The 123,052-nt window shown below is 39.3% G+C and overlaps 1 long non-coding RNA gene across 2 annotated transcripts; it reads left to right on the forward strand.

The window, feature by feature from the left end:
• Nucleotides 1–53,565: 53,565 nt before the first annotated feature.
• On the forward strand, nt 53,566–111,787 carry LOC124286287. Of its 2 annotated transcripts, none has more exons than XR_006901001.1 (3): nt 53,566–53,881; nt 88,362–88,571; nt 111,734–111,787. It is a non-coding gene; the product is annotated as an uncharacterized LOC124286287 (long non-coding RNA). The 2 variants fall into 2 exon arrangements; XR_006901002.1 differs by lacking the exon at nt 53,566–53,881 and adding an exon at nt 87,769–87,849.
• The last annotated feature ends 11,265 nt before the right edge of the window (nt 111,788–123,052 follow it).

The following is a 123,052-nucleotide window of genomic DNA, read 5'->3' on the forward strand; positions in this document are numbered from 1 at the left end:
CCCCAAACTCTGGATGACCTGGAGCAGGCGTTACAGAGATAATGTCAGAACATTCCACAACAGCAACTTTAAAGCTCATTTGGTCAATGCAAAGACGTGTAGAGGCTTGCATTTGTGCTCATGGTAGTTCATACTCGTTACTGAACACTGCTTCACTGTCCAAAACTGACTTGAACCTTAATGTTAACATTTTGCTCGATCAATGCAGCACATTTTGCATGACTGTTTCGCGGGTACATTCTTTTGATGATTTGTAAGTCTATTATTGCTCAATACCATTTCATTTCATTTTGTTAATCGTGTGTACATATGTTTCACCTTTCTATTGCATCATTTCCATGATTTGCAATTTCAATAAATGAAAATGTAATGAGACCACAAATTTGTGTTGCTTAACGTTTTGTGAGGAGTATATGGCGGCGGTCTCTGAATAATCAAGTCTGGACCAGACAATCCAGTGATCAACAGCATGAGCAATTGGGATATGATGACGTGTCAACGAAGTCAGCGAGCCTGACCACCTGATCCTGTTAGTCGCCTTTTACGACAAGCATGGGTTAAGATCAATTCAATCCTACAACATCATGTAGGATATTGTTTTGTTTTGCTCTTGCTCGAATTTGCTTTGCTTCACTTTTTGTTTGCTTTCAGTTGCATTTTTATTTAGTTTCCACTTTTATGATTGGCTTTCAGAAAAATGGATTTACTGGAGGTTAACGTCTCTCAGCATGAACTGGATGAGTTGGAGGATGATAAAGTTGTGTTTCCGAGGGTAGGCATGGCATGTCAATTCTTCACCTGCCCGGAAACTGAGACTCATGTTTGGAAATGTTGGGATCTTCGACATCATTGGTTTAGAAGTACATAAAGAGGAGGTCCGGCGACACCTCGCCGGCTGGGATGGAAGAGGTCCAGGTTTGCAACAAGCGCTTTGTGGACCCAGGCCATGTGCTGCTGCCCCGTCCAACTGTGCCTGGCGGAATGGTTCGGTCGATAGTTTTCCCGAGGAGTGTCACTGATGTTCGGAGGATGGAGCGGGGTTTGCCCACGCTGTCTTTCCGGCCCTTTTGCTGGCCTCCGGGGTCAGGACTATCATCGACAGCACCACCAGCCCAGGCTGCTGAGCTCGACCTGGAGTCCTCCCCTCTGCTGGCACCTCTGTCGCAGGAACGGATCCTCCTCAGCAAGTTGGAAGGGGAGCGACGTCACTACCTACCTTCACGCCGCCGGTCCCGGGAGGATCGAGAGGAAGAAGAGTGGGAACTGATTGGGATGATACCGTCACTACGCCACTGAACAACGTTGTCCTTGCTGAAAGAAAGATTTGTTTTGTTATTATCTTATTTGTAAAGAAACCTGGGGATAAAATTATTTTGGGAAAATAACTTTAATCTAAGAGGGAAGGAATGTAGGAACTTGGGTAATTTTTACTTTATGAACGGGTTGTTGGGTGGTATGAAATAGTTTAATAATTCTAATTCTATGGGTGGTTTATATTTATCTATATATATTTATAGGGAGGTTGGGTGGCTTTCAATACACGTTTTGTGCTAATGTAAACAAATAGGTCATTGGGTAATTGGGTGGCTTATAATTATGTTTTCACCTATTATGTAAGTACTTTATTGACGCTGTTATCATGTAGGCATATATTCTACTTATTACTCACTTTTGGCAGTAAAATTGGAATTTCGTTCGTCGGTCAAGTAATGTATCTGGGTAGCTATCGTATCGCTTCGCTGTACGCCGTGTTGGATGCGGAAGCGGAAGGCTCATAGAACCACAGTGAAGTTGTTAATTGTTGTGTTAGCCAATGGTAACACTTCGTCATGACCTTTCAGAGGTTAGCTCAGGGGGTATATAAGTGCCTGATGCGACTGATATCATTGCCTTGCGTATCAGTGTTCTGATCTGTAAGTCCACTGCCTTTACGGGCGATATTCACTCTGGCTCGTCAGCCTTTTTTAAGACTTGTTATTGATCTTGTAGTCTTGTATGGTAGTCGGTAGTTGGGTGGGGTGAAGTAGAGGCAGGAAAAAGTAGCAGTAGGTTATCATGACAGTATTTTTTTAGGTATTTATCATGTAGGTGAGGGAGTGAGTTTTGTTTTATGCTGCACTCAGCAATATTCCAGCTATATGGCGGCGGTATGTAAATAATCGAGTCTGGACCAGACAACCCAGTGATCAACAACATGAACATCAATCTACGCAAATTGGATACAATGACATGTGTCAACCCAGTCAGCGAGCCTGACCACCCGATCCTGTTATTCGCCTCTTACGACAAGCATGGGTTACTGAAGATCAATTCTAACCTGGACCTTCATGGGTCTCATGTAGGTAGTGTGGGTATGGGGAGAAATTAGTGATAGGAACAAAGTAGGGCACATATAGAAGTTAGGTATTAGTGTAGCCAAAGGTTTTCTTGGAGAGTGAAAGAGAGCTACTTTGTTGAGTTTTGTTATCACTTCGCTATTTTCCTTGTTTTCTATTTAACAGAATAAATTGTTATTATTTACATTTATGACTTGGGTCATATTTTGTTGATGTTGACAAATGCCATTGAACTGAAGAAGATTATACACTGTTCCTCTGGTTTTGATGTTTTCCATCACATGTCAAAATTATACAACGCAAAGTCTGCAATAAAACCATGAATAGGGTAACATCAAGGTACATTCTACATTGAAACTCCTGTCACTGGGCTGCCTGTTAGAGGGTGCCTATTACAATGAAAAGAGCTAATTCAGAAAAGAAATGAAACCATGGATCTAAAATGATGATCTGCCTGCGCTACTTAATAGAAAAGAATGAGGCAGATTTGCTGAAAATTCCTTTGTTTTTGCTGAGTGTAAATTGTTATAGTACCAGTGCTTATATAGAACTGTTGGTCTATCAGCTTCCAAAATGGCTTATGAAAGACTAGGGATCTCTGACGTGGAAATGATCGTCAAACAAGAATATGCCTGTATTTATGGTGCTGTGGTCTTTGTCATTGATTCTGTACATGACATGCAGGGGGTCACTTACTTAAGTTTGGGGGTGGTGGGGGTTGGCACTAAAAATTCAACACACGGGCACTCACACACACACAAAATCATCACACACACACACACACACACACACACACACACACACACAGAGAGAGCCAGCCATAAAACATGAATGGTCCCTTAGCTCCCTTAAGGTGACATGGTGTGACATAGCTGAAAAAAATGTTTGAAAGGGAGTTGAACTAATTTACTCACTCCAAGCAGGGTAGTGGTGCATATCCGATGTTATTCTGGTAACCCTGGACTTGTAACATGTGGGAGGATTGCTATGACTGTATCACATGCTTTATCATCTCTGCCCTTCCTGCGTATCAGATATGTCTGGGCAATACTGGAATTTTAATCTGTGGCTTTTTTAAGACAAATAATTGGTGTTTATGTAGAGAAATCTAAGGCAATATTGTGTCTGTCATATCCATGGGTACTATCAGCTAGCTCTGTTGTTTATTGCTCAGCACCAAGAGACTTGTATGAAACTTGGTTCAGTCTGACAGGGAAGGGGGAACTGAATTAAAGGTGACACTTGATTTGATGACAGATGATATGTTATGTAGCCCAAATATAGAAAAACACACAGATATATCGCAACAAAATAGTTCTTTTGAAATATGAAATATAGACAAAATAGGGCTATATGAAGCTGTTAAACTTGAAGAATGTAATGACATTGCCCTGTAGAGGTGCTGTGGTATTTGTTGGCAGGTGATGTATGTTTTGTTTTCATTAAATTGAAGCTATGGAAGACATTGCCCAGATGCAACTAGAGTGTTTGTTTTGATGTGACTTATATAGCTTTGATTCCTTATCTGATATACGTATCACTGGGGTACAGGAATAACATAATGCTGATATGAACAGAATTTTATCTGTTCTCCTGGAGTGGAACAAGACTCGTTGCTTGAAAATCTGTATGTACATACAACTAAAATGTCATACTTCTGTGCAGAGTTGCCTCCCTTTGTTGTGGGTTTGAATCTCGGAATTACCCAGCTTATGATCCAACTGGTTTCACAGTGCCATACCTGTTTTTGTGGGTTTGACCAAAATAAGATAAATGTCTAAGATCTGTTTCAGTTTGGGCTTTCCTAACCCACACTAATGCGTTGATAATAACCAACTCACTCACTCATACATTCAGAATTAGATCTAGTGGTTTAACTTTACTTTATAGAAAGTATTCCATAATTATCAGGGTGTGCAGTAATAAATTTAGTCATTGATTCTATGCACTTTTGTTGCAGAATTTGCACGCAAACTACTCAGATCATCTGGATGGTCTAGTGGATAGAAGTGTTGGAACCTGTACATGGAGATCATGGTGGTGTAATAGATATAGCATTGGTTTAGGAGTTAAGTTTGGTACAAAAATCGGCAGAATAATAAATAATAATAATAATAATCCAACGACATAATAGGTCTCCTGTAGAGGCAAGGAGCCCTAATAATAATAGTCCAGTTCCAGCTAGGTACACCTTGTGCAGTTCAGTCTATTTCATTTCAAATAGATGTGTCTTTAAATGTTTTCGAAAAAGTTTGTAGTTGGGGGGATTTTAGCCACATAGGAGGTTGTTCCCATGGGAGCACATTCAAAGCAGCGGTCCCCGTGATTTGGTCCTGGATGAGATATCTGAAACTATGGTTGTTAAGAAGAGATGACAAGTAAGATGGAGCAGTGTTGGTCTTCAGGCACTTGTAGATAATGGTAAGCACCTTGAATGGCCTATTAGCCAAACAAGGGTGAGTCTCTTAAGCTCTGAATCTGTATGCTTATATGTCTTACAATGGTAGTTTTGGCGGTTTCTTCTGAAAGATATCGCCTTAGCTTACCAATCTTGAATGATAGTATCTGAGTGATTAAGGGAGCATGCTATGTAAAACCTGAAGAAGTCTGCACCTGAAGAAGTCTGCACCTGTACAAACGGCCATGTATACACATACAAGCACAATGCTACAAAAGTGAAATAATCTTAGATTGTGTTAAACTCTGTTTTGTGTGGTGGGGTAGCTCACCATGCGGAAGACCTGGGTTTGAATCCCTACATGGGTACAATGTGTGAAGCAGATTTCTGTTGTCCCCCCGCATTGCTGGAATATTGCTAAAACCATAGACACTCACTAAATCCCTTTTTACTGCACCTTTTATAGATATGTTAAATATTATTATTTTTCGTATTTCTTTTCCTGCCGGGGCGGTGGGGTAGCCTAGTGGTTAAAGCGTTCGCACGTCACGCCGAAGACCCGGGTTTGATTCTCCACATGGGTACAGTGTGTAAAGCCCATTTCTGGTGTCTCCCGCCGTGATATTGCTGGAATGTTGCTAAAAGCGGCGTAAAACTAAACTAAACTCACTTACTCACTCTTATCCTGCCTTCAGGTGTTGTGGGAATAATAACCTTTTAAACAACTTGTCTTTGAACCAAGTGTTTAAATTGGCTTGTCGTGTCAAAATTCCTTTTCCATATGACCAATGTATGGCTGCACTTGGATGGTATGTGGTTTCACAACAGTCTCATGCATGGCTTTGTAATATCTGTTGTGGAATGTCATGATCTGACTTATGTGCAAAGTGGACGAGTCTAGTAGAGCATTGTAATGTGTAGATGTAAATATCGATATTTATTTTGGCATTAGAATAGTAAAATGAAGTCTCTGAAGCCAGAAATTATAAATCTGTAACAGCTAGTGAACATTCTCCAAACTCTTCATGCTGTATTCAGGTAGGTACCTGGTCCTCTTGAGAAAATGATTCCTTTTTCTTGTACCATGGGCTCTCCCTGTCTGAGTATTTTTGTACAAGTGGCACGACCTCCGAGACCTTGCAGGTATCCACTCCTTCCATGCAGGCTAGACATAGCAGCATCCTCTTGTGACAGACTGTGATTTATACACATGATCTGTTTAACATCGTGGAGTCTATCATTCCCTGCAAGATATGCAGATAGATGAGTGGAATGTATCTCTCCTGGCACTCACACAGCTGTTATGAGGGAAAGATTACAGCCTCACAGTTAACAGAAATCAAGGAATGTTTTGTAGACCAAAATATATGTCTGTCATAGTTGGCAGAGATTAAAGTTTCTGATTGATATCAGACGGGCTGCCCAGTGGTGAAACATGTTACGTCTTTCTGAGGAGAGTTAATCCCCTTTGCCATGCCTGGAGCTGCTGATTTGGCATGCGTCCAAGGTTCTCCTTGGTTTACTTCTTTGAGAGGCATTTTAGAAGTTGTATAGATGAAGGAAAACCAAGTTCTATGGATAGTCAACTTCTTTATTGCAATTCTTTACTACACTGAAACGTTGCACTCATTGCAATAAAGAAGTTGACTATCCATAGATCTTGGTTTTCCTTCTCCTTGGTTTGTCTGTACTGTCAATGCATATATGTCAACAGGGTACTAGCTCAGAATAATCATTAATATCAAGAAGAAATGTGTTGAGTCCAGACTTGTTTAGTTGGCTATACAATACATGATAAACAAATACAAAAGGACAACAATGAGTGAAGTTTCCGGCTCAGACAATAAATGAGGTGAGCAGTGGCTGTTGGAATACTAGCTTGCCAAACAAAATAGACAACAATGGACAGATGAAGAGACAACAATGGACAGATAAAGAGACAATAACATTTCCTTGGACTTATTGGATGACTTATTGATGTGATGACAGACACAACCAAGGGAGGTAACCAATTCCGGTTATAAATGGCATAATATAGATAACAGTAATTTATGAAAGTGTTTTGTTTGCCTGTTTGTTGTTTAATGATGCACTCAGCAATATTATAGCTATATGGCTTCAGGTCTGTAAATAATTGAGTCTGGACCAGGCAATCCAGTGATCAACAGTATGCACATCGATCTACGCCATGACAGTGACACGGGTTGGCTGACAAGTGCAGTGGTGATCATGATTAAGAATAGTGATTGGAGTCATACAGATAATTACAAATAAGTTATGCATGTCTTGGCTATGTAGTATTTAGCCTCTTGAATGAAACATGTATTTAAACAATGGCCGTCCAGAATCAGTCACTATGACAGAACCATTTACACTTCTTCTCTTCCCCGCAGGAGTGATGGAGCTTTAGGTTTCGTGCTGCTTTTTCACAATGTTCCATCAGTATCAGTGCAGGGGACACAGGAAATTGGCTTTAATCATCGTACCAATGTGGGGACTTGAACCCCTGCTTGGGAAGTAAAGAGTAAATGCTTTAACCACTAGGCTACCAAACCATTTTTCAGGGCTCCAGATAAGGGCCGTATGTACGGATACAAAATATGCACGATACGGTAGCAAATAATTTAGAAAACGTAGCAGGTACGTACCACAGCAATAGTGTAAGGTCTTAGAATCATTTACAGACGAATTTATCTGTAAAAAATATTGGTTTATCTTTTATTGACCTGTTTACACAAGACTATCAATGTTGTGGTGCACATATGAAACGAAACACAAGATTACTGATACACCATTAAATTCCACTCAGTACTCTAAATGTACTCTTAAGGTTTTCCAGTACTCCTGCAGTGAAACAATATGGAGTACGTACTCCTGATGTTGAAAAATTATCTGGAGCCCTGCAGTTTTCCCAACCACATTAAGCTGGCACGTTATGTTGATAAATACTGAACATATGTTTGTAACTTAATTCTCATACTTCAAGCACTATATTTTTTAGATTGACAAGTTTTTGATGATGGATTATTGATTGTGAGATTAAAATTGACCTTTCCTTTGTGTTAATTCATTAGATTATAAATCTTTCAAGAATGAGAGCCAGCTTGTATGAAACAGTATTTCTTGGAATGTATTTTCTACAACACATTGTAGTGAACAAAGTATGAATATCAAACTGTGACATTGTGACTAGCCTCTTGTCCTATGGAGGGGCCGGGTGGTAGCCTAGTGGTTAAAGTATCTGCTTGTATCCGCTGAAGACACAGGTTCAATTCACCACATGGGTACAATGAGTGAAGCCCATTTCTGGTGTCCCCCATCATGATATTGCTCGAATAATGCAAAAAGCTGCGTAAAACCATACTCACTCACTCACTCACTCACTCACTCACTCTCTTGTCCCATGGAAAAGACATATAATGTGCGTTTAATTTAGGGTTGGACATCCGCGCCCAATGGTTTGTTTTAAGAGGCAACAGACAGGATGTGTAATTTTCACATTAATGCATGACTTGATTAATTCAGTGAACTTGCTGTGGTAATGTTATTTATGTAGAATGTTATATAACTGTAATTCCTGGCCCATTATCTTCCATCATTGGTCATTATATTGTCCAGCGCAGTCTGTGAATCCTGGCTGGTTGGGGCAGTTGATGCACAGGTAGACTAACGATGAGTCTCTGAATATATGTCATTTTGATAGAAACAAATAATTCCTTTTAAATTGAAAAGGAACCCCATTGCGATGGGAGATAAACCTGAGGATAGACTTGCTTCATTAAAGGCTTTAGCATAGCAGAAAGGGCAAATGATGTGTTTCAGGGATTGTGAGAGACCAAGGCAGAGTAGTCTATGGACTCTTACAGAAAGCCTGATGCAGGTGTTTTTTAGCCATGGACATGTTTCAGGGCAATAATGTCACCATTTACAGCAGTAATGGTTCCACCTCTGTGGTAGAGACCCCATAGGTCATAATCTGACCCTCGTCAGAGGTGGGCCACACACACTCGCTAACGGCATCGCCAGGTTTCATCACATACTGGTGTATTGCACCAGTTCCTCTTCAATCTTCCGATGTTCTTCCAGAGACATACATACATAATTGTGCAATAAGTCGGCGATTGAATCAACTCATGGTTGGTTGGATGGTGACTGAAGGGAGTTTTTTATCATGAAATTTGGGCAAGTGAATTTTAATTTCCACTTTCCCTGGGTTCAGTAATACTTTTAAGTATGTTTTATGCCCATGTTGACCTGATAAAACAGTCAGCACCTTGCAACACTCCGCTTATTTTTCTGATGGTAATTTGAGCCTTCATTTGCTTCAAGAATAGTATCCTAAGCTGGTCGCCAGTTCTCCCATAAGCCTGTATTTATTGAGAAGTATTGAGCAGCTCTTAAGTATTTTTTCACAACAATGTTTCTGTTGGAAAATGTACTTAACATGTCAATGTTGTTATTTTTTCTATGTACCTGGAACTATGTAATTAAAGAATTACTTTTGGTACTTCTTTCTGCTGACTTTGTGTTTATACTGAAGGTAGGCAAGCAGATGATAACATAATCATAAATGATTAAAGTGTAATCATTACCATCAGTGTGTGTACACCATGTAGAGTTGTGATTATAACTACAAAAACAGTAAAACTGACATCTCCTTGCATGAGAACCATCAGGTGTGGTGTAAAGGGGATCCTAGTAGTTTGGTATTTCACTGTTTATGTGACAACGCTCATCAATGGAGGCCATGATGTGTAGATGATGGAACACACTAGGTTTGTATCATTTGGAAATCTGGCTCAGTGGGCAGAGTCCAGGATAGAACTTGTCTGTCAAACAAACCCTGAAAATATATACAATGCCGTCCAGTAATTCCGCGCACCTAAGCATATCGATCGCAACACGGCAGCTAACGTCTCTTATTTTTTGTGGTTTACTTGACTAAACATGCTGGTATGCATCACAGAAATATACCTAGAAATATAAGTTTTATTGACGACTATAAGATTCAAACGTTGCATTATGCCATATGGTTGACCTTACCGGCATTCTGACAACATCGCTTGCTGTCCGGTAATTCTGCGCAGCAACTGATGCGCATAACATCCAGCTTGAGATCCGAAGTATGGAAGCGTATTAGGGCCAGATTATTTTCAAAAATCACTTTATCAATGTAAGGAAGAGTATATCATATTTCATCAAGTTATGAATAATGAAGAAAAAGGTTTAAAAGTCTGAAGAAAACGACTTTTCATAAAACTGTCAATTTATCTGTGAGTTACTGTTATTTACTTACCTTTAGTGATTAAGACCCATTCCCTTGTAGAAATGTCCCTGATTTCAAGCGCAAATATGGTAGCAGACGATGGTTACCTTTGATACTGAAGTACGCTGTTGCAACTGCTCAGAATTACCGGATGTGCGGAATTACCGGACTCGCTTGTATATCCACGAAAGCCCAAGCAAATCTAGGATATGCGGTAAATCTAGGTTTCCACAGATCCAGGAAAATGAAGAAAGTCTCTTGGCACCTTTTCATTATATTTTTATGATTACTATTTATAAACAATGTTGTTAGTCTAGGATAGAACTGAACTAATGGGATCCGGGGGTCAGGCTTGCTGACTTTGTTTCATTGCGGGAGGTGATGTGTGATTTGCTGTATGAGATGCTTTGTAAGGTGACGTTCTGTATGATGTGATGTGTGAGGTGCTGTGTGATGTGTGAGGTTCTCTCTGATATGAGGTTCTCTGTGATATGAGGTTCTGTGTGATGTGATGTGTGAGGTTCTGTGTGTGAGGTTCTCTGTGATATGAGGTTCTCTGTGATATGAGGTTCTGTGTGATGTGATGTGAGGTGCTGTGTGATGTGTGAGGTTCTCTGTGATATGTGGTTCTGTGTGATGTGATGTGTGAGGTTCTCTGTGGTATGAGGTTCTGTGTGATATGGGGTTCTCTGTGGTATGAGGTTCTCTGTAGTATGAGGTTCTCTGTGGTATGAGGTTGTCTGTGATATGGGGTTCTGTGTGATGTGAGGTTGTGTGTGATATGAGGTTCTCTGTGATATGAGGTTCTGTGTGATGTGAGGTTGTGTGTGATATGAGGTTCTCTGTGTGAGGTTATATGAGGTGATGTGTGAGGTTCTGTGTGATATGAGGTTCTCTGTGATATGAGGTCCTGTGTGAATGTGATGTGTGAGGTTCTCTGTGAAATGAGGTTCTGTGTACTATGAGGTTTTGTGTGATGTGTGAAGTTCTCTGTGATATGAGGTTTTCTGTGATATGAGGTGATGTGTGATGTGTGATGTGCTGTGTGATTTGCTGTGTGAGGTTCTCTGTGATATGAGTTTCTGTGTGATGTGATGTGTGAGGTTCTCTGTGATATGAGGTTCTGTGTGATATGAGGTTCTGTGTGAGGTTCTCTGTGATGTGTGAGGTTCTGTGTGATGTGATGATTTGAGGTTCTCTGTGTGGGGTATGAGGTTCTGTGTGATGTGAGGTTCTGTGTGATATGAGGTTCTGTGTGTGATATGAGGTTCTGTGTGATATGAGAGGTTCTGTGTGATTTGAGGTTCTCTGTGATGGTGATGTTCTGGTATGAGGTTCTGTGTGATATGAGGTTCTGTGTGATATGAGGTTCTGTGTGGGTGATGTGTGAGGTTCTGTGTGATGTGATGTGTGAGGTTCTCTGTGATGAGGTTCTGTGATATGAGGTTCTGTGATATGAGGTCTCTCTCTGTGATATGAGGTTCTGTGTGATATGAGGTTCTGTGTGATATGAGGTTCTGTGTGATATGAGGTTCTGTGTGATATGAGGTTCTGTGTGATATGAGGTTCTGTGTGATGTATGAGGTTCTGTGTGATATGAGGTTCTGTGTGATATGAGGTTCTGTGTGAGGTTCTGTGTGATATGAGGTTCTGTGTGATATGAGGTTCTCTGTGTGATATGAGGTTCTGTGTGTGGTATGAGGTTCTGTGTGATATGAGGTTCTGTGTGATATGAGGTTCTGTGTGATATGAGGTTCTGTGTGATATGAGGTTCTGTGTGGGGTATGAGGTTCTGTGTGATGTGATGTGATGAGGTTCTGTGTGATATGAGGTTCTGTGTGATATGAGGTTCTGTGTGGGGTATGAGGTTCTGTGTGATGTGATGTGTGAGGTTCTCTGTGATATGAGGTTCTCTGTGATATGAGGTTCTCTGTGATATGAGGTTCTGTGTGATGTGATGTGATGTGAGGTTCTGTGTGATATGAGGTTCTGTGTGATATGAGGTTCTGTGTGATATGAGGTTCTGTGTGGGGTATGAGGTTCTGTGTGATGTGATGTGTGAGGTTCTCTGTGATATGAGGTTCTGTGTGATATGAGGTTCTCTGTGATATGAGGTTCTGTGTGATGTGATGTGTGAGGTTCTCTGTGATATGAGGTTCTCTGTGATATGAGGTTCTGTGTGATATGAGGTTCTCTGTGATATGAGGTTCTGTGTGATATGAGGTTCTCTGTGATATGAGGTTCTGTGTGATATGCTGGTTCTCTGTGATATGAGGTTCTGTGTGATATGAGGTTCTCTGTGATATGAGGTTCTGTGTGGGGTATGAGGTTCTGTGTGATGTGATGTGTGAGGTTCTCTGTGATATGAGGTTCTCTGTGATATGAGGTTCTCTGTGATATGAGGTTCTCTGTGATATGAGGTTCTGTGTGATGTGATGTGTGATATGAGGTTCTGTGTGATATGAGGTTCTCTGTGATATGAGGTTCTCTGTGATATGAGGTTCTCTGTGGTATGAGGTTCTGTGTGATTTCTGAATGTGATGTGAGGTTCTCTGTGATATGAGGTTCTGTGTGAATGTGATGTGTGAGGTTCTCTGTGATATGAGGTTCTCTGTGATATGAGGTTCTCTGTGATATGAGGTTCTCTGTGATATGAGGTTCTGTGTGTATGAGGTTCTGTGTGATATGAGGTGATCTGTGATATGAGGTTCTGTGTGATATGAGGTTCTCTGTGATATGAGGTTCTGTGTGGTGTGTGGGGTTCTCTGTGATATGAGGTTCTCTGTGATATGAGGTTCTCTGTGATATGAGGTTCTCTGTGGTATGTGGTTCTCTGTGATATGAGGTTCTGTGTGATATGAGGTTCTGTGTGATATGAGGTTCTCTGTGGTATGAGGTTCTGTGTGATATGATGTGTGAGGTTCTCTGTGATATGAGGTTCTGTGTGATATGAGGTTCTCTGTGATATGAGGTTCTGTGTGTGTGTGGGGTTCTCTGTGATATGAGGTTCTCTGTGATATGAGGTTCTCTGTGATATGAGGTTCTGTGTGATTTGCTGTGTGGGGTTCTCTGTGATATGAGGTTCTCTGTGATATGAGGTGAATGTGATGTGAGGTTCTGTGTGAGGTTCTGTGTGATGTTGAGGTTCTCTGTGATATGAGGTTCTGTGTGATTTGCTGTGTGTTCTCTGTGGTCTGAGGTACTCTGTGGTATGAGGTTCTGTGTGATGTGTGAATGTGATGTGTGAGGTTCTCTGTGGTTTGAGGTTCTGTGATATGATGGTTCTCTCTGATATGAGGTTCTCTGTGATATGAGGTTCTCTGTGATATGAGGTTCTCTCTGATATGAGGTTCTTTGTCAGGTTCTCTGTGATATGAGGTTCTGTGTGATGTGATGTGTGAGGTTCTGTGTGATTTGAGGTTCTGTGTGATTTGCTGTGTGAGGTTCTCTGTGGTATGAGGTTCTGTGTGATGTGTGAATGTGATGTGTGAGGTTCTCTGTGGTTTGAGGTTCTGTGTGAATGTGATGTGTGAGGTTCTCTGTGGTATGAGGTTCTCTGTGATATGAGGTTCTGTGTGATGTGTGAGGTTCTCTGTGATATGAGGTTTTCTGTGATATGAGGTGATGTGTGATGTGTTGCATGTTTGTGGAGCTACAAACCATGGGCAATTTACTCGGTATATATACTCAACTATTTGTATAATGATATTATGTCACCAACGTTTCTTGAATTAAGTTCATGGGAGGCCCAAGTTCAGATTATTTTCATTGTCTCTAATTTCCTTTTATTAAGTGTAAATATAGTTTTTCTCTAAATAACTGAGAGAAAAAAAGTTTGCTTTCAGCAGGGCCTCTACTTATATGCCCTCAGCTGTAAAAAGATAGCGTTGCCATAAGATTTGAAAAGAATTCTGTCTGTTACATGCAGGGATAAAAAAAGGTGCTTTTTTCTTTCTATTTGAAGCGCTTGAAATAGTTTTTGTCTCACACAACAGATGTTATTCTCATAGATGGTCATTCATACTTGATGGAGTCAGTAGCAGATTGTTTACTGACGCTCAGAGTGTCACATGATGACTGACTGGGCCACCTGTCATTACAAACATACAACTTAGTGAAGCAAGTCTGCCTAAAGCCAGGCCCTTTTTCTTGTTCTATCTTGAATTTCTGAAAGTAAAGAACATTCAATTTAACTTTTTGGCTTATTGAATGATGTTATTTTTTTGCCTAAAGTGTTTATATCAAGATTATTTTTTTCCACATCTCAGTTTTTATTGTTTGAATATTGACATATTGTCAGAGAATGTATTCGACACAGAATTAGATTGACCTGACACTAAGTAAGATTATACCAGTGTAGGTGAATGAATCAACATGGTTGACAAAGAGTTTCAGTAACAAAATAATTATATGGTACAAAGGTGGCCGAGTTGTACCATTCAAACAAATTCATCATCTCAGATTCATTGTCTTGCCTTCAGGCACTTCAAAATGTCACTTCAAGTCACCATATCATCCTTGATTCTTTAGAACTTTACAACAATCTTTCTTCTGGCCAGTATGACATCGTTATCTAGCTGCTGGTTACCAGGGCATGTATGTATAGCAGGTAATACAAACACCAAAGCGACACCAAAATCAGCTCTTGACAAACCGTTATCCTCAATGCTAATACTGTATAGTGATTTCAAACCCTATATCAAAAGTTATACTCGGGACCTTATGCAAAACAGGGGGGCCACTCAGGTAGGAAGAAATAAACTTCATGAATTAAAATCAGCAATCGGTTATCCCTACTTGGGTTGTCAGTAAAGATGTGATGAGGTTGTTCTACAACAATGTCGTATTGGCCACAGTCGGTTTACTCATGACTATCTGCTCAAAACAGATGGAGATGGACCTCCTAACTGTGTCTCTTGCAATGAAGTGTTCACCATCAAGCATATACTGCTTCGACTGTGTGGACTTTTCAACTGCGAGGGACTCACATTATGAATAGGGCTGGGACGATTCACCGATGCACTGATACATCACGATACATTTAAGTTTGATACAGCTATCGTATCATTGACTGGTGTATTGATACAAAACGATGCACGACTTTTTTTCAAAACAGTATTATCATAAACATGTTAAAGTACTTATTTGGAGAAAAATACACAAGTATGATGGAGTTACTTGTTTGTTTATTACAACAGTGTTATTGTTTTACACAAATACCTTGAAATAAATCATTTTAAGTCTTAATACCTTGTCATTCTTTCAAGGTGTATGTATCGTGATATGTATCATATCGCAGGTAAAATATCGCGATACGTATCGTATCGAAACATGGTGTATCGTCCCAGCCCTAATTATGAAACAACAAATCTGCAAGATCTGTTTTCCCGCTTGAGCAGGCATGTCATTGTAAACTGCTTGAGAGAAATTGATCTGTATCATAAATTGTAACTATGTAATGTGTTTGACAAATTGCTTGTTTCTAAATTTCGTGCTATGCTATGACTTTATGAATATATATGTATAGATATGTAATATATGTAGATATGTATTTGATGTATAGACTTGGTCTCGTCACTATATGGCTGAAATAATGTCGATGCGACATCAAAATTTGAACTCACTCACTCATCTGAGGCATTGCTGTGCAGAGTTCTGTCCCTTGGGCGTGCCAGGAACCTACTGTTTTAAGGGTGTGTCAGCACCATATCCATGCTCATGCGTTGCACCATAGGAAGACCTGACACATTGTGATATAACTTGAATACTGCTAAAAGCATATTCCATCACTCGTCTCACTGGATATGTATATTTAACATGATGATTGTTTGTAAATACAAATATGAATGGTTCTGACTGAATGATTCTGTGTATGATCATTGGGGAAAATATGTTGGAATAGACAATCTTTCTACTGTAATTTGGTTACTCTGTCTTTCTTAGCTATACTTTATACAATGAACTAGAGATACTTTTCATCATTGTTTGTTGAGCAGATACATTGTAAATGATTTCATAGACATTTTGCTGAAAGTTCCCTCTGATTATGAGTGAATGTGACTCCATTGCACTTTATCATCTAAGATCAGTGTAGTTGTGCAGAACTTTATCATCATTTGTAAGGTTTTTAATGTAATGTCTGCCATTAATGGTTTTTAGCTCAACATTATGGTTGAGGAGCTATTCATACTTACACACAATCCCACACCGTATCAACCACAACGAGCTTGCCAGACTCTTAATCTCTGGAGAGCCAGTGATGGGAGTTGTCAGTTGGAGCTCACTTAACTGATTTCTTAAGCTACACTTGAACTACAAGCAAAGAACATAGGCACCCTTTCAACAGATCACTGATTCCTCTTCCATGAAAAAGTGAAACTTGAGATAGTGAATGAACATAAAAATATAAACTCATCGAGCAATGAAACAGCAAGGACATCATGAATATGTTGAAGTAAAAATTTGTGAAAAAATATGTAACTTTGCCAAGTGGTTCATGTTTAGAGTTGTTTTATCAGGCTTATTTGCATAATGTTGATATAATCCCTCACTGATGCTGATGATCAAATGGGTTTTAGGTTGTCACCTTGACTGTATGATGATGACCTGTCTGAAGGTCACACCATTGATCATGTTTATCTTGTTCAGGACCTTGTTCAGGTTCTTGTTCCACAAAGCAATCCACAAGAACAACCTTACTCTGTGTTGTAGAGAAGGTCTTCTGACCATTTTGCTAAGGTCACTTTGTAGAGATCCTGAGGTACCAAAAACTTTGTACTTGTTGGTCCCTGAGCAGGATCCAGGGTGTCATCATGTACCTATAAAACCAGCTTCATCTTAGTGCTACACATAAGATGATCATATTCTCCAGCCCTTGGTTATAACTACATTACCTTAATATAGATTTATGAGAGTTTTAGCACTAATACTGTTTTATTTACAATAACTCACTGGTCTTTAGATGATATTTAGATACATTCACAAATGCAATTGACTTTAATTGTCATGTTCATGTTATATCAGATGCTATATTCACATTGATGTTGTCATACTGTTGCCCTGTCAGTGATGCCCAGTCCTTGGCTTTAATGTCTGTTGAAAAGGTCCAGTCCTTGGTTGTACGCTCTGTAGAAAGGTCCAGAAGTTTGTTGTATTGTGTGTAAAAAGGTCAAGTAATTGGTTATACTGTCTGTTGAAAAGGCCCAGTCCTTGGTTGTACTCTCTGTTAAATAGGTCCAGTTATTGGTTGTATTAATGAATGGATAGTTACACTTCTTTGTTCTCCAAGTCTAGTTGTCTTGCTGATGGTTCCAATGCTAATCACAAAGCTCAGTTTTCCACTTCACCTTCTGTCTGTAATGTAAGTAGGGTGGGGGTTTACAGTGTCTAAAAATGATTTTCTTGCCATTCCAGAGATGGCCAAGCTAGCTGTGATTCTCTGGCACACATTGTTGACATGAAAGAGCTAGCTGATTTCTGGCTCTACCTGTGTCGGCCTCTGTGCCCAACAGGTAAGTGTATTGTTCCTGACATACCACCAGATGGTGCCCCACACCACAACGCCCAGCAGGGACTGTTTGTCTGTGTGTTCAAACCACAAATGATTGTAGCGGTATATATTGTGAAGTAGCTCACCTGACCAAGTGACCAGATCTAGGTTCTGTATTATGGGTGTTGGTTTCCATGGCACTTGCTTGTAGCTTACCTGACCAGATCCGGGTTCTGTGTAGAGGATGTCGATTTCCATGGCTCTTGCTTGTAGTTTACCTGACCAGATCTGGGTTCTGTATAGAGGATGTCGATTTCCATGGCTCTTGCTTGTAGCTCACCTGACCAGATCTGGGTTCTGTATAGAGGGTGTCGATTTCCATGGCTCTTGCTTGTAGCTTACCTGACCAGATCTGGGTTCTGTATAGAGGGTGTCGATTTCCATGGCACTTGCTTGTAGCTCACTTAACCAGATCTGGGTTCTGTGTAGAGGGTGTTGGTTTCCATGGCTCTTGCTTGTAGCTTACCTGACCAGATCCGGGTTCTGTGTAGAGGATGTCGATTTCCATGGCTCTTGCTTGTAGTTTACCTGACCAGATCCGGGTTCTGTATAGAGGATGTCGATTTCCATGGCTCTTGCTTGTAGCTCACCTGACCAGATCTGGGTTCTGTATAGAGGGTGTCGATTTCCATGGCTCTTGCTTGTAGCTTACCTGACCAGATCTGGGTTCTGTATAGAGGGTGTCGATTTCCATGGCACTTGCTTGTAGCTCACTTAACCAGATCTGGGTTCTGTATAGAGGGTGTTGGTTTCCATGGCACTTGCTTGTAGCTCACTTAACCAGATCTGGGTTCTGTATAGAGGGTGTTGGTTTCCATGGCTCTTGCTTGTAGCTCACCTGACCAGATCTGGGTTCTGTATAGAGGGTGTCGATTTCCATGGCTCTTGCTTGTAGCTCACCTGACCAGATCTGGGTTCTGTATAGAGGGTGTCAATTTCCATGGCTCTTGCTTGTAGCTTACCTGACCAGATCTGGGTTCTGTATAGAGGGTGTCGATTTCCATGGCTCTTGCTTGTAGCTCACCTGACCAGATCTGGGTTCTGTATAGAGGGTGTTGGTTTCCATGGCTCTTGCTTGTAGCTCACCTGACCAGATCTGGGTTCTGTGACCCGTGAAGGTCTTCAGTAACCCATGCTTGTCGTAAGAGGCGACTAACGGGATCGGGTGGTCAGGCTCGCTGACTTGGTTGACTTATGTCATCGGTTCCCAATTGTGCAGATTGATGCTCATGTTATTGACCACTGGATGGTCTGGTCCAAACTCGATTATTTACAGAGTGCCGCCATATAGCTTGAATATTGCTGAGTGCTGCATAAAACTCAACTCCCTCACTTACTGTCTCCAGACGTGATATTTTGGATTTTCTGCATCCATTTTCCACATTTGTGCGTCACATAAAATCCTGATCCTAAAACGTAAAAATAAACTCACTCACTCACTCTAGGTTCTGTGTAGAGAGTGTTAGTTTCCATGGCTTTTGCTTGTAGCCTACCTGATCAGATCTGGGTTCTGAATAGAGGGTGTTAGTTTCCATGGCTTTTGCTTGTAGCTTACCTGATCAGATCTGTGTTCTGAATAGAGGGTGTCGATTTCCATGGCTCTTTGGATTCTGGAACAGATTGGGTGGAATAATAGTTAGACTTGATGGCTTGCGTGAATGCTTGTCATTATACCCTGACTCTATATTGTTGCTCGTGAAATGTGTATCACTGGATTGTCTGGTTCAGACTTAAATAGTTTCAGTTCACATTCAAATGACTTGAATATTACTGAGTGCAGTGTTAAATATCAAAGACACATATATGCATGTACACACAAAAAGACTAACACAAACATCCAGATGCACATAAGTCGACAAAATACATGTACCTGTATCTGCACAATGTTGCTTGTAGTTGAATTCCAACATTTTGAATAAAGTAATGGCATACATATTTTCTTTTGGAGGTTCTTACATGAAACATGACTGTGTACATGCTCTCCATGTTGTGACCAAATAACTTCTGTAAGTTTGTGATTAAATAAAACATTCTTCTCCTCCATACTTCTAAAATCCATTTGGGCCAAAAACATCGTGAGAGTAAAAGCAGAAGTGAAGTACATGATAAACAAGCCTTCTTGTGCAAAAACAGTCACTCCCATTCCAGGCAATAACAGACGATATCACATGTGGATAAATATTCGTTATTACCATACCAATCCTCAGCCGTGCCACAAGAGGCAAGCCATTAGTATTAACCTGTGTCCCATGGAGGGAAAATAACACAGCACAGTTGTCAAAATACGCAATCTTATGTCGTGTTATTGTTTGGTTTTGTCATTATTTAATTATCTCCTTGTAAAGGTCATTTACAACTCTTGAACCCACCATGAGATATGTATATCCTGCCATTACCTCAAAATATATTTCTTGTCTCAAGCTACAAAAACAGAATTTGATTTGGATTCACTTAAAGTAGGTATGATGTATGCAAATGTAAGCATCTTTGTTCATGGTAGTGATTTTGTTTCTATTCAATGCAGTGTTGCGTCTTATTTTGTTGACAAAATATGTCAAGTATATGACAAGTATGACTTTTAAATCTCTCTTTGTCAGATGTATAATTATACTGTAAAGTGACCGTCCTCAGTTAGTGTAAAGTAATGCCTAGTGGTTAAAGCGTTCACTTGCCACACCAAAGACCCAGGTTCGATTTCCCACATGAATACAATGTGTGAAGCCCATTTCTGGTGTCGCCTGTTGTGATATTGCTAGAATATTGCTAAAAGCGGTGTAAAACTAAACTCACTCCAGATTCACTTGTAAGTATGCAGGTCTCTTATGAACTAAATGAACAGATTGTATTAGGGATGGACATTAGCACCTTTTTATTAGCGAACCTGGACCAATTTTGTGAATGTCTCATTTGTGTGATGCTATGTTTTCTGTTTTAGGGCTAGTAGACTTTCATGGATTATTTCCCACCCAGTTATAAGATCGATAAATATCGAAAGTCCTACCTCCCTCCTTGCTTTTGTAGGGCGGTGGGGTAGTCTAGTGGTTAAGGCATTCGCTTGTCATGCCGAAGACCCGGGTTCGATTCCCCACATGGGCACATTGTGTGAAGCCCATTTCTGGTGTCCCCTGCTGTGATATTGCTGGAATATTGCTAAAAGCAGCGTCAAACTAAACTCACTCACTAAGTCTTCGCTTTTGAGCAAAAAATGTGAAATGAAATCTTTCTGGAGGGTATGAAACTAAAGATGCCTGTGAGGTGCTGGAGGATTAGGAGTCACATTATAGTCTCATCCTACTGGGTACCCATTCACTCCTGGGTGGATAGAGGCATATTTTGAACGAAGTCACTTGTCTTGGGAGACAACACATGTGCTTTGGTTTGGTGTTACAACTTGCAGGAGCTATCAGTTACCAGTATACTACTCTTCATGACCAAAGTTCACCTGATTTGTGATCCGCAGGATGATGTACCCCACCAGACTCTGTGTCATGGCTGATTGTGTGTCATTGTGACCTGATGTCAAGGACTGTATGCTCATGCTTTCAATCACTGGTTTGGCTGCTCAGACTGAGTAATGTAAAGGTTGCAGGGATATTCGGGACTATTGCAGACAATGGCTTTATATACAAGATTCTTTCACACACTAGTGTATTCGTATCAATACAGTAACATATGCTGTATTTTGGATTGACCTTTTTAACTAAAGTGCCAATTCTTGTATCAGTGGTAATGTTATTTCGGTTATACTTATTTCTGTGTATCCTTTTGTGGTATCAGTAGTTCTGAGACCAGATAAAGGCTTTGTGTTGACATTTTGCATTACCGTTCATAGAGAACTGCATAGAGGCGCTGTATAACTTGTCTTACAGTCACTCAGATATACTATTTTCTTATTCCCAGTCTCTACCCTAATGCGGTAGCTGAAAATGAAGCAAGTCTAGATTTGTGACAGATTCTTTCTTAAGGACTGCATTTTATTTTAAATGCAGCTACTTGTTTGGGTCAAAATTATATATCCCATGGACTATGTATCAGTCTAAGGCTCTGTACAGCAGGCTTTCACAGATGAAGGCGAGAGATTCTGGGAGCCGTGATGTCCGAGCCATCGCCTCCTACAGGAGGGATAGATACACCACTACAGCTAGCGGACATAGATACATCACAGCAACATTTAGGGGAACACAAATCTCGTTAGGTTGAGGTCATCAGAGCACCACTGGTAGCTCTGATTAGACTTACTTTTCCCATTTCCAGAAATTATGCAAGGTGACATTTCTGCAAACGCTCTAGGCTATAAACATTAAATTATCAAGCATTCATTGACGGATGTTAATTATATACCTATCATTACATATTATTCAACAGCTATATCATAAAATGCTTTCAGGTTCAAAAGAACTTAAAAGTTTATCCTTCATTTATATTTTTTATGGCATTTATGACAAGATATCAGCAAGCGTAGCCACATATGCCAACAGGTGCACAGCGATGGTAGGCATCCAATCCGAGACAGTTTGAGATAAGCCTCATGTGGAGGCAGCATGCCCTGGACACAGTACCAGTCATGTAATCCCACAGTGCCCCACAGGAAGGAGGCGTCCAACCATCACACAGGGGCCCCATGGGGACCAGGTATCCAAAACATGAATCTCGTAAAGTCAGATAGCCATGTTATATTGCAATCTGAGAGGCTGGTGTAGAACTGAAGCTTGATGTAGCACCCAGGACTCGGTTTTTATGCTGGAGGGATTGTTGTTTGAACTTTCTGAACAAATCTAAAGAAACCCATAGGGACCGTACTATTCAAAAGCTTGTTCTGTCAGTTTCCTAGATCACTTATAATCCCAGGAGCTCATGAAAAAGTAATCATAAACTAAGTCAGCCAATTCACTCAAATCAATTCTTTGAGAGGTATTTTGAAGTTGGGAGTGAGTGAGTGAATTTTATGCCAATTTTAGCAATATTCCATCAATATCACAATGGGGTATACCAGAATTATCTTTTTTTAATTTGGAGTGCTAAGGAAGGATAAGAATCAATGATAATAATAAGTTGTTCATTCATATTTTCTTATCCATCCATGGTACTTAACTCCTGTTGTAATAGGGAAGTTGTTCATCTATTTTTTCTTATCCTTTTTCACTCATCATGATGTATGCATTTATGTAAACCTTGTGTTATCAGTGTGATAAATCAACCAATTGTTATTGTGATGCGATAACTATACAGGCCTTCTTTCTTAATAAAATATTGTCTAACCTTAATGATCCCAAAATACAATGTGAACATGGCGACAGGCATGGTGGGTCATTGCCACTGTGTAAACACTTGTGTGGTGCCAATCGAGAGAGATGTCACTAGCAGAAGTCGGTGGACCTCGAGTTACCACTGCAGGTTCCCATCAAGATACATCATCTGTGTCATGAAACAGCTACAGTAACCAGTACTGCTATCAAATACCTGGACTGAGAAGAGTATCTGCGCAGACCGTCAGGGACAGACTGTGAGAGGCATGTGTAAGAGCTAGGAGACCATACTGTGGCCCCGTGATGCGTCAGTTGATCAACAACATCGTGTTCTTTGGAACTAATGTTCAGGCCTGGGCCCTGGTAAATTGTATTTAATTCTGGTTCAGCAATGAGATTTCTGTTTGAACAACATGATGGAAGAATGCGGGTGTACAGATGCCATCTTGCTGATGCCTTTGTCCTCCAGGTGGACTGATTCAGCAGTGCCAGCGTGATGATGTGGGGAGCCATAACCTACACTGGAAGAAGTGATCCAAGGCAGCCTGGCAGACCCAGAGACTAATTCGTTCCGTGACGAGATGATTTCATGCCGTTCTGAATACCAATGGTGGTCACTGAAGGTACTGACTTCAGTGCCACCAAACGCCTATATGTCACCCAATAACTGACTTCAGTGCCACCAAACGCCTATATGTGACCCACTAACTGACTTTTCTCGAGCTCTTATCAAACAGTGATGCTGTGACAGTTCACATATGAAATTTCTATGAATTCCATTTGCTATTAAATTCCATACAATGCATCAAAATAAAGTAATGGTAGTTAAATTCTTATATGCCTCTTTTTTTTGAGAGAGTATATATATGAGGGATAAAAAATATGTAGCGTGCTCCCCAAATATTTGCATAAGAGTTAATAAATTAATTGCATTCATGATGTTTCTGTCATAATGCATGATGTATCTGGCACCTGTACCTGGCCCAAGTGGTTGTATATGGACAATATCATTTGTCCTTATCTGATGAGTCTCAGGTAGGAGACATCTCATACACTACACCCTTACTATTGGTGACAAGTCCTTAAATAACATTGTCCTTGAAACATGGGCCATTCTGTAGTGGAAGGAATGTTTGATACCAGGGTCATTCATATTTTGGCCATGTTACTAGGGCATGAGAGAGCTACAAGGAAGACTAACATTAAGTCACAGAAATAAAGTTGTGATATATGAAATTATATAATGACATTATGAAAGTAAATGTAGGTCAGGACAATGGTTAATTTCATACAGGTGATCTAGACTTACCAGATCATTCTAGATTTGAGATGGATCTATTTATTAATTTATTCTTAAGGTCTTGGAGACAGACTACAATGAGGAGTCTATGATTATCCTGGTGTCCATTACACAGAGGGCTGTACCAAGTCTACAGTAGCTAGATTAGTGGCCGGGTTTGGTTAGGGACTTCAGTTTCTCAGCGTGATGATTTAATTTGATTTGGGACTTATCTGAAGTGTGTATTTTGACCACAGAAGAGAAGGAGCATCTGTGTTGATGTATAAATATTATGATTTATTTTTGCTATATCTGGGAAACAAGAAACATGAGCAGTATATAATTGACCCACCCATCTGGGAATGAAAGGTTATTCTCAAAGGATCACCAGGCCAGCACCTTCAGGAAGAGGCTATGAATGGAACTCACTATGCTGGGGCATACAGATACATGCAGGTATTCAGGACAACACATTTTTCTAATGTTCTGGTTTATAGGATTTCCCCAGAAGTTGGTTAGTTGGTCAAGAAAAGGGATGAGATTGTGTTGGCTTGTGCACTAGACATCACATTCCTCTTTTCTTTTTGACAGTTTTTGATAACATTCTTGTGTCAAGACGTGTATTTAAGAGGGAGGTGTCTGTTGAGGTTCTCTTCAACCCAATCAGTATATGGGGATGAGGTGTCAGCGTTTTATTTGGTCGGTGAAAATCAGATATGAGAAAAAACATGCTGGTTGTAAACTGAAGTATTTTGAACTGTTAAATCACAAACACATGTAATAAATCTTTGGCAAAAACATTCTTGGAGGATCAAGAAAAAAAAGATCATCCTTTTTTTTCATCTGACCCTCCTCTCAAAATATGTGTTCAAAATTTTCAACTTAAGTAATCTCTGAAATTTTGAAACTGGAATATTGCTGTCTGATTATGTCTTGATTGTGTTTCTAGATTTGTTTGCACTGTACCATTGCTCCTGGGCTCCACCAAACATGCTAGCATCTAGGACCTGCTGAGGGTTTTATGCACTGCGCAATGTGTGTCGAGTACGCACAAATGTAGAGAATGGACACAGAAAAAAATTCTCTGCATCCAAAAGGAGACACATTATTATTCATTGTACCCACAACACATCTATGACTTTGCTAAGTGTTTGGTTGTTTCGTTCAGAGCAGTTATAATCTGCATCGTTTCATCCATCAGTCCACATGATCAATGATTCATTTTAGGCTCTCAGGATATTGTCAAAATATACAGTTCTCTACACTGTTACTTCACAGGACCCTCAAGGACCTTTAAAACTAATTATTAGGGTTTCCCGGGACCCCCAAGTTTGTTAGTTGAGGTAAAACCCTGCCTGCTTACAGTGAGTGAGTGAGTTTAGTTTTACACCTGACGGTCTGTAAATAATCGAGTCAATTACCATTGTAAGTGAGTGAGTGAGTTTAGTTTTACGCCGCACTCAGCAGTATTACAGCTATATGGTGGCGGTCTGTAAATAGGCGAGTCTGGACCAGACAATCCAGAGATCAACAGCATGAACATCGATCTGCGCAATTGGGATACGATGACATGTGTCAACCCAGTCAGCGAGCCCGACCACCCGATCCTGTTAGTCTCCTCTTACAACAATTGGTTACTGAAGACCAATTCTAACCCGGATCTTCACGGGTTCTGCCTGCTTACATCCCACATTGGGGCAGCAAGTGAAAAACTGAAACATTGTCCAGTTGTTGCTAGACCCTACTCCCTCAATCACTCACTGATTCTGAGATTAAAAGGTTGCATTGATGTCTGTTTTCATATCAGTATTGCTTGCTTTTGACATTTGTAGGTTATCTCAAGAATCATTTCATTATATTTGCTAGAATCAGAGAGATAAATCTCAAAACATCCAAAGAAATTGCACTTTATGTCTGAAAATATTAAATATGTGCGTTTCGCGGAACACATGTTTATTTTGAAATATTAAGATGAGCAAAAAGTGTAAGTTTTGATCAGATATGGAAATACATAACATGGTTTTTACGTCGCATGGGAGGATGTCCTGGGGAGAATTATCAGTTCATGTTTTATGCTTGTGAATTTCTGTGACAGAAACAGTCCTTTTGTTTTTGAAGTTGGAATTGCAGGAAACTCTGTAAGACTGTAGGATAGGCTGTGTATGAAATAAGCCTGTCCTACCGCCCGAGACGGTCTAGATTTCTTAATTTGCAGCTAGCCAGCCTGATGTAGTCTGGTAAACATTTTAGATGTTCCATACATCTGAGTAAATTCACCATATTTGGTCTGGTTAAATCCTGATGTCTGGCTGGATTTTTGGCTTATTTCATACACTGAGGATAGGAAGCCATGCATGTGCATCATCTTGAATGGAGCCCATCTGATGTTGCTGTTGATGACCAAAGTCATCAGCATGAAATAAATGTTCACAATATAAAAACACAAAGTGCTCCTTGAGTGTTTTATATTCAGTAATTAATGGTTGTAACAGACTCAAAGGCACCACTGATTTAGTTTGTTGGTGAAATATATCTTATATCAGTGTTCAAGGAATTATCAATTCTTACTTCTCAGACATGCTTGTCTTTGGCTGACTGCAAGAATATAGTAACTCTGGTGGATAATTTCAGAAGTATGAAATATTGAATGCTGATGGGGTGGAATAGAACTCGGGTCACTGGATGATGCTGGGCCCTTAAATAATTGTCAACGACCAGCCAATATGTATATTCTTTTTATTGATGATGATGATGTAGAGGTGTGTGTGTACTTGCACAATAAAGAGAATGTCTCTCAATGGGGAGGTAGCTTTTGTGAACTGATTGAGCATAGTCAGTAGTTGTTTGGAAGATGTCAGTGATGATCGTATCTCAACTGTGAACTGATTGAGCATAGTCAGTAGTTGTTTGGAAGACGTCAGTGATGATCGTATCTCAACTGTGAACTGATTGAGCATAGTCAGTAGTTGTTTGGAAGATGTCAGTGATGATCGTATCTCAACTGTGAACTGATTGAGCATAGTCAGTAGTTGTTTGGAAGACATCAGTGATGATGTATCTCAACTGTGAACTGATTGAGCATAGTCAGTAGTTGTTTGGAAGACATCAGTGATGATCGTATCTCAACTGTGAACTGATTAAGCATTGTCAGTAGTTGTTTGGAAGACGTCAGTGATGATCGTATCTCAACTGTGAACTGATTAAGCATAGTCAGTAGTTGTTTGGAAGACATCAGTGATGATCGTATCTCAACTGTGAACTGATTAAGCATAGTCAGTAGTTGTTTGGAAGACATCAGTGATGATCGTATCTCAACTGTGAACTGATTAAGCATAGTCAGTAGTTGTTTGGAAGACATCAGTGATGATCGATATCTCAACTGTGAACTGATTAAGCATAGTCAGTAGTTGTTTGGAAGACATCAGTGATGATCGTATCTCAACTGTGAACTGATTAAGCATAGTCAGTAGTTGTTTGGAAGACATCAGTGATGATCGTATCTCAACTGTGAACTGATTAAGCATAGTCAGTAGTTGTTTGGAAGACGTCAGTGATGATGTATCTCAACTGTGAACTGATTGAGCATAGTCAGTAGTTGTTTGGAAGACATCAGTGATGATCGTATCTCAACTGTGAACTGATTAAGCATAGTCAGTAGTTGTTTGGAAGACATCAGTGATGATCGTATCTCAACTGTGAACTGATTAAGCATAGTCAGTAGTTGTTTGGAAGACGTCAGTGATGATGTATCTCAACTGTGAACTGATTGAGCATAGTCAGTAGTTGTTTGGAAGATGCGTCAGTGAAGATCATTATCTCAACTGTGAACTGATTAAGCATAGTCAGTAGTTGTTTGGAAAACATCAGTGATGATCGTATCTCAACTGTGAATTGATTAAGCATAGTCAGTAGTTGTTTGGAAAACATCAGTGATGATCGTATCTCAACTGTGAATTGATTAAGCATAGTCAGTAGTTGTTTGGAAGACATCAGTGATGATGTATCTCAACTGTGAACTGATTGAGCATAGTCAGTAGTTGTTTGGAAGACATCAGTGATGATCGTATCTCAACTGTGAATTGATTAAGCATAGTCAGTAGTTGTTTGGAAGACGTCAGTGAAGATCGTATCTCAACTGTGAATTGATTAAGCATAGTCAGTAGTTGTTTGGAAAACATCAGTGATGATCGTATCTCAACTGTGAATTGATTAAGCATAGTCAGTAGTTGTTTGGAAAGGCGTCAGTGATGATTGTTATCTCAACTGTGAACTGATTGAGCATAGTCAGTAGTTGTTTGGAAGACGTCAGTGAAGATCGTATCTCAACTGTGAATTGATTAAGCATAGTCAGTAGTTGTTTGGAAAACATCAGTGATGATCGTATCTCAACTGTGAATTGATTAAGCATAGTCAGTAGTTTGTTTGGAAAACATCAGTGATGATCGTATCTCAACTGTGAACTGATTAAGCATAGTCAGTAGTTATTTGGAAGACGTCAGTGAAGATCATATCTCAACTGTGAACTGATTGAGCAGTCAGTAGTCAGTGAAGATCATATCTCAACTGTGAACTGAGTACTTACAGGAAGATATCAATGAAGTCAGTCTGTCATCTGTTAACTCGTTGATCATAGATAGCCCTTATGTGGACTATTCAGTGAAACCATCTCTGTTCTGTGAACTGTATAAACATAGATAGTACTTGGGTTGAAGATTGAAAACCATCTCTCATTTGTGAACTAACTGAGCCTAGATAATATTTGAATGAAGATCATCCTTCATCTGTGACCCAATTGAGCAGAGTTTGTACTAGTGAAGATCGGTGACCTGCCAGAATATATAGTACTTGTGTTGGTGACCAATAAAGAAATTCATTGAGCCCAAACTGTGATACATGTAGATACATGATAGCTGGGATCGGAGACCAACTGTCAAATTGTGTCAGTCTATTACAGTAACACAGGTTACTAGTCATACTATCAGTCACCTGTTCATCTGGCCCAAGAATGATAACATACAGACAGATGTGATACTGTTGTAACATGCTGTTCTGCAGACATGTTTAGTCAATGTGACAGACTTCAAAGTGTTTCAAAGTCGGACCAACAGGGCAATACTTCTGTGTACCCTTCATGTATGAAAACAAGTGCCCTCTGACCAGTGATATAATGATAATGAGCTGTTGACAGATAACTGATTTTCCTGGACCTGTACATCTGTTACCTGTCACACTGGAATGCAGGTTGTGCCTACAGGTGATGGACCACTCAGTTAACTCTCATTGAACTTCAACAATGTCCCATTGACCTTGCTTCAGTTTGCATATCAGTGCAAATCAATTGCTACTTTGTGACCAGATGTTCCTCTCATGAGAAAAGAGGGGTCTGATAAGATATGCTGATATTCTGACCTTATCTAAATCAGTACAATAGTTACCAGAAAAACATGAGGTCTTGGATAGAGGGCAATCCAATGTTTATTTGTTTCAGGCTATCATATCCCCATCAGTGAGATGGAAATACTCCTGCTGCTTTAGGGTTACACGGTTTGAGAAAACATCAGGCACTGTCTGTCATGCATCACAAGAAGACATTCTGTTGTAAGCATTTTCTGAATGATAATTACCGGTAATGCTAACAAGCTACTTTAAGGAAGGGTGTTCTGATTTACAGAAAGTACATTCACATTTTGTTGGGGAGTGAATCTGTCAAGCTTAAGGTAGCAGAATGCTTTAATTTAATGTTTCCTGCTTCCTTTGGCTAAAGATGTTTTGTTAATAAATATAGGCTTCAGTGGTGGTTTTGAGAGTGTATCCATGATTATTTAGACAGTCATAAAGTCAGTACTTATACAAATTCCAAAATATCTACCATCCCAGTGGCCTGCTGAAGAGTGTCTCGTTGGCGAGTGGAAAATATGTAGCTCTTCAAAAGATGGTACTTCTTAACCTGTTTGTATGATGCCAATGTCTTCCTGTGTCCTCTGCCTTGACAAGAGATTTAAACAGTGCAGCAATGCCCCCAGCTATTACCAGTAACATAATTACTGACAACACATGTATTTTGGAATGCACACTTCCATCACTGGAGATGTATACAATGTAGCAATGCACACTTCCATCACAGGAGATGTATGCAATGTAGCAATGCACACTTCCATCACAGGAGATATATACAATGTAGCAATGCACGCTTCCATCACAGGAGATGTATACAATGTAGCAATGCACACTTCCATCACAGGAGATATATACAATCTAGCACTGCACACTTCCATCACAGGAGATATATACAATGTAGCACTGCACACTTCCATCACAGGAGATATATACAATGTAGCACTGCACACTTCCATCACAGGAGATATATACAATGTAGCAATGCACGCTTCCATCACAGGAGATATATACAATGTAGCAATTCACACTTCCATCACAGGAGATGTATACAATGTAGCAATGCACACTTCCATCACAGGAGGGCGGTGGGGTAGCCTAATGGTTAAAGCGTTGGCTCGTCACGCCGAAGACCCGGGTTCGATTCCCCACATGGGCACAATGTGTTAAGCCCATTTCTGGTGTCCCCCACCGTGATATTGCTGGAATATTGCTAAAAGCAGCGTAAAACTAAACTCAGTCAGTCAGTCAGTCCATCACAGGAGATGTATACAATGTATCAATGCACACTTCCATCACAGGAGATGTATACAATGTAGCAATGCACACCTACCATAACATGAGATGTATACAATGTATCAATGCACACTTCCATCACAGGAGATGTATACAATGTAGCAATGCACACCTACCATAACATGAGATGTATACAATGTATCAATGCACACTTCCATCACAGGAGATGTATACAATGTATCAATGCACACTTCCATCACAGGAGATATATACAATGTATCAATGCACACTTCCATCACAAGAGATATATACAATGTAGCACTGCACACTTCCATCACAGGAGATATATACAATGTAGCAATGCACACTTGTGAGTGAGAGAGGAGTTACTGACAGGAGATATATTTCGGGATGCAGAAATGCACAACCTCCCTAACTGGTAACAGCATTATGGCATCTTTGACGGGCATTTTAGAATTTTTGTTGATGATCACTTGCTTGACAACATTAGAGTCTATGTCAAAACGTCCCCTCAACAGAATAAAAGAAGTTGTTTATCCATAAACATTGTCATCATTCAGCAGTATGGCAGTTAGAATACATACAGATACAACACAGGATGAACATGTTTACAAGGTTGACTGTGGGTAAGGGTAAAGGTTAAATTATTTTGCTTGTACCAAGAGAATGATGGTGACCTGGGGCTATTTGGGCGATGGTGATCCCAGGCTAGTGATAATGGATATTCCAGTGTGTGTTAATTGATGGCTGCTGAAAAGATGTCACTCTAGTAAAAGAGAAAAGCTTTTTGACATCTTTGATTCTGATGGTGATCTTTCTTGGGGTTGCTATGAAAGTTTTTCCAAATGTTGGATGCTGATATTGGTGATAGAATAAACAAATCATAGTTCAGCTCTCATGTTGAGATGAGATGTAAGTAAGATGAGAAAAAGCTAGTTGGGGTATATATATATTTTGAAGCAGTTATCACATACTGGGAGGAATTTGTGATAAAGTAGGCTAATGTCTTATGACAAATGCACCCAATGTGAGGTTTAGAAAATGTTAGTAGAACATTTTTGGTAAATATTTATGTATATTTAGTAAATCCCCAATGATTATGAAAACAACTTACTATATTGAGATGGAAGTGAACTTCCTCTTATGAATCATCTGCTGGGCAAAAGAGAGTGTATACACCCTTGGCTGACAGTAGCTAATAATGAAACAAATGTAAAATGGTTATTCACTGATGTTGTATTTGATGCGTTGTGTATTGGAGCTATAGTTACCCTAGTTGTGTAATGGACCTATAGTTACCCTAGTTGTGTAATGGACCTAAAGTTGCCCTAGTTGTGTAATGGACCTAAAGTTGCCCTAGTTGTGTATTGGACCTATAGTTACCCTAGTTGTGTATTGGACCTATAGTTACCCTAATTACCCTAGTTGTGTAATGGACCTATAGTTGCCCTAGTTGTGTATTGGACCTAAAGTTGCCCTTGTTGTGTATTGGACCTATAGTTACCCTAGTTGTGTATTGGACCTATAGTTACCATAGTTGTGTATTGGACCTAAAGTTGCCCTACTTGTGTATTGGACCTAAAGTTGCCCTAGTTGTGTATTGGACCTAAAGTTGCCCTAATTTTGTATTGGACCTAAAGTTGCCCTAGTTTTGTATTGGACCTATAGTTACCCAAGTTGTGTTTTAGACCTAAAGTTGCCCTAGTTGTTTATTGGACCTAAAGGTACCCTAGTTGTTTATTGGACCTAAAGTTGCCCTAATTGTACATTGGACCTAAATTTGCCCTAGTTGTGTATTGTACCTATAGTTACCCTAGTTTTATTTTAGACCTAAAGTTGCCCTAGTTGTTTATTGGACCTAAAGGTACCCTAGTTGTTTATTGGAGCTAAAGTTGCCCTAATTGTACATTGGACCTAAATTTGCACTAGTTGTGTATTGTACCTATAGTTACCCTAGTTTTATTTTAGACCTAAAGTTGCCCTAGTTGTTTATTGGACCTAAAGGTACCCTAGTTGTTTATTGGACCTAAAGTTGCCCTAATTGTACATTGGACCTAAATTTGCCCTAGTTGTGTATTGGACCTATAGTTACCCTAGTTTTATATTAGACCTTAAGTTGCCCTAGTTGTGTATTGGACCTATAGTTGCCCTACTTGTGTATTGGACCTAAAGTTGCCCTAGTTGTGTATTGGACCTTTATTTGCCCTTATTGTGTATTGGAGCTTTAGTTGCCCTCGTTGTGTATTGCACCTATAGTTACCCAAGTTGTGTTTTAGACCTAAAGTTGCCCTAGTTGTTTATTGGACCTAAAGGTACCCTAGTTGTTTATTGGACTTAAAGTTGCCCTAATTGTACATTGGACCTAAATTTGCCCTAGTTGTGTATTGGACCTATAGTTACCCTAGTTTTATTTTAGACCTAAAGTTGCCCTAGTTGTTTATTGGACCTAAAGGTACCCTAGTTGTTTATTGGACCTAAAGTTGCCCCATAGTTACCCTAGTTTTATATTAGACCTTAAGTTGCCCTAGTTGTGTATTGGACCTATAGTTGCCCTACTTGTGTATTGGACCTAAAGTTGCCCTAGTTGTGTATTGGACCTTTATTTGCCCTTATTGTGTATTGGAGCTTTAGTTGCCCTCGTTGTGTATTGCACCTATAGTTACCCAAGTTGTGTTTTAGACCTAAAGTTGCCCTAGTTGTTTATTGGACCTAAAGGTACCCTAGTTGTTTATTGGACCTAAAGTTGCCCTAATTGTACATTGGACCTAAATTTGCCCTAGTTGTGTATTGGACCTTAAGTTGCCCTACTTGTGTATTGGACCTATAGTTGCCCTAGTTGTGTATTGGACCTTTATTTGCCCTTATTGTGTATTGGAGCTTTAGTTGCCCTCGTTGTGTATTGCACCTATAGTTGTCAGTGTTTTGTTTTCAGCCCAGTATGTTTTGATCATTATTGTAGTTTGTGGGTCACTTGCAATCTTGAGTGTCATGCTTTCTTTTTGCCTGGAATTATATTTATGGTACCAGGACTGAAGGTCCATGTATTTTTTTGTCACTGTACATTTTATGTTGTCTGTCATCTGTCCATTATGTGCCTATCAATTCACTTTCACTTCTTTCACAAAACAGCTGAGGGAAATAACAGAAACATGGGAAAGAACGTCTGTCACTAAAATTCTATTTGTGTTTGGTCTTGGCATCAGTAGAGGAGTGCATTGAGAGAAGAATAGATGTTTTTAATTTCTTTTTTTAATTGTGTAAAACAGATAAAGCACTAAGCCAGTGGAGCTGACTTGTGATGTGATCAAGGAGATAATACAAGGTTATTATGAAAAAAATTGAAAAATGGAGCTATGAAAAATGTCCTGTAAAAATGTGATTCTGTGGCATTCAGCTAACAGAGCTATTTTTTAGCCTGTCCATAAATGGATGATGTTTCATCCATACCCAGAAATAGACTATTTCCTCATTGATAAAAGAATGGGCGTGACTTGTGTTGCATTGTTGTACTGAATGAAGTCACTTATTTCATACTGTTGTCAACAGGGTTAATGTTTTTGTTTGTTAGTTATTTGATCTGTGATGTAATTATTGCTGACAATTTATTTATTAGAATTTCTTTCAAAATATCTTTTTACATAAAAACAGGTATGTCTACTTTGCAAATATTAATCTTTATATCTCTGTTTGTGCAAAAAGTATTTAAGTCACTTCTTACCCTTTATTTTACATTGCGCTATACTGTGATGAAAAGAATTCTTATGAATTTCTACTTCATTTTCGTGTACTTTGGCTGCAGTCACATAAAATTAGTTGTCAAAATGATATTTCCCCTAATCAGCATTCAGCCAAAATACAGGATTCTTGTAGTAGAGGTTGTATTCTTAGAATTATTAACAATGATAACTATTGTTTGATGTTTCTAAATGTGCTTTATTTTCTCAGAAACTGACTAAGAAGTATGACACACTACATGGATGGTTACAATCATAACATTTTATAATTCCCTTTAATATAACAGTTTCCACATGGAGATTACAGGATAACATTCAGCTGGGTGGTCATTAAATCAGTTAAACCCTTGTAATAATCACTTGTTCACTACTTGGCCGCCATATAGCTGGATTATTGCTGAGTGCGGCGTAAAACTATACTCACTTACTCACTCACTCACTCACTCAATAACTCACTTTGTTATGGATGATGGCCATGTAATTGTATTTTATGAGTTATTATAGAGTTTAGTTTGAAGTGACAATTCTGAAATAGAGAGTCCCTTTATTATTTTCTTGATCAACTTCAGTAACCCAAAACAGAAACCAAAATATGTTCTGGGGCGTTTGAATGACCTACAACTGAAATACTTACAGGCAAATCTAGCTCCAGATGTGATAGTTATCACTCAATGGTTGTGCTGAATCTATCATGCTTATCCACCTGTACCAGTAAACAAGAAGTATACAAGTCTTGAAGTATCCAAAACTTTGAAATCCATACTTTCATTTACTGTCTAAGGTTGTACAAACGACCATTACAAGCTTTGACCAAGTTTGTTCCGCAACAGGTGCTTGTTCCTCAGCTACAGGTTTAACACCTGTAAAGGCCAGTTACCCCAGCAGAGGGCAACAGGTAATCTCATCAGGAGATGTTTAGGCATTCTTTATGTCTTTGACAGCTTGAAAGGGTTTCCTGTGGTGCACCATACAGTCTACATTAGTGCTGTAGTTAGGCAGGACGCCATACACGATCTTGTTGTGTGTTTGTTCATCAGTGTTGGGGGTCGCTGGTGGTTAAGCCAGGCAGAACAGGCATGTAACATATGTTATAGTTGGGATTACAGTTTCTCATTAAAGTCCAGATTCTAGTACTTATGTTAGGTTGAGACTCACTTTGGATTTGAACCCACACTTTCAGAGTCAGGCACCTAATCGCCAGGACACAACACCAGCGATCTACCCTACTCAGCCGTCGAGGGTTTCATAAAAATAGAGGTCAGACAACTGGTAATCTCGATCACATACTTTGTGTACCAGACTTACTCTTATCTGATGCCACCCGTGAAGGTCCGGGTTAGAATATTGATCTTCAGTAACCCATGCTTGTCGTAAGAGGTGACTAACGGGATCGGGTGGTCAGGCTCGTTGACTGGGTTGACACATGTCATCGGTTTCCAATTGGACAGATCAATGTTCATGCTGTTGATCACTGGATTGTCTGGTCCAGACTCAATTATTTACAGACCGCCGCCATATAGCTGGAATATTGCTGAGTGCGGCGTAAAACAAAAGTCACTCACTCACTCTAAAGATTCATTTCATTTGATCAAATGTGTTTTAAGGGATTTACTGACAATTTAATCTGAGGAATATTTCTATAATGTGACGTACGTGGAATTGTTTTCGGTGGTGCCACATGCCACAGCTCAGTATTCAGAGCTAATTCCACCATCACACACTAACATTTCACTTTGTGCTTCTGCTATCTGAGTTGTGACATATAAAGAATGTTGCAAGTAAATAGAAGCAGCAAAACCCTTTCCATATTCATAAACAATTCATGCCTTTGGTATATTATGTTGTCTTACTTTCAGTCATTGAATGTGCAGTTCAATTAAATTTACCCTAAAGGGCAAATAGTTGCAGAAAGAATGTCTGATACTTTCATATTTCTTATAGTTGACATATTTCCCATGATTTTGACAGAAATATATCCCACCATAGGTAATGAAGTTTGTTTAAGTAAACTCCCAATCATTAGTGTTTGATAGTGTAACAATGCATGAGGTAGTGAGGAGTGGCAATTGGGGCCAGACAAGCATGCCTGCCCTCAACCTTGCGATATCCCCAAGTTCTGTATACCACCCAGTCAGTGAGGAGGAAAAGGGACAATAACTGTATACCACCCAGTCAGTGAGGAGGAGAAGAGAGAATAACTATACACTACCCAGTCAGTGAGTTGGAAAAGGGAGAATAACTGTATACTACCCAGTCAGTGAGGAGAAGGGACAATAACTGTATACTACCCAGTCAGTGAGGAGGAGAAGAGAGAATAACTGTATACTACCCAGTCAGTGAGGAGGAGAAGAGAGAATAACTGTATACTACCCAGTCAGTGAGGAGAAGAGAGAATAACTGTATACTACCCAGTCAGTGAGGAGGAGAAGAGAGAATAACTGTATGCTACCCAGTCAGTGAGGAGGAGAAGAGAGAATAACTGTATACCACCCAGTCAGTGAGGAGGAGAAGAGAGAATAACTGTATACTACCCAGTCAGTGAGGAGGAGAAGAGAGAATAACTGTATACCACCCAGTCAGTGAGGAGGAGAAGAGAGAATAACTGTATACTACCCAGTCAGTGAGGAGGAGAAGGGACAATAACTGTATACTACCCAGTCAGTGAGGAGGGAAATGGACAATAACTGTATACTACCCAGTCAGTGAGAAGGAGAAGAGAGAATAACTGTATACCACCCAGTCAGTGAGGAGGAGAAGGGACAATAACTGTATACTACCCAGTCAGTGAGGAAAAGGGACAATAACTGTATACTACCCAGTCAGTGAGGAGGAGAAGGGACAATAACTGTATACCACCCAGTCAGTGAGGAGAAAAAGGGACAATAACTGTATACTACCCAGTCAGTGAGGAGGAGAAGAGAAAATAACTGTATACCACCCAGTCAGTGAGGAGGAGAAGAGAGAATAACTGTATACTACCCAGTCAGTGAGGAGGAAAGAGAGAATAACTGTATACCACCCAGTCAGTGAGGAGGAGAAGAGAGAATAACTGTATACTACCCAGTCAGTGAGGAGGAAAAGGGACAATAACTGTATACTACCCAGTCAGTGAGGAGGGAAATGGACAATAACTGTATACTACCCAGTCAGTGAGAAGGAGAAGAGAGAATAACTGTATACCACCCAGTCAGTGAGGAGGAGAAGGGACAATAACTGTATACTACCCAGTCAGTGAGGAAAAGGGACAATAACTGTATACTACCCAGTCAGTGAGGAGGAGAAGGGACAATAACTGTATACCACCCAGTCAGTGAGGAGAAAAAGGGACAATAACTGTATACTACCCAGTCAGTGAGGAGGAGAAGAGAAAATAACTGTATACCACCCAGTCAGTGAGAAGGAGAAGAGAGAATAACTGTATACTACCCAGTCAGTGAGGAGGAAAAGAGAGAATAACTGTATACCACCCAGTCAGTGAGAAGGAGAAGAGAGAATAACTGTATACCACCCAGTCAGTGAGGAGGAGAAGAGAGAATAACTGTATGCTACCCAGTCAGTGAGGAGGAGAAGAAAGAATAACTGTATACCACCCAGTCAGTGAGGAGGAAAAGGGACAATAACTGTATACTACCCAGTCAGTGAGGAGGAGAAGGGACAATAACTGTATACTACCCAGTCAGTGAGGAAGAGAAGAGAGAATAACTGTATGCTACCCAGTCAGTGAGGAGAAGAAGGGACAATAACTGTATACTACCCAGTCAGTGAGGAGGAGAAGAGAGAATAACTGTATGCTACCCAGTCAGTGAGGAGGAGAAGGGACAATAACTGTATGCTACCCAGTCAGTGAGGAGGAGAATGGACAATAACTGTATACTACCCAGTCAGTGAGGAGGAGAAGGGACAATAACTGTATACTACCCAGTCAGTGAGGAGGAGAAGAGAGAATAACTGTATACTACCCAGTCAGTGAGGAGGAAAAGGGACAATAACTGTATACTACCCAGTCAGTGAGGAGGGAAATGGACAATAACTGTATACTACCCAGTCAGTGAGAAGGAGAAGAGAGAATAACTGTATACCACCCAGTCAGTGAGGAGGAGAAGGGACAATAACTGTATACTACCCAGTCAGTGAGGAAAAGGGACAATAACTGTATACTACCCAGTCAGTGAGGAGGAGAAGGGACAATAACTGTATACCACCCAGTCAGTGAGGAGAAAAAGGGACAATAACTGTATACTACCCAGTCAGTGAGGAGGAGAGGGGACAATAACTGTATACCACCCAGTCAGTGAGGAGAAAAAGGGACAATAACTGTATACTACCCAGTCAGTGAGGAGGAGAAGGGACAATAACTGTATACCACCCAGTCAGTGAGAGGAAAAAGGGACAATAACTGTATACTACCCAGTCAGTGAGGAGGAGAAGAGAAAATAACTGTATACCACCCAGTCAGTGAGAAGGAGAAGAGAGAATAACTGTATACTACCCAGTCAGTGAGGAGGAAAAGAGAGAATAACTGTATACCACCCAGTCAGTGAGAAGGAGAAGAGAGAATAACTGTATACCACCCAGTCAGTGAGGAGGAGAAGAGAGAATAACTGTATGCTACCCAATCAGTGAGGAGGAGAAGAAAGAATAACTGTATACCACCCAGTCAGTGAGGAGGAAAAGGGACAATAACTGTATACTACCCAGTCAGTGAGGAGGAGAAGGGACAATAACTGTATACTACCCAGTCAGTGAGGAAGAGAAGAGAGAATAACTGTATGCTACCCAGTCAGTGAGGAGAAGAAGGGACAATAACTGTATACTACCCAGTCAGTGAGGAGGAGAAGAGAGAATAACTGTATGCTACCCAGTCAGTGAGGAGGAGAAGGGACAATAACTGTATGCTACCCAGTCAGTGAGGAGGAGAATGGACAATAACTGTATACTACCCAGTCAGTGAGGAGGAGAAGGACAATAACTGTATACTCACCCAGTCAGTGAGGAGGGAAGAGAGAATAACTGTATACTACCCAGTCAGTGAGGAGGAAAAGGGACAATAACTGTATACTACCCAGTCAGTGAGGAGGGAAATGGACAATAACTGTATACTACCCAGTCAGTGAGAAGGAGAAGAGAGAATAACTGTATACCACCCAGTCAGTGAGGGAGGAGAAAGGGACAATAACTGTATACTACCCAGTCAGTGAGGAAAAGGGACAATAACTGTATACTCACCCAGTCAGTGAGGAGGAGAAGGGACAATAACTGTATACCACCCAGTCAGTGAGGAGAAAAAGGGACAATAACTGTATACTACCCAGTCAGTGAGGAGGAGAAGAGAAAATAACTGTATACCACCCAGTCAGTGAGAAGGAGAAGAGAGAATAACTGTATACTACCCAGTCAGTGAGGAGGAAAAGAGAGAATAACTGTATACCACCCAGTCAGTGAGGAGGAGAAGAGAGAATAACTGTATACTACCCAGTCAGTGAGGAGGAAAAGGGACAATAACTGTATACTACCCAGTCAGTGAGGAGGGAAATGGACAATAACTGTATACTACCCAGTCAGTGAGGAGGAGAAGAGAGAATAACTGTATACCACCCAGTCAGTGAGGAGGAGAAGGGACAATATCTGTATACTACCCAGTCAGTGAGGAAAGGGACAATAACTTTATACTACCCAGTCAGTGAGGAGGAGAAGGGACAATAACTGTATACCACCCAGTCAGTGAGGAGAAAAGGGACAATAACTGTATACTACCCAGTCAGTGAGGAGGAGAAGAGAAAATAACTGTATACCACCCAGTCAGTGAGAAGGAGAAGAGAGAATAACTGTATACCACCCAGTCAGTGAGAGGAGGAAAGAGAGAATAACTGTATACCACCCAGTCAGTGAGAAGGAGAAGAGAGAATAACTGTATACCACCCAGTCAGTGAGGAGGAGAAGAGAGAATAACTGTATGCTACCCAATCAGTGAGGAGGGAAGAAAGAATAACTGTATACCACCCAGTCAGTGAGGGAGGAAAAGGGACAATAACTGTATACTACCCAGTCAGTGAGGAGGAGAAGGGACAATAACTGTATACTACCCAGTCAGTGAGGAAGAGAAGAGAGAATAACTGTATGCTACCCAGTCAGTGAGGAGAAGAAGGGACAATAACTGTATACTACCCAGTCAGTGAGGAGGAGAAGAGAGAATAACTGTATGCTACCCAGTCAGTGAGGAGGAGAAGGGACAATAACTGTATGCTACCCAGTCAGTGAGGAGGAGAATGGACAATAACTGTATGCTACCCAGTCAGTGAGGAGGAGAAGGGACAATAACTGTATACTACCCAGTCAGTGAGGAGGAGAAGAGAGAATAACTATATCTCCCAGTCAGTGAGGGTGGGAAAGAGGGAATTAGTATATATACCCTCATCGTGAGGGTGGAGAAGAAGATCCACCCAAGCTATAAACCCTTGTCAAAGAGGGTGATAAAATGTATGCTTCTTTGAACAGTAATCTGTTTTCAAGATTGTATATGTTCACAACCTCAATTTGAAAATATTCTTTTCTTTAAAATATTAAATTTAAGCAAGTAATCATTTGTCATATTTGTAGAAGTCGCACCCCACAAATCACAGAGAGATGAAATGTGTGATGGTGATGATTATAAGGTAGTATAGTGTTTGTTCCAGGCAACAAAGTAGCCACTGACTATCAGTTGTTGAGCTGGAATATCTTCTTACAACAAATGTCATTTCAAGAATTGTGATGTATATTTTGCTCATTTTCTAGTTAACATGTTCTTAAATATTTTGGTTCTAAATACTGTTTATGTGTAACCTGACTTTGAGACATAAGCTTTCATGTAGATTTTGTGATTGGATGATATTGTGAAAAATATGTGTGCTTGATAATCCTTAATTTGAACTGCATTGTTTAAGAAACGTAGGTTACAGAACCTTTAGATGTTTTTGTTAATCTTTTCACAATCTGACGTTTCTTTCAAAAACAAATATGTCTAAGCTTTACTGAATTTGATTTAATGCATCTTTTTTCCTTTTTGTTTAAAAAAAATCCTTTGAAAAGTCTTGCAAACCATATTTACCAGGCCCAGTTTTTTTAATAAGAAAAAATTTGCTCCAATATTTTTTATCTGTAGCTGACAGGAATTTAAAAGACCCAAATGTAAACAAGTAATTTTACAGAAATTGAAAAAGACTCTGGAATGTAAAACATTCTTAACACAGTTTTTTTGTCACCGTTTTTTTATTGACCAAAAATCGTAATCAAACAAATAGAACCCTGGTCAAACAGAACTGGAGACAAGTAGAAGCTTGGCTGATGGTGTCAGGTAATGATTAAACAGAGGTGTTTACACGGAATAGTAATGTGACGTTGAGAGCCTCTTGCCACTCTTCAGTGTGGACTGTAGATTACCTCCATAGAGCCCTGCCACCATCAGGTGTAATTATTACACATTGTTAGCTGTGTTCTGAAGGTGTTGGGTTGCTTCCTACTGCCACTGGCTTCTAATGGCAATGGTTCAACCCTGGAGTATATACTGTAGGTCTTTGACCCTTTTAGGGTCATGAATAAGCTTGATTGATTGACCCAGGTGTGCCAAGACGTTATAATGTACACAGGTATATCACTGGAGTAGCTGTGGCAGGACATGCTTACCCTTTTTGCGAACACCTGGTGTCATCAGTAATTCTCACTGATCCTATCATGTAACGTTCACAGCTATTTTGCTTTTGACACCCTTTGGAATCTGTTGCGTCAAATTACCGAGACTGATTATGTTGACATTTATATTTTTCTGTATCTCCTCATCTGTTCCTCATTTTATATTGTTTTTATACGGCTTAACAAAAACTGATACAGGTTTGGGGAAACAAGATTCCGGCCCCCTTGAAAACACTGCTGATTTTGTTTTCAAACTGGAATCCTTATTCAATACTTTTTTATGAAATACTTACAACATTCTTTTTGGAGATAAGTGATTAAGGAAGTGATTGGAATATATTTTTTAATAATGCTGTATAATTGAAGCCAATCGAGATATGTGAATGTGTATATATGTAAAGTATTCCTCTGGTATCATCAGCCTCCAATAGTGACATACAAACAGATGAGGTAATATTTAACTGCAGCTGATCTGAGCAGGTATTGTGGGGCAGAGATGGTCCAAAGTGGCCTAAGATTAGGGTTGGGTGGCTATAATGTGTAACTCGGTGATTGTTAGTCAACATATCCTGGGATAAATCATGCTGTCACAGTTCTGGTTTACTTGGCCCATATTGGGTATTTACAGATTACTGTGAGAAAGGTAGAATGTTGCTTAAAACAGCGAAACACAACTCACTCACTCACTTACTCATTTCATTTTTTAAATTTCTGCCTGTTTAACACACAAGTTTATAGTTATGAGCAACCCAGAGGAAGCCTTGGAATGTGTGAATACCATATTCAAATGACTGAATGATAGCAGTAATATCATTTCAAGAATTAGTGTTCAAGAAAAAATAATGAATTGGGAGAAGACATAATATTCCTAAGAACTGGATGGTAAACATCCATAGTTTGGGCCATGTAAACTTCCTCTGTAGCCCCTAACGAGCTTGTCTTCTATTTCATTCTCACTGTTATATTTGGTTAGCTGCATGAATACTTACAATGATTTTCTTCCAAGATGCTTTAGAAAATATTGTGAATTCACAAAAAATATGATTAATGAGAATTGCACAACTCCAGTTGTATGTGAAAACATGGTAACTCAGAGTGTTTTAAAGTCTTTATATCAAATTACAGATTATGGCTTCAAATTGTTAGGAAGCAGTTAAAGTGATTAATAGATATATTTTTATCTATCCCGGACTGAATGAACATCACATGTCTGCATGTTTTTGCACTCTTCAGTTTGTTGTTTGCGAAGTAAAAGTGTTGCATCCGACTTGCTTTGAACTGAACGTGTATATTCAGATGCTGACTCTTGCAATATAAACTAATCAAAATATATTTTCAGTGACGAAAAAAAAGCATGGTTTTTATCGCCAAAAGTTTTGAATTAGAAATTCCTTTTAGCAGAAAAATTGTTTACACATCTACAATTCTCAGTAATGTTCACTGTGCCTGTTTTTGCCCACGTTTGCAGGAAACGTTCCTGTTGATAAGTTCAGCATGTTTTGAAAACTATATTTTAATGAAGTGTTAGACCACTGCAGTTGCCTGGCTCACTGTTAGAGACTGACACACACGACTGGTGTTGCTGTTTGGTGGGAGGTCCTGCACGTTACTCTCAGTTTTACAGTACTTTAAGGGCAATCTAAGCAATTAATTTGCTGATTGACTTACCCAAGCTGTAAACCACAGGATATTGTTTCTCCTTAAGATGAAGGTAATGCAGGAACAGTGTAGTCAAAACTATAGAGTTTATTAGTTTGATGGATGCCTTATTGTGAACTGTCATAGCTGCAGTTCAGTGTTCTAAAGATCTTCAACAGCTGAGTATCTGGAAGATCTGTAAATAGTTGATGGTTGAGTATTTGGAAGATCTGTAAATAGTTGATGGTTGAGTATTTGGAAGATCTGTAAATAGTTGATGGTTAAATAGATCTGATGGTTGAGTATTTGGAAGATCTGTAAATAGTTGATGGTTGAGTATCTGGAAGATCTGTAAATAGTTGGATGGTTGAGTATGGAAGATCTGTAAATAGTTGATGGTTGAGTATCTGGAAGATCTGTAAATAGTTGATGGTTGAGTATCTGGAAGATCTGTAATAGTTGGATGGTTGAGTATCTGGAAGATCTGTTAATAGTTGCATGTTTGAATATCCTGAAAAATCTAATTGAATGCCCTGTAAAATCAACAAATTGATAGATGATTGAATATAGTTCACAATCAACAAATGGAACGAACAGGTATTTTTTACAACAAATGACTGGCAGTCATTGACTTATGTCATGGCCTGTTTGTACTACATCCAGAGCTGTACATCTCTGTGGACATCTCAGAAGCCTGTGGACTATATTATGCTTAAGCTACGAAGACAATTCGGCCATGCATAACCATCAATTTAGTTTTGTTGCGCAATTCATCGGTGTCAAATGAAATCAAACGGACTGTACATTATGATATGTCCAGTAATTCCTATATCTGCTGGAAATGTAGACCTTAATGTCACATATTTCCCTCTGCAGAGAGGATGGGTTATATCTTCTTTTGTAACCTCTTTTATATAAGAATACCCAAACACAATGGGCATACATTGTACTCAGCTCTTTAAAACAATGTAAGTTGTCAAATATAGATAACAGTGAGATGCAGGAAAGTTCAAATATTTCAGTTTTATTAAAATCTTTGAACAGCATTTAGATGGGAAGCACATAAGGGCAAGAATTTTATGGATGTCAAGTTCTTTATTTTGCGGAACACCACATTTCGGAGTATATTCTTACTCCTTAATCAGATGAGATGAAAGAGTAAGAATATCTTCCGAAATGGCGTCTTCCTCAAAATAAAGAACTTGACATCCATAAAATTCTTGTCTTTCAGTTTTAGTGCCAATTAAAATGAATGACACACAGCATTTACAGTAATTGGAAATGTTTCAATTTTTCAGTCTTCAGATGTTTGGGGCAATATGCCAACAGGTAAGAGGTAAAGCACTAATGAAGTCAATTTCCTCATTATACAAGAAAAAACATGTGAAAAAAGCGTAATGCATTCAGTACCAGGAAGTACAAAACATCCACTCCAGAGAACAACCAGCGTCAACTACAGTGTACTCTGTCAATACCGGCATCAGTCGGGACCAAATAAAAATGCCGGTTTTGACAGAGTGCCGGTTTAGCTAGGTTCGCTTATGACGCCTGCGCACACGGAAGTTCAGCATTATTAAGATGTTTGAATAAGAAACAAGGCAGTGTCTGAATGCACATTCATGTTGATTCATTCAAATAATAATGTCTGAAAACTCTTATTAAATTTCAACTGATCATATATTATCGGCAGAATTAATATTATAAACTATTTTTCGCAATGTTATTGAAAACAACGATTCTTGTTTATGCTTGACGGCGAGTAACATCTCGGCTTTCAGCGCGCCTCGTCTTGGCCGGACACTATGCTTAATGCAAAATGTATACATGAAGCATTTTGTCTTAGGCCATAACCTATAACGATATGCCCAATAAGTTCCATAATTTCACATTATAGGTAGCGATGTCTTGCTTAATATGTTCAGAATACATGTAGAATTATTTTACCCAAAACCTTACCGTCTAAAAGTTTTCGTTGGCGGTATCCATTTCCATAATATGATTGGCTGCTTAGGTCCGCGTGTCTGATTTTGACCAATCCACGACCCTTATAAGCAGACTGTAGTGAAAAGCGTCGTAAGAAACCAATCTTTATCCAATAAAATCGCTTCTTACAAATGTGAAAATACTCTCGGCAAGAGTACAATGATATTGTTGATGTTCAGAGCTTTCGAGCGATACCCGCCATCAAGCGATTAGCCTCTATGTAAGTGACGCGTGCCACTCACTAATTAACAAGAAACTGATTGGCACTTCCGTTTTCTGAATAATCTCGAGAGTCAATACCCAGCGAATCAACAAAATGTAAACACTTGCTTGTTTTACAGTCACACTGCCCACTACATGTATTAATTACTCTAGGTAAGTGTTACATTACCACTCACTGATTAACTAGATGCTGATTAACACTTCCCGTTTCTGAATAATCTCAGGAGTCACAGCCGAATTGTGTTGTTACATCATTTGGACCTAATCTCATCAAAGGGTTACGCCGTCTTTCATGTGCCGGTTTTTACAGATTCGTTTTCATAACAACTTGTTCGTTGGGACTGAAAAACAATGCCGATATCCTGAATAGACAGATGCCGATGTTTACAGATGTTTCTAAATGATAATTACGTGCATTTCTGCCGGGACTGAAACTTTGTGCCGATGTAGACAGAGTGCCGGTGTTTACAGAGGCCGGTATTGACAGAGTCCACTGTATTTGCTGAAACAGACCCGACAGAATCGCTCACAATGATTATGTATCATAATTTTTACTTTTTCTCTGGTAGGGTCATCTGTAAAACATGAAAAGTAAGTTGGTATATTCAAATTTTGTCAACATCATGTCCTGTAGGTAATAAAAATTAATTTCACCATCGAATCTGTCCTAGGAGTACGCTCGTAATTCGTAAGTAAATCTGTCAGTGTATCCTTATCATGATGTATGGAACTTCCTGTTTGTGTTGGGGCGGTGGGGTTGCCTAGTGGTTAAAGCGTTGGTTTGTCACACTGAAGACCCGGGTTCAATTTCCTACATGGGTACAATGTGTGAAGCCCATTTCTGGTGTTCCCCGCTGTGATATTGCTAGAATATTGCTAAAAGCGGCATAAAACCAAACTCACTCACTCATTCCTGTTTGTGTAAAATGAAATGTTGCAACTTTGACCATGGAGCTTTTGTGTTGAAGTGTAGCACCACCACAAACACTTCATATGCCAAATACTGAAGGAGTGATCGTCCTGTGGCTTGCTGGCTGCCTCGCATCATAATCATAGGCTAACCTTAGACATTTTATGTTGGCGTGATAACATTACTACATCCACAGTGCAATATTTATCTTCATATATCAAAGGTGGGCATACAGAAGTGCACCTTTTGCTGTGCAGTATTCCCAGTCCCCAGGAATAGATCTACACTCAGGGAGTTTTTGCCAGAGTATTGTCCCTAGGAGCAGGCAGCATTTGTTAGATTGCGCGCAGACTGCATTTGTGGAGAATTCACGTTCTTTCTGCTGTGAGTACAAACACGAGACGGTATCTCTCACAGTCGTAACTCCACAGCAGGCCCACGAGGAGAGGCTGGAACAGCCAGGCTGAAATATGACAGGGGCATAATGTCGCTGTTGTACTTCTTTCCTTCTGCCAGATGGTCAAACATGCTTTAAAAGATGGCATAGATACCTCCAGAATATTCATGTTTTATTGCCTAACTCTTAAAAATGGAGTTGAAAACTTTCATATGTTTTATGATCAGTTAAGTATTTAGATTTGGTTTGCCTCTGGTAGTGTGCCTGGAGACAGAAAGGCTGGTAGTTCCAACACTGAGCTACATCATACCAAGAGATGTTAAAGATGTTACTTGTTGCAGTTCCTGGTCCATGTATAAAACAAGGCCTGGTTGACATAGTCAGTACACTGTGAGAGGTGTGTCCCTCTTTAAAATGTGTGATAGTATTTCTGTTGGCTAGCACTATTTTGACTGTCACATTAAAAATGTCCTTCAACATGTCCTGAAGATATTTTCTACATTTTGGTAATAATAACAAAGAGCATTGTTGAAATCCTAAAATGTCTTAATAAAATTTGCCTCCAATCAGTAAACAAGAAATCTTCAGTAAACCAGGATGCAGTACTACAGTAAACAATGATTCAGCAAAGTAGTATGTATTGCCCTCTGTCTGTCTGTCTGTATGTGTGTGTGTGTGTGGTTGTGTGAGTGCAATATGTTGCCCTGTGTGTTTGTAGCTGTGTGTATCTGTGTGAGTGAATTGAGTTGCCTGTGTGTGTGCTACTGTGTGTGTAGTTGTATGAGTGCATTGTGTTGTCCTGTGTGTTTGTAGTTACGTGTGTATCTGTGTGAGTGAATTGTGGTGCCCTGTGTGTGTAGCCATGTGAGGACATTGTGTTGCCCTCTGTGGGTAGTTCTGTGTGTATCTGCGTGTGTGTGTGTGAGTGAGCGTGAGAGTGAGAGACTGCATTGTGTTGCCCTCTGTGGGTAGCTCTGTGTGGTGCCCAGTGTGTGTGGCTGTGTGAGTGCATTGTGTTGCCATGTGTGTGTTACTGTGTGAGTGCATTGTGTGTGAATATTTGAGTTATGTGTGTGGCTGTGTGAGTACATTGTGTTGCCATGTGTGTGTGGCTCTGTGTGGTGCCCTGTGCATGAATCTTTGTGTATTTTCTGTAGCTCTGTGTGTAGCTGTGTGAGTGCATCGTGGTGCCCTGTGTGTGTGTGGTTTATGTATGTGTGTAGTGCTGTGTGTATATAGTGCTATATGCACTATGTGTGTGTGTGTGTGCATTGTGTTGCCCAGTATGTGTGGCTGTGTGTGCATTCTGTTGCCCAGTATGTGTGGCTGTGAGTGTATTCTGTTGCCCAGTATGTGTGGCTGTGTGTGCATTCTATTGCCCAGTATGTGCCCAGGCAGATGTCGGGGACCCTCATGTCCAGATGTGCTTCTCATCAGCAGCTCCAGGATCAGTGTCCTGATATCTCCGTGGAGGTGATGACACATAAACATAAACACGCAACTCTATCTGCTGAACATGTCAAACATTTCACTTAATTTACCATCACATCAGTAGGGTTTGATCCTTCAAATCTTTATCAAGTAATGTCCCAGTTCTTCAGACTCATCGGCAAGAATACTTCTACTACCGGGCAAGAAGTATCATACAAGCTCAATGACAATCACAGGTTCGACACTCTGTAATGGAATATGAGATATACATTACAAATCACTTCAAAGAACACCATTGCTAGTAAATATCATAGATCTGACACATGCTGTGTCGTCCAACCATGTGGCAAAGACACAGTGTGACTGTCAAGGCACACATGCGGCAAGTCTGAATGTTGGGTTGTCTTCTCTTTGTGCCGCCTCTTGGGAGTAGCCGATTCACTAGCCTGTAACAGGAGATGTTTGAACTGAAGCACAAGTTTGCATCAGTCAACTAGGAGTACCATATTCACCATATTTAGTGCCCTGCTCTGAAAGAGACACCTCCAACCAGCTTCTAGATGGTCTTTATCCATGTGTGGAGCACAGTGGTGTAGTGGTTAGCATGCTGGCCTCTCACGCCAAAGGCCGGGTTCACATCCTGGTGGAGACACCAAAATTTGTGACCTGGGTCTCATACTGTGTTGTGTCCCTGGGCAAGGCACTTCATCCACATTGCACTCAGTCCACCCAGCTGTTTAAAATGGGTACCTGAAAAGCGGATGTACGGACCTATACGGTCGCGCTTAGCGTTTAGCAGCAGCTTTGAAAGTACAATTCCGTCAGGGTAATAATGTAACGCCAGAGAACAGCATCGCGTTGGATTCTAGGCGTAAAAATTAGCATTATTATTATTATTATTATTATTTATGGGTAGCCTTTAGAAGCAGAACTTCCAACCCCATGAAAGTAAAGAGCTTGACCAGCCGGGGTCTAAGGGCCCTAGGCCCTGGTTGGGTCTGGGCTGGAACCTGGTTGAGGCGAATGCCTCCTGAAGTCAACATATAATAGCTAATTCTCTTTTCAGAAAAGTCACTGAAAACAGTGTATTCAGACCTTTTTGTGTGATTTTAAGTGATCAAATTGTACATGATAGTTTGGCATGAGATTTATCAGGGTTTTTTTGTGAGAGTGTGACATGAGTAATAAAAGCATGGATCTATCTCCAACTGAAGGCATGAGAGTTGGCAGGTATGTACATGTACCACCTCCTAATGCCCAAAGTATGTAGTCCATAGTTTCTTGTGTATGCTCAAAACAGTGAGTTTTCCTCAGCAGTGTACAAGGGATATGTACCGGGTAATTGCCCAGTAACAATTTTCAGTAATATCATATTTTCTTTGCTGACCCTAACTAAGATTGTTCAAAACTATTTCCGTGTTAGAAGGTATATTGAACTTTTGTTCCTAACACCATAGTCAGTTTTATTTGCACAGTGCTCTTGAGTATTCCAACACTAGGATGACAGTCTGTCAGTAATCAAGTCTTGTCAGGACAGTCCAGTGACTGACATGAGCATTGATGTTCACAATTGGAATATGACGATTTGCGTCATCAAAGTCAGTGAGCCTAACCATCTGATTCTGTTCAGGTACGGATACAGCTTTTTGAGAAAGGGGGGTGCACACTTCATTTTCACGAGAATTTCAATGGTCATATAATAAACTTTCAGTACAAAAGTTGGGGTGTACACTGAGCACACCTGCTGGGGGATCCACCTATGCTGTTAGTTGCCTTTTACAGATCGTCAAAGTGCGCCCAGTGCTTATTATGACAAATACGGCATCTCCAGCACGTGCATGACTTGGATGATGGTCCAATTCGTCAAGTTATCTTTTCTGTGTAAGGTAAAAAAGTTTGGCATGTTTGGTTTACGATTTCAATCCTGACAAGAAATGCAGATTCATTTTGGCATGGTTATTAGAGGAGGAAGGAGATGGTTTGTTATCTTTCTGTAAGTCAGGTTCTGAGGTACAAGTTGAACCTGAGGGAAAGGTGCTGTGGGATGCGTTTGCTGGAGAGTGAGATTCACAAATTAGAGGATCCAACTCCAAAGAAAGTACAGATGTGTTTGTTTTTAATCTGGTCCTTGAGGTGAGATGAAAGGAGGTTCAGTTTTGGAGGGTTGGTGTGGTAGCCTAGTGTCACGCCGAAGACCCGGGTTCGATTCTCCACATGGGTACAATGTGTGAAGCTCATCTCTGGTGTCCCCGTCATGATAATGCTGGAAGATTGCTGAGGGGCATTAAACTAAACTCATTCACTCATGTTTGGACCTTTTGTGCATGAATAGTGTTTGTTGATGTGTTTAAATAATCAGCCTACAAAGAAACTATACTACTGTTCAACTTGACACCAAGGGGTGGTCTGTTTTTAGAAGGTGACATTTGGGATTAATTTAGATGAAATAAACTCCTTAAATATGAATAGGAAAATTGGATCCAGTTACTAGATTGTATTATGATGGGCTCATGTTAACTGGGTACTGTAATGGATGCAGTGACTAGATTGTATTATGATGGGCTCATGTTAACTGGGTACTGTCATGGATCCAGTGACTAGTTTGTATTATGATGGCTCATGTTAACTGGGTACTGTCATGGATCCAGTGACTAGTTTGTATTATGATGGGCTCATGTTAACTGGGTACTGTCATGGATCCAGTGACTAGATTGTATTATGATGGGCTCATGTTAACTGGGTACTGTCATGGATCCAGTGACTAGTTTGTATTATGATGGGCTCATGTTAACTTGGTAGTCATGGATCCAGTGACTAGATTGTATTATGATGGGCTCATGTTAACTGGGCAGTCATGGATCCATTGACTAGATTGTATTATGATGGGCTCATGTTAACTGGGCAGTCATGGATCTAGTGACTAGTTTGTATTATGATGGGCTCATGTTAACTGGGCAGTCATGGATCCAGTGACTAGATTGTATTATGATGGGCTCATGTTAAATGGGTACTGTCATGGATCCAGTGACTAGTTTGTATTATGATGGGCTCATGTTAACTGGGTACTGTCATGGATCCAGTGACTAGTTTGTATTATGATGGGCTCATGTTAACTGGGTACTAGTTTGTATTATGATGGGCTCATGTTAACTGGGTACTGTCATGGATCCAGTGACTAGTTTGTATTATGATGGGCTCATGTTAATTATGACTGATATCCATACAAATCTTTGAAGGGCATTTAGAAGATTTTTGGATGTTGGAGCCTATGCTTGCTCCTTCATCAGGTGGCTCATGGGCTCATGATAACTGGTACAGTTATGGAACAAGTGACTATATTGAAGGAGCAAGCATACCCTCCGAATTCACAATAAAGAAGTTGACATAGATAAATCTTGCTTTTCTGATATCCGTACAGAATAAGTTTTTTGTTTAATTTCCAGATGCCATCAAACATAGGTGTATGTTCTTTTTAGTGCCTTTGATCATGGAACATATGATTAGGTAGTATTGTGGGTGGTTGGTAAATAGCTACATTAGATAGTATTGTGGGTGGTTGGTAAATGGCTACATTAGATAGTATTGTGGGTGGTTGGTAAATGGCTACATTAGATAGTATTGTGGGTGGTTGGTAAATAGCTACATTAGATAGTATTGTGGGTGGTTGGTAAATGGCTACATTAGGTAGTATTGTGGGTGGTTGGTAAATGGCTACATTAGATAGTATTGTGGGTGGTTGGTAAATGGCTACATTTGCGCCTGAAATGTGTTATACACGGTATAGAACACAGTATAAATCTAAATGAGCCGAGGAATGTGTCTTGATATTTGAATAACCATTATAAAAATTATCAGCATCCGCCTCCTGTAGACCAACAACTAGTCTGGAAATGAAAATATTTTACAGAAAACAAGTTCATTGAAAAAAAAACCCAGAATATAACGAAAAGGAGCCCTGAGACTTTCTTCATTTTCAAAAGCTGTGGAAATCTAGACTTGCCACATTTTCTAGACTTGTGTGGGCTTTCTTGGCTATATTTGCTTCAGGGTCTGTATGACAGACTATCCTTCCTGCTCCAGGGTAGGTAATCCAGCCTTTCAGCACTGTAGAGATGGATGCTGATGGTGTCTCACTTGGTGTCACGTGCGCCGTAAATCATATGGCTTGAAGGGCGGACACTTCGGTGCAGGATACAGTTCAGATGTGCAACAACATCACACCTTGTGTTATAGCAATTAATTAGTGGGTTAATTGGGCATTTTTAATGGACAGTATACATCATTATAAATCAAATTTATGCGCATATATTTTAGTGTTGAATTAAGGTTGCAATGCCGTGTTACATACTCAGGTTTCTTTATATGTCCAAATCGAGTGTGTATCCTATTTCTCTTTCAAAATTCAGAAACACATTTTTTGGATGAAATATTTCTATCATCTTTTTCTTGTCACATTACTATTCAAGAAATGAAACTGATATTCAAAAAAGATGTCCAAATACATTAGTGTGGGGATTCTCAGTAATCCTGACCTTTCAAAATCAATTTCTTTCACTTTCCAAGACGCCACACTGAGGGTGAGAAAATTCACAGTAAAAATTCTATAAAAGCTTTAGCTGCCAAATCTTAGCCTAGAGACTACAATCTTACATTGGAAGCAAGGTCTATCATTGAAGGTAAACCCCTAGTGAGGCTCCCAGCAACCTATAGCGCCGAGATCAGCTCAGTTCACTGACGTACACACAACTAACTTCATTGATGAAAGCATCAGCAGCGGAGGTAACAGAGAGGATAGCCTCTCATAGTATTGGAGGAGCTGAGCTTCTGTCTTCACACTGTGGCAGCGGTGGTAAGCAGCAAGCCAACCTCTCTCGGGTTTGATATGGGAAAACCGTTAGCTTGGCTCCAAAGAGAGGCAATAACAGTGTGCCTATGCAAGTAGAGAGTGTTTACTCACGTAGCGAGTGTGTAGCAGCCAAACAGATGATTGCCCTCTAGTGCTGTAGGAGCTTTTATACACCAGTGTTATAATTCATGATCTCATGACTGACCGTAACCTTGCCGGTCAGGTAACCAAGTGACCATAGTCTGTGAGTTGACAGTCAGTCAGCCGGAGGAATTAACAGTTCCTTGATGGCTTCAGTGACCTCTTGGAGCTGTCTAAGATAATTGGGTGAGTACAGATGAGCGGACTGGGTTATGAGAGCATTGTGGAGAGCGAGGGAGGCTGCATGTGTACGCTGTAACTGTCATACAGACTCTGACCACAGTTGCTCACCTGTGACATCCTGCCAGGTGGAGGAGGAATTAGGGGGAGTCCAGGCAGTAAATCATTACACAGGTAGATGCTATCACACATTCCTCCAGGGCTGTTGGTGTTGTGATTGTAGTGGGTGTAATACTAAACATATGATGAGTGATGTGGTGTGTTGAACATCTGGTAGCTGACAGGTATCATATGGTTAATTACCTTGTGTAGTAGGACAATACAGGTGAGTGAGTAAATACATTTTTATTTTCTAAATAATGTATTGCAACTGTAGAATACTGACTGTACTTTACATTAATTTGTCTGTACTTGTTCTGTTGACTGATGTCATAGGCTATACTTTAATACGTGTATCAACTATTGTCTATTATCTCATTTGGCGTCATGGTATATAGTATGTAATGTACGTATATAGCAAGGTGTTGCTGGCGTGTAAGCATTTTATCTGATAAAGAACAGAATTTTAATTCCTTGTGTAAATGATGGAAAATGCCAGAGCATGAGGTAGGTAGGCTGTAATACACCTGGTAAGGTTCTCTAGCTGCAGGATGGGTGATAACATCTTACACGAGTACATCATCTCGTTACTGCTGCACTCCTCAGCCCTGGTAATTAAGTAATGACTTTTATATTTTCACAGTTTTTAGTTACTGTTTTTAATACATTTTGGAAATGATAAAATATAGCAATACAAGGATTAATTTCTCAGCATTAATGTGGTTTCTCTTATATTAAACTGAAAAAAAAATCTAGCCATTATTTTTCTTTGAATTAGTGATTCTTGGGTCAAAGTCAATATTGCTGATGCTGATATCAGTGTTATAGGTAAATATTGACAGATATGTTAACCCATTCCCCTGGTGTAAATCATAAACTGAACTTGCTTCAGTGTTGTAAAGAGAGGCAGGGGATTAAGAAATTAAAAACTCTTTAATAACTAGTAATTAGATACCCGTTAATTACCATGCATCATTATTTTTGTTATGATCAGCGAATAGAAATGTAAACACAAAATACAGTGGTTAATGAATTCGTGAGCCAGCACATGAAATAGTATTGACCTTAACTGGTAAGGTGTATACTGTATACTGTATACATTATGCTATTCAACATTGATAGCAATAATCAGATATGTCATTCTACTTAATTGTACACTAGCATATAAGAAAAAAATTGTGTATCAGGGAAATATAATTTTTTTTATCTCGACAGAAGTTGTATAAAAAGAATACTAGCATTCCTGGCTCCAGGGATAATGATGACATGCAACTTTGTGATACAACAGTGGGGTTGTATATAAAGAATAGGAGCATCCCTTGTCCCGAAGATAGTGGTGATGTGCAACATTGTGTTACAGCTTGTTCCTCAGTCCTTCATCTTGTCTATATACATATCCCTTGATGTCTTTGAAGCATTCACAGTTTGATTTGATAACCATTCTCGGCCACAACTTTTGTTTCCTGGAGTGTAACCCTGCTGAGGAATGTGTACACACTGCCACTTAATCATGGCATATCTGGCAGCATCTAGAGACTTTCTCTGATCGCCATAATTCACAAAGTAATTATTTGTTCCACAAAGGTGAAGATATAATGGCCAGTATCTTTCTGTTCCTTGCCTTTGAAAAAAGTATGTGATTTATGTCTGTGCGAGAGCAATGAAACGGTCCAGTCCCAAGCAGGTATTTGTTTTTAGAAGTTAGTTTTTATTGAGGGAACAGGAAAAAGATTGTCTTGTCATACATTGTACCAGAGCAGAACAGGAGTAGATAACGCTGATTGGTATTTGTTATGATAGAAACAGGTTAGATGCATGCTGATGTCGTCTGTTGTGCCCATGAAGGATATAATTAGGCAATACTGACTGATATTGTCTACTAATCCAGAGACAGGGAATAAACAGATTGTAGATTGACTAGATAATAGCGCCTGAAATGTCTTCTGTTGTGTTAGAAATGGAGGATGAATAGACAGGATAAATTAGAAAATCGGGCCTGATGTGTTGTCTGTTATTCTAGAAACAGGGAGTAAGTTGACGTTATGGACTAGATAATAGGGCCAGATGTGTGGTTTGTGCTGGAAACAGATTTTAGAGACAATTCAAGGACAGTAATCGGGATAATATAGGTAATATTATCTGATATCTTCTCTTATGATGGAAACAATGAACACATGAACAATATTGTGATGTCATTCTGCTGTGCTTCAACCTCTGTAAGGATTTCAGCTTTCTTGTCAGTGTTGCTCAGGCTGTAGTCTGCTGCACACTCCCTTAACCATATTATTTCCCCTTCCACCCAGCCCTGACTGCAAATACATTATAGAAGAAACTACATTTTCCTCAGGTTCAGGGGCTCCTTTTCAATTTATATGGAATCATTTGTTTGTATCAAATTTGATTTTTTTAGGGATTAGGTGTCAGTGTTTTCATTGTACCTTAATGGTGTAGATGGTAGCGTCATGTTTACTTTGTTACTTAATGTTGTAGATGGTAGCGTCATGTTTTCTTCATAACTTAATGATGTAGATGGTAGCGTCATGTTTTCTTCGTAACTTAATGGTGTAGATGGTAGCGTCATGTTTTCTTCGTAACTTAATGGTGTAGATGGTAGTGTTATGTTTTCTTCGTAACTTAATGATGTAGATGGTAGCGTCATGTTTTCTTCATAACTTAATGGTGTAGATGGTAGCGTCATGATTTCTTGTACCTTAATGGTGTAGATGGTAGCGTCATGATTTCTTCGTACCTTAATGGTGTAGATGGTAGCGTCATGTTTTCTTCGTAACTTAATGGTGTAGATGGTAGCGTCATGTTTTCTTCATAACTTAATGGTGTAGATGGTAGCGTCATGTTTTCTTCGTAACTTAATGGTGTAGATGGTAGTGTCATGTTTTCTTCATAACTTAATGGTGTAGATGGTAGCGTCATGTTTTCTTCGTAACTTAATGGTGTAGATGGTAGCGTCATGTTTTCTTCATCCTTAATGTGTTTCTTCATCATGATTTTTTCTTAACTTAATGGTGTAGATGGTAGCGTCATGTTTTCTTCGTAACTTAATGGTGTAGATGGTAGTGTCATGTTTTTTTAGTAACTTAATGGTGTAGATGGTAGCGTCATGTTTTCTTTGTAACTTAATGGTGTAGATGGTAGCGTCATGTTTTCTTCATAACTTAATGGTGTAGATGGTAGCGTCATGTTTTCTTCATCACTTAATGGTGTAGATGGTAGCGTCATGTTTTCTTCATCACTTAATGGTGTAGATGGTAGAGTCATGTTTTCTTCGTAACTTAATGGTGTAGATGGTAGCGTCATGTTTTCTTCGTAACTTAATGGTGTAGATGGTAGCGTCATGTTTTTTTAGTAACTTAATGGTGTAGATGGTAGCGTCATGTTTTCTTTGTAACTTAATGGTGTAGATGGTAGCGTCATGTTTTCTTCATAACTTAATGGTGTAGATGGTAGCGTCATGTTTTCTTCATAACTTAATGGTGTAGATGGTAGCGTCATGTTTTCTTCATAACTTAATGGTGTAGATGGTAGTTTATCATGTTTTCTTCATAACTTAATGATGTAGATGGTAGTCATGTTTTCTTCATCTTAATGTGTAGATGGTCGTCATGTTTTCAGTAACTTAATGGTGTAGATGGTAGCGTCATGTTTTCTTCATAACTTAATGGTGTAGATGGTAGCGTCATGTTTTCTTCAGAACTTAATGGTGTAGATGGTAGCGCCATGTTTTCTTCATAACTTAATGGTGTAGATGGTAGCGTCATTTTTTGTAACTTAATGGTGTAGATGGTAGCCATGTTTTCTTAATGGTGTAGATGATGGTAGCGTCATGTTTTCTTCATAACTTAATGGTGTAGATGGTAGTATCATGTTTTCTTTGTAACTTAATGATGTAGATGGTAGCGTCATGTTTTCTTTGTAACTTAATGGTGTAGATGGTAGCGTCATGTTTTCTTCGTAACTTAATGGTGTAGATGGTAGTGTCATGTTTTCTTTGTAACTTAATGGTGTAGATGGTAGCGTCATGTTTTCTTCGTAACTTAATGGTGTAGATGGTAGCCATGTTTTCTTCAGTAACTTAATGGTGTAGATGGTAGCGTCATGTTTTCTTTGTAACTTAATGGTGTAGATGGTAGCGTCATGTTTTCTTCGTAACTTAATGGTGTAGATGGTAGCGTCATGTTTTCTTCATAACTTAATGGTGTAGATGGTAGTATCATGTTTTCTTTGTAACTTAATGATGTAGATGGTAGCGTCATGTTTTCTTCAGTAACTTAATGGTGTAGATGGTAGCGTCATGTTTTCTTCGTAACTTAATGGTGTAGATGGTAGTGTCATGTTTTTCTTTGTAACTTAATGGTGTAGATGGTTTGCGTCATGTTTTCTTCGTAACTTAATGGTGTAGATGGTAGCGTCATGTTGTCTTCGTAACTTAATGGTGTAGATGGTAGCGTCATGTTTTCTTCATAACTTAATGGTGTAGATGGTAGTGTCATGTTTTCTTCATAACTTAATGATGTAGATGGTAGCGTCATGTTTTCTTTGTAACTTAATGGTGTAGATGGTAGCGTCATGTTTTCTTCGTACCTAAATGGTGTAGATGGTAGTGTCATGTTTTCTTCGTACCTTAATGGTGTAGATGGCAGTGTCATGTTTTCTTCGTAACTTAATGGTGTAGATGGTAGCGTCATGCATTCAGTGACTGGTCTGCATGACCCATCTGATGAGAAAGTTCCTTTAGGATCTGTGGATAAGCTGTGATAAGATTCTCCTTAGCTGATAATAATGCTACAGTAATGTGTGTAACAATCACACACTGATTGTTTGTCTGTAGTATGTAGGAGGACTAATGTATGTGTACAAGTTTTCACCTGTAATGTGATTACCTGTGTGCCTCGTTACACCTGTATAGGAACATCACCCAAGCACCTGTTTACAAGGAAGGAGGCAGTCCATAGGGTCACTACTGTAATAGTCAGTACTGTATGTACTGGTAGGTACACAGTGGAGATAACGTATTTACACCTGTAGTATCACCACCTATGTATCACCTGTATAGGAACATCACACAAGCACCTGTTTACAAGGAAGGAGGCAGTCCATAGTGTCACTACTGTAATAGTCAGTACTGTGTGTACTGGTAGGTACACAGTGGAGATAACGTATTTACACCTGTAGTATCACCACCTATGTATCACCTGTATAGGAACATCACACAAGCACCTGTTTACAAGGAAGGAGGTAGTCCATAGTGTCACTACTGTAATAGTCAGTACTGTGTGTACTGGTAGGTACACAGTGGAGATAACGTATTTACACCTGTAGTATCACCACCTGTGTATCACCTGTATAGGAACATCACACAAGCACCTGTTTACAAGGAAGGAGGCAGTCCATAGTGTCACTACTGTAATAGTCGGTAGTGGAACATCAAGCACCCAATTTATAGGTAGAGTTGTAATTGTCCAGAGTGTCATCACTGTGATAGTCCGTAATATTCATATCGGTAGATACACAGTGGAGATTACCCCTGTGATTACCTGAGTGCCTCATAGCACCTGTAGCCATTCATCACAGTGTATATGTCATGATATAGGTATGTAGGTAACAGTGTATTCAAGAAATCCCATGCAAGTCTAGAATATGTGGGAAGTCTAGATTACCACAGTTTCTGAAACTGAAGAAAGTGTCTGACTACTGTTCAGTATGGTTTGTGATTATAATTTACAAACTGTTTTTCTGTAAAATATGTTCATTTCAGAGATGAGATGTTACTATAGTAACAGTGGAGATGTACTGTTGACACCTTTATTATATACCCATGTAAACTTAGGATAGTAATACACTGGTGCAATACGGAATTTGACCACATTCCGTATTGAGTGAGTGAGTGAGTTTAGTTTTATGCCGCACTCAGCAATATTCCAGCTATATGGTGGCAGTCTGTAAATAATCGAGTCTGGACCAGACAATCCAGTGATCAAGAGCATGAGCATCGACCTGGGCAATTGGGAGCCGATGACATGTGTCAACCAAGCCAGCGAGCCTGACCACCAGATCCCGTTATTAAGCCTTTACAACAAGCATGGGTTACTAAAGGTTCATTCTAACCCGGACCTTCAAGGGTCATATGTATGTAACAGATTAATGGAAGACACAAGGGCATATAATAAATATAGATTGTCATACTAGTGCATTTGGATGTTTTGTATTGAACTCAAAGATGTCATGGGAGCAGAGAAACAACTTCGTGACATCTTGAGTTCAATACAAAACATCCAAATGCACTACTAGTATGATTCAATAGTGTGGACTCTTAATTTGTCATACCATGTTTACTATGATATGTATGATTCAATAGTGTGGACTCTTAATTTGTCACTACCAGTTTGTTTGATCCACATCCTGTTGACATGTGGCTATGAATATTGGATGATGATGTCCTTGGATGTTTGTTGCAGGATGTATATGGGCCTGAAGATGTTTGTTGCAGGATGTATATGGGCCTGAAGATGTTTGTTGCAGGATGTATATGGGCCTGAAGATGTTTGTTGCAGGATGTATATGGGCCTGAAGATGTTTGTTGCAGGATGTATGAGGGCCTGAAGATGTTTGTTGCAGGATGTATGAGGGCCTGAAGATGTTTGTTGCAGGATGTATATATGGGCCTGAAGATGTTTGTTGCAGGATGTATGAGGGCCTGAAGATGTTTGTTGCAGGATGTATATGGGCCTGAAGATGTTTGTTGCAGGATGTATATGGGCCTGAAGATGTTTGTTGCAGGATGTATATATGGGCCTGAAGATGTTTGTTGCAGGATGTATATGGGCCTGAAGATGTTTGTTGCAGGATGTATATGGGCCTGAAGATGTTTGTTGCAGGATGTATGAGGGCCTGAAGATGTTTGTTGCAGGATGTGTATGGGCCTGAAGATGTTTGTTGCAGGATGTATATGGGCCTGAAGATGTTTGTTGCAGGATGTATGAAGGGCCTGAAGATGTTTGTTGCAGGATGTATATGGGCCCTGAAGATGTTTGTTGCAGGATGTATATGGGCCTGAAGATGTTTGTTGCAGGATGTATATGGGCCTGAAGATGTTTGTTGCAGGATGTATATGGGCCTGAAGATGCAAGGATGTATTTTTACATCTGATACTACATATATAATCATGTGATACATCTATCATTGTCCACGATTTCATAATTGAATACACTGAATATCTATCAACAATTTTTTTTGTATTTTTTTTATTTATATTTTTTATTGAATACAACAATTAAGTTAAGAGACAGGAAGTTAAACATTTTTATGGTTGATTTAAGGTTCATCACAAAAACAAACATTAGTAAAATGTAAGAAATGTGCACAAAGTAGGGTTTCTTGTCTGTGCAACAAGCGGACACATTTTCCTGGAGTAACTGAAGAAATGTTTCATATCAATGTAGAGTACTGATTATATCCAATCAAGATATAAATTTTATGCTGGCAGTTATCCCAGCTGTAGACTAACACCTAGTCTCTGAAAAGAACATATTTTACAGAAAAAAACTGTTCCTAAAATAATCATAACAAATAATGAAAAGGTGCCCAGAGAATTTCTTCATTTTCAGACTAGACTTGCCACATATTCTAGACTTGGCTTTCATGGATATATTTTTTTCGGGGTCTGTTTGACAGACTATCACAGCTGCAGTAGTATCTCTTTTATTTTTATAGACTTTGGGGCAGAATGTACCTATATTTATCCCAAATAACTTAGCATTTATTCCACATCCAAGAAACCAGTACCAAGCAATTCTTAGAGTTGATATTCCAGTGTGCAGACAGGCATTGTTAAGGTTATGTAATGTTGCTGGTATTACCTTCATGGAGCCTGGCAGTGCTCCAGTACTAGTGCTGTCTGATCGGGCTGTGTAAGCCATCTGTTCCTATGGTTTGTGATGCACCATGCTATTGTAGTGATGTGTCGCTGTCTCAGGCTCGGTTAGACCAGTCTGACATTGCCTGCTAACATCGCAGATCGCTGAATGGCAATTTGATTATCTGTCTCCTCAGTAGGGGCCCTGCAAAATAGCCACACCAGCCCTCATGTTGAATATGTTAGATTTTTTGTAGTTAAGTGATAAAAGAAATAACGCGTAAGTGTTTTCTAAGTAATCTGATGATGGGAGGCTTGTGACAGCAATGACGTCATTAGAATTTTCTCACATCGATGTAGCCATTTGCTGACTGTTTTACATAATGAAATGTGCATGCTTAATAAGGATTATCATGTTATTATTTCTCACAAAGATGTGTTACAATACAGAAGTACACAGTCTTGGGTGGCGACTAGTTGAAGAAAACAACACTGTAAGGAAGCAAAGTGTTTTGTAGCATAATTGTTGGAAGTGATTGTACAGTGGCATGCTCAGATGTTACTAGTGATGAGTTAAAAACTAAAGCACCACATTTCTTACTTTTTAGTATTTGGCTGTTTGAGATGCGTTTGTTAACAGGGCAGACATGGGAGGGAGAGTGTATAAGAACATTGATGTTTATTGACGGCCCTGCTGGGATGGTAGGAATGAGGTCTCAGTGTGAGCTATCTGACACTGAGACATGGGAAATATACATTCTTGTTCTCGGTCATGCTTATGAAGAGACATATCATGAGAGACAGTGTAGGAGTGGACCATGGAGTCAGTCGATGGACCCAGTATTGACCATACATTCAGTTGATGGACCCAGTATTGACCATGCATTTAGTGTATTGACCCAGTATTGACCATATCAGTTGATATACCACATATCACCCATGTCCTCAGTCAGTAAATCCCATATCAACCTTGCACTCATGGACACATGGTGTATATATATCCTGCTGGTCAGTGTGGTCCAGTCTATGGCTGACCCATGACCTTCCCCCTCACTGGATACAGTTGTTGTGGATCTCATTAGTATCATAAGGTGAACCACGTGTCCAGCTTCAGGCCATCGCAAGTAATCTCACATGGATGTCTTCTTGTTGCTACACCAATCTCAGCGGGTCAGGCATGTTTTCAAGTAGTTTTAGTGCCTGCAGAGACATTTCAGGATTGCTGGTCAAAATTATGGCCTTGGTAACAGGTCTTGAAAGTGATGGGGTTTGTGTGCCATGAGGGGTATTTGTATGAGGGTTGCGAGGGGAACAGTCAGGTGTCAGGAGGAATCTCAGGTGGAACAGTGGAAGTGGAATCATAAATGACACCTTTCAAAATACCGCTGTCCTTCTAGGTTACCCTATCAAGCATTTTAATAATGTATCCATAGAAAAGGATTATGCCTTGTCACAGCCCAGTGAACTATAAGCAAATATGCCTTTATGAATGTTCAGTTTGACTCACAAATTGTGTGTGAAGATTTTACTGTAATTGTGGATACACCTTTTCAAAGATTATCAAGATATTTGGTTTTGTAAAGTTTTCTTTAAGAAATATTTTGATGCAGTTTTCTTTACTTTGCTAATATTCAAGTATTGAGTTTTGTTGATTCTGAGTTATTGTAGTAAATTATCAGCTTTTAAATTTATGAAATTTCTGACATGGAAACATCACTAGGACACCCATATCTTTCAACTGATACCATTGATCCAACGGTTCTCAGTGAGTGCAGACATTCTCAGTTACCTAAAATAAGGTCCTTCAGGGACCGTTCATAATTTATGGCTAGGGGTGATGATGATTTTTTAGGGGGTCACCCATTTTGTTCTGAAGAGGCAGGGAGAGTGGGGTGGGGGTGGGGTTCAGCAGTTTTGTACATGGAAATATTAAAAAATTATGCTTAGAAATTATGGGAAGGGGAGGGGTGTGTCACTGATTTTGTACATGGCAGGCAGGGTTGGTCACTTACTTTGTACATAAATTTTAGGGGGGGTCATTCACATTGTACATGCTTCTCCATAAGAATCATCATCCCCCTAGCCATAAATTAAGAATGGTCTCTAACCTTTGCTTATCAGGGTGTGGGGTAGCCCAGTGGTTAAAGTGTTTGATTGGGTACAATGTGTTTAATGTGTAAAACTCATTTTGGATGTCCCATCATGATATTGCAAGAAAATTGCTTAAAGTGGAGTAAAACCTTATTAATTCACTTCTTTCATCATATGGAAGGTCCAAATGGATCAGGATGGTCAGGTTCAGTGTCTGGGTAGACTTGTACATTATTGTACACCAGTTGTATGTGGCAGCACTAATATATTAATCACAGGCTTGTCTGGTTGATTATTTACAAGCTGACATATTGTAACTGAAACCTGACTGTTGGCGATACAGAACATCAAATAAAGAATATTGATATTATTTTTATATAATGATTTGTATTTGTTTCTTAAACCACTTTAATTTCAGATTTAATATGATGCCATCTGGAATCTGTTAACAATAATGAGTAATGATGGTCATAGCAGGTAATTTGGACTTGGCAATCAATAGTTTTATTCTGATTAATTCTACTGATACAGATAATCCATTATGCTCGATAGAGAAGCCATGAACAGGGCAGTCTGCCCTGACAAGGGATTGTAACACATTTGACATTTGCTACCAGCACACTGCACATGTTTATCGTACATCAATTCCAAATTAAAGACTTGATCTCTGTTGTTGTCTTGTGTGACCTATGGCCTGGGGAGGGGAAGGGAGCCTTGTGGATGCAGAACTGTGACAGTGGTGATAGTGTGGGTGGAAAGGCCAACATTGATCAGTTACCATAATCCAACAGGTAACACCCCTCATTGAAGATATCCGACCTCTCCATACTGAATGTATTCTGCTGGGGTGTGGTTGTCTGTTTTAAGGGATGGTGATTGTCTGTTTGCTGGTGCTGTGGTTGACTGTTTTAAGGGATTGTGATTGTCTGTTTGCTGGTGCTGTGGTTGTCTGTTTTAGGGGATGGTGATTGTCTGTTTGCTGGTACTATGGTTGACTGTTTTAAGGGATGGTGATTGTCTGTTTGCTGGTGCTGTGGTTGACTGTTTTAAGGGATGGTGATTGTCTGTTTGCTGGTGCTGTGGTTGTCTGTTTAAAGGGATGGTGATTGTCTGTTTGCTGGTGCTGTGGTTGTCTGTTTTAAGGGATGGTGATTGTCTGTTTGCTGGTGCTGTGGTTGACTGTTTTAAGGGATGGTGATTGTCTGTTTGCTGGTGCTGTGGTTGTCTGTTTTAAGGGATGGTGATTGTCTGTTTGCTGGTGCTGTGGTTGACTATTTTAAGGGAAGGTGATTGTTTGTTTGCAGGTGCTGTGGTTGACTGTTTTAAGGGATGGTGATTGTCTGTTTGCTGGTGCTGTGGTTGTCTGTTTTAAGGGATTGTGATTGTCTGTTTGCTGGTGCTGTGGTTGTCTGTTTAAAGGGATGGTGATTGTCTGTTTGCTGGTGCTGTGGTTTGTCTGTTTTAAGGGATGGTGATTGTCTGTTTGCTGGTGCTGTGGTTGTCTGTTTTAAGGGATGGTGATTGTCTGTTTGCTGGAGCTGTGGTTGACTGTTTTAAGGGAACGTGATTGTCTGTTTGCTGGTGCTGCGGTTGACTGTTTTATGGGATGGTGATTGTCTGTTTGCTGGTGCTGTGGTTGTCTGTTTTATGGGATGGTGATTGTCTGTTTGCTGGTGCTGTGGTTGACTGTTTTAAGGGATGGTGATTGTCTGTTTGCTGGTGCTGTGGTTGTCTGTTTTATGGGATGGTGATTGTCTGTTTGCTGGTGCTGTGGTTGAATGTTTCAAGGGATGGCGATTGTCTGTTTGCTGGTGCTGTGGTTGTCTGTTTTAAGGGATGGTGATTGCCTGTTTGCTGGTGCTGCGGTTGACTGTTTTAAGGGAAGGTGATTGTCTGTTTGCTGGTGCTGTGGTTGACTGTTTTAAGGGATGGTGATTGTCTGTTTGCTGGTGCTGTGGTTGTCTGTTTTAAGGGATGGTGATTGTCTGTTTGCTGGTGCTGTGGTTGTCTGTTTTAAGGGATGGTGATTGTCTGTTTGCTGGAGCTGTGGTTGACTGTTTTAAGGGATGGTGAGTTTCTGTTTGCTGGTGCTGTGGCTGTCTGTTTTAAGGGATGGTGATTGTCTGTTTGCTGGAGCTGTGGTTGTCTGTTTTAAGGGATGGTGAGTTTCTGTTTGCTGGAGCTGTGGTTGACTGTTTTAAGGGATGGTGATTGTCTGTTTGCTGGTGCTGCGGTTGACTGTTTTATGGGATGGTGAGTTTCTGTTTGCTGGTGCTGTGGTTGACTGTTTTAAGGGTTGGTGATTGTCTGTTTGCTGGTGCTGTGGTTGTCTGTTTTAAGGGATGGTGATTGTCTGTTTGCTGGAGCTGTGGTTGTCTGTTTTAAGGGATGGTGATTGTCTGTTTGCTGGAGCTGTGGTTGTCTGTTTTAAGGGATGGTGATTGTCTGTTTGCTGGTACTGTGGTTGTCTGTTTTAAGGGATGGTGATTGTCTGTTTGCTGGTGCGGCGGTTGACTGTTTGAAGGGATGGTGATTGTCTGTTTGCTGGTACTGTGGTTGTCTGTTTTAAGGGAAGGTGATTGTCTGTTTGCTGGAGCTGTGGTTGTCTGTTTTAAGGGGTAGTGATTGTTATTGGCTTTGTGGTTGTCTGTGTGCAAGGGCTGTGATTGTTTGCTGGAGCTGTGATTGACTGTTTTGGGTGAACGGGGTGTGATTGTCAGTTTTAAGGGGCTGTGATTGTCATATTTTAGGGGGCTCTCATTTGTTTTGGGGTTGTGATTGTTGGGGCTATGGTTGTTTGTTATAAGGGATGTGATTGTTTGTTGAGGCTGTGATTGTCAAAGGGGCTGGGCTTGTTTTATGGGACTGTGCTTTCCTGTTTTGGGGGCTGCTCTGAGTTGTTTGCTAAGGGTGTGTTTGGCAGTCTGTTGAGGATGTTTTCGTCTGTTTCCTGGTGCTGTTTTCAGTATGCTGATGCTGTGAATGTTGATTTTTCCGTATCTCACGCTGTGTGATATCTGTGTCGTTGCACATTCTCTTGAGGCTGTATTCGCCATATGGCCATGTTTTTACAGCACATATGCCGACCCCACCACGAAAAACATCTCTTCTCACCTACTGACTTACAAACAAATTTGTCGCTATGAAAAATATTTTTAAATCCATGTAGTTGGTTGAATCATGCTGAAGAAGTTGGCATTGACCTTTTCCAAGTATATTACTTAGGACTTTGAGATATTTTAAAGTATGCTGTTAGTCTATCAAGACCTTCCGTCACCTGTTGGCAATTGTCACCTCACTGACATCAATCTCCCATCATATATCGTAAGTCTTTTTTGCAATGACAAGCAACCCTTTTATTTATTAAAAGCAATATGTTACCTTTGTAATATGAGTAGACACAAATCATTTCCACATCTACGTTTCCTCCCTAAAACATTTCATGAACTGCACTTCCTGTAAATCCCTATTCCTTAACTTCCTGTCTTGTAGGGATGCGGTAAAGTGATCTCAATGTTCCTCAGAGTCTGTTTGGGGTCTGTTTGGGGTCTGTTTAGGGGATGTACAAGCTCTAGGAATATATGTGCTAGTGTGTTTGAGGTCAGAGCTGATGTGTTGATAGACTTGCACAAATCTCTAAGGTAAAAATTAATAGTTAAATGATAATTTCGACAAAATAATAAACAGACAGGGGTCTGTACCATCCGTTTATCTAGACTTGCCTCTTCGAGGGATATAATTACTTAATAACCATGGGCTCAGCATTCAATACAGCCTTGGAGCAAGGCTGATGGGTTGACACAGACACAATGTGGCCACTGTAGGCTTCAGAAGGTGCCAAGGTGCTGTGCTGGGCTGCTGTCACTCTGAGATACAGATGGGCCAGGAGTGTTTATGTTACTCACCAGATACTACAGCCCTGTCAATGGCCTCCTGTTCAGGCCCAGTCTCATGTGACACACATTTTCACATTGGTTCTGTTTGTGAGTAAGTGAGTTTTTTTGCCCACTCAACTATTATTATAACAGATAAATCTTGAATTTGGAAACCAAAAGTTTGATTTCGATTCCATGATAGAAAAATCGGTGAATCCAAATGTTCAACTTCAAAATGTTTTAAATGGAGTGGGAACGCATGGAACATGGAATGACCACTGCTATATACAGCAATCGGTTTGAGAAATATTAGGCTGACAAGGAGAATACATTTTTCGGCTTTAAATTTGATTGTTCTTTATGCAGATGGGGGGTGGGCGTCGGGGTAGCCAAGTGGTTAAAGCGTTCGCTCGTCACGCTGAAGACCCGGGTTCGATTCCTCACTTAATTAGGTGCAATGTGTGAAGCCCTTTTCTGATGTCCCCTGCTGTGATATTGCTAGAATATTGATGAAAGCATCGTAAAACTAAACTCACTGACTTTATGCAGATATCAATAGTGCTGGCTTGAGTTGCCTTTCTGTATCAAATTAAGTTGGGTGAAGAAAGACATATATTCCAGTCTGCATGTAGGACTAGCGAAAGATGAGTTTCACCTGCCGATGAACCTACCTTACAGGTATGTTTTGCAGATGCTGTTCTGCTGCAAATACTGTACACTACCACGCATGCAATGAAATCTTTTATGGTGCCACTCCATGCTCAGTTGCTGGTTGTCTGTTCTTGACTTGAAGCATATCAGTTCAGTCAGGGTCTCAAGGTGATGACAGCTTTATGTTAGCATTTGGTTCTTTTGACACTTCTGTTTTTGCCATGTGGTTGGTAAAATTGGCATAAAATCCTGTCAATCACTTTGGTCAGTGCAGAGACCATTTGGTGCTCTATGGCCTTTAGTCAACTGTTCAGTAATGTATGTCAGTGTGTGTATATTGGAGCAGATAGGGAATTTTACATGCTGACATTGGATAGGGCGAGCCATAAAAGTACTCTCAATGTGTCCCAGCGTGATTGCAGCCTCTGTGTGGGGTTAGAGTGATAAATATCTTCATCAGGTTCTATGGACACTTCATCAGGTTCTATGGACACTTCATGGTGGAGGGGCGGTGGGGTAGCCTAATGGTTAAAGCGTTGGCTCGTCACGCCAAAGACCCGGGTTCGAATCCCCACATGGGTACAATGTGTGAAGCCCATTTCTGGTGTTCCCCGCCGTGATGTTGCTGGAATATTGCTAAAAGCGGCGTAAAACCAAACTCAGTCAGTCATGGTGGACATTCCTTCTTTATGGGAAAATAAAATGAGTCTGGAAACTTTTCTCACTGCTTGTTTTATGGATTACAGGAGGTGGAAATTGGATGGTGTGAAAAAAGCAAGGTTACTGGAGTCCAAATTATCCCACTGAAAAGAATTGGAAATACAAACAGAACAAGGTGTATTTACATTCTATATAAAGACAATATTTCAAGTTTGAAATGGAATTGTCTTTTTTAAAAGAAAGATCTATGACACAGAAAGCTAAATAAATATCTGGTCTGGAGGTGAAACGGGAGTTAAAGAAAGGTCAAGACCAGCACATACTGGATGATTGTGTAGGTTCCTATCATTCAGGCTCCAATAACATCCTTGATATTCCACTGAGATCCTTGCATCATGTGCACAACCCATATGCCAGGAATATCACCATGGCCCAAGAATAACCTCCATTAACATTTTGTCCTCCCATGTTGAGTCTTCCAGTCCAACAACATGGATCAGTGGAAGCAACAAGCAGACCCCATGTTGTATTTCCCCCATAATGCTCATGCATATATCTGTTATAGGGGAGTGAACCTATTGCTGTGAGATGATGATGACCTGTAAGTGAGACCACCAGAGTTGTCAGCTGGTGGGTCCACATTGCCTGGTCTACTCTCATTTATGGGCAATTAGTAGTGAGAGTCTTAAAGGTTTGGAATTGAAAATAATCTTAAGTGATGGGTGTTTCATGTAGTAAAAATGCTGTATTGTGAAACATTTTGTTCTACGAGGTGTGTCATGATATGAATTATGCTACAGCTTTAACACATGCGGCAGTGGGGTAGCCTAGAGGTTAAAGCACTCACTCATCATGCTGAAGACCCAGGTTCAATTCCCCACATGGGTACAATGTGTGAAGCCCATTTCTGGTGTCCCCTGCTGTGATATTGCTGGAATATTGCTAAAAGCGATGTAAAACATACTCACTCATTCTTAAGACAGTGTGTTATGGTATGTTTTATTACTCTCTGTTTTAACATTATATATACAAATGTTTCATGGTACAAAATGTATATAGTGTAATATCACTCCTCGTGCACATTGTGTGATACATGTGATAAATGTGTGATTGGTGATCGGAAAGAAAGTCACAGGAAAAAAGTCACGGAGAAAAATTCTCAAATTTTGGCTAGGAAAAAAAGTCACAGGAAAAAAAGTCACAATAACTGTTTATTATTTGTTTAATTATAATCATAAATCAGGAATGGTTGTCTGTCGGTAGTTGATGCAAATTCTTCTGGAATGTCACCACGGTTGCTCGGAACTGGTGGTGTTGGTCGTTGGTATTTCATCTTTCTCCCATTTGTTGCTCTTCATAAAGTCCATGACGCAAATGTGAAAGGACATGGCTACAAGCATACTTTTACCAAGTCTCTTCCTTCACCACCCAATTACCTCATTAATTATGTTATCATGTCAGAAACAGAGGCTGTTATAACACTTGAGGCATGTTACAACCCACTAGTGTGTATTATATTACTAGTATATATATTATTTTATTGTGAATTTTTATCTGTGACTCCCTTTCCTACATTCTTTTGATACACCTCTTCAAACACATTGTGTCCTGGTATTTATTGTGATGCATCTCGTGATTTTTACTCTCTGTGTTAAGGTTATATATGCAACTTTTCATGGTATATACTGTAATATAACTCTGCACGTACACTTGCAAACACACTTATAACAAACTGATGAATATGATTAACTTGGCCACTTGCTATATGTTTTAGCTGATATTAGTACAACTCTTCCACAACTGTGTGATAGGTTATATATTGTGATACAACTCTTTTCAAACAGTGTGATAGGTGATATATTGTGATACAACTCTTCTCAAACAGTGTGATAGGTTATATATTGTGATACAACTCTTCCACAACTGTGTGATAGGTTATATATTGTGATACAACTCTTCTCAAACAGTGTGATAGGTTATATATTGTGATACAACTCTTCCACAACAGTGTGATAGGTTATATATTGTGATACAACTCTTCTCAAACAGTGTGATAGGTTATATATTGTGATACAACTCTTCTCAAACAGTGTGATAGGTTATATATTGTGATACAACTCTTCTCAAACAGTGTGATAGGTTATATATTGTGATACAACTCTTCTCAAACAGTGTGATAGGTTATATATTGTGATACAACTCTTCTCAAACAGTGTGATAGGTTATATATTGTGATACAACTCTTCCACAACTGTGTGATAGGTTATATATTGTGATACAACTCTTCCACAACTGTGTGATAGGTTATATATTGTGATACAATCAAACTGTGTGATAGGTTATATATTGTGATACAACTCTTCCACAACTGTGTGATAGGTTATATATTGTGATACAACTCTTCCACAACTGTGTGATAGGTTATATATTGTGATACAACTCTTCCACAACTGTGTGATAGGTTATATATTGTGATACAACTCTTCAAACTGTGTGATAGGTTATATATTGTGATACAACAACTGTGTGATAGGTTATATATTGTGATACAACTCTTCCACAACTGTGTGATAGGTTATATATTGTGATACAACTCTTCCACAACTGTGTGATAGGTTATATATTGTGATACAACTCTTCTTTCACAACTGTGTTAGGTTATATATTGTGATACAACTCTTCCACAACTGTGTGATAGGTTATATTGTGATACAAACACAAACTGTGTGTGATAGGTTATATATTGTGATACAACTCTTCTCAAACTGTGTGATAGGTTATATATTGTGATACAACTCTTCCACAACTGTGTGATAGGTTATATATTGTGATACAACTTTTCCACAACTGTGTGATAGGTTATATATTGTGATACAACTCTTCCACAACTGTGTGATACAACTCTTCCACAACTGTGTGATAGGTTATATATTGTGATACAACTCTTCCACAACTGTGTGATAGGTTATATATTGTGATACAACTCTTCCACAACTGTGTGATAGGTTATATATTGTGATACAACTCTTCCAACAACTGTGTGATAGGTTATATATTGTGATACAACTCTTCCACAACTGTGTGATAGGTTATATATTGTGATACTCTTTATGTGATATTGTGATACAACTCTTCCACAACTGTGTGATAGGTTATATATTGTGATACAACTCTTCTCAAACTGTGTGATAGGTTATATATTGTGATACAACTCTTCCACAACTGTGTGATAGGTTATATATTGTGATACAACTCTTCTCAAACTGTGTGATAGGTTATATATTGTGATACAACTCTTCTCAAACAGTGTGATAGGTTATATATTGTGATACAACTCTTCTCAAACAGTGTGATAGGTTATATATTGTGATACAACTCTTCCACAACAGTGTGATAGGTTATATATTGTGATACAACTCTTCCACAACAGTGTGATAGGCTATATATTGTGAGACAACTCTTCCACAACTGTGTGATAGGTTATATATTGTGATACAACTCTTCCACAACTGTGATAGGTTATATATTGTGATACAACTCTTCTCAAACAGTGTGATAGGTTATATATTGTGATACAACTCTTCCACAACAGTGTGATAGGTTATATATTGTGATACAACTCTTCTCAAACAGTGTGCCATAGTACCTGTATATATTGTGATAGAACTCTTCCATAACAGTGTGCCATAGTATATATTGTGATTCAACCTATGCAGCACAATACACCAAATCTGGACCTACTTAACACCAGTCGATAGTGTATCTACTCTGGAGGCAGTCATGATAAGTACTATGTACTCATGACAACCTGTTAGAATAATTGAGAAGGAAAGTTGATGTCACTTCACTGGTATATGTCTCCTGTCTTCCTTTGAGGTTGGATTTAGATATTTTGTTTGTTGTAAAACATAGAAGTGCCATCAAACTAGATTGATATCCATAGTGGGGGCCATGCATATACACATACAGCCCTGATGAGGGGTGAATGGTTTATGGCCGAGTTGTAGAGGCGTTCTGTTGCAATGGAGTAGATAATTGTTGCCAGTGAACCATGGGCGTGTAGCTTGTCTTTTATTGCAAGCCTCTGACACCTACTGAGGTGGGCTGATAAACTACAGGGGCGTTCCTCTAATTACTGAAGCTCACCTGGTCAACTACATCAGATTCTTATCATATCTCCTCAATAAACACTCAGTACAAGAAACTTAAGTTTGTTATTCAGCAGTAAATTTCAATCAAGGAGGAAAACTATCTGTTTCAATTTAATATTTATTATTTGGTATATAGAACTCTTTCTAGCAGTTGTATGTCTTAGCAGCATTTTTTCTGTTTTAAAATTGATGGTATTGGATGAAACTCTTTTCATCATAAGGTCTTTTGGATTTTGGTTGGAATTTGAAACTTATCGCCGTAATGTACTATGTCTATTCATATTTTCACATGAGGTTACAGTAGAATATGGCGTGTGTTTTATGTCAGGTATTCAAATCTCACATTTTCCCCTGAGTAGTTAATAGTTAACACAACCATGTATGTGTGGCTTGTCCCATGTGGATAGGCAAGGTGATCATGCTGACAATAGTTTTGTCGTGAAGATACACTTTTCAGATTTCATAAAGTGTGATGGGGTTACACAGTATGAGTTCGTGTATAAATCTCCCTGTTTCAGGTGTGGACACTTTATGTTGATTTGTCTTCTTGAGACGTCAAGAAGGCCTGTGTACTGAAATACCAAAAAATTGGTCATTCATATTATCACTTTTACTATCATAAGTCAAGTGAATAAATTTAGATTTTCTTATGGTGGAAGGAGAGGTTTTGTATACTTTGCTTATAGAATCCTAAATCCTAAATGTTTTTCAAGATTCAAGATTCTTTATTCAGTATACAAGGCCTCTGGCCCATAGTACATATGTAGATAAATTTGGTCAAGTTAATTCCATATCAAAACACAACAAAAGTACAATAAGCCAGATGCATGGTAAATGCGAAATAAAATCCACATGTCATTAGAGTATTGCAGTTAATTTAATCATCATGCACAATTTTATGACAGATTAGATTACCTCCATTAAATGTCTTCAAATTTGCGTGGTGGAGCTTAAAAATTAACTATATAATAACAATACAAAGTTATATTATTTAGCACTCAGAAAAGCCTCAAAGAAAGATAATACAAATATCAAGTGTTTCAGTAGCAGCAGTTTACCTTACTAAAAGTAATTAGTATAAGTGAGGTGAGGTGAGGTGAAATTGGGTTTATCATCGCACTTGAGAATATTTCGCTCATATGACGACGTGCAGGCGTGTGTATGTGTATGTGCGGCTGCTTGTACTAGCCCAGACTGAAGCTGGTTTTATATTGCTAGCCCACTGAGATACCATGCCGCAGTGAAGCATGAATACCCCACTCAGAAACATTATACTGACTCCGAGCCGACCAGTCCTTGTTGTACCCATTAATGCCGAGCACCAGGCAGGGACCAACAAGTACCATATTTTAACGTCTTTTGATGTGACGCAGTCGGGGATCGAACCCGACCTTCTGCTCTCCAGGCGGACGCTCTAACCACTACACTACGGAGGCAGTATAATTAGTATAAGTGGCAAGTGCTTGTCCTAAATGTTGTCCTGGAGGAAGCATTGTTTAACCTTCATTCAAGTCCATGGGTTTTCTGTGCTAGTTTAATAGGCAAGCTTGGTGATAAGTTATTTTTCTATGTCAGATGAGAGATTTCTTTAAGTTTTGATAATAAAATCCAAAGACTCTCAATGAGCTGAATTGATTTTCAGTGTGTCAGATGTTCCATGTGATAACTCTTTTCTGTGGTATCGAAGTTGATGTTTTGGGCTGCCTGTGCTGCAAACAGTTGTCAGGTTAATAGAAGCCGGCAGCTTAAACAATGAAGTTTTTCATCAGCCTGTTCTCTGTATGTTATATTCATCTACAGTTGATAGATCAAGATTAACAACTTTATGGTACAAAAACACTCCTTCGAAGCAGTGTAAAACACCCAGGAGATTTATTCGGCATGATGCAAAGAGCATGGCATATGGTTATGCATATCATAATTGTATGACAACACAGTGAAAACTAAAATAAAAGTGACAAAACTCTTTCCATACATGAGCATTCCAATTTAACAGAAGATATAAGATAACCATCTTTCAAATTACTGTAGTTTGACATATCACTCCATGCAGAGACATATCAACTATAGGAATATAAAAGAATTAGGTGTTAAAAATTCTTTGAGTAATATATGTTTTCAAGATAACAACATCTTATAATTATTACACAGATGTAAATAACAGATACAGATATATCCAGATATATATCACAGCCATTATGAGTGTGTAATGCTCAGAACCACTTAACACAGCCAGCCAGTAATACTATATATTAATCTAGTTGTATTTCCTTACTGTAACACATATCATTTCATTAATTTTTTATGAGAAATATTCTTTCAACAAACACTTTTTCCGAGGCTGACGTATGTTTAAGCCTGCATGTGTAACCAATATGCTGTATTATCCTTATGTGGTGTGTATATCTGAATGAATACCATGTATGTCCTGTCCAAGTGGTGACGGCAGAAATGGTGCTCAGGTCATTCAAAGGTGGGAAAAGGAAACAAAATCCCAAACAGATTATAAACAGTGTAGTAGATAGACTTTCACCTCACTAATTAAAACCACATAATTCACCTAGATTTTCCATACTTAATTTGTTAAATGAACATGTGGAGGGTATTAGATTTTCCTGTAACTGTGTTACAAGATTATCAGTCCTGATTACACAGCCTGGCTTTCTGACCTCCACATAATTGTGTTGCATCTTCACATAGTCCTTGGAGGAGCAAGCAGTCTCCAGGCTAAACCTTCCACAGACTTCCCAATAGTCTGTCTCACAGTCCCTGAACCACATTAATTTCCCCACTGCCAAGCCCTCTCTGCAGTGCTAAAGCCATAAATAAAGCAAGTCTAGATTTCCTCAGATTTTCCTTAGACCAGACCTAGATTGTCACATCCCTGGGTGTAGTTACTGTAACACCAGGTGTCGAGGCTGGGCACAGATTGTCACAGCTCAGGGTGCAGCCACTGTAACACCGGTAGTCTCAGCTCTTGACACCGGGTGTCTAGACAAGACCTAGATTGTCACAACTCTTAGTACAGTCTCTGTAATACCAGGTGTCTAGACCAGACCTAGATTGTCACATCCTTGGGTGTCGTTACTGTAACACCAGGGTTCTAGACCAGGCCCAGATTGTCACAGCTCAGGGTGCAGTCACTGTAACACCGGATGTCTTGACTAGACCCATATTGTCTCAACTCTTGTCACCAGGTGTCTAGATCAGACTCAGATTCTCACGGCTCTTGGTGCAGTCTCTGTAACATCAGGTGTCTACACCAGATCCAGATTGTCACGGCTCTTGTCATGAGGTGTCTAGACCAGATGCAGATTGTCACAGCTGTGGGTGCAGTCACTGTAACACCAGGTGTCTAGACCAGACCCAGGTTGTCACGGCTCTTGGTGCAGTCACTGTAACACCATGCACCAACACCTGTCAGGAAGACATGGTAATAAGGTAATCCTCGCTAGTCATAGCATACGTCTACACATCATTAAGTTATTAATTACAGAGGAAGGAGGTGTTTAGCAGCTCTGGTTCCCAGATGATGTAGATTTTAATGTCTATGCTATTGGGAGCAAGTGCTATAATGGTATATGTCTGCCACATGAGTCAGTCAACCACATCAACCACAAGAAGCACCAAATCATGCAGGCAATTACACTGTGGTTGTGTGTAGGTACAAAGGAATCAATGAAGATAGCCTGGGCACAAATTGTCCACAGTGGCTTGTAACGTGAAAAACTTGAATCAAGATATAGATTGTCACTGATGGGGTCTTAGCACTATCTTAAAGGATCACCACATGACACACTAACTGTAGTAATATGGAAAACTTAGGTGTTCTTTAACATGTTTCAGTAGTATATTGGGTACTGCAGACTGTGACATAAAACATAAAAAACCAACTTTATCCTTTACAAAAAACAAAAAATATCATATTTGATATGTCTGTGTCAAGTTCAAAGTGTGTTCACTGGAATCTGTTTGATTACTCAAACAAATGAGATATTTTCTTTCTCACATTGGTAAATGAAGACATGTCAATTTTGGCATGCATTCTTGTATTCTGTGAGGTGACCTGTGAAATAAACAAACCTGACCCTAAGTCCCCTCAGTATTCATGGTCATTACCTTGATGTACCAACATCAGGTTCACATACAGACAAATTGCAGGTGTGTTGGTGGAGATTAGGGCAACAAAACCAGCCTTCAGGTATGAATACAAGGTGCTGATGGTTCATGGTCGAGAAGAAAGGCTTGTGCTGAGTGTTTTGAGGGCTCTGTAGAGGGGTGAGAAAGGCTTCCAGAGAAGTGTCACTTGGGTGTTTAGCCTTTCAGAGCTCTATTTGACATGGACTGACTGTGTCAATTCACAAACACATGATAGCAGGGATAATAGTTTACTCTGGTATACAGAAAATGCAATGGATGAAAGAGACATTCTGTCTGCATGCTTGTCAAGGAATTTATTTAAAGGAAATATTTCAATTATCTGGTTGTATTTATCTCACAGCTTGCGTGTGGCATCCGAAACTCTATTATCATGTTGATATTTTCTTATCCCAGTTGTGCTGATAGCTAGATCTGTCATTATTTCACGAGACTGGTTATATTTGTCAAAATTACTCTAAAGTGCTTAAGCACTTTTAGAGTGAGTGGGGGCGGTGGGGTAGCCTAATGGTTAAAGCGTTGGCTCGTCACGCCGAAGACCCGGGTTCGAATCCCCACATGGGCACAATGTGTGAAGCCCAGTTCTGGTGTCCCCCCGCCATGATGTTGCTGGAATATTGCTAAAAGCGGTGTAAAACCAAACTCAGTCAGTTAGAGTGAGTGAGTGAGTGAGTTTAGTTTTACACCGCACTCAGCAATATTCCAGCTATATGGCAGCGGTCTAAATAATCAAGTCTGGACCAGACAATCCAGTGATCAACAGCATTAGCTTTGATCTGCCATATGGGAACCGATGACATGTGTCAACCAAGACAGCGAGTTTGATCCCCCGATTCCATTAGTTGCCTCTTACAACAAGCTGAAGATCAATATTCTAACCCGGGCCTTCACGGAGAAGCACTTTTAGAGGATGAGCAACCCTAAGCAATGTCTTGTTTAAAATATTAAGATAGTTACATCTATAATTATTCCTCCTAATAATCCTCAACCATGGTGAAGACGTTGGTACTTTTGTAAAAAAAGAATAATTCTTAATAATTGTTACAACATTTATCCAGAATCAATTTCCAAGATCTATCATTATATCTGAAATTTAATATAAATTCCTGGCATGTGCTACCTTACTGTTTGTTCAATTCTCATGCTGTTACCATATCCATATATAACAATTGTTTCAAATGAAATTGTTAAAATACACCTCGTTTGTGCCTGGAATACACCTGTTCATTTTGTACCTGGAATACACCTGTTCATTTTGTACCTGGAATACACCTCGTTCGTGCCTGGAATACACCTGTTCATTTTGTACCTGGAATACACCTGTTCATTTTGTACCTGGAATACAGCTCGTTTGTACCTGGAATACACCTGTTCATTTTGTGCTTGCTGTGGATATATTTGTTTGTTTGTAGAATATTCCAGCTGTTTCTTCATGGAAAGTTACAATATATATCCCATCCAAACAGAAAGTATGACGACAAAGGGTAGGCGATGTTATCAGTGCCATCTCTTGCATATGTTGTTGATGTTTGTTGTAACAGTGCTCCCATAAGTGCTTGAAAGACAGCCACTTGAACCACACTGTCACAGAAAACCATGTTGTAGAGTCAGATGACCTAATTCAGTACCCAGATACATTAACAGGACAAAATCTGGCCAGTACAGTCTGCTGCAGGCAGAGTTTCTCCAGGAGAAGTTGGTAGTGATGTGAGGAGATTTGGTTGTGAAGAAGGAACTTAAGGATAATAGGATAAACTCTGTAATGTCTCTCTTTAGGGCTGGCATTATCAGGAGATTTTGCCATGGGGATCTGACACTTGATGAGATTCTGATTTTGCTGGTGAGGTTTTCCTATTTTAATGGTCTTGATATTGTTTAATGAACAACAGAATTTCCTCCAACATAGGTGGGAGGTGTTTTCTCTGAAACAAGCATGACCTGTTTCCTCAGACATAAGTGTGACCTGTTTCCTCAGACATAAGTGTGACTTGTTTCCTCAGACATAAGTGTGACCTGTTTCCTCAGACATAAGTGTGACCTGTTTCCTCAGACATAAGTGTGACCCGTTTCTTCAGACATAAGAGTGACCTATTTCCTCAGACATAAGTGTGACCTGTTTCCTCAGACATAAGTGTGACCTGTTTCCTCAGACATAAGTGTGACCTGTTTCCTCAGACATAAGTGTGACCTGTTTCCTCAGACATAAGAGTGACCTATTTCCTCAGACATAAGAGTGTCCTTAGTCCTCAAACATAAGTGTGACCTTTTTCCCCAGACATTAGTGTGACCTGTTTCCTCGGACGTAAGTGTGACCTGTTTCCTCAGACATAAGTGTGACCCGTTTCTTCAGACATAAGTCTGACATATTTGCTCAAACATAAGTGTGACCTGTTTCCTCAGACATAAGTGTGACCCGTTTCTTCAGACATAAGTGTGACCTGTTTCCTCAGACATAAGTGTGACCTGTTTCCTCAGACATAAGTGTGACCTGTTTCTTCAGACATAAGTGTGACCTGTTTCCTCAGACATAAGTGTGACCTGTTTCCTCAGACGTAAGTATGACATGTTTCCCATTCTCTACCAGAGACAGTATGACATATTGAATGGAACGGTCTTCATCAAGTGTGAGCTGGGTTTTATACTGCTTTGTAGCAATATTCCATCCATGTCATAGACTTCACACACTCTAGTAGAATAAATATATATAGCTGTCAACCCAAAATGTGTCCAAGAAGTGTGAACCATTACAAACTGGTGTGAAAACATCACATAGCAATATTTAGAAAACACTTTTACGAAAATGGTGTGAGTTTCAGTATACTGGCCATGAGAACGTGATTTTCATTAAAAAAATGTGAAGACTCACGGCAAAAACTTGAGAGTCGACAGGTTTGTAACTCAAAGAGGTTATTCTTCTTTAGTACAATATTTCCTGTTGAAATATATTGGAATAGAGACCTACTGTTAAATATGTACCTGTAGAATACATATATCTCAAGGTGAAAGTAACACTCAACTGGAGTGAGTGAGTGAGTGAGTATTTTACACCACTTTTAGTCAATATATCCATCAATACCACTGTGGGGACACCAGAAATGGGCTTCACACGTTGTACCCATATGGCGAATTGAACCCGGGTCTTCGGCTGATGAGCGGATGCTTTAACCACGAGACTACCCCACTGCCCCCACTCCACAGGAACATATATTGCAATAGAATAGATCTTGAAGGATATACTCGTTAGAATCAAACATACTCTTTCTATAAAGATTTCAAAGGGCAAGCTCTTGCTCAAAATCTGTTTCATCAGGCTCACAACATTCAAGACTGTAGTAAAGGTTTTAAAGATTTTATGGAGGGCATTTCCAAATTTGATGCATAAATGATTAGAGAGGACGTTTGATGCAATTACCTAATTTGGCCTGTACTGTATATTCCCATGCTATGCAAGTGAATGATTGACCTGCCTTTGCATGTGTTTGTGATGGAAGTTGCCAGTGGGACAGAGTAGACTCACATTTTCAACAATCACCGGTATCATCACTTTCATAGTTGTTCATGAACACATGCTGATGAATAGCTGGGATCACACAGTGAACTAATGGATTGTATTTAGAGGAGATTACATACAATTAAGGAAAAGGTTTTGTGGCTACAAGAACATATTTTCCAATAGATTTGAAATATTCCACAAGGGAATAACTGTTTTATAGGAACATATATCCAGCAATAATTTATCTCCGTCTGGAAGTGGAACATATCTGTAAAAGTACAAGATGTCAAGATGTCCAGTGGAGATGAAGGTTGATAGCTCCGGTCTGAAGACAGGTTGCCCCTTTCAACACCCTCACACAATATGTAGAAGTAAACAAACAACATGCTCCACCCACAATGTATATACAAGCAAACAAACAGCCTTCTCCACCCTCGCCAACTGCCCTAACACTCTCCATTAACATATCAAGTCCTCATGAATATTTCATGATATATAGTATCATAACAATCTGTATTGCCCTTTGTCAAGTATTTTGACACTATCTGAGCTATTAGTACATACATACAGCAATTTGTGCGTCTAGTAGATGTATACTCATGAATATATGGTACATTAGCCTACGAGGAGTGGAATTACCAGGGCAGTTTAGCGTCAATAATTCGCTAAGTCGGGACTTTATGATTGATCAAACACCGTAATAATATAGAGACTCAGTGGTGAAAGCTTTGTAAACAGGTTATCTTTTTATTGATAGGAATGTCCTCTGCATTTTAGGGTAGACTGACATGAGGTTTCCAAAGTAGCATACATTTTGTGACCCTTGATTTGCAGGACAGTACATGTTGAATACCTCAATCATATAACAGTAAATATTGAATACTACCATGAATTGACAGTAAATATTGAATACTACATGATATAACAGTAACTATTGAATGTTACCATGATATAACAGTAAATTTTGAATAATATCATGACATAAAATAAATATTGAATACTACCATGATATAAAATAAATAAATATTGAATAATAGATGATTTAACAGTAAAGGTTGAATACTACATGATATAACAGTAATTATTGAATGCTACCATGATATAACAGTAAATATTGAATAATACCTTGATATAGCAGTAAATATGAATACCAACCTGATATAAATCTGTGGATATTATTGGCAGCAAAATACTTATTGCATCAAACAAGTCATTTACATTTTGTGACTTTTCCTGAGAATGTATAGAGTTACATGTTTTAACTAATTTAGATAATGTGAATCTAGGAACAGAACTGCCAGTGTGATAAATGATCCATGACCCCTCCAGCATTGTAAAATCGGATCTAATTAGAATAGATAAGATAAGATAAGATATTTATTGCATAGCATTCCATGAAGAAACAGTGGCAATATTCTATAAGCTACAAATATTTACACAGTAGGTACAAGAAATATAGATACATTTCACGCATAAATTATGTACATTATAACAATTTTTTAGAAATCATGTGGTATAATGACATGGAAATAATATATGAGGAGACTATGGTAAGATATAACATTCATTTAAAGTTGTAAAGATGGTGACATATTTTGGAAATTAATTCAGGACTTCTGTTCGTGAAAATTATTAAGAATTGTTCTTTTTTTGAGAGTGTAGTAAATTCTTGGTCATAATATAGCATTGTGTGTATAAGTGATTCCCTTTCTTCGTTATACTTGGTACATGATATTATATGGTGTTGCTCATCGTCTAAGACACTGCACATTTCACAGAGACGTTGTTCTAAAGGGGTTGCAGGTTTTGTATATCTTCCAGTTTCAATTTTGAGTTTATGATTACTTAAACGTAGTTTTGAAAAATGTGATCGATGAGCTTTGTTTTTACAATGAAATAGGTAATTTTCGAGTTTTATAGATGACTTGACCAATCTGTATGTTCTTAATTTGTTATTTGAAGTAGGGGAATATAAACTGTAGTTATGGGCAAATATCACACTATTTGCCTCCAAAACCAACAAATGTTATCTAATAAAATTCCTTATCAACCTCATAAATGATCCAATAATATAATGTGTTTGACCTAAAAGAGTTCTCTTCTTGCTATAAAGGGGAACAGGCTTGACATTAATTAAGGCCAGATTTTTGTGTGGGAAAAAACATAAAGAAGAAAGACTTTTTCAGATATTTGATGTGTTCACCACAGAGATCTCTGGTTGTTCTCTGAGTGCAGTGTTTGTTTAGCTGGTTACATCTGTCTGGCAGTTTAACCATTTCCACATTGATTGTGTTAGTTTAAATCATCATCATCATCATGAATAAACATCTTTCCTGATTCTTTACACCTTTTTGCCTTTCAATTTCTTAACGTAGGATTTCCTTGAAACTGCTTAATAAAAACTGTTGCATTATTATATCACTTCAGCCTGTTTTGTTGCAAACTTGGAAGAATGCAAGATTATGTAAGATACCTACCTATATTTGCTGGTTGTCAGTTGTCTGTTTTCATATTGTAATGATGAATAACTATTACAACTGTTTGGTGCTCTAATACCTGTTTTAAATGTGGTACTGTGATATGCTACAGGTTATGCTTTCCATTGTTGACAGATATTAATCTGCTGTTATAATATTATTGTATATAATATGCCAGTCACAATATGGCTGAAATACTGCCAATGTGACTATAAATCTTAACTCACTCTCTACATGATATTTCTGTGTGATCACATCACAGATAGGATACATAGGATAGACACAATGCATGTGTTTAAAGTACAGTATATATAATAAGACTTACAAGTTTTATAAAAGTGTTATAACCTGTGAAGATCCAGTTAGAATTGGTCTTCAGAATCCTGTGCTTGTCCTAAGAGGTGAGTAACAGGATTGGATAGGTCAGGCTTGCTGACTAAGTTGACACGTCATTGTATCCTAATGGCGTAGATCGATGCTCATGTTGTTGATCACTGGATTGTCTGGTCCAGAATCGAGTATTCAGAGATGCTGCCATATAGCTGGAATATTGCTGAGTGTGGGGTTAAACACTGACTGACTGACTGAGTTTAGTTTTACGACGCTTTTAGCAATATTCCAGCAATATCACGGCGGGGGACACCAGAAATGGGCTTAACACATTGTGCCCATGTGGGGAATCGAACCCGGGTCTTCGGCGTGACAAGCCAACGCTTTAACCACTGGGCTACCCCACAGCCCCGTGGGGTTAAACAACAAATAGACAAGTATAATAGTATTACAACCTAAAGCAGGTTACCCTTAGGAGAACCTTAAAAAATGGGAAGAAGATAATCGGTTTAACACTGGAAACGTTTCTTTATCACTGGTAACATTTCTTTAACACAGGAAAACCAAGCCATGGAAGAATGCATATAAACCTCATGTGTAGACGCTTGTCATGGGCTGATGATTCCAGCCCTGTAGTCTCCTTACAGTGTTGTTTTCTTAGAGTCGCGTGTTGTGACTACAAGGAGATTCATTATCGGCGGGAGAAAAAATATATTCTTACAACCTCTGTTGCACGAAATGACATCACACACCGTGTTCAGATTTATGGTGAAATAAAGTCCGGACTTGTTGGAATAATTTGCATTTCTGGAGATTGCGTGACGGTTCTAAACAAAAGGACCTCCACGTGTATCTCCTTGTATTACATAGTCTGAGGTATTTGTGTGGTCACGGATCGCATCAGCTGATTATAATAGCTGCCAACACCTTGCCCTTTCTTGACACGTACAGTACTTTCTCGTTTATTTACTGAAACATTTTTTTGTTAGATTTACTTCAATCAGAAAAAGCATCTTTTTTTTTTTTCAATTTTGTCTTGATGTTGCTGATGTAGTTTCGTAAAGAAACTAAACTATACTTGTTTCTGTGTGATTACTTCTGAACAAATTATCTAGAGATAAACAACACCTGTTTAAGTAACATTAGATGTAACATTAGATGTAACATTAGATGTAACATTAGATGTAACATTAAGTAGCGTGTGCATAAAGTTCTGGTATTGAACTTTAGCCATAGTCCTGAGTTTAATTCTGAAGATTGGGTTCCCCTGTTGGGATTCTGGTTGGAATAGGACCCCATTGGCTGGTCACTCACTCACTCACTCACTCACTCACTCACTCACTCACTCACTCACTCACTCACTCACTCACTCACTCACTCACTACTCACTCACTCACTCACTCACTCACTCACTCACTCACTCACTCACTCACTCACTCACTCACTCACTCACTCACTCCTCACTCACTCACTCACTCACTCACTCACTCACTCACTCACTCACTCACTCACTCACTCACTCACTCACTCACTCACTCACTCACTCACTCACTCACTCACTCACTCACTCACTCACTCACTCACTCACTCACTCACTCACTCACTCACTCACTCACTCACTCACTCACTCACTCACTCACTCACTCACAGCTCTAAATTGAGCAAGAAAGATATATCAATCTTGCAGAAGATTTAGGACAAAAAGATGTCTCTTTTTTGTTCCGAGAAGTATTGTGATGTTTGTGTGTCTCTAAATGACATCCATGTGAAGCTTGACACTGTACATTGCCCCACGGTTCTTGCCTGACTACAGTCATTACACCACATAAAGGCAGCATTTACAGAATATCCGACAGCTAACATGACTGAGATGCTGTCACTCTTCCCTAGTTTTTGGAGTACCTACGAAACTGACACCATAACACTGAAACTCTTGTGTTCTGCAGACAAAGGGATGATGACACGGCATAAAGCTGATGTTTCAGTTAAAACAGTTTCAACACCATTCTGTTAAAACAGTTTCTACACCTTTGAAATAACATGACACCTATTTGCATCTTAACTGTGAGATGAACGATCAGGTTCAAGTCTTCTCTCCCAGGTAGCACATTCAGGCAATAGCCAACAATAGCTCGCAGACAAGCTTCAGTGGCTTGGAGGGTTGACGTTAATGTTTTTTATATGCTGAGAAAACATATATGGTTGGGTGCTACACTCAATGTATACTTTTATCACTTTACAAAATATTTCTACTGCTTCTGAAGCGTGTGTTATTACTTGATCTGTTTGATATGCTTCTGACTGTTACATGATGTCAATATCAGCAAATAGTCACATGTAACACTTCTATCTTACTTGAACAACTCAGTGTGCAAAAATGTTATCACACAAGATTCTTTCATTGGACTATAGTTTGTCATGGCTTGAGGCCAAATAAGAAAAATGTTGTGGTTCCGATTACACCTCTGTAAAATTTAGGGTAGGTTGGTAGGAATTTTTTACATATTTTTTTCAGAAGGAAAGTACAAACTAATAACACATGTATCAATGTGTAATTGTTTATTCAATCAAGCTTGTGGCCATCACGTCGACTTTCTCTATCAGAATGACCGATATCTGTCAGCCCCAGAAAAAAACAATGGTATCTGAAAGCTTATTTTATTCAGTCCACTTAAAGAAGATGGGGTCGGCACCAGAATTCAAGGTTTGGTCGGGTAATACTGTTTTCCTTAACATCTTTTGAGTCGTATATTTGCTGCATCATAATTAGTTATGTTTTCCAGTTTACAGGGATGGGTAACTTTGATATATTTGTTGCGAGACTTTTCTGTGACTGCTGGAGTAGATTCTCCACAGGGGGCCAGTTATTATAACCTTAGGGCCCCAGCAATTTGTTCTCCCCACACAGGCCTATATCCTTCATTTAGTGCTGTGTTAATATGATAATAGGTGCTTGTAACAGGAACTGGCACTTACAGTATCACCAATCTCCCCATCTCCACACTGTGTAATGTCCACCAGTGGATTCCACAAACACTGGGCATTAGTCCACTGATAACACTTGCACTGGTTAGTTCTCATTTTTATCACTCGCACATAAAGTTCAGTTAGTCAGGGATATAGAGTCTTCCGTCAGTAGCTTGTTTCTTTATGGGCAAATATCCTTATCAGAGGGGTCTCCAGTCATTATGTGCTGTAGCTAGCTAACCATAGCAGTTAGTTGTCGTGTTGGTAATGGTTGGAATGTTATCGCTGATCATTAGATAATTCCAACCATCAGGATAAATTGTCTTTGATTGTGGAAATATTTTGTGTATTTTCTGATTAGTCGAAAAATATTTGAATCTGGAAAACTCATGCAATATCTGAACTTACCGCCATATTCATCTGTTGTTACATATCTTTGATGTTTGAAAAAAATCCTTTGGGGATAATTAAGCACTATCATATGTTATTATTTTATGTCCCATCATTCTTGGCTACAGGATGGTGGAGTAGCCTTGTGGTTAAAGCATTCATCTGTCATACCAAAGACCAAAATTTGATTCCCAACATATGAATTCTTCAGCGTAGGAATCCCACTTTTTTGTTGCTTTTCATGATCTTGCTGGAATATTGCTGAAAGCGACGTAAGACCATCCACACTCACTTGTCTGTACCATAGCTTTACACACTTAATTTAAATTGATAAATAAATAATTATGGAATATCATCATCATCATCATCATCATCGTCGTTGTCGTCTTTGTCGTTGTCATTATCTTCATCATCATCATCACCACCACCACCATCATCATCATTATCATCATCATCACTCACATACTTTAAAAGTACTTTCAAAATGTATTCTATTTATTGGTAGTAATATGGGATTTCTGCACTATGGCAGGTGTGAAACTTTGTTATACATCACTTATTTGCCTCCATTACAGTAATGCTATTCTCTGTTATTATTCACGTGTAGGAAGTGATACAGGATTTACAAAGCAGAGAGTACTTAATCATTATACAGCAGCTAGCTATTGTGATCTGCTTCACTGAGAGGCTGGAGTTTAGTAGATAACACTAATCCTTGCTTTATCATATGGGAAACTCCGATTTAGTGCTCAGCATGACCAGGTATGTGTACACAGAAGCAAATCTCTTAAGGTCATTTATGGATTATACTAGTTACATACGCAGTGTTTATGTTATTAACGGCAATAGATAGATCATTCAGTTTGGGGGCAGGTCGACATACAGCTTGTAAATATAGACATGTATTTGTGATTAATTAAACATGTGATGGTGAGTGTGTTGGTATTTTCATGTAGCAGTTATGGAATACTGGAGTTTTTAATCAGTTATAAATTAATGACGCTATTAACTCTTTTTGTGTTAGGAATACTTCATACCTATATGAATTATCCTTAATTTTGAGGTTAAATCTTGAGATAAAGAATATTCATCTTGAGCCAGCTTATGTAACTCTGATTTTACTGATTGCTATGACCCAGCAGATACATACTAGGAGTTGGTTAGTAATACCACAATCTAACACGCTGGACCGCTTGGATATCAACAACATTGTGACTTCTCTATGTATCTGAGTTTTTTGTGTCTCTCATTCCTCTCTCTGTCTCTCCATATAGGTGGTGTCACCTGCGTGGTACGTCAGCGGGCTTATCTGTCTCTCTCGACCAGTCTTGCTGTCTGGCCACAGCGTTGAGGATTAGCGGACTGCGGCCACCACCGTGACTAAACAGTTACACGTGGATGTGACAGCGAGTGTGGTGGCCACTGCCGAGGATAGTGAGTCTAGATGTTGGGCTGATGTAGAGGATCTCAGACTACCTGTGAAGGTGAGTGTTCTAATGACTGTAGCGTCACACTCACCTGAGTGGAGAAGGGCTGAAATGTTTAACTTCAAATCTTCTGGGTAATTTGAGCTGAGTTTTTGTGATTGCACTTCTCTTTTCCAGTTTATATTTGTGGTAGATATGTTGTGGTTTATAGGCATTTTTGGAATGAAACTGTTTTTTAATAATTATTGGTGACAAGTTTGAGGTAAACAAATGGCCAGTGGGTAGAGAGTCATCTGGCGGTCCACCTGTGGACTTTACCCGAACACTTCAACTACATATCGTCTCCATGTGAAAAAATGTGTGTATTAATCTGATAACAGTAGAGGACACTGCAGGGCATGTTTGTATGTTGGTATGGGTGGGAAACCCATTAGCTGATGAGTGTAGATTGGTGTAAACAGTACATGACATTATACACAGATAATGGTGGTACACGACATTATACACAGATAATGGTGGTATTCACCAGGTAGTGTTGCAGGTACATCAGGCCAAGACATGGGTAATGCCCTCATCTAAGGATTATATACACTACTCAATTTTTGATAAGGACCATTTCATCTTTGGCAAAGATGTGTTCCTCTAGAAATGTAGATTAGTATAAGTCAGTGTTTGAAATTAATGATGATTGAACTTTGTAGGCATCTGTCAGTTAACATTATATTTTTACAAAGGCAATATTACAACCATATCGTGATAGTATACAGGTAAACATTGACAAAAAAACTATTTAGTCAGTGAAGGACTGTACAATAAGTAAACTATCACTAGTTAAAGTGTAAAAAATAAGCTTTCATTCAATTCTGTGTGAATGGAGCAGCAATCTAAGTTTATTATGTGTCTCTGTTGGCTACACAAATAATAGCTGCCAGCAATTTGACATAATACATTAAGAAATCTGAATGAGATGTTTCTTCTTCTGGTCCAGATCTGGGAGAAAGCTTTCATGCTTTAACAGCCTCTAAACTACGCATTCATCATAAGAATTATGTGAGGAAAGGGTTTGACTGGTCATTGTGAACCTAGTTGTCATAACAACAGACTGAATGTGTGATGAATGGAGAAGTCACGACCAGGTTGTACACTTTTCCTGCTAAGGTTTCTCATTTGTTCCTGTTGTAGGTAGGCCTCTTTATCAAATACATGATGAGTGAGTTAATATGGGTTCGAATCCAAGCCTCGATCGTGATGGATGATCATGTTTGCTTGGGCTGTAATGGATCACCTCTAGTTATGATCGGTATGTTATTTGTGTTATTTTTGTTGTCCTTATTGAGGCTTCCTTTTGTTTTGTGTGTTGATTTAGGGGTGGATTTAGAAAGGAGTTAGGATTCAGCAGGACTGTATGAGGAGAACAAATAAATATTTGATTAAGCATAAAGAAAAGAAAAAAAAGCAGGGAGTGGTTTATGTAACTGTTGCCTTTATGTATTTTATATTATTTTTAGTTATTTAACTTTAAATGGCACTCTTTTAAGAACATATGCTGTTGAATTTCATCAGTAATTCTACCGTTGTAGGGTGATTTTGTGCTTTTGAAAATTAATTGTGGTAACTATTGCTCAGGATTCAGAGAAAGAGTATCTAATTGTAGATGAAGTATTGATGAAAAAGATATCACCGTATGAGTACTTGACACAGGTTGTTCAATATACAGTGGGGACATCATATTATCATATTGATAGAGAATATCCAAGGCATTGACTGTGTTTATAATACATGGGCCTGTTTATGGTGTATGCGTAAACTGAATTGCACAGATGATTTTTAGTGCTTCAATCATTTTTAATGTGTTCTTGACATCAAATACTTTCCCTGTCATAAAATCTGGGATACCTAAAGGGACGTGAATGCCAGTTTAGTTAATGTATGACTCGGAATGTCATATTTCATATTGATATCTAATGTTGTGTGTAAAGTTAATTCAATATTTATATTACCTGGAGTTGGAATAGCAGCATCAGATTTAAAGGAATATACATATACGTTATTGAAACAATGTTAGAGAACACCCACTTCTTTCATGTCAGATTAACTACAGGAATGCGAATGTATTGGGTGTTCTGTAGCTATGTTTGAGTTGTATACGATATACATATATGCAATCCTCATTTATAGTAAAAAAACACAATATGTTTTAATTCCTACTCAGTATTTTGTAACAATTGTTGTAACTTGATTTAAAATTGAATCAAATTTCTAATCCTTTTTTCCCCACATTTTTCATCATTAAGAATTATGAAACATAGACATCATGTCCAAGGGGTACAGTTTTAATTAATATGGAAATTACGTTAATGTGTTTTGCGTTTTTTATGCCCCTATAAAACACTCAAAATGTCTCTGTACAAGAGCTGCTTGTGTTTTATGTTTCATGGCCATTATAGGATGTTACACATGCTTACAGCAAGACATTTCTCACTTCTCCACAAGAGAGTTATTGTAATTTCAAAATTGTATGTTTCAGTGTCAGGAGTTTTGCTTCCCAACTGAGATAGTTAATTTTCTTGTGGCTGTAGTAGAAAGGTGATTCACCTTATTAACAATTCAAATAATGTCTCCCACCAGCATTATGGCAATTTGGTCATGGGAGTGACATTTTGATATACGGACCATTTCATAAAAAGTAGTTGTTGAATAGCTTATGAGACAATCCTGTTAGACCCCATTGTGATCATAATTTTAGATATTACTTAGACTGTGCGATTGGCCTTCTTGCATTCTTGCACTCAAAGTTCTTGTTGGAAAAACTAAATTAAAACTGTTTGTGACACCACATTTCAAAGTCTGTATGAGTTCCTGTATCGTAGTGTCTACTGTATCAAGGTCCATGGTCCAGCTTGATCATACTGAAGTTGATTGATGGTGTCCACATGGGCACTAGGGTGGCTATAATGAGGCCCCATAGGCTTCTCGGTGTATACACTAAAACAATTAAGGCCCTTAACTTATTTTTATTGGTATATATTCTGTTCCTATTTTCATAACAATATTTTTCTTTCCATGATATACTGGAGCGATGGGCTAGCTTAGTGGTTACAGTGTTCGCTTGTCACGCTGAAGACCCGGTGTAGCAGGCCATTTCTTCCCCGGTCTAAACTTTCCCCAGGGAGAATCTGGCCTAGGCCAAACTTTCCCCAAGGAAGTTTGTCCTAGGATATTCTTACCCTGGAGAAAGTTTGGGCTAGGCTAAAGTTTCCCCCTCTAGGCCAAAGTTTCCCCCCTGTTTAGACCAGGATATTTTGTTCTGTTTTCTATGAAAAGAGGGAGATTCTGGCCTTGCTAGGCTACTTCTTCCCCACCCTTGTTCTTATATCAAAAGGGGGAGATTCTGGCCTAGCTAGGCTACTTCTTCCCCACCCTTGTTCTTATATCAAAAGGGGGAGATTCTGGCCTAGCTAGGCTACTTCTTCCCCACCCTTGTTCTTATATCAAAAGGGGGGAGTTTCTGGCGTACCTAGGCTACGTCTTCCCCACCCTTGTTCTTATATCAGAAGGGGGAGAACAAGTTATTACAAACATCAAACTGACCATAGTTTTGACTTAAAGTTTGGTACACATTTTTGCCAAATAGTCCATTCTTGCCTCTGACTTGGGTGTACTGATTTGAATGCATACATGTTTGAACGGCATATATCTCTAAATCCATCCTGCTTCTGTCGCCATTCCTATGAAGACATATTGCATTAGTTCTTCATCTGTCAAATCATGTCACCTTAAGATGTAAACATTCAAGTATATCCCTTATCAAATCTTGTGTTTTGAATTTAGAATAAAGCACTATCGTGGAATGATAGATGATACAGCATTTGATATAGATATTGTGTTGGGTTGTTGTTCTGTTGATTTTTACGTCTGCTTTATGTCGCCGATGTGGATGCCATATTTAAAGCTTTGAGTGAGGGAATAAAATTTTGAATGGATATGGACATCCAAGTAAAAACTAGGTGTGTAGTCAAAGATTCGAATATTGTAATGACTTTGAGATAAGCCAATTTGGAATAAGTGGGGATAAGTAAATTATTGAAATATAAACATAAGTAAATGATAACATAAAACAGTAGTAATGATGTCATAAAATAAAGAAATATTTTGTAATATTAAATTATTTTTAATAATTTGGAATTAGAGAATTGTGTTGGGTAGAACATGATTATTTTTAACAGTGGTTTATATTTTAGTACTCATGTCACAAGAGATGCATACTGATACAAAACTATTTTCTTTAATTTTCTGTTAAGCTAATGGGTCTACTGCATACATTTCTGTATCAGTTCTAGCAGGTTGCACCTGGTCTAAGTAACTTTGTAATCTCAATTAGTTCTAGCTCATGATTATTTGATCATTATTGATATAAAGAAAGATATATGATGCAATCGATTCATACTTTCTTTCATGACAACATCGGCATCATTAAAATGTATATACATGCTCTTACATACTTTTGATACTTTGCTTTTATGCTTGCTTGCTTTTCTTTTTAATCTCACCTTATATAAGGCAATTGAAAGAATATGTGAACCATGTACATGTTATGTATGAAGATGAAGATGACGATGACCTGAAAATTGTTAATGGAGCTTGACATTAACATGAGTAGTGAATAGCTATGTCTTGTTTTCGTTTACATGAAAACAAGGTTGAAGAAGAAATAGCCTAGCTGGGCCAGAATCTCCCCCTTTAGATATAAGAACAAGGGTGGGAAAGAATTAGCCTTTAAAGTTGTTTCAAGGGTGGGGAAAGTTTGGCCTAGGACAAACTTTCCTTGGGGAAGGTTTGGCCAGGGGGAAAGTTTGGCCTGTTACCGGGTTCAATTCCTCACATGGGTACAATGTGTGAAGCTTATTTCTGGTATCCCTGCCATGATATTGCTGGAATATTGCTAAAAGCGGCATAAAAACTCACTCACTCCATGACATACTTCACTGATTCTCATATAAGATGTCAAGTGTACAATTAAACAGATACATACTTGAATTTCCCATTCAAACGTTGTGTAGTGTAGGATTTGTATTAGGTACCACTGGATACTCAACTACTTTCCTGGGACATTATACTTCAGTTGACATATTTGAGGTCAAGTTTGACTTTTCAGGTTATTTTCATGTCACTGTGTTGTTATTTGGTTTATGACTCACTCAGGTGTGTGATAGTGGCCCGTAACCACTCAGACAAGTGTTTGATATAATGAGCAATATCCCACACCATCAGGCTACAATGACACTCTGCCAACACACTGAACCATGATTTGTCACTTCGGATGCCATATTGGTTCAGGCATCTGTGGTATAAATTGTTACAATGTTGATGGCTAACCTGCCTCCATTATATAGCTGTGGTGTTGTAATTGCCATATTGGTTCAGTCATCTGTGGTATAAATTGTTACAATGTTGATGGCTGGTATATAATTGTTACAATGTTGATGGCTAACCTGCCTCCATTATATAGCTGTGATGTTGTTATTGCCATATTGGTTCAGTCATCAGTGGTATAAATTGTTACAATGTTGATGGCTAACCTGCCTCCATTTTATAGCTGTGGTGTTGTAATTGCCATATTGGTTCAGTCATCAGTGGTATAAATTGTTACAATGTTGATGGCTAACCTGCCTTCATTATATAGCTGTGGTGTTGTAATTGCCATCATTGGTTCAGTCATCATTATATAGCTGTGGTGTTGTAATTGCCATTGTGGTATAAATTGTTACAATGTTGATGGCTAACCTGCCTCCATTATATAGCTGTGGTGTTGTAATTGCCATATTGGTTCAGTCATCAGTGGTATAAATTGTTACAATGTTGATGGCTAACCTGCCTCCATTTTATAGCTGTGGTGTTGTAATTGCCATATTGGTTCAGCCTCTGTGGTATAAATTGTTACAATGTTGATGGCTAACCTGCCTCCATTATATAGCTGTGATGTTGTAATTGCCATATTGGTTCAGTCATCAGTGGTATAAATTGTTACAATGTTGATGGCTAACCTGCCTCCATTATATAGCTGTGATGTTGTTATTGCCATATTGGTTCAGTCATCAGTGGTATAAATTGTTACAATGTTGATGGCTAACCTGCCTCCATTATATAGCTGTGGTGTTGTAATTGCCATATTGGTTCAGTCATCAGTGGTATAAATTGTTACAATGTTGATGGCTAACCTGCCTCCATTATATAGCTGTGATGTTGTAATTGCCATATTGGTTCAGTCATCAGTGGTATAAATTGTTACAATGTTGATGGCTAACCTGCCTCCATTATATAGTTGTGATGTTGTAATTGCCATATTGGTTCAGGCCTCTGTGATAGAAGTTGTTATGATGTTCATGGCTAACCTGCATTAATAGATCAAAGATCAAATATTTATTGTGAAATTGTTCCATACATAAATAGTGACAATATTCTCTAAACTACATAAACAAGATATATAATGAATCACATATATATGATGAGCAACAAAACATATATATAATAATACAAATGTGTATAATAATAATAATAATAATAATGGCCTAGGACAATCAGATCTTCTATAATTTGTTTCAAGTTGTACATGTGGTAGCAAATAATTTCTATACTATTTGGATCATTATTTCTAAAAAGGAGGTTAGAGTTTTCAGTGGTAGTCAGTCTGAGAAAGTTATTAATTTTAGAGGAAAGGGAGTTAAATAAGGACTTTCTTGCATCTGAATATTTAGCGCAACACATGAAATGGTGTTCTTCATCCTCAAGGACAGAGCATTTATCACAGAGACGGTCCTCCAAAGGTGGTCTCGTCCTCCTACCCAGTTTATATACCTATGATGTTGCCGACTATAGACTTAAGTGATAGAGCTTAAACTCACTGAAAATTTGATAGCACTGTTGACAGTTTCCAAGTTGACAGATATATCCATCAGTTGAGTCTTAAGAAGCACTGAGATTTCTCTCAGGGTATTAAATGGCAATGTTCCCACGACAGGGGCTTTTCTAAACTTGACACTAAGGCAGGTTAGTATCTTCAAGAAGACATATGCTGTCCTACTGCACCATCTCCTCCTATCCGACCATGTCAGTCAAAGCTGTTTATATCCAACACCATTTGTAATTATCGAATTTGTATTTATCTCAATTCTTTGATTGACTTGCTAACAATTGCCTGTATGGTTGTCCAACTTTGGTTGCTGGGGATCATTATCCTGTTTCTATATTCTAATGTCAATGATACTCATCTGAATGTTCTGATTCTAGTTTTAAAACAAAACTGTTAATTTATATTTGTGAAACTATCCATTGTTGACCAATTTTGATGTGTTATAATTTTCTATTAATGTATTCCAGTGACCATGTGGATGAAATACTTGCAATGTGATGTTCAGTTTGCTTGCTTACTCACTCAATGTCCATAGTATGTGAGACCTATGCAGAGGGCTATCACTGGACTTGAGCATTCTAAACTTAGATTTGAGGCTTGGCTGTAGAAAAAGTACAGAGTGTTTGATAATCTTTCCGTAGATGTAAGTGATTGAAGTTGGTGACCCCAGATGATGAGCTTCAGGCATTTCAGTAAAAAACATGGTCTTTGATGTAGTCTTTGGAAGACCTTAGGCAGGAGAGTCAGTGCAACAGAGATTGGATGACAGAGAGACTGAGGGACAGAGCTTAGGGAGATGGAGAGACAGAGCAAAGGGAGATTGAGCAACAGATCTTGGGGATATTGAGAGACAGAGCTTGGGGTATTGAGAAATAATGCTTGGGGAGATTGAGAGACAGAGCTTGGGAGATTGAGAGATACAGCTTGGGGAGATTGAGAGATAGAGCTTAGGGAGATTGAGAGATACAGCTCGGGGAGATTGAGAGATAGTGCTTGGGGAGATTGAGAGATACAGCTTGGGGAGATTGAGAGACAGAGCTTTGGGAGATTGAGAGATACAGGATGGGGAGAATGAGACAGAACTTGGGGAGATTGAGAGACAGCTAGGGGGCTGAGAGACAGCCTTGGGGAGATTGAGAGACAGAGCTTGGGGATGGGGACAGGAGATGGAGAGGGAGAGGGAGATTGAGACAGAGCTTGGGGGGATGGAGAGACAGAGCTTGGGGGGATTGAGAGACAGCACAGGGAAACTCCCTGAAAGACAGAACACAGGGACATTGAAAGACAGAGCTTGGAGGAGAAAGAAAGAGAGAGAGCATGGATGAAACTGAGAGACAGAGCATACAGAGACTGAGAGACAGAGTCGAGTAGCCCATATCATTGATTAAAGTGCACCCTCTCAATCTGCAACAGCAGCATCTTGTCAGTGTTTTGGGAAAGGTGCATATTATTGTGGCAGATTGTATCAGTCACAGTGCTTGTCCTGAGACACTGCCTACTGCCTGCATCAGAATCACTTCCATCATAGTGAAGGTTTATTTCCAGTTTAAGACGTAATATAAAATATGGTATTTCAGCAGCTCATTGTGATGCTGAATAAACAAGGGAGGCTGCCAGTTATAAACTTGGAGCTGGCCTTATTCTATCCTATGAATGCATTAGATGAAAGCGTGTTGAGAAAACAAGTGAAAAACTAAGAATGTGTAAGTATGTGAGAAAAAGTTTGTAAAATACATCCTGAGATATAGAGATTAAGCTAGGTATTTATGAAGTAGTTGTAACATGGATCAGGGAGGTATGCTGCCTATTTAAGATTCTCATTGTGCACACGTCGTGGTATTTGACGACAGTGACAATGCTATGCCTAGTTACACAAAGTTGTACTTTTAGTCTACATTAAAGTGAGGTATACAATGACATGATATGTAATGCTGCATCACCTGCCCGTGTTAAGATTATCCCTGTCAACACACATTACCTGTAGTTTCTATAGCTCACATTCCGCGGGATAATGAACCTTTCCGGCCTGTTTCTGACTGCACACTGTGACTCCAGAATGTTACAGAAGGATGATAAAGAAACAGGAGGTAAAAACCTGTTTACAGGTGGGACCACACTGTATAATGACATTGACAGAATGTCATGAATGTGCTATTGACTTGAACCTCGTGGAATAAACACTGCATCTGGTAATACATGGCGCAAGGCTGCTCCAAGTGTGGCTGCACATCGGTGACAGAATGCTAGGGATGCTGAACACGAGCCTGTAGATAAAGTAACTGTGATGTATAGCTTGTCTGACAACTATTTGCAAACAGGGAGATAGAGGGTGACGTAGAATGTTACTTCATGTAAGAAAAAGTGTGTAAATCCTTTATTAGGCTCATTTGCCTTTCTTAACCAGGTGAGGTGTTAAGGCTCTTTAAAAAGCAGGTGAAGCTTTAGGTTTGTGAGAACACTTGGTGCAGTTAGGGTTCTGTTTATACAGAGTGACGTCTTATAGTCTGTGAACACAAGATGGAGTTTTAGGGTTCTTCTATACAGATTGACATGTTAGAGGTCTGTGAACACAAGATGGAGTTTTGGGGTTCTGCTATACAGAGTGAAATGTTAGAGGTCTGTGAACACAAGATGGAGTTTTAGGGTTCTTCAATACAGAGTGAAATGTTAGAGGTCTGTGAACACAAGATGGAGTTTTAGGGTTCTTCTATACAGAGTGAAATGTTAGAGGTCTGTGAACACAAGATGGAGTTTTAGGGTTCTTCAATACAGAGTGAAATGTTAGAGGTCTGTGAACACAAGATGGAGTTTTAGGGTTCTTCAATACAGAGTGAAATGTTAGAGGTCTGTGAACACAAGATGGAGTTTTAGGGTTCTTCTATACAGAGTGAAATGTTAGAGGTCTGTGAACACAAGATGGAGTTTTAGGGTTCTTCTATACAGAGTGAAATGTTAGAGGTCTGTGAACACAAGATGGAGTTTTAGGGTTCTTCTATACAGAGTGAAATGTTAGAGGTCTGTGAACACAAGATGGAGTTTTAGGGTTCTTCTATACAGAGTGAAATGTTAGAGGTCTGTGAACACAAGATGGAGTTTTGGGGTTCTTCTATACAGAGTGAAATGTTAGAGGTCTGTGAACACAAGATGGAGTTTTAGGGTTCTTCAATACAGAGTGAAATGTTAGAGGTCTGTGAACACAAGATGGAGTTTTAGGGTTCTTCTATACAGAGTGAAATGTTAGAGGTCTGTGAACACAAGATGGAGTTTTAGGGTTCTTCTATACAGAGTGAAATGTTAGAGGTCTGTGAACACAAGATGAGTTCTGTGAACACAAGGTGAACAATTATGGTTCTGAGAAGAGAAGGTGAAGAGTTAGAGGAGTGTGAACACATTTAATGATGATATCAACTGGCCTTTGATAGTGAACTTTGCATTTCATCAGAAACAACTATTACAAGAATAACTTTTCATATAAACGCCAAGTGTATCTGATCTCCTTATTCACACTCCATAGTTTCTTCAAATACAGTATTAACCAGACACCAAATGATGTCGTTGGAGTGCTTCTCCAGTAGTGTTAAACCCACGTCACCAGCCCTCAATATACACACTCGATTGTATGCTACACATAATAAGTGAAATTAAAAACTTTACCCATTGTTACCATCTACACAATGCAACATAGCAACTACAACCGCTGCATCATCTGCCCACGTCAAGCTGCCTATTTCCAGAAATAATCACCACTTTGAAATACCAATACATATTGATTAAATGAACTTCATTTAACCTCTTTTAACAGCATACATTGGCTGCTATGTATTTTACAATGAGAATGTACAAACATTTCCAATGAAGATGTGTCTTGTATTGTTTATGTGTGAGGTAAATCTACTTCCATTCATAAGAATCAGCCATTCATGAGCCAGGTATTGATTTTTCTCAAGTATCACTCGTGATTGTGTTATTGCACAACTTGGGACTATTTCTATCCCTTCATTAAAAATCTATTTTCTCTTTGATGGAACCATTGTTCACCTTGATCAATTGGAAAGTGCAACAGTGTCATGCACATTTACTTAGTAAAACTAAATCTGGTTTTGATAATGCCATGCGTGAAGGGGATTCACAAGCTAGGTAGGATAATGGTGGAAAGTTCCCCACTATGGCTGCCAGAAATTGCTAATGGCGGAACAGAGATGAATGTATGTTCTTGCGTAATATGATGCTATTATCACCACATCATTATTGGGAACATCATATAATCACTGTGAGTGTATGTACTACTGTGACTGGTCTCGCTTCTGTGCGTACATGCAAGTACTTTAATTGGCTCATTCACAAGTTTCTGCTTGAGTTGTGGTATGAAGATTAGGGACTAAGTCAACATTTCACTGAAGGGGAGTGTCACCATTTTGACAGATAATAGAACAGTCTTTGTCGACCTGCGGCAGGTACAGACGAGGGATTCTGATGCCACTGGAGCAGAACACCGCAATATATTGGTATATACTATACCTCTTGGATCTTACTGTGTATACCGCCTCTATATGCACAGTGTTATACTAGGATCTAACAGACTGTAACACTCACTCAGATATCACACCACTATGTACACTAATATAAGGGTCTGACTGTATACAACACCAGTACAGTGTGTAATACCTGGATCTGACTGTATACACCACCACTGTAACACCACTGTATAATACCAGGATCTGACTGTATACAACACCACTACAGTGTGTAATACATGGATCTAACAGACTGTAACACTCACTCAGATATCACACCACTATGTACACTAATATAACGATCTGACTGTATCCAACATCCCTATAGTGTGTAATACCAGGATCTGACTGTATACAACACCAGTACAGTGTGTAATACCAGGATCTGACTGTATACAACACCACTACAGTGTGTAATACCAGGATCTGACTGTATACAACACCACTACAGTGTGTAATACCAGGATCTGACTGTATACAACACCACTACAGTGTGTAATACCAGGATCTGACTGTATACAACACCACTACAGTGTGTAATACCAGGATCTGACTGTATACAACACCACTACAGTGTGTAATACCAGGATCTGACTGTATACAACACACTACAGTGTGTAATACCAGGATCTGACTGTATACAACACCACTACAGTGTGTAATACCAGGATCTGACTGTATACAACACCACTACAGTGTGTAATACCAGGATCTGACTGTATACAACACCACTACAGTGTGTAATACCAGGATCTGACTGTATACAACACCACTACAGTGTGTAATACCAGGATCTGACTGTATACAACACCCCTACAGTGTGTAATACCAGGATCTGACTGTATACAACACCACTACAGTGTGTAATACCAGGATCTGACTGTATACACCACCACTGTATATTCACCGTATAATACCTGGATCTGACTGTATACAACACCACTACAGTTTGTAATACCAGGATCTGACTGTATACAACACCACTACAGTGTGTAATACCAGGATCTGACTGTATACAACACCACTACAGTTTGTAATACCAGGATCTGACTGTATACAACACCCCTACAGTGTGTAATACCAGGATCTGACTATACAACACCCCTACAGTGTGTAATACCAGGATCTGACTGTATACAACACCCCTACAGTGTGTAATACCAGGATCTGACTGTATACAACACCACTACAGTGTGTAATACCAGGATCTGACTGTATACAACACCCCTACAGTGTGTAATACCAGGATCTGACAGTATACAACACCCCTACAGTGTGTAATACCACACCCTACAGTGTGTAATACCAGGATCTGACTGTATACAACACCACTACAGTGTGTAATACCAGGATCTGACTGTATACAACACCCCTACAGTGTGTAATACCAGGATCTGACTGTATACAACACCCCTACAGTGTGTAATACCAGGATCTGACTGTATACAACACCACTACAGTGTGTAATACCAGGATCTGACTGTATACAACACCCCTACAGTGTGTAATACCAGGATCTGACTGTATACAACACCACTACAGTGTGTAATACCAGGATCTGACTGTATACAACACCACTACAGTGTGTAATACCAGGATCTGACTGTATACAACACCACTACAGTTTGTAATACCAGGATCTGACTGTATACAACACCACTACAGTGTGTAATACCTGGATCTGACAGTATACAACACCACTACAGTGTGTAATACCAGGATCTGACTGTATACAACACCACTACAGTGTGTAATACCAGGATCTGACTGTATACAACACCACCTACAGTGTGTAATACCAGGATCTGACTGTATCTGACTGTATACAACACCACTACAGTGTGTAATACCAGGATCTGACTGTATACAACACCCCTACAGTGTGTAATACCAGGATCTGACTGTATACAACACCACTACAGTGTGTAATACCAGGATCTGACTGTATACAACACCACTACAGTTTGTAGTACCAGGATCTGACTGTATACACCACCACTGTATATTCACCGTATAATACCAGGATCTGACTGTATACAACACCACTACAGTTTGTAGTACCAGGATCTGACTGTATACACCACCACTGTATATTCAGTGTATAATACCAGGATCTGACTGTATACAACACCACTACAGTTTGTAGTACCAGGATCTGACTGTATACACCACCACTGTATATTCACCGTATAATACCTGGATCTGACTGTATACAACACCACTACAGTGTGTAATACCAGGATCTGACTGTATACAACACCACTACAGTGTGTAATACCAGGATCTGACTGTATACACCACCACTACAGTGTGTAATTCCAGGATCTGACTGTATACAACACCACTACAGTTTGTAGTACCAGGATCTGACTGTATACAACACCAGTACAGTTTGTAGTACCAGGATCTGACTATATACAACACCACTGTATATTCACCGTATAATACCTGGATCTGACTGTATACACCACCACTACAGTGTGTAATTCCAGGATCTGACTGTATACAACACCACTACAGTGTGTAATACCAGGATCTGACTGTATACACCACCACTACAGTGTGTAATACCAGGATCTGACTGTATACAACACCACTACAGTGTGTAATACAAGGATCTGACTGTATACACCACCACTACAGTGTGTAATTCCAGGATCTGACTGTATACAACACCACTACAGTGTGTAATACCAGGATCTGACTGTATACAACACCACTACAGTGTGTAATACCAGGATCTGACTGTATACACCACCACTGTATATTCACTGTATAATACCTGGATCTGACTGTATACAACACCACTACAGTGTGTAATACCAGGATCTGACTGTATACAACACCACTACAGTTTGTAGTACCAGGATCTGACTGTATACAACACCACTGTATATTCACCGTATAATACCTGGATCTGACTGTATACACCACCACTACAGTGTGTAATTCCAGGATCTGACTGTATACACCACCACTACAGTGTGTAATACCAGGATCTGACTGTATACACCACCACTGTATATTCACTGTATAATACCCAGGTCTGAGCGTGTATAACATCACTATTCTGTTTAGTACTAACATCTGATGGTGTATAGTACAACCACTGTATTATACCTGGATCAGACTGTGTATAAACAATAAAACTTGTGTGTGTAACAGTAGGATATTGAAACTGTTTATCAGCACCTGTATAGTGGACAACACATACCACAGCACCAGGAACCTGACAGTCTTGTATACCCCATCATGTTGTAAGGTGAGCTTGGTACCTTAGGGCAGTAGTATGTCCATCCACTGTTGCCTCACTTATTTCTGCACAGATCGATGCTACTGCTGTTGATCACTGGATTGTCTGGTCCAGACTCAATTATTTACAGACCGCTGCCATATAGCTGGAATATTGCTGAGTGCGGCGTAAAACTATAAACTCACTCACTCACTCACTTATTTCTTGGTTGGAACATATGTAAATTGGCTCTACACTCTTGGTCCATTAGCAGTGTACACAGTCTGTCACTTTTGTGTTTATTCCCAAATTAGGTGAAATACAGTGATATGACTGAAATACAGACAAAACAGGGTTCATACAAAGTCATAAAAATAAGACATTTGAGGGAAATTGATTCATTTAGCAAATTGTTGTGATAATTTAAAAAAAGGTTAAAAACTATTTTTAGCTCTGAGTCTTGTAGCCATGTGCAGTAGCATCAATATTGGATGGTTGGGTTGCCTTTCTAAAGGGATGTAAGTATCTACCATTGATGGCAAGGTAAGGAAATAGTAACGGGAAGTTAGAGTAGATTTATAGTGTCATCCCCAAAACATAACTGACCTTTCATTGAATATGATTACAATTCTGTATGGTTTTCTGTTTGTAACTCTGAAAAATGCCAACAAGTCAAAGTTTGTCTATGGTTTTGAATATACTTGTTTTTTCCTCAAGGTAAAATGTAAGGATATAAAAGGTGAAGGTTATGTGTTTATGTTATGTGGTAGATGTGTTTATCAGACATATTGCACTATGATCTATTGCCCAGATGCACGTGTGGGAGATGTTGGCGCCAGTCGACTACCAAAAAACATCCATTTATCGTAAAACCTGCTAGAGATAAGCATGGCTCTGATGTAGGATAATACGCAAAGGTGTAGTACTTGCTGAGAGGCATTTAAACTTTATAATTGAAATAAATAATTACTTCAAACAAAATCAATGGGCTCCACCAGGAGCATGTTTTGGTGGAGAAGTTGAGGGAATAAGCAGATGTTTTGTGTGTTATAATAACATGCGGTAGACAACAATGACCTGCCATGTTGATGATACTTCCGTTACAAGCATGGGGAAAGGCTGGGGTAACTTAATAATGCTTGTAGGAAAGGGTTGCATGTGTGTTTCACATTATGCGTGTGTGGCAAGGTTACAACACTGGTCGTGATAGGGCTGTACTAGACTTGCACAAGTCTATAAGGTAAAAATTAATAGTTTAAATGATGATTTCTACAAAATAATAAATAACAAACTGAGGTCCTTAGAAGACCCAGGCTCTATTGCCCTTATGAGTACTTTGTGTGGACCTGTGTCTGATGTCCATGATATTGCTGGAGTGTTCCTAAAAGCGGAGTTACGCTCATTTGCTATTCTCTGTTACAATAATATGTTTGCATCTATGTAATTTTGGGAATTAATAAAAATACCGGTAAATAAAAAAAAAAAATGAGGTCCTTAGATTGTACTGTCCGCTTATCAAGACTTGCTTCTTCGAGATCAGCATTCAGTACAGCCTTGGATCAAGGCTAGGGCTGTATGGTAGCTAGCTGTTATTAGGTATACATATGTACAGGCAAGTTCATGTTTCCGTTGACTGAAATGTGTTTCTCCCATGAGATCAAACTATTGGATCTTATGGCTTGCAGTTAACAGATTTATTCGTTTAAACATCAATCGTTGTTGTGATTTACAAATGTCATGTTTGCTTCTCTTGGGTTTGTTTGTCCTTGTTTTGCGGTCTTACAATTAGTTGGGATATTTTTATTTAAAATGGTTTTAAAATATCATACCGGTATTTATACAAGCTGATTTTACACAAGTAGTGGATGCTGATATAAAATGTATACAACTATAAGGTAAAGGACCACCTCATTCTTCCAAGTTACTATAGTCATGCCATAACAATTTAACTATAGAAATATGAAAGAACACGGTGGTCCTTGATTTTTTTGAGCAGTGTATAATCATTTATACTGTACTTTAGTTGCTCGTATTGTAACAGTTTCTTTTAATTAGCTACAGATTAACCCTGAAAATTGTTTATTTTTATAATCCCCCTGCCCCTACATCTTCACACACTGGTCTATGGTATACATTCTTCGCCTTCAGCTGCCAGAGTTGTTGCAGTGTGATCTATATATATCTGGGGAATCCCCAGGCGCCAGCTCTCTGTGCAGTGTAACTGGAGCAGGGATGATGAAACTCTCAGTATCCTCAAGTATTGAGGTATGAGATGGAGCTGGGTCTCAGCTGATTCATCCTCAGTGTATGTTCTGGAGGATTTCTCACCCTGCTGTAGTCAAATTAATTTAATTTAATCAATTACAGTATTTCAAAGGAGATGTTTCATATTTCATTAGCAACTTGTCCTGCATATATTTTAATACATTGTATGTCATAGGTGAATTGGGAATTAATGTTGCCTTCAAGGTTATTGCACTTCATCCATGTTAAACATCAGTGATGTGTTTCCTAAGTGTTTCAGACAGGCTGTGCGTCATATACATGCTACATTTGGCAATGTTCGGCCATGCCAGTGATAGTCACTCTGATGCTAATGCTGCAATCATGAAGTGTGCAGAGCTTGTACCCTGTACATGGGTGTCCCTGTTTATTAAGGGGGCAGTGGGGTAGCCTAGTGGTTAAAGTGTTCTCTCGTTACACTGAAGGCCTGGGTTCGATTTCCTACATGGGTACAATGTGTGTAGCCCATTTCTGGTGTTTCCTGCTGTGATGTTGCTGGAATATTGCTAAAAGCAGCATAAAACAGTACTCACTCACTGTTTACTAAGGCGTCCCAGTTGACTTGCACCTATTACACATGATTGTGGGTTTGAATCCCACATCAGTGGTAAACATGGGTCATGTCAGGTTTTCATCACTCATGGAGCTGAGATTCATAAAATTCAGTCTATAGTTATTTTCATGTGATTGCAAGGATTTTGATTTGAGACTTTTTACCAAGCAACCTGTGCTGGTCACAAGAGTCAACATTGTGGATTGGGTGGTCAGAGAATACTTCACAGATTCAGAAGTTGAAATTGAAATATCCTTGTTAATGTTGAAAGATACGCTATAAATGAATCCACCTGGACAATCTCTGGTATAGATGAATCCAAGTGGACCATCTCTGGTATAGATCAATCCAAGTGTACCATCTCTGGTATAGATGAATCCAAGTGTACCATCTCAGATATAGATGAATCCAAGTGTACCATCTCTGGTATAGATGAATCCAAGTGTACCATCTCTGGTATAGATGAATCCAAGTGTACCATCTCTGGTATAGATGAATCCAAGTGTACCAGCTCTGGTATAGATGAATCCAAGTGGACCATCTCTGGTATAGATGAATCCAATGGGACCATTTCTGGTATAAATGAATCCAAGTGTACCATCTCTGGTATAAATGAATCCAAGTGGACCATCTCTGGTATAGATGAATCCAAGTGGACCATCTCTGGTATAGATGAATCCAATGGGACCATCTCTGGTATAAATGAATCCAAGTGGACCATCTCTGGTATAAATGAATCCAAGTGGACCATCTCTGGTATAGATGAATCCAAGTGGACCATCTCTGGTATAGATGAATCCAAGTGGACCATCTCTGGTATAGATGAATCCAATGGGACCATCTCTGGTATAAATGAATCCAAGTGTACCATCTCTGGTATAAATGAATCCAAGTGGACCATCTCTGGTATAGATCAATCCAAGTGGACCATCTCTGGTATAGATCAATCCAAGTGGACCATCTCTGGTATAGATGAATCCAAATGGACCATCTCTGGTATAAATGAATCCAAGTGGACCATCTCTGGTATAGATGAATCCAAGTGGACCATCTCTGGTATAGATGAATCCAAGTGGGCCATCTCTGGTATGGATGAATCCAAGTGGACCATCTCTGGTATAGATGACTCCATCTCTGGTATAGATGAATCCAAGTGGACCATCTCTGGTATAGATGAATCCAAGTGGACCATCTCTGCGTCTTTGTTAACCTGGTACATAAGATAAACCAGGATGCAAGATTCTGAACAACCCAGTGGTATTGTGTAGTTGTTAGGTGAGCAGCACTGATAGATGGTATCATAACTTGAACCTAATCAAATACAGATTGAGAGAAGCATGAACCGGAATTTGATTATCCTGTAGAGAAAATAATTACCTCAAAACCACTTCCTATGTTTGCCCACACTGTTATTTTATAACATTTGGTAAATATGTTTTAAATATAACGGATTTCCTCATGCATTACGCACACTGAAGAGTGCACCTAGTGTTCTCAGTGCATTAAACATAGTTTATTTCTTCATCCTGCACGTCAGAGTGTACCATGGATAAGGCCGTCTGATAAAGTGCGTTAATGGCTGAACTGATAAATACACCTTTTTTAGAATAAGCTCCTGTGTCTGCTTCCGTGAATATGCAGGATAAGGAATTAGGCTATGGCAGCAGATGAGTGACTACGATGTTCATACAGAGGTAGTTGTGAGGGAAAAAGGACTTTAATCAGGCTTAGACTTCAGCACCGAGGTGATCTCCCAGACATGTTCATAAGTACAGGTGGATTTCGGTGTCATCATTTATGGGGCCTTGACTCCTCTGCATAAAATAGTTTTTAAATTATCCAAACAGGTGTGTATGAAGACCTGTTTCTGAGATCAGGATTGCGTCGAACATGGGCATGGACTAGATAAATGTTTTACAGATTTCTGTACAGTGTGATGTATCTTATTGCCATAACAACAAGGCATATGTCTCTGTTGTTTTGCGTTATGTACAGTGAAACCCTGTTAATCCAGACTTACTGGTCCCAATGAAATTACCAAGGCTAACAGATGCCTGGATTATGAATCAATGTAATGTCCTTTGCGGATGAACCTGTAATGTGTCCCAACAAGCAGGAACTGGCACACAGTACTCACTGCTTTGCAAGTGATGTGTCAATTGGATAGGGAGTCAGACAACGTTGGTTGCACTTCTTTGAGTGGCATTTTGGAAGTTGGAAGTCAGATAGAACAAGTATATATGGATGACAATATTGGTGGCACTTGACATGGTTGCAAGTTATCAACCATGGAATTTGCTAATACTTTCAAGCACTCATTTGACTGAACCCGACTGACTATATTCTGGCTACCATGAAAGATTCCTTCAACTGTTGGCCATAGAATACTAGAAGTTTATTGTACTAAACATCCTCATTGGACCAAGTAGCAACATAGTACATGTAATACATATTTCGCACAATAATACATTATATATATTTATATATATACGCTGAAACGTGTACACAATCAGTACTAAGATGTAATAGTTAGAGATGTAAGCTGAAGCCGAATATACTACATTTGGTATGTTTGGTACGTCTGGATAGCTCAGTGAATATGACATCATCTCAACTTTCATTATTTCTGGTTAGATGGTGGATTGTTGATCTGACAGCTTCACTGCCCTAACTACACTGGTGTTAAATACCCCTCACTCACTCAGGAGATAGAATATATGCTGGAATAAATGCTCCAGACATTTAATATGGTGGAGAGATTGCTTGTTAATTCTGCTCAGCTGAGAGGTGGGTGGACGCTTTTTTATGTTTTCTTGTAACATGAAGGCTGCGCCAGTTGGCATTTGGTCACCATATGGCCATCACATGTGACAACCTTACTCTACAATCTGTCAACTTGTAATCCCTGTTTCCTTACATGACCTGGTCAAAGGTCAGGTCAAGGGTCACAGCTTCTATGGAGACACATATCACATACAGGATTATTATCCCACAGGTCTTGCTGTAAGTTTGTCATTATTAATTGTCTCTGTGAAAGTAGCATATTTCACCATCTTCAGTGTTATGTAGTATCGGTGTTGGTCACCAGAAATATACAATCAGAGGTCTAATATGTAGATAAATATCTACACTCTTAAATGGAAATATTTTACAGAAAAAAAGGTGGTAATATTCCATGTATTATAGTTTTCCGAACTGTGGTAATATAATTGTCTATGTTTTGCATGGGCTGTATTGAATATGTTTGTTTTAGGGTCTGCATAAGACTATAACTGTACATGGTCTCTGATTTGCATGCAATTTGCATATCACTTCGTGGAATTTGACAATTTGGACAAATATTGAAATAGGCATAATTGAAAATGCTTAATCATCACCTTGTTACACTTTGGTGCTGCCGTAAAGCTGTAAGGACTTCTTCAGTTAATTAATCACTGTCTTTTTGACAGTGAACTAAGACCAGTGCAGCATATTTCAGTGTTTCGTCTGAACACAGTCATGTTTCGACCAGGTGGTGTTTAAATGGAACAGTATTGCAGTATGGGGACTGCGAAGATAATGCTTGAGTAAATCCATTGGGCGATACAATGTGTGTTTGAGCTTGACCCTGACACCTAGTGGTGTTGGGTATATCATGTACTCACATCTGATCTCCGACTGGAGATTATGTCCACTTTACTGTGCAAACAGTTATGGTGTGAAGAGACAGGGATTTGCCTTCTACATAATGTCACGTTCATATTTAGTCTTTGGTTGGAATATTGCTGAGGCAGTTAAGACATATACTACCCGTGAAGATCCGGGTTAGAATATTGATCTTCAGTAACCAATGCTTGTTGTAAGAGGCGACTAACGGGAGCGGGTGGTCAGGCTCACTGACTTGGTTGACACATGTCATCGGTTCCCAATTGCGCAGATTGATGCTCATGTTGTTGATCACTGGATTGTCTGGTCCAGACTCGATTATTTACAGACCATATAGCTGGAATATTGCTGAGTATGGCGTAAAACTAAACTCACTCACTTAATACATATACTACTCAAAAGAAGTTTAAGAAACCCAGTTCTGTCATGTGACTTCATTAATCTGTCATGCCATGATATAATAGATTGACTGTTATTCAACATCAAGAGCATCAGTATATGCAGGTGGATACAATGGCATTCATCAAGCTAGTCAGCAAACGTCAGGTCCTTTCCATTTATTCACCTTCGAATATTGGACTAACGCTTAGTCTCTGAATATATAAAATTTTGATAGTAAAAAATAAACCCATTGATTTGAAAAGGAGACCCAGCGAGCTGGGAGATTCAAGAACCTGAGGAAATCTAGACTTGCTTCATTTAGGGCTTCAGCATTGCAAGGGAGGGCTAGGCGGTAGGGAAATTATTATGGTTCAGGGACTGTTAGACAGACTACTCTTAGGATAAGAATGGGTTGCTGAAGACCAATTCTATCATGGCTGTTCATAGAGGACTCTTAGGATAAGAATGGGTTGCTGAAGACCAATTCTATCATGGCTGTTCATAGAGGACTCTTAGGATAAGAATGGGTTGCTGAAGACCAATTCTGTCATGGCTGTTCATAGAGGACTCTTAGGATAAGAATGGGTTGCTGAAGACCAATTCTATCATGGCTGTTCATAGAGGACTCTTCCACAAAGCAGATGATATAGAAGTGTGACGTCCAACACTGTCCTTCTCACCTTGGCTGTAGGTTAAGTTTCAGCTGTCACACAGCAAGGGGGCAACCAGTAACCATTTGTTTCCACTGCTCTTGTAAATCCTACTTAACCCACAGTTATAGTCTTTATTGTGTGTGTACATCTGTTATACTGAAGAAGGAGCCCTTCAGACTGACCTATAGGTGTAATATAATTTTCAAGCTGGTCCTGTAATCCAGGCAGTCATGAAATATGAATGAAAGGGTGCAGAGTACGTGGATACGCTTTAATGTTAACAGATAAGTTGGACATGCCTCCACCAATCAAATAGCTGATACTGATAATAGGTGTCAACCTTTCTTTATCACTCTATAATGACTTACAGATAGCGTAATCAGTGATTGAACTATATTCCTTGATGACAGTTCTTTCTGTAAACATACACTCCTTATTCAGTATACATCAGAATGAGGTTTGTGCTATGATGTTTATGCTAACCACTGTGACCTGGCAGACAGGTACACTGTAATGCTGCTCCTTTGTCACTCCCACGCAGCTGTGGTCAGTTGTCAAGATAAGGTGTGTGATATTTGTAATATACCATGACTTTAAGGACAGAGGGTCTGCTGTTTCAATGTTAAACATAGTATACCTAGCTTATTGACAGTGACTTCAGAAGTGTTTGGTCAGCATTTTCCATTAAGGATCAATCACTATTTGTCAGCCATGTTTACATGCACTTTATGTAGCTAGGCTATTGAATTCAAGCTGTGGCATCTTTGACACAGATGACATGGTGTCATATTGTGTTAGATGTAACCAGTTTCTTGCTTGAATGGATGAGTAATACCACTGTACAAGTATGGAACTGTTATGTCAGAGTTGATTCAAAGTTCCAGGCTGTATATCACAATATCAGTGGGTCTTAAATATTACCTATATGGTATGTGATATTTTTAGCTCTATAAGTGGCTGATATGTTTATATATATATATATTGCATTGCCAGTACATTAGCAGTAGTAAATGTGATTTCTTGTTATGTTTTTATTTGTCTGTTTCAGGAATCTTGTGTGACTAATCAGAAGAAACTCAAGAGTTTAGATGCCAAGTAAGTAGGACACATAAACACTTATTCATGTTTATTCATCATTGTCATTAACAATTTTGAAAAAAATACTTTTTAAAAAAAATATATACATTTCTTACTTTTTCTAAAATGAAATTCTCTTTGACTTTAACTTTTTCTGTTATTTTCTATGTTTGGACCAAAATACATATATATGTAATACATTCATATTTTCATAAAATTCTTTCTACATAAGTCAGGTGAGCTACAGAGCCTTCTGGCTATATTTAACACTTTAGCATTGATTAAGTGATCATGCTTTAGCTGACACTTGGACCCCTGTGTGATCTTTGAACAATGCTGATTATGGGTGCAGCATTTACTGACTCAGTGTCAGTTAGAAGCAGGTACCTACAACATTGTATGTTTGACTTTCTAAACACAAAACAAGGTGAACCATTACAGACTGGTTTCTGTTCTACATGTGTTGCTGGTCCAAGTAGATCAATGCTGTAGTTATAGGACAGCCATCACCTGCTTGGCCCAGTTAGTGTTCTATAACCTGAGGCCGGCCAATGTGTTTTGGGGGAAATGGTCTGGCTGTATGCAAGAATCTCACATGAGTGTCTTTTAATATCACATATGTTTATATAGTCTGGAAGGTTTTAAAATGTTTGTCTATAAAGTTAAAAATCCATAGCTTGCCTAGGTGAGTGTTTACTTTAACAAGTGAGTATCACAGAGCCTTTATGTTACGTGGTTATCTTGGAGTGTTTACGGTAACATGTATGTGGCATGGCCAGGAGTCCAATCTCCATATCACACATGTGTACTGATGGTTTTCATCTGACGCTCTGACCTTAACATCTCTTGTGGTAGGAAAATGGTATCCTGTAGCTTCACCTAACTTGTAATAAAGAACATCTATATGTACCAACTGCTTTGAACAATCTGGCCCCACCTTCTCAATATCATGTCTTAAATCATTCAATTGATGTCAATTGATAACATTAGTTGTTTGCAAATAGTATCTATTAGTAAACAGGACCATCTGTGTTTAGTACCTGTGTTTATCATCAGTTGTGAGATGTCACCACCTAAAAATGCAATGATAATCACATCCAGCTGATTAAATGGATATGAAGTAGTCGTACAGTAATCAGTATGATAGCTGTAATCAATATGGCCGACTGTTTCTGGAAGCAATCCACATAATTAGTTATTGACAAGCAGCTGTCAACATGCTATTGAGGGCATGGTGTAGTATAAATACACAGATCAGACAGAGGCAGGTGTATACATGCTACCTACAGATGGGAGCTGACATAATCACTTCAATTACAGGTAGAACTTCAGGTCACAGTGTACAGCTCAGGTACATACCGTAAATACTCGTTTGGAAGGTACTCTTGAAGAATATTCAATTATATCTGTTCCAAACATTTAGAATTAGAAGGCATAATGAGGTAACCTGATGTTTTGGGAAACTAGTATTACCAGTAATTTTCAATGTAAAATCTATAAATAGTAGCTTCTACAGTGATGCTGCAATAAAATTGTCTGTTCAGTCAAAGGAGGCGATTGCGCTTTTCTGATTTTTAGTGATCAATTTATGTAATTTTCACCACAAATTTGTCTTTCATGTCAGATGGAATCCATCTTGGCAGGCGAAATGATTACTCTCTTGCATAGACTTGTATGTTTCATATCTCTGACTGAATTGAGTTATTTTCAAATTCATTGTGAAATCTGATGAGGTGACAATAAATATCATAGTGATCAGTGTTTAACAAATGTTTGTTGGTATTTATCATCTTTCCATACACACAATGGCCAAACCATTGGGGTTTAGTCAGAAAAAGCCTTCTTGTTCATGTACAGACATGTGGTAACTGACTTGGGAACATTCACATATGTAGGCTTTGAAGTGTGAAATGGACATGAGTGAACAGATGCATAGAGTTGTCTGATCCTGGATGTGGGAAATAGAGTACGGGATTTCGCACAGCAATGTTCTTTCTGAAACTTTAAGGAATGGGAATCAAAATGGAATTTCAGAATCAGGCAACATCAGAACATTAGAACTTGGCCAGTGAATTAATGAAGTTAGTTATAGTGTTAATGGTCATTTGCCTTCACTCACTCACTTCTGGTGTCCCTGGCAATGATATTGTTGGAGTATTGCTAAAAGCGTAGTTACAAACCACACACACACACGCTTGCTCACTCACTCACTCACTCACTCACTCACTCACTCACTCACTCACATCTCATGCTCATACGCCCACTCACTCACTCTTAGGTAGAATGTTTACAACTGTATTTTCCGATATATTCCCATTTTGTAGCCATTATTATCAGCCAAGATTCCTGACAGCTGATGCAGAGTAACCTGATGATTAGACTGTCATCTCTATCTGTGTACTTCATCCTCCAGTTTCACACTGCAAGATAGCAGTACCCCACTGTCAGACAGGGTAATGTAGCAAGATAGCAGTACCCCACTGTCAGACAGGGTAATGTAGCAAGATACATGTAATCACCGACAAAGCTGATCATTTTTATGATTCCTTAACAGATGAGTGGGGATTTTCTTGTAAACTCTTCTTTCATGTCTTGAAAGGGGTGTTGTGGGTAAATACTGCTTAGTGATGCCAGGTGGCAGGACTGATGGCGGCAAAGCTTTTTTTGGCTTAGATGAGGATTAGGATCCAAACCTGCATCACTGAACACCAACTGAATATCCATCTGCTTCCATCTCAGAGGGGCTGGATAACCATAATGGCTTACTGTCATTTCATTCATGACACACTTGTCAAAGTCTCCAGTCCTTTGTTCATGGCTAATCATGTTTAAGGGTAACTAATACCTCCAAGCCTGAAACATAGCTGATAGACTTTTGTGTCGAAACTTAATAATGGGAGGATGTTGGTCGAAAGAAGGATGTTGGTCGGAGGATGGATGTGGTTGAAAGACGGATGTTGGTCGGATCATGTCAATGTGAACTTGCTGTTTCTTGTAAATATTTAAAAACTCCAAAGCTCTGATAAAATCAACGAATGTCTCTTTTGTTGTCTCCTTTCCCCTCACTCTCTTGGAATTCCATAAATAGAAAACAGTGAAATAGTAAGCAAGTGTGCATTTAAATGTGAACTTTTTATATCAGAGTAAATGATAAATATTCAGGTTTTGTAAATATCCCTTACAATACTGTTTGGCATTTCGAGTGGGAAACTAAGACATGATCTGTTTATAGATGTAATCAAGTGACCTGTCAAAAGTCAGCTAGAAAGTAGTTCTTTACTTCAGCATTAATTGATGTATGAATACAAGTCTGCATGAACTTGTGTAACACATTTGTTTCATGATATTGTCATGATGGATAATACTGAATTTATCATTACTTGTCCAGTAGGACTGGTTTTCAAACTGACTCTCGGAATACTTTTGTTTGTTTTCTGACCTCAGCTTGTATGTAATGGAGTGCAAAGCAGACGCACTGGTCGATGATATCATAAGCAGCATCCCACATTGTCAAGTTACAATGACATGGATTCAACTAGGGATCCAAGCATGACCACACAGTCCATTTAGTCTCTGTGTTTGGCCAGCACAGGTCGCTGGGAACCTAACCCGGAATCTCTTGTCACTGAGGCATTTACAAAGCTGTTGTCACTAAATGTCAGTCTTGTAACTCCGGGGCAAATAGGTCCTCAGATGTAACCTGCTGTTGGGCCAATAAATGTCACCCTGATGTAATGATGGGCAGGTAGGTCCCTAGTTACACCGTGAATGTGTCATCGCATTCCTCGACTGTTACTGGTGGCCACATCGGCTAGTTGAACAAAGCTGTAGTGATGAATAGCCAATTACCGGAACTTTGCTCCTTATAACTGAAGCATAATGATACAATTTGGTTTGACACGCTCAATGCGGGTTTAGTTGTGGCAATTTTATACTAAGGGTGCACACACTCACGTTCGATTTTCTATGCGATCGTCATGCGATGCATTAAAAAACGCGACACAGTGTATTTTACTATGACCACATACACTACAACTGATGCGTCAGTACGATGCGATCTGATGCAATGAAAATAGGTGCTGCACATTTTTATCATCGCATCACATCGCATTTGAAATCACATGGGATTCCATTTGTGACATCATTATTTTGCTACAATTAGGTGTATTTTCCAGTGATATATGCTTCACAGACGTTAGTGTGATTGTTTTTCAGTGACACGGTGCAGCTTCTATTCTCTCTTTATAACATGGCCAAGCACAACAATACAATTACAAAAATGTTTTCCTTTTTTATTTTTAGAAAAGAATATATACGTTTTATCTTTTTAACATCTTGGCCAAATATACAGATGTAAATAATATTTGTTGATCAATATGAAGGAACATTTATATATAAGCAGTATTTACAAGTTTACTATAGCAAAATCGCTTAATAGGAAACGCATGTAGTGTGAGCGGAAAAACGCCACACATTGCATGGCGCTTCACATAGAAAATCAGATGTAGTGTGTGTGCACCCTTATAGATGTGCTAAGTAAGCATTTATCTCATTCACATCTCAGGGTCTTCCTGTTATCGATAGATCCTCAATACCCCTATATGATTTCAAGTCTATCAGTTGCTGGTTTAGCCACCCATCCAACCACCAACCCAAGCAATCACCCCTCCAACCACACACACACCCAAATCTCACTCATCCACCCAAATCTGACTGACTGACACACTCACTCCAACCACCAGGTCACTGACTCACTGACGTACTCACTCACAACCACCAGGTCACTGACGTACTCACTCACTCACTCACCACCAGTTCTCTCACATGCTCCCATTCCTTCCCACACACAGAATGCCTGGACACAGCCGTTTTGTGTCAATAAAATGTACAGACTCCATCTCCGTCTGTTGCCCATCCAGCTCATCAGTCCAATAAAAGATGGAATTCTAGGACTTTACAAACTGTATTGATCCAGTCAATGGTCTGGGATTGCTTTCTCTAACCCTTGCAATCTGCAGAGGGAAAATGTGCTATCTATTTCATGTAATGCGACTTAAAGACCCACTGTCATGTCTGGGGTGCTATCTTTTACACCAATCTCTGCCAGTGTGTCATGGTTTATTTGCTTGTCACGGACCTCTTCCATCAAGACCAGGTTACATACTTAACAGTGGTACTTCAACATAGTAGGTCAAATGTGACCTAACTCTTTCCTATTGCATTTTCTTGTCCTGGTTCGTCTGGTTGAACATTGCTTTATTCTGCATCTCGACTAAGGCTTGAAAAATAGATAACATAATTCACATCACTAAGGTTCCAATAGGTTGCTAGGCAGGTATTTAGGAATGTAACTCCCTTTGAGGTAAAGGAAAAGAGTTGCACTTTTATCTCATCTGGTGCTAAGGGCCACAAGAGCTTGATGCAACAAGTCTCTGACACTGTCATCCATCAACTTGCTCATTTTGAACATTTCTCCCAAACTACTTGATGGACTGAAGGGTGACTGTTTCCCATATAGGTCTTGTTTATCAATATAAAATATTATTAAAAATACTATTTTAATAATGCTTCCTAATATCTTCTCAGGAAATGAGAAATCTGCACTTGTCTGTTCGGTAATGGTAAAGTATAACTAATTTCTGCTCTTTTCAAAGCATCATGATTGATCATAAACTTTGGCCTTCATCGACGATGTTGCTGAAATTGCATTTCTTCTCCAGAACTACTTGATGGATTGAGCTTGAACTTTCTGGAATGTGATCAGATTCTTAAAGACCTTCTCTACTACCAAAGAACCTCTGATGTTGTATCTCAGCATGGACAATGCTGTGAATGGTTTCCTATTTAGTTCCAACCAAGTTGTTTGGTTTTAATGGAAACCTTTTTGGATTTTTTATTTTGTTCTCCTTTGGCCATAATTGTTTCTGAATAACGTGTTCTTACTGGATGTTTTCATTACCTTGCTTCACCAGCCAACAGGGGTATACCTGCAGAGCTGTGCTTGATAATTAGAAGTGATTTCCTTATGAAGGAGCAAGAGGCAGGCAGCCAGACAAACGATATGTGTCAATAACAAGCCACCAGGCCATACTACATATATTAATGTGTTCAATCATGTACATGAAGTATGTGTACATAGCTCATGATAAATTATGTATGTTAATGTACAGTATAGGAGTGAGTGAGTGAGTTATTTTACGCCACACTCAGCAATATTCCAAATATATGGTGGCAGTCTGTAAATAATCAAGTCTGGACCAGACAATCCAGCGATCAAGAGCATGTGCATCGATCTACATAATTAGGATATGATGACAAGTGTCAACCAAGTCAGCGAGCCTGACCGACCAATCCCATTAGTTGCCTCTTCACGACAAGCATGGATTACTGAAGATCAATTCTAACCCGGATCTTCACAGGTCGCATTACAGCGTAGGAATAACATCATGAATTTTGATGCTTGAAAAGTCATTTTTAAAAGTCGTTTTGATAGAAGGATAATCCAATAGTCCACACCTAATTATGGCACCAATGTCAACCTCCCTTATCCTGACAGTGAATAAAGCACAAGAAAGAAACTACTGAATACAGAGACCGCTGATCCCCCTGGCTGCTACCTGGAGTGAGCCTCTCGGCTCTTACTACACATCAGGCAGACAAGGCAGCCAGTCCTTGGCGAGAACCCCAACACAGCCTGCCATCACCCAGTGGTCTGCGGGAGAGGCACTCATGGTGAAAGTGAACACATTGATGTGTGACTTTAATCAAGTCATTTACTCTAAGTACTACCTGATTAGTCTTCCCTGATTGTATCAACCTAGCAAATGAGATGGCTAATTGGGGCAATTAAGCATGAAATTGGGCAAGCCGCTGCCAAATAAACACCGCCAGCCAAGTGAGTTCAGGGCCTGGTCACCTAGACATGTATCAACAAAACCTCTGCACCTTGTCTGTCAGTAGTCATCAGCTGAACTGTCTGGAACAGGCATTACTGGAATCCTTGTCTGGTGACTGTTAGCTACAAACATAGGTTTGAATTATGGGAAAATACAGTCATATTACAAGGAAAATTTCAACCATGGAGTAGCCAAAAAACATATGTGTCAAAAATTCGCAATTTGAAAGCCATACATCTGGTGTCAAAATGAATCATCAACTGATAAATGGCTGTTATAGACCTGAATATGTCAACCAGTTCATTAAAGTGTAATGGCTGCTCTTGGAAGAATTAAAAATAAGAAGTTAATAGGGCAGAGTACAAGCTTGCTACATTTTAAGCTTATTCGCAAACAGGACAGGTAAATAATCATATGGTGTTTGTTGTGCTAAACATGCAACAGACACAGATAACGTTTGTTGTCAGTTTTACTTTGCAAGGCATCCTCAGATAATCTTCAGGGGCACATAAAGGTATGTCATGCAAAACAGATACATCCAGAAGTCCAGTCTCATAATTCGATTCAGTTGCATCCCTTTTCTTCATGAACAGTCCCTTAGTCTCAGGACACAATGGTAGTGGATTCAATACCCAGACTCTGGATCCAATGTTTGTAGGCTCAATACACAATATCAGGTTCCTGTCCAAGCAGGTTCGGTACCCAATGTCAGGATCCAATTCAAGCAGATTCAGTACCCAGACTCAGGATCCAATTCAAGCAGGTTCGGTACCAAATGTCAGGATCCAATTCAAGCAGGTTCGGTACCCCATGTCAGGATCCAATTCAAGCAGAATCAGTACCCAGACTCAGGATCCAATTCAAGTAGGTTCGGTACCCAGACTCAGGATCCAATTCAAGTAGGTTCGGTACCCAGACTCAGGATCCAATTCAAGCAGGTTCAATACCCAGACTCAGGATCCAATTCAAACAGGTTCAGTACCCAGACTCAGGATCCAATTCATGCAGATTCAGTATCCAGACTCAGGATCCAATTCAAGCAGATTCAATACCCAGACTCAGGATCCAATTCAAGTAGGTTCGGTACCTAGACTCAGGATCCAGTTCATGCAGATTCAGTACCCAGACTCAGGATCCAATTCAATGTAGGTTCGGTACCCAGACTCAGGATCCAATTCAAGTAGGTTCAGTACCCAGACTCAGGATCCAATTCAAGCAGGTTCGGTACCCAGACTCAGGATTCAATTCAAGTAGGTTCAATACCCAGACTCAGGATCCAATTCAAGTAGGTTCAGTACCCAGACTCAGGATCCAATTCAAGTAGGTTCAATACCCAGACTCAGGATCCAATTCAAGTAGGTTCGGTACCCAGACTCAGGATCCAATTCATGTAGGTTCAGTACCCAGACTCAGGATCCAATTCAAGCAGGTTCAATACCCAGACTCAGGATCCAATTCAAGCAGGTTCAATACCCAGACTCAGGATCCAATTCAAACAGGTTCAATACCCAGACTCAGGATCCAATTCAAGCAGGTTCAGTACCCAGACTCAGGATCTAATTAGAGTCAGGATCTGTTCAGTACCCCCAATCACAGGAGCGAAACAAGTATGTTCAGTACCTAGTCTCAGAAGCCGATGCTTATTAGTTGAACACCAAGGTGTATCCTCACTATGACCTTGAATTGGCAAGACTGATGTTCCTGACTTTCTTCAGAATGTAAAGAGCTTCATCACTTCAGGTTCACCGTCCACACTGGGCTAACACTCTGTGACATGACTGAAATGCGCTCAAAGTACAACTCTACTCCCTCACTCTATCTGTCTGTGACAATCTATTGAAGAAATATCCAATGGAAATACAAAGATGTCTTGTTGGGTGAGTGTTCAAGGAACATGTTGAGCCCCAAGCTTCCTCTCCCAAGCTTGCCATGTTGTAGGGTATCTTATAGGACATGCACAGCTGACTGCTTGAGGGCTTCCAGGGGAATGCTGCTTTAATTGAAGTCACATAACTCTGTCTGTCTGCTCAACATAATTAAAGTTCAAGCTGGTGATGCCTTCAGGAAAGACATGAAGACTGGAAGGATTACATGAACCAGTTTGTTGGTTTACACACTAAGTAGTCACGCACAGCAGTCAAGCTCTGCCGGGGATCAGATTTGTCCATTCCTTCTCTTGCCAGGTAAAGTCAAAACTCTCCTTCTGTGCTGTGTTTAAAAGGTTTAATGTATGCTAATGGTTTTTTTAACATGTATGCCTGTCTGTTTTCAGAAATATTCTATATTTTATTTAATGCTAACATATTTTTTGTCCCAAAGTTAAAACAGAATATATGATTTCAAGAATTCCTTTCCTCTCCTTATCTGTCATACTGCTTTAGAAAATACTGCACCTATTTGTGTACGTTATCAAAGCATTCATGTTAAAGCCTTATATTCACTCATCATAGCATTACACTACTTTATTTTCATTGTTTAATGGTCCCTAACATAAAGCGTATGAAAAATGTGAAAAAACAGTAATGTGGCCTTTGTTGAAGTATGCTCATTTCAAACTCTGCTTATTATTACTTTTAGCACATTGTCAGTTTAGACCTCTTTAAGATTAATCTGTGCATTTATGATAAAAAAATGTTTTTATCTTCAATTCTCATGTTGTTTCATTTGTGGTTTATGATTGAAGACCAGTTAATTTAATTTAGCCCCCATTGGCATAGTAGGTAATAAAATAACTTCATTGCAGAACATTCCTTGAAGGAACAGTGTCAGTAGTCTACAAGCCGCAGAATACATACATGTTGAATACCAACATTCCAGATATATTTCAAATACAAAGGGGGCACATATTAACAATGGCTATCAAATCCATAAAATATGAAATTGAATTTGTGTGGACTAAGATTTAAAGCTGAAATAGACTGTATCCAATGCATAATCATGTGTTTTATCCAATGCATAATTATTTGTTTAGCGTAAGTAGTGACCTTGTTCAAAATCATTCATCATTTTGATTGCTTGAGAGCATCCACTGGCAGGGATCACTGGTGCTGATAGCTTCAGCGTGGAGGTGCCATCAACTGGAACTCTATAATATACCCATTTCTACACTGTTGATGAAGTGTGCTGCCATGTTGTATGTCATCTATTCTCCAAACTATCATTATGCTACAGTAATCTGCTTGTTCACTGCCACTGATGCAGGTGACTTAATACAACCATGGAAGCCTATGAAGAGATACAGGCATGTCAGGAATTTCATTCATAGATGCTGACAAACAATATGACTGATGTCTTACAGGCGAGCTGTGGTATGTTAATGAAGAATCAGTTCACATGGGGATTTCAGCCTCTTTATTCTTTCAAAGCACCTCTAATGGTTGCAACAGTTTTGTTTAGGGAGGAGGGGACATTTTTGCTCTGCAATTGAACTGCATTTGATAGCTATGTAGGTCAGAGATCATGATAGATGGTTATTGGTGAGGTCACCTGTCAACTGATTCTGTGAAGTCATGATACAGACCCTGTAAAGCCAGCGTAGTACTACGGCAGTCATGAGTTGATGTTAACATAGGGGAGTTAAGATCATCCCAGCCCTTTGATCACTATGTGGAAAGAGGTGTAGTGGACTTGATCAGGTGGGATCTTTAAGGTGCTTTCATGTTTTGTTTGTAGTGCAACATCTTTCTATTAATTTCTTCATTGATCTACCCACTGACTATGTGATCTTAATCATTTATCATTTGTACCCATTTACATGTTATTCACTGACTATGGGATTATAATCATATATCACCTGACTAGGTACCCATCTACATGTTATTCACTGACTATGGGATTATAATCATATATCACCTGTCTAGGTACCCATCTGCATGTTATTCACTGACTATGTGATTATAATCATATATCACCTGTCTAGGTACCCATCTACATGTTATTCACTGACTGTGGGATTATAATCATATATCACCTGTCTAGGTACCCATCTGCATGTTATTCACTGACTATGTGATTATAATCATATATCACCTGTCTAGGTACCCATCTACATGTTATTCACTGACTATGTGATTATAATCATATATCACCTGTCTAGGTACCCATCTACATGTTATTCACTGACTGTGGGATTATAATCATATATCACCTGTCTAGGTACCCATCTACATGTTATTCACTGACTGTGGGATTATAATCATATATCACCTGTCTAGGTACCCACCTGCATGTTATTCACTGACTGTGGGATTATAATCATATATCACCTGTCTAGGTACCCATGTACATGAATGCACAATACCATTTAGATAGTGGAAGATGCATGTTATTCACAATGTGATATTATTATATATCACCTGACCAAGTACCCATCTACATGTTATTCACTATGTGAT

The sequence above is a fragment of the Haliotis rubra genome, unplaced genomic scaffold (genome assembly GCF_003918875.1).
Source record: "Haliotis rubra isolate DU_JTF1 unplaced genomic scaffold, ASM391887v1 Scf38, whole genome shotgun sequence".
NCBI classification, from domain to species: domain Eukaryota; kingdom Metazoa; phylum Mollusca; class Gastropoda; order Lepetellida; family Haliotidae; genus Haliotis; species Haliotis rubra.